This window comes from Prunus persica, chromosome G5 (genome assembly GCF_000346465.2).
Source record: "Prunus persica cultivar Lovell chromosome G5, Prunus_persica_NCBIv2, whole genome shotgun sequence".
NCBI lineage: Eukaryota > Viridiplantae > Streptophyta > Magnoliopsida > Rosales > Rosaceae > Prunus > Prunus persica.
Genome location: NC_034013.1, coordinates 9,903,347 through 10,042,883, shown reverse-complemented (window position 1 = coordinate 10,042,883; position 139,537 = coordinate 9,903,347). Strand labels below are relative to the sequence as shown.

General features: G+C 36.5%; 16 protein-coding genes and 1 non-coding gene across 22 annotated transcripts; 11 read left to right on the top strand and 6 right to left on the bottom strand.

The window, feature by feature from the left end:
- On the top strand, window positions 3,012-6,387 carry LOC18776797 (UDP-galactose/UDP-glucose transporter 2). Of its 2 annotated transcripts, XM_020564594.1 has the most exons (8): window positions 3,012-3,287; window positions 3,406-3,560; window positions 4,080-4,108; window positions 4,222-4,423; window positions 4,532-4,774; window positions 4,892-4,993; window positions 5,491-5,598; window positions 5,714-6,387. In XM_020564594.1, the coding sequence occupies exons 2-8, from the start codon at window positions 3,435-3,437 to the stop codon at window positions 5,957-5,959; spliced, it is 1,056 nt and encodes a 351-aa protein (XP_020420183.1). In that variant the 5' UTR covers window positions 3,012-3,287; window positions 3,406-3,434; the 3' UTR covers window positions 5,960-6,387. The 2 variants fall into 2 exon arrangements, with proteins under 2 accessions (XP_020420183.1, XP_007209316.1); XM_007209254.2 differs by having other exon boundaries at window positions 3,012-3,560.
- LOC18778039 (mucin-21) lies at window positions 7,357-14,537 on the top strand. Its single transcript, XM_020564184.1, has 9 exons — window positions 7,357-7,540; window positions 8,593-8,744; window positions 9,033-9,120; window positions 9,424-10,159; window positions 10,705-10,758; window positions 11,683-11,780; window positions 12,987-13,112; window positions 13,457-13,546; window positions 14,081-14,537. Exons 1-9 carry the CDS (start codon window positions 7,484-7,486, stop codon window positions 14,198-14,200), a joined length of 1,521 nt encoding a protein of 506 aa, XP_020419773.1. The 5' UTR covers window positions 7,357-7,483; the 3' UTR covers window positions 14,201-14,537.
- On the top strand, window positions 15,254-15,325 carry TRNAG-UCC. The gene has a single exon. It is a non-coding gene; the product is annotated as a tRNA-Gly (tRNA).
- Window positions 15,451-19,342, bottom strand: LOC18777723 (calcium-dependent protein kinase 26). Of its 2 annotated transcripts, none has more exons than XM_020564578.1 (5): window positions 19,236-19,342; window positions 17,915-18,737; window positions 17,512-17,808; window positions 16,272-16,691; window positions 15,451-16,048 (listed from the first exon to the last, which is right to left on the bottom strand). In XM_020564578.1, exons 2-5 carry the CDS (start codon window positions 18,501-18,503, stop codon window positions 15,786-15,788), a joined length of 1,569 nt encoding a protein of 522 aa, XP_020420167.1. In that variant the 5' UTR covers window positions 18,504-18,737; window positions 19,236-19,342; the 3' UTR covers window positions 15,451-15,785. The 2 variants fall into 2 exon arrangements, with proteins under 2 accessions (XP_020420167.1, XP_007211233.1); XM_007211171.2 differs by having other exon boundaries at window positions 17,915-18,734; window positions 19,236-19,341.
- LOC18776740 (DNA-directed RNA polymerase IV subunit 1) lies at window positions 28,047-39,290 on the top strand. Of its 2 annotated transcripts, XM_020564394.1 has the most exons (18): window positions 28,047-28,306; window positions 29,079-29,199; window positions 29,288-29,412; window positions 29,798-29,851; window positions 29,926-30,111; window positions 30,985-31,140; window positions 31,254-31,349; window positions 31,439-33,373; window positions 34,141-34,310; window positions 34,427-34,493; window positions 34,571-34,689; window positions 35,535-35,683; window positions 36,138-36,397; window positions 36,487-36,660; window positions 36,766-36,903; window positions 37,574-37,809; window positions 37,959-38,070; window positions 38,519-39,290. In XM_020564394.1, the coding sequence occupies exons 1-18, from the start codon at window positions 28,220-28,222 to the stop codon at window positions 38,687-38,689; spliced, it is 4,356 nt and encodes a 1,451-aa protein (XP_020419983.1). In that variant the 5' UTR covers window positions 28,047-28,219; the 3' UTR covers window positions 38,690-39,290. The 2 variants fall into 2 exon arrangements, with proteins under 2 accessions (XP_020419983.1, XP_020419984.1); XM_020564395.1 differs by lacking the exons at window positions 36,766-36,903; window positions 37,574-37,809; window positions 37,959-38,070; window positions 38,519-39,290 and having other exon boundaries at window positions 36,482-36,574.
- Window positions 48,841-56,654, top strand: LOC18775915 (SPX domain-containing membrane protein At4g22990). 2 transcript variants are annotated; one of them, XM_020563891.1, is made up of 11 exons: window positions 48,841-49,141; window positions 50,292-50,350; window positions 50,979-51,099; window positions 51,445-51,756; window positions 52,010-52,114; window positions 52,253-52,710; window positions 53,675-53,970; window positions 54,680-54,864; window positions 55,134-55,324; window positions 55,455-55,588; window positions 56,154-56,652. In XM_020563891.1, exons 2-11 carry the CDS (start codon window positions 50,298-50,300, stop codon window positions 56,390-56,392), a joined length of 2,094 nt encoding a protein of 697 aa, XP_020419480.1. In that variant the 5' UTR covers window positions 48,841-49,141; window positions 50,292-50,297; the 3' UTR covers window positions 56,393-56,652. The 2 variants fall into 2 exon arrangements, with proteins under 2 accessions (XP_020419480.1, XP_020419479.1); XM_020563890.1 differs by having other exon boundaries at window positions 48,869-49,141; window positions 50,296-50,350; window positions 56,154-56,654.
- Window positions 58,989-63,083, top strand: LOC18776873 (protein HOTHEAD). Its single transcript, XM_007208977.2, has 6 exons — window positions 58,989-59,758; window positions 60,204-60,543; window positions 60,723-61,024; window positions 61,318-61,706; window positions 62,083-62,648; window positions 62,870-63,083. Exons 1-6 carry the CDS (start codon window positions 59,677-59,679, stop codon window positions 62,919-62,921), a joined length of 1,731 nt encoding a protein of 576 aa, XP_007209039.1. The 5' UTR covers window positions 58,989-59,676; the 3' UTR covers window positions 62,922-63,083.
- Window positions 70,071-72,427, top strand: LOC18776816 (molybdenum cofactor sulfurase 3). Its single transcript, XM_007209988.2, has one exon. It carries the CDS (start codon window positions 70,082-70,084, stop codon window positions 72,056-72,058), a length of 1,977 nt encoding a protein of 658 aa, XP_007210050.2. The 5' UTR covers window positions 70,071-70,081; the 3' UTR covers window positions 72,059-72,427.
- On the top strand, window positions 82,114-86,987 carry LOC18777865 (hydroxymethylglutaryl-CoA synthase). The gene is made up of 12 exons (XM_007209931.2): window positions 82,114-82,471; window positions 83,370-83,476; window positions 83,764-83,896; window positions 84,343-84,486; window positions 84,697-84,855; window positions 85,031-85,104; window positions 85,206-85,281; window positions 85,398-85,453; window positions 85,563-85,650; window positions 85,747-85,887; window positions 85,971-86,120; window positions 86,535-86,987. Exons 1-12 carry the CDS (start codon window positions 82,409-82,411, stop codon window positions 86,751-86,753), a joined length of 1,410 nt encoding a protein of 469 aa, XP_007209993.1. The 5' UTR covers window positions 82,114-82,408; the 3' UTR covers window positions 86,754-86,987.
- Window positions 88,785-90,458, top strand: LOC18777070 (transcription factor TCP9). Its single transcript, XM_007210995.2, has one exon. The coding sequence runs from the start codon at window positions 89,185-89,187 to the stop codon at window positions 90,304-90,306; it is 1,122 nt and encodes a 373-aa protein (XP_007211057.1). The 5' UTR covers window positions 88,785-89,184; the 3' UTR covers window positions 90,307-90,458.
- Window positions 93,374-97,311, top strand: LOC18777588 (subtilisin-like protease SBT4.3). Its single transcript, XM_007210185.2, has 10 exons — window positions 93,374-93,457; window positions 93,540-93,628; window positions 93,861-93,958; window positions 94,090-94,230; window positions 94,320-94,419; window positions 94,755-95,265; window positions 95,429-95,748; window positions 95,832-95,949; window positions 96,044-96,260; window positions 96,680-97,311. The coding sequence occupies exons 1-10, from the start codon at window positions 93,374-93,376 to the stop codon at window positions 97,309-97,311; spliced, it is 2,310 nt and encodes a 769-aa protein (XP_007210247.2).
- On the top strand, window positions 100,573-104,223 carry LOC18776269 (cucumisin). Its single transcript, XM_007210717.2, has 10 exons — window positions 100,573-100,656; window positions 100,758-100,846; window positions 101,031-101,128; window positions 101,239-101,379; window positions 101,462-101,561; window positions 101,757-102,267; window positions 102,346-102,668; window positions 102,783-102,894; window positions 102,999-103,212; window positions 103,339-104,223. The coding sequence occupies exons 1-10, from the start codon at window positions 100,573-100,575 to the stop codon at window positions 103,962-103,964; spliced, it is 2,298 nt and encodes a 765-aa protein (XP_007210779.2). The 3' UTR covers window positions 103,965-104,223.
- LOC18777949 (bifunctional dTDP-4-dehydrorhamnose 3,5-epimerase/dTDP-4-dehydrorhamnose reductase) lies at window positions 104,255-106,085 on the bottom strand. Its single transcript, XM_007209345.2, has 2 exons — window positions 105,450-106,085; window positions 104,255-104,985 (listed from the first exon to the last, which is right to left on the bottom strand). The coding sequence occupies exons 1-2, from the start codon at window positions 105,894-105,896 to the stop codon at window positions 104,533-104,535; spliced, it is 900 nt and encodes a 299-aa protein (XP_007209407.1). The 5' UTR covers window positions 105,897-106,085; the 3' UTR covers window positions 104,255-104,532.
- LOC18776913 (phospholipase D beta 1) lies at window positions 108,493-115,172 on the bottom strand. Its single transcript, XM_007211079.2, has 10 exons — window positions 113,526-115,172; window positions 112,656-112,769; window positions 112,071-112,265; window positions 111,291-111,539; window positions 111,125-111,193; window positions 110,883-111,030; window positions 110,442-110,590; window positions 110,015-110,194; window positions 109,711-109,908; window positions 108,493-109,112 (listed from the first exon to the last, which is right to left on the bottom strand). The coding sequence occupies exons 1-10, from the start codon at window positions 114,489-114,491 to the stop codon at window positions 108,819-108,821; spliced, it is 2,562 nt and encodes an 853-aa protein (XP_007211141.1). The 5' UTR covers window positions 114,492-115,172; the 3' UTR covers window positions 108,493-108,818.
- On the bottom strand, window positions 115,709-117,226 carry LOC18776285 (L-type lectin-domain containing receptor kinase VIII.2). Its single transcript, XM_007210028.2, has one exon. The coding sequence runs from the start codon at window positions 117,224-117,226 to the stop codon at window positions 115,709-115,711; it is 1,518 nt and encodes a 505-aa protein (XP_007210090.2).
- LOC18778103 (homeobox protein HD1) lies at window positions 119,135-124,027 on the bottom strand. Its single transcript, XM_007209363.2, has 5 exons — window positions 122,972-124,027; window positions 122,769-122,889; window positions 120,173-120,363; window positions 119,855-119,986; window positions 119,135-119,671 (listed from the first exon to the last, which is right to left on the bottom strand). The coding sequence occupies exons 1-5, from the start codon at window positions 123,260-123,262 to the stop codon at window positions 119,531-119,533; spliced, it is 876 nt and encodes a 291-aa protein (XP_007209425.1). The 5' UTR covers window positions 123,263-124,027; the 3' UTR covers window positions 119,135-119,530.
- On the bottom strand, window positions 128,362-135,762 carry LOC18776940. 2 transcript variants are annotated; one of them, XM_007211237.2, is made up of 12 exons: window positions 135,326-135,737; window positions 134,163-134,281; window positions 133,964-134,070; window positions 133,788-133,875; window positions 131,496-132,570; window positions 131,290-131,344; window positions 131,106-131,187; window positions 130,913-130,993; window positions 130,296-130,400; window positions 130,165-130,214; window positions 129,558-129,675; window positions 128,362-128,826 (listed from the first exon to the last, which is right to left on the bottom strand). In XM_007211237.2, exons 1-12 carry the CDS (start codon window positions 135,600-135,602, stop codon window positions 128,743-128,745), a joined length of 2,241 nt encoding a protein of 746 aa, XP_007211299.1. In that variant the 5' UTR covers window positions 135,603-135,737; the 3' UTR covers window positions 128,362-128,742. The 2 variants fall into 2 exon arrangements, with proteins under 2 accessions (XP_007211299.1, XP_020419720.1); XM_020564131.1 differs by lacking the exons at window positions 128,362-128,826; window positions 130,165-130,214 and having other exon boundaries at window positions 129,588-129,675; window positions 135,326-135,762.

Sequence of the window (139,537 nt, the reverse complement as noted above, 5' to 3'; positions counted from 1 at the left end):
ACATGCATGACAGACCAAAAAAACACAAAAAGATGGATAAGGTTAAGGGTTTTTAGATAGATAGATAGATAGATATATATATATATATATATATATATGTTGAGGCCCAAATAAATTCTCGGCTTAACGCAATGCCTTATTAAGAAAAGATCCGATTTGGAGTACGCAAAAGTTCGTCATTCACACTCGCACGAGTCATGATCCACATGCCATGCCAAATAAATATGCAATCTGTCATGCTAAGAGTTGAGATAAGCACTGGCTTTACGAGCCTAAACTAATTATCCCGTCAAGCGTCATATCCCTCTTCAAAGCGACACAATTCAAATCATTATTATTACACCTAGCCCCGCTACAAGCTTAAGTGGGCCCAAGCCACGTAAAATGCCCGAGGCTTACTTGAGTGGGTTGTGATATGGATGATAATGAGCTTTCATGAGGCCCATTGATGAGCCGAGAAATAAAAGTTTTGGGCTGCTTGGGAACCCCAAAACTCAAGCCTATTTCTTGAGCCCAAATATATGGGTAAGCATAAAAGAGAGGAAAAAGCCCAAATACCATAGAAAATTAGCCCATCACTTAAGGAAATTAGCCCATGTCCTTAATGGGCTAACTCATCACTTTAGCAAGGCCAAGCAAGCCAAGAAAAATATCTATAATCTCCAGCGCTTAGCTGGAAACATGAACCATGATGAAAAGCCAAAATGTTTATGTCTGTAAGCTGCTGGGAGGTTCCAGCACATGGGCAAGAACAAAACTCAAGGCAGATCCTTCAAGAAACCAGAGGATATTGATGCGCGCAGGAGAAAAGGCAGCCTTCAGACCAGCCAAAGTTATCTATCTCCTTCCTTTACCAGACCTTGCCATGAAATAGGGGAGGAAATGAGGAGAGATGATAGCCAAAAAAATAAGAAATCACCACTGAAACAGCTAAAGCCTAGAGCTTCCAAAACCCTGTTTTTGTGTGATTGGGCAAAGAGAATTTCACCAAATAGGATGAGTCAAAGGAAGAGAAGAGAAATGAAAGGAAATACTTCGCCAAATTGGATAGAAACTATTAGGGTTTCTTGGGAAAAAGGATCTTCCAGGGCCTATAAAAGGAGGCTTCTTCTACCCAGCAAAATCATCATCCAGGGTGCGACCAAACTTTGTCAAACAACTGGAAATTCACTCAAACCACATTCAGAGAGGAAGCTTCATCTCTCACCCCTGAAACCTATGCAAATTCGAGCCCCATTCCTCCATATCTTCCCATGTTCTCTTCTGGTAAATCGTTCCACATCTTAACAGAGTTTTTGTCAAGCTGCCGAAAACTACTCAACACACCCATTATACTCTCATCTCTCTCCCTCTTCAATAAACCCTCTTAGAATCCATTCCCCTTTTCCTTAGAACCCCTGTCTTTCATAAGAACTCACAACTCTCTCTGTGTTTATGCTAAACCCATGATTGTTTTGCTCCCATGCCACAAGCCTCTCATGCCAACCTAAGATTCTACCTGTAAGCACTAAGAATTTATCTGTAAGCAGCCGTTATTGTTTATTGGTGAAGGTAACCAAGGTGTTTCCTAAGACTTTACTATCATTTCAAAACATTTTGGGGTCTGATCTTTGAACTCAGACACAGGGGATATTATCTTCAGTTTGTTCTTTACGACAGCCCAACTCATCTGTAACTGCCAGAACAAAAAGATATACATGGGAAAATGGGAAAAAGATATAATTTTTTGTTAGGCAACATGGGAAAAAGATATAACTACCTTTTATTTATTATTATTTTTTTATAACACACAATAGGACATATACAAAGATATTTTTATAACTAGTTTATACACCCATTACTGTTAGGTTAACACAATGGGGCTGATTAGAGATCAAACTTATCGTATATAAATATGTCCCTCAAATAAAATTATTTGAGAGATCCCTCTATAGAAGGGGACAACTCCATGTGAATCAAAGCATGCATGAATCTTTCTTCTACTAAGTGGAGATACATCTACCACTCAATCGAAAGAAAGTTGATAGAGAAACTAATATTGTGTAAGTTTATTTTCTCTGTTAAAATGCAGTTTTATGGAACAGAAAGAAAAATGTTATGTAAGTTTGTTTGTTTATTTGATATGATAATAATCCACTGTGTTCAATGCAATGAACATTTTGTTTGTGATTGCCCATGATAATCTGCCATGTGTTGCAATTAAAAGAAAATTTCTCTTATAAGAGTCACTTAAAGACTTAATTATGTGTTGATAGAAGATGTCAAATGGCTGCTTTTCGTTGTTTCATGCTCTCAACATGTCGATGGAGAACTCGATCCTGCAACAAAGTTGCTCCCTCTATTGCCCATTTTGTTTTATATTGTATGAACTTTTTAGTTTGGGTTGGATTCTCTTCTTTCTAATGAAGTAATTTCTTTGATGAACATAGTTTTGTTTTCCTAAAGCCCTTGGATGTCCCTCTACCTTGATTGATAATGTGATATTGTGTTTTAGCTGAAAAGATAAAATTGGTTAAATAGCTAATTAGTGTAAACACATTACTAAATCTAATAACCTTGGTGAAAACTCAATAAAGTTACGAACCATTAAGGTGAGATTTCATCTTTAAAAACTTAAAGTACTATTAGCGGTGAATCATCCAGCTTGTATCGAGCCACACAATCTTATCAAATTTTCTTCACCAAATAATACGCTAATGTTTTTTTTTTATGCTCGCTCAAATCCATGTTTAACAAGATATAGTGATATACAAGGTATTAACAAATAAAGTGATTTATTGAACACATATTTTTCAATGACTCAACACATATCTGTCACCTTTTTTGTTTAGGTAAAGTGACAAGAAAATTAACCCCCATTTAGTCATTGGTCTTTTTTACTCCAGCTCTCATCGTAACCGTCAGGTTAATTTTACAAGTTGACCCACCAATGCCGCCTCTGTTAAATTAATAAGAAACCAGTGACCAAAAACCAAACCAAATCCAACCCAACTTCTCCGGAAGAAATTTAATTGCTGGTAAACTCAAAGTCTATAAAATCTTCCAATTATACCGTGATTGGTGGTGTGAATCCAAAGGCTGCTCCAACCCCATTAATACCTTCTTGCTTTCAAAGCCTCTGGAGCTTCATTGTCAGGTGGCTACCTTCCCTATTTAAGAGACAGAGAGAAGAGAAAGAGAGAGAGAGAGAGTTAAACACCATTAAAAAAAACTCTCTCTCTCTCTCTCTCTCTCTCTGTGTCTTAGAAAAAGGGTTTTATTCTGCCTCTGATACTTTTCTTCTTCGTGTAAGAAACCGACCCTTTTCATAAAAAGTTGTGTTTTGCAGTAAAGAACAGCATGCAAAGCTGAAAGCTCTTGTTTTTGGTTTTGATGAGTGTCTGAACTTTGTTGGGTTTTGATTAGATTGTGGGGTGGTGTTGATTTTCAACAAGATGAAGAACCAGGATCAAGCTAGGTTCCTGTTTGGGATTTCACTCTCTGATAGGCCCAGGTGGCAACAGTTCCTCATTTGCTCTTCTGGGTTCTTCTTTGGTTACCTCGTTAATGGCATTTGCGAGGTTTGTTTTAACTTCATTTGATCATTTTTGTTTGTTTTGAGATTAATTAATTCTTTCTATTGTTAAAGTTTGTGGTTGTTCTTGGCTAGACTCTAAACATTCTTCTATCTGCTTTATTTCTTTTTAATTTTCTTTTTGTTAAAGTTTGTGATTGTTTAGGAGATCCTGGGAAAGAAAGTTAATTGGAATTTACAATCTTAGACGTCATGTTTGTATATTCTTCTAAATGGTTCTACAGTGGTTTTTGATCTTTAGAAATATTAAGGCGAAAGAAAAATCTTCATTGACTTTTCTCTGTCATAGACTTTTCTGTGCTACCAAACTCAGAGTTTGGTAGAATGTTTGGTATATACTAAATACGAACCTTCATTGCCATTTCCTGGTTATGATGGTCTTAAATTCCTTGTCCTGCTTTTAGAAAGAATTAATAGTAATACACATGGATTTTCTTTCTTTCCAACTTGAAAAGCAGCCTTTATCTTTCTTATATATTAATTTACATGTTTACCTTAATCTCAGGAATACGTGTATAATCGTCTCCAATTCAGGTTAGTGGCCTTGCTCAATCTTATATCCCAATCTGTTTGGTGCTTCTTTCTTCTATTGTTTCATCTGTCTCTGGTCTTATGTATACTTAACTTTATCTTTTCCAATTTTGCAGCTATGGATGGTACTTCACCTTTGTACAAGGTTTTGTGTATATCGCTCTCATATACCTTCAAGGTTTCACCACCAAGCAAATTGTGAACCCATGGAAGACATATGTGAAGCTCTCGGCCGTTCTTATGGGTTCTCAAGGATTGACCAAGGGATCGTTGGCTTGGCTCAATTATCCTGCACAGATAATGTTCAAATCAACAAAGGTAAACTGTCAATAAATCTACATGATCTGCTTTGTGAGCCTTTTAAATTTTTTGCAAAGTCAATTAGGCCTCCCTAATTTATGACATACTGTGATTGTGAAAATTCAGGTACTGCCTGTGATGTTGATGGGTGCGTTTGTTCCTGGATTGAGAAGGAGATACCCAATTCATGAATACATCTCAGCAATGTTTCTAGTAATTGGTTTGATCCTTTTCACCTTAGCAGATGCACAGACATCTCCCAATTTTAGCATAGCTGGTGTGATAATGATATCGGGTTCTCTAGTCATGGATGCCTTTTTGGGTAACCTGCAAGAAGCAATCTTTACCGTAAATCCGGATACCTCACAGGTGATCTTCAGTTCCTGTTAAGTCATTTCATGGTTCGTTAAATGCGTATAGAATTTTGGATAAAACTGTTACCTTTTTGTCTTTATAATTTTCTGTTATACTTTTTGCTTTCTACAGACAGAGATGTTGTTCTGCTCAACAGTTGTTGGTTTGCCATTTCTACTTCCACCCATGATTCTTACAGGAGAACTGTTTAAGGCCTGGAATTCTTGTTATGAGGTAAGTGATGTCTAATCCTCACTTTGATTTCACGAAGAGTAGTATTGTAGTCAAGTCATTAATGGCGTGCCCATCATGCCCATCTAATATGGAATTCATCATGGAGATCCATGATTTGATAGTTGACGAATCTCAGATTAATTCTCCAACATTGACCATACATATATATGGGGAGTATCAAATGGGATATCCCTCATTTGCATTGAGGTTTTCTTGAACTAAAGTTTTACTTTGAGATGATGGACGGGTAATTCGATTTGATCCAAGGCGAAAATTGTTAAGAAATATGGATCAATCACAATTGTACCACAATATATAAGTGGTTTTCCTATGATAGAAAATCCACACATGAACTTCACATGGTGGTTAAGTAGAGAATAATATTAGCTTTGCATCTGGACTGCCAATACTCTTTATGCTGTCCAATTTTAAGGCTAATCTTTGTTGCACTATATCTAGTTTCTTATGTTTATTATGCTTCTGTCAATGTTTTGTAGCATCCTTATGTGTACGGCGTGTTAGTGTTCGAAGCCATGGCCACATATGTTGGCCAAGTATCTGTCCTATCTCTCATTGCCCTTTTTGGAGCTGCCACCACTGCCATGGTAATTTTCTCCTCCTAAGCTTCTTCAAGTCTAAATTTCTATTATGGTAATTTTCAGCTGCAGCTAAGTTCATGATTTCAATATTTCAAATGCCCTTCACATATGTGTTATGCAGATTACAACTGCTAGAAAGGCAGTCACATTGTTGCTGTCGTATATGATATTCACAAAGCCCTTGACAGACCAGCATGGAACAGGCCTGCTGCTTATAGCCATGGGGATCATGATGAAGATGTTGCCAGAACACAAAGGCCATGGCAGAAGTGCTGTTGCCAAACCTGGAAGATCTTTGAAAGCAGGGAAGAGTCCAGTGCCGAACGAAAAAAGATCAGAAGTTGAAGAGGAAAGGTCTTTGGTGTGAACATGAAGGCTGCCGTTTTCTTTGTTCTTGTTCTTCACTTTTTAAGTTGTTTTTTGGAAAAATAGTTCCACGCATACTCGAAGATACAAGAAAGGTAACAACTTAACAAGAGAAAGTGAGGGGAATGTTGGCTAGTTTAGTCATCAAGGGAGAAAAATTATGACAATTGTGCTGGGGACAACTAGAATGGATAGGAATTAGTTTCTTCCAAAACATAATGAGCTGAAGCCACAGTAGTGGTAGAAAATGTACCTTGCATTTTTCTGTTTTGGGTGAGGAAACTAATGTCCAGGAATACCATTCTAGAAGTCGTGTAAATTTTGTGGTGAAAATGGTTTCACCAGTTCAAAGCATCTCAGAAATTGAATCAAATTTTCATAAGATATTGTTGCCTATGATTGTGTTACTAAATGATTTCAATTTTCTTTATCTAGAGCACAGCAATGGGTGGTGTGTGCGCAAATTCTTTATTTTTAGACACCCAAAGTTAAATAAGCTATGGTGTGGTACATACTCCAATGGTTCATTTGATTCTAATTTAATGGCATAGAATGACAAGAAAAAAAATATCGAGGGATCTATCAATGTCATGAAGTGTTTCATATCGTGATGAATATTTTACTTCTTAATATCAAAAGTCTCGCAAATGCTATATTTAAAAATAAAAATAAAATCATTTTGTTGTGTGATATTTAGTACAATTTCTAGCATGTGAGGCAATAATGATATATATTTGTTACGAGGTCGATATCTAATTGTGATTGATTTCTATTATTAATTTTATTCATGATATAAAGTATGTTTGTATATATCTTATAAAAAAAAAGAAAAAAAGTAGCACATCATTAAAGAAGTTGAAAGAGCTACATTTTAGCATTGCCACACCACCCATTTCCAATGCAATCACATACTCAAATTCTAATATTTAGGTTCAAAATAATAAGTTATATTCATACCTCATTCCCGTAATCTATCTATATTATAATGTGTACATGTTATACTACGTAATCATATTACTGTAGTATTCTGTAATTTCTCTGTTCATATAAAAGTTAAACTTATATTTTGACCTAAATTTAGGAATTTAAGGGTGCCCGATTTGTCAAAGTTAATATGTTTATTATTCAATTCAATTCAATAACGACGTTTTTAAAGCACAAAATGCCTAAAATAGTGAAATTACAATTGAATTCGAGTTGCTTACAAAAAGGACAGCAGCCGTTATAAAAAACGACCGCAGACAGATGGGAGAGTTCCCAATCGAAACAAAGACCCACGTGAAATGCTATAGTGGGAACACAATCCAAAGGTCCCAATTAAAAGTTCGTTCCCCACCTGATCCAAAGGCTCTAACCAGCTTTCCTTTTTTTTTTTCTTCTTTAAAATATTTTTATTGAAGAAACAAAAAAATAGAAGGAAAAGTTTTTTTTTTCTCCTCGTTTTGCTTGCAGAGTCTAGTCTGAGACAAAAGCAGAAATTTTTTGAAGAACCCTATTTCGCTTTTGAACTTGGAAAGCCCGAATCATGATGACGAAAGGGACGAAACGTTTCGCCGTATCGGACTCCAATCCTGACTCGGCCGTGAGTTGCACTTTTCCTTTCAAAATTTTCACCTTTTGTTGTTTTCGTGTTCGTTTTTATTAAAAGGTTCTGAAAACCCTAATTGCGAGTTTCTATTTTGCGTATTGAAGCATATTGGAGGCCATGTGTATTTGGGTTTTTCTTTTTGTGTCAATAAATTTCAAAGGTTTTAAATTTTAAGCTACTAAAGTAGAGCAGTTTCTGTGGAATTAGCTTATAGTGCTTATAGTGTTTGCATTATAGTTTAAGTTATGGGATTTTTATCAGTTTTTCAGATTGCCTTAAGATATTATTTGTTAAATATTTTCACTTTTGGTCAATTCCTGAACTGACCAAGGATTTTGGGGCTACAAAAAGTGACAAAGCAAGAATAGTAAATTAAAACTAAGCAGTATCAGGATAGTAAAGCAGATTAAATTTCTCACTTGATTTAGGATTTTATTTATCTATTTAGTTGGTGTATAATAGTTTTATGTTAAGTTTTTGGGTTGCATATTCTGCCTCGAGTACCCCTTCGGGCTTTTAGCTTTGAATAGAATTCGATAATCAGTGACCATTCAGGACTCAGAACCGGAAGGAGGTTAGGGGGTGCTTGCAGTATTTAGCTAACCTATATGAGAGACTTGCCTTGCTGGAATTTTAATAGAACCTAGCGGTCTTTAGGTCATTACCATCCAATTTCGACCGTGCTGCCTTCATTTTGTCTCAAAGTAAGCATGAACGCAGTAAGCTGAATCGAAAAAAGAAAAAAAGAAAACGATGTGGGAGACATGCAGTGCAGACTTCAGAAAGACAATTGTGCTTCCATTCTGTTTGTTGAGGCTTGGAGAGGGGAATAAGGATGGCATGTTATGGTAGAACTAGAAGGACCAGGGAGCAGATTTTATTGATGTCAGGCTTATTGGCTTTGACTTGGAGTAATATTAAAGTTTGCCCTTTCGATAGGAAAATATTTAGAATCTGTATTTATTGGAAGTGGATAAGTTAGGCTTTCTGTTGGAATATCAGTTGTTGCGTTGGTGTTTATTATATTTCTCTTTCAACAATTGCAGTTCCGGAATAAAAGGATAATGGCAGGATCCTCATGTGATGCTAATAGGGCAGAGCCTTCTCAAGAGCAGTCGATAGATACACCTGTATTGAATGCACATCGGGCTGCGTCATCACGGCAGCATGTGAGAGCTCTCAACACCCAATTTGCAAGGTCCACCTTATTTCTGTTTCTACAACTATGCTTTCATCATGTAGTACGTAGTTATGTTAAAATTTCTTGTTATGGTTCCAACTAAATTCGTTTCTTTTTTTTGACACTGTTCTTCTTTATCAAATATGGCGTATGCATTTCCTTATCTCAATGAGACTTGATATGCGTTGTTCTATATTGAAGTTTTTACAATTTTTAAATGTCCTATTTGTTCTTGGAAATTATTTCTGCTAGTCAGATACATGGTCCTCAGTTGTCTTATGTTTTTAAATGCCTCATTTTGTACAGTTGGGTACAATCACAACTAAAAAATCATCCTGATGAACTTTGGGAAGATGGTCTCCGAGACTACCTAGCTCATGCTTCAAACATTATGGTATTTCCTTAGAACTTTATATCTGTTGGAAGGTTATGTATCCAGTCTAGGTACTTATACCTTCTTAGCAAGCATATGATGTTTTGAACAGAGTTGTTTAACAGAAGCCATTTGGACCATATTTGATAATTGCTTGTTCAAGACCTCTATTTCCCTCACCTGCATGTCCCTTTTTTCCTCTTGTACTACCATCAGTTCCCTTCCCCCTCTCCTGTTCTGAAGAAAAAAGGCTATCTTCAAGTAAATGTATGTCGAAGTTAGTTTTGTCCACTTATTTTTTGTGTATTCACCCTCTCATTTCAGGAAAAATTCAGTGACGTTGTTAACTGGCTTAAAGTAAATGCTGCAAAAGGAGAAAATTTGGCCGGGGCTCCAACTGCTGAAAAGAAAATGGTGCCCGAGTCCACGAATAAGGATAAATATTTTCAGCCAAAACCCCTGTTTGCACCAGTTGGTACAACTGCTAACTTTGCAAGTTCTGGATTATACTCCGACAGCCAAAGCTCTGCAGGAGTCTTCTCCAACAACCACTGCTCCACAGGAGAATACCCTTTCCGCCAAAGGTCTGAAGGAGTATCTTCCAACAGTCAAAGCTCTTCGGGAGTATTCAGCAGCCAGAGCTCACCAGCTTTATGGAGTTCTGGAGTGTTCTCCAACAGCCAAAGTTCTACTGGAGTCTTCTCCAACAACCACAGCTCTACAGGTGAACTACCTACTGGCCAAAGTTCTGCAGGAGTATCTTCCAACAGCCAAAGCTCTTCAGGAGTACTCAGCAGCCAGATCTCCCCAGTCTTCTCCGGTGTTCAAAGCTCCGGAATATTTTCCAATACCCAAAGCTCCGGAGTATTTTCCAATAGTCAAAGTTCTGCGGCATTCTCCAAAACTCCCAGTTTTGGGTTATTCTCCAACAGTCAAAGCTCTGGATCGTCCTCCAATAGTCAAAGTTCTGCAACATTCTCCAGCACTCCCAGTTTTGGATTATTTTCCAACAGTCAAAGCTCTGGGTTGTCCTCCAACAGTCAGCCCCCTTCCTTGTTTGGTAGGTGTTGTTTTATTGACATGTTTCATTTAGGGTGCTAATGGTCTCAATTTTTTTAGTAGTAGATCCAATTATAAATTGAGATTATGTGCTAAAATAATGTTTCAGTGCTAAAAAAGTATGTGGATTTACAGCAGAAACCCAAGTCAAGGAGTTCAAATTGCAGTTGAATTATTTTTATGCATAGAAATAACACAGTATAAGTAATATAGGTTATGCCCGCCTGGAGAAAATGCTGAAATTTTACAGTATTTTCCGGAGTTTTATGATAAACTTGTGGATTCCAAAGCCTAATAAATTTAGAAATTTTATGTCTTCAGTTGAAAATGGTTGCAAGTAGCTTGATATCATTGAATTCATTACTTGATTTCTGCCTGTCATTGATTTGTTGCTAGTATTATGAACATATTGCATCTTAATTAAAAGGTTAAGGAAAAACTGACACCCTTGAATATTTACCAGCCGTCCTCTTTTTGAGTAGAGTAGTGTTACTTCTGTGAGTTCGATGTGTATTTGACTTCTTTTTTTTGGTTATTTGATACCAGGAATTCAAAGTTCGGTTCCCACAAAGCATGATGCTTCAGATGAAGCAGATGTTGGTGAGACAATAAAGTTTTTGCTCTTTTATCTTTTAATGCTTTTATTTTCTGTTATTATTATTTTTCCCTCAAATTGCTCTTCATATATGATTGATTCCACTACATATTTTATTTAATATGCTTTAAGTATCCAAATGTAGTTATTTTCTTGATGAACAAGTTCTCAACTTGTTATATAGAAACATTTCTCTGAGTGAAGCTTTTAAGCCTCCAATGTTTGGTTTGCTAGAAATATTTGTGATTACTGAATGCCACCTCATTTTTTGTTCCTTTTTATCCAGGGCTCAGCATTTTAATCAGTTGTTAATTTGTCAATTAATTTTGTAACCTCGAAGGGCAGCAACATAAGATGAAACAAAATATGTTTTAATTTGGTGCACCTGTGATTTGAAGCTTGGAGACCGGTCAGTCAATGTCGTGGTTGGACGCATTGAGCCCTCCAACACTGACATGCTTCGTGGGCATCCAATTAGAAAAGGAATAGCCACCTCATTTAGTAAACCTGAGACAATCATATTTTTTTCTTGGTTTTAAAGACTATCAACAGACAAAGGAAACTTCGTTGACTTGCAATGTCAGGAGTTTACATATCATGTTCAAATGCTTGTGTCTGCTCTGTTGGATTTTTGTTGACAGTATGAAGAAGCTTTTCATGACTATGGTGGATGTCTTTAGACAGAGTTGTGTGACTTTTAGTTTTCTCCTAGTGGGTCTAAGTTGAAAGACGCGGTTGTATTTGTGCCTTCATGTCAGGTTCATGGTCCAAGCTTGTGGACATATAGGGTTTGCATTGTACTACACCCGCCACATTTATAGCTGTTAAAGTTTAATGGTGAAGATTACCTTCACTGATAATTGTAGGAATTATCTGGATATGGTCTTCTTGATTCTGTGTAAGTATTGAATGTTCTTGTTCTGGTTCAGAAAATGACTTGGAGCAACCTAGCAGCCCATCTGTGAAAAAGTCTGAAGAAAAGGGTGTTGTCCTGGTCCATGAAGTCAAGTGCAAACTTTATGTGAAGGTGTGGATATGAAATTTTGTATTGTTCTCTATTCATTAAGATAACATTCATCTATTTATTCATGCTTTCCCCCAGTATGTGTGATAAGAATTATTTTAACTATTTTGTATGATGGGACTAATTAAACATCTTACTTTGAGTGATTTCCAAATATTGGTATTGAATTTTTTTTTTCTTGTATCTAACATTTAGTCTTTATTTTGTTCAAAGTTTATAATAATGTGTGCTGGTATCATTCCATTGATACTTCTTTCGGATTTTCCAAGTATGAGGTATATATGAAGGTGTTATCATTTAAGACATCCATATGTGCAGAATATGGCCTTTAAACAATACGCATTGGTAGACTTACACATTTGCATTGCAGCATCAGGACTAAGTTATGCATTTCGTATTTGCGGTCCCTATTTTTGGGTGAAATATCTCATCCTTAATTTTTTGGCTGCTATAATAATTTAAACTGTTGAGTTGCAATTAGCAATGCTAAATTTGTGCCTTATGGCATCAGTATTCTACTGTGTTCCCCACAAAAGAAAAAGGAATAAGGACGTAGCTTATTTTCCAAAATTAAGTTCTACCTGTCGCTGTGAAATAAAAAGGAGGAACAGTTGTAGCCTTTAGAAAATGAGTCTTACTTCATGTATTGAAGGCTATGTTTTTGGGTCAACAACTATGATGCTCCTCCTGTCAGGCTAATATGCATCATGATGATTGATTAAAGTTACATAGCAACCCTAGAACGTTTTGTAAGTTTTTGTATATGGTACTGTGTTAGGAATTTTAGTATGCACTCATGTGAAGTTAATAAGATAATTATGCATGTCATTTGTTTCTCTTGCAAGCTTAACTGGCTGTATTTGTGGTCTGAGATACTTCCATCTTTTAGAAATTTTTGTGATGCTATTTATATCTATTTCACCTCTGCATGTTCAATGTTTTGGCTATCTTCTTGATTGCCGCAACACATTTTTTTCTAAAATCTGGCATTCTGAAATTGTATGTGCCAAGCACCATTTGTAACTTCACATTTCCACTGATGATACCTTTGATGGGGTTTTTTGTTCAATGTTTTGGCTATCTTCTTGATTGCCACAACACATTTTTTCTAAAATCTGGCATTCTGAAATTGTATGTGCCAAGCACCGTTTGTAACTTCACATTTCCACTGACTTTTTTCAATACCCTTTTTCTTCTGAATTTGTCCAGTCAAGTGATCCAGCAGATAAAGATGCCTGGAAAGATAAAGGCACAGGGCAGCTATCTATTAAATGCAAAGAGGGTGTCAGCAAGGGTACAAAAGAATCAAAACCAACAATCATTGTTCGAAATGATGTATGTTTCCTTATACACATATATGGTTTCAATATTAAAATGCAGTTTGACACTTTAACATCTGTTCTTTTAGATCTATTCTGTGCTTTAGGAAGTGAGTGTGGTGTTTAGTTAGTAGATTTTCTTTGATCTGAGAAAGCAAGGAAAATCTTCATTTCTATATCTTTCTTTCCCGTTCCTTGCTTGAACACATGTAAATAGTATACCTTTTTTCTATTTCTCGTCCCCTTTTCATTGTTTGTAGTATGGCATATTATTTATCTAATGGCGTCATGATGAACTCCTTGCAATTAGAAGTTCGTCTTCAACTGAAGTTTCATTTTGTATACTATTTACGATGGCAGGTGGGGAAAGTGCAGCTTAATGCTTTGTTATATTCAGGCATCAAGACGAATCTACAGAAGAATTCCATTGTTGCAATATTCCATACTATGGTAATACAATGCTCATATTTGGATATTCAATTAGAATGTTTGGTCAATTTAACTGTACAAAGAAAAAAAGTAAGGCAGGGTTCTGGATTAAACATCTGGCTCTCAAAAAACGCCATTATAAGCTGTTTGGCTGCAAAAAGGAAAAAAAAGGAGGTAGTTATTGGGAGTTATTTTTTATTGCTTTTCTTTGGGATTCTGGGGTGGTTAGTTGATCCGTTGATTAGGTTTAATCCTTGTAGATCTGAGAGAAATACACACGCCCGTATTCTGTAGGGAAATTTGAAATAATTATTTTTGTGTATCACAGTGTTATGTTTTTTATTTGTTTTGGGAAGAAAAAAAAAACCAGTGTATGTGTCTGACTAAAGAATTTTAGAGAATTGAATTCCTTTTAACATGCTTATATGTGAAATAAATCTTTAAAAACAAAAAGATGTCATCATGTCTCGATCAGTAGTGGGGCTTAACCGACTTATGCACAACTTGTAATTCATGTAATGCAACAATGATTGCAATTTCTCTTGGCTTTTGTAGGGCGAAGGTGATGGAAATGATGGTAGTGCTGTGGCGCGTACCTTCTTGATTAGGTTGAAAACAGAGGAGGATAGAAACAAACTGGCCACAGCAATCCAAGAATATGCCCCTGCATCCTGAAAGCGAGTTGCAGTACCATACCCCGTGAGCTACAACAATGTAATAGTGTACTACTAGAAAGGATTCAAAAAAAAAAATTCATTGTTATTTTTGAATTTTGCTAGGGCAGCTTCGTTAGCTGGCTCTTTTCTTGAGGCTCTGAATCGAGCGGAGGGTCGTTTTTTATGTTAGTCTCAATAAAGTTAGTGTGTATCTTTAAGGGGCTCCCAATCTTGTACCATAAGAGAAGAATGATAGTGCTTATGTGTTGCTGCAAAGCTGTACTTTACGCTCTTTATCCCATTACCTATCAATTGCTGTATGACTATATATGCAATTACTGGGCCAACTTTTTGTCCTTGAATGCCTCCTCCATACTTGTTATGCATGTTGTGGGTTTTAAGTCCGTGTGCAAGGTTGGTGCTCTTCTTTTCTGCAAACTTTTTTTTTGACTTGCCAACTGCGCGTATATCCCACGGTATTTAGAGAGAAGGAAGCAAAGGGGTTCCTAGTAGGGTTCGTTTGGTGCCTAATATTAGATTGGATAATTCCCTATGTTTAAAGTAAGTTGAAGGAAGAAATGAACTTTTTTGACCAAGTTGAAGGTAGAAATGGATTACTCATGAAAAAAATTTGGATTCGGATAACACCACCTGATAACTTGTCACTCTTAATCCCACCAAAATGATTTGACCAAAAAAAAAAATCCACCAAAATAGAAAATTATTTACCTCTACCTTCATTTCTTCCTTCAACATACTTTAGATTAAGTGACTTATCCAATCCAATTCTAGACACCAAACGAGCCCAATACGTGCATCAACAACAAAAAGACACACATGAACTTGAACCCATCATCTCCTTTGAAGCTAATACTGTGTTTGGTTTGTCATAAAACTGAAGAAAAATAAATACAGGAAAATTGTAACTTTTTGTTGTTTGTTTAACTAATTTTCTTAAGGTTTGGGTAAGGTATTTTACCTTTAAGCGTTGGAAAATCTCAGAGCTTGTTTGGGCTGTTGAAGTTTAAGCCGTGTCAGTTATATAAAAAACGGGGGATTCCACTCCCGTATTGCGTTTGTAGTCCAACGGTTAGGATAATTGCCTTCCAAGCAATAGACCCGGGTTCGACTCCCGGCAGACGCATATTTTTTTAATTTTTGGCTTGATTTGTTAACGAGCACAGCATAAATTAATTATCAAGATCTCTTATTTTTTTCCTTTCTTAATTGTGTTTTAACTAAACCAAATGGTATGTACTTAGACTGAAATTTAAATATAAATATTCTTGAATAACTAATCAGAAGCCATTTGACTTTTTTTTCTTTCTTTTTCTTTCTATGGTCTGTCACATACATTTTAATGTTCTACACAACATTTAGAAAATCAATTACTTTAAAAATTAGAAAAGCATCGTCACCCTATCTTTTGCACAACAAAATTAACGCAAGGAGGCCTCTATACATTCACCAGAGAGTTCAGCTCTTCAGATTGATGATCAAACATACCTTCACGAATTTGTGTATGTCCCATTTTACATTAGGCGTATCAGTATGTTATAAATTATGTGCCCCTCATGGCTGGTCTAGACACTTGAACCGTTCTTCTAGCAGACAAGTGACAGTCTAAGAGATGGGACTGTGGGAATTTGCGTGCATGATGCCCAACGGATGACTGATTCGGTCATAACGAGATTTAGCTGATCAAGCTCACCATGTCCAATTGTGTGGTTCCTCTTACTGTGGATCCCAGAAACCCTAGACGACCCATTTGTTCCACCTCTCCGGAATTCTTTGCGCTCTATTTCTTCACCGTCATGCTTAACAGGCGAGCAATCTGACAGCACTAACAGCTTCTCTGCACTTGACTCTGCATATTTAAACAGAAAGAAAACCAATGAAGGATTTTAAGGAAAGCTATATATCAGTTTCCCGAAACAAGGGAGCTAAATATATAATGCAGATTTTTGGATAAGTACTGCATTAAGACCACAATGAGACATACCGAAAGCTATAAACATTAATCGATTATTTTGCTATTACAGCCAGCCTCCTTGAATAAACAAATGAGCCAGGAAAAAGGAAATGTTTACCTCCATAACTTGCATCCAACATAGACATATTGGTTGTAAATCCCAATGATATATCTCCTTTCGCTACTGAAGAACTTGGACTGAAGAAGGTAAAGCTTGGCATTGATGGAACTGGTGAAGAAAACTCAGCTGCACTTGGTTCATAGCAGCTGCTGAAAGAAAAGCCTCCAGATGCAGGGCAAAGACTACTATTGCCTACTAGGAAAGTAGAGAAAGATGATTTGCATGTGAATGCAGGTGATTGCCACAGTTCCACATCACCAGCTGTGGGTGACCCATCACTGAAGCTAAAGTCCTGATTCCTATCAATAAATGGGGTAGAGAAAGAACCTCCACCGACTTCCAGTTGTCTGCAAACTTGGTTGTCCTGCTTGTACGTCTCTTTACTCGCACATGCACAACTTTGCAACCATGGATGAGCTGCATTACCAAACACTATTAAGAACAGAACTTGGAATACAGGTCTAGAATCAATATTCGAGCAATGTGAAGACGTGGATGATGACTTTTCATGGACAGTTTCTAGAGGATTAAATTCTTGTGTTGGATTAATCAAACTGAAAAATAAACTGCTTAAATGCACTGCCAACTCAAGATTGACGAATTTGTAAATTTAATAACTTGCAGGAAAGTTGATTAATAATAATATCAATGATAAGCACTAGAGTCCAAAGCACATAATTGTGTCGCTACTGTCCAAAAATTCAACTGCAAATTATAAGGCAAATTTTATTTAATCATATCCTAAACCACAAGTTTAGCTTCTGAATACAGAGAAATGATATGGAGTCTTTTACGGTGTGTTTGGATGTGTGGAGTTTAAGAGTATTAAGGAATGTTTAAAAGATGAAATTTAAAATATGAGATTCAAAGTTCTAGATTCATAAACTTTCTTGTTTCGGAAACCTATTAGGCATCGTAATGGAATTTCAATACAGAATCTAAAGTTTATCTTTAAAACCTTTCATTATTGTGGGATTTTGGAAATGACACATTCTCAGGTAGAATTTCAAGTTGGAATTCATGAGCCACAAATTCCAAGTTTATTTCCACATAGAATTTATTAATGTCTATGTTTATGAACCCAAACAAGGAAATTAGCACATGTCATTTCATAAATTCTGATTTTTATCAAAATTCCAAGTTTATTTTCCTCATCCAAAGTTCCAAACACACCATAAGTGATTATTACAGATACAGGGTACAGACTATAAAATTTAACAATGACACAGTGACGTACCTAAAACCTGTGCAGCTGTGAGCCTCCTGGAAGGATCGACGCAAAGCATTTCAGCAATCAATTCCTTGGCGGGCACAGATATATGACCCCAAGGATCCGGAGGGAACCATAGATCTGCAGCCCTTACAGCATCAAATATTCTTGACTTAGTCTTACCCCAGAAAGGAGGTATCCCACTAAGAAGAATGTACAAAATAACTCCAGCACTCCATACATCAGCAGACTGGTCATAACCTCCTGTAAGCACCTCAGGAGCTATGTAAAATGGACTTCCAACAGTCCCATGCAATTTCTTCCCTGTTGATACAAAACATCCAGGTGGATAAAAATGATATAGATATGTAAATCTAGTAGAAATACCTAAATATAAAAATGTAAGAAGATGAGATTAAAAAAAATTCACCCGGTTTGATGTAGGTTGCAAGACCAAAGTCTGCCAACTTAATTGGTGAGGATGAAGAAGTTGTAGCCAAGAGAATGTTTTCCGGTTTCAAATCTCTATGAACAACGCCATTCTCATGGCAATACTTAACAACTTGCATCAGATGTCTAAAAAGAACCTGAGCATCAGTTTCTGAGAATCTTCCCTGCTTCTCAAGGCGGTGAAAAAGCTCCCCTCCAGCACATAACTCCATCAATAAATGCACATAATTTTCCTCCTCATAAACTGCCTTGAGATTTACAACATTCGGATGCCCAGACAACCTAGACAATATTTCAATCTCAAGCTTGATGCTGCGTGCATCATCATGTGTGACCAATTTATCTTTGGCAATAGACTTGCAAGCTAAAACCTCACCAGTAAACTTATCTGAGCATGCCCTAATGATACCAAACTGTCCCCATCCTAATTGCTCACCCAGAATATACCGGTCTTTCAAATCTGCCACTTGGGATGCTTCCAGAATTGTGTCAAAAAGGCTTGCCACCCTGTAAGAATTGCAGAATTGGTTTGAAGGCTGGCTAGTATCATTGTTGTTGGCTGTGTCCATAACCCAATAGTATCCTTAACTCTCAATATCACAATTCAGCATAGTAATTAGCCTGGTTATTAGAACAAAGTTCAGACCATTTGCAAAAGGGTCCTCTAAAAAACCCATGCTCAAAATCTACATCCAAAAGAAGCTTCCCACGTCATATAGTCATATACGCATGATGCACGATATGGTTTCAGATCATAAGCTCTTTACTTCACACAAACCGCAACGTTCGACATCAATCACCTACTGCATAACATAAACTGATCAAATTTCAGATAAATTTCTGAAATCCCATTTGGTTCTGGGCATTAATCCCACATGAAGTTTCTTTCTGTTGGGTGTTAAGCATCAATGCTATTGAAACAAGTCCACCTCTCAAATTTGACAAACAAATCCAGAAATGAATTTACAGTTCAAACAGGCATAGGCTCATCCACCACCTTATATGTTTTCTAACCCAAAGTCAAAATACCTTAACCATTCAAAACGAAGCAAATATGTATTGACCAGTAAAATTGAAAGCCCAAGAAAAAAGATACGAAAGAAAAGCAAAACCCCATGTATAAGCATAAATCCCATAACCCAAAGATTCAAAATTTTACATAACTACAACAAACCCACCAAAACAACCATGCAAGCTCAAGCTCAAGCTTTTCTGAAACACTAATAAAGAAAGAAAACACATGAAAGAACTCACATTTTGCAGCAACTGAGAGAGAGAGAGAGAGAGAGAGAGAGAGTTACCTGGTTGAAGAGCCATTGTAGAACTGCCCGTTACAGCAAAAGCCTCCAAAGTCCAAACCAGTTTCTCGGCTTCTCACTTGTTTCAAAAGTTCACCTTTTTCTGTGTAACCGGAAACCGGGAAAACCTGTTTTGATTTCGGTAAAGTAAAATAGTATGCAAAATCCCCTTTTTAAAAGCAAACAGACGCATCTACGCTAAGCTCCCACAATAATTAGCAAAATAAAGTTTACACCTTTCACCACAGGCAGCTGACACGTGTCCCTGAATTCCAATTTGGTCCCTTCCAGGACATATTATAATTACCTATATGTCCCTACACAGCGCAAACACTATCATGTGCCAATTGATAAGCTCTCACGCATTTGCCCTATACTTTAGTGGAGACAGCATTTGCCCTACATGCATTTGCCCTATATTTTAATGCAAGGAAGCTTCTCTGAATAATTTGATACTTTTTTTAAAATTATTTTTTATAAGTTTGATTGTGAAATTGCCATACTTTAGTGGGAGAGGAGGCATAATGGGCAATAGGGTTGGATTTGAAGGTATCAGATGGACCAGCTGGGGGGACCCACAAGTGATCTAATGGCCAGATGGAAATGATCTTGTCAATATAACATGGAGCATTTGGTGACAGTGAGACCAAACCACATAACATACATCATTTGATTATGGCCAAGTGGGTTTGGTAGGTAGGGTATGTATATGAGTGTACCAAATCTAAGTTTCAGGTCCCATATTATTTAGGGGAATTTATGTTGGCAGATAAGGAAGGGAAGAATGAAGAATCTAAGCTGTGAATTAGCTGTCTAGCCACGAGTACATGGGCTTTGCCTTAAATGGAACTTTTCATATTATGAATATTTTTATAAGGTTTTTTATTTGGACCAAGATAGGTCGTGTACGACTAATAGTCGTTGATTGAAATGAATATATGTCTATGTAGATTGTTAATTATTATTGTGGATGATAATTGTGTTTTACAAAACCGGTTAGTGCTCGTAGCTTTTTTATATTCGAAATGGATAATAATACCATCACAACAAAGTAAAAAAAGAAAAGAGTTGACGAAGGCCAATGTGTTTTAAAAAAATTTAGACTTCAAAACAGCCTCACTTTGAATAGGTTTGGAACTTGGAATTTCAAAAGTGAAGAAAATGCATCTAGAATATCAAAATTATTAGCGTGAGGGAAACTCTGTACGCATGTTTTCCAAAGATTCTCTTGCAATCAAGTCAATGTTTTGGAAAAAGAAAGAAAAGGAAAAAGTTGAAAAGTGACAAATAGAAGTTGTAATAAGATTATGCATAAATACCTCCAAGTGCCTTAGCAATAATTTCTTAAAAGGAAAATCGTAATTAAAAGGATGTTGTATGTGTGTGTGATACATATAACACGATACTTGGGTTGGAATGTTAAGTGTTTGACAAAGAAATAATTTTCTTTTCTTTAACTCGTGATTGAAGGTAAGAAGAGTCGAACTATTATCATGAATATTCTACTTGTGGAGCTTGACCCGACATCAATCCATAAAAAATTGGTCTTGTGTATATGAAAATCTTTGTCAAGATTTGAGGATTGAAATATATGCTATTTTTTCACATTTGCATACGCCAAAACACCGAGTCAATCTTGACATCAACAGCAAAAAGAAAAAAGCAAAAAAACATTGAAATCAATCTCTCCCGCCCCGTGTCTCTGTGGAGGAATCGTTTAGTGTCTATGTGAACAACCTTTTCTGCCCTAAGTTAAGAGCTCGAGAAACCTACCACTATAATTAGTCATATAAAATGGCCAAAGTATGTCAAAGTGAACTATCAAAGAAATTAAAACTATATAAAATTGATATAAACAAATATAAATTCGGAGTCAATGCTATTCAAGGCAATTTAATTTGACATAAAGTCGACTGCAATTTTTTTATTTCTTAACGAAGTTTGGTCACATCAAAAAGACAAGCTCCAAATTATAATGCGGGGAGGGTCATTTTTACATGTTATTAAGTTATTTTTTATTCTTCTTAGATTTTCTTTATTTTTTTATAGTTATATACTTATTCATTCCTAACACTAGTGATATAGATAAATTCGACATCATTTAATTTTTATAAACAACTTAAAAAAGGAAAACTGGCTCTGTTGAATTTAATTCTTATTATTAAATTACTTTGATGCCCTATTGAGTGTTTTGTGGTTTTTAATGAAGTTTTGGAGTTGAGCTTGTCTTAAGAAATCAGTGGCAGTTTTATAATTTATAATAAGCCGAAGCCTCTTTATTATGCTGTAAATGAGCTTTGTATATGTTTCTAAAGTCCATTTTATGTATGATTTTTTTATTTATATATATAATTTGGGCCCCTATATTGGCATAATAGTGAGATCCCCTTATTGCTTTGTGGTACTTGAGGGAATGACTAATCATCGCCAATTTTATTTGGTGAATATGGAGGCATATGAAGATTAGGGAAAGAAGGATGTTGAAAGGGCAACCCAGCAAAGCTACAAGTTGGGGTTACTTGGCTTCCTATTATGCAATTTGCATCTAAGTTAGGATGACAATTTTGGAACGAGGACAAAACAAGTCACAAGAATATATAAAATTGATATGTTCAATTTTAGAAAGAAAAGTATCGCTAAACTCATAATTAATTAGTCAATATGATGCATCATGTTAATATTATGTCATTCTCATTGATTGGCACAAAATTCACTTAGCAAATTACAAAAATTAGCCCTATCAAAATAAGGTAAGCATGTGACTTGTGCCATTCAACTAATAGTTTGTATGAGGCCAAACTAACACAATTTGGTCTCTTGTCACATTTGTGTCTCTATGTTCCCTCGTGCATGCTTGGTAAGTGAGAGGGTTGTGTGCCGAACCAAGTTTGGCACTTCTTTTTAAAACCAAAAAAGCAGAAGAAGAAAAGTTTGGCACTTTTGAAACAACAAAATAGATCCTTGACGTCTTCCATGTTGTTGTTGGTGCGTGCACAGCTTTCCACAGCACTAAACCGTACAATACATTACATATATAGACATCCCTTTTTCTTTTTTTTTTTCTTCCAAACATATATAGACATCCTTGGCCCTACCTTCTCAAGTTTATATGCATGGTACATTTTGGGACGTTCTTCAAAAATAATTTCTTCATCTTCTTAATTTTAGTGTGTATTTAACTACGAGGTATTGCGGTTTTGATTATGTTTTATTAAGTAAATTTGTATTATTTGTGACCCTATTTTTCTTCATATCATAGTTGTCGAATTTTATTCTTATAATTATGATATGATTCATACTATAATTCAGGAATATTCTTTATTCTCGAATCGGGGCATTACATACTAGCAATATCACATAAAAACTTATTTTAGTTATAAACCATTAGTGCCAAGAAATAATATGACAAATTTTGGCGTAATTCTCTCCAAATCAATTCATTTTGTGGAGATGTTGTACCCATTTCAGTACTTTTGTGGCTTTGTACTATGTTCTATTTTTCAAATTGGGTGAAATAATATTTCATTGATATTCCAATGTACAACAATAGAAAGAATATTTATACATAGCCTAGGAAATTATTCGAGGAATGTAATTATGAGCCTATAATCTTGTAGAATCAAATAATTGACTTAGACTAATTAAGAATGTACAGCTCATTTGACACTATTTTTTCAATAAATATTATCGCTTTGTTTATAAAAAAAGAAGAAGACAAATTTAACCAAAAAGGGAAGTGAAATAAAGTTTTTTTGTTTTCTTTGATACAAACGATATTCTATTTTAATATACTATAAACTATAAGGAAGGGGAATTCGAATTCGGGTGCATAATGGGGAATACATTCGCTCTAGCCAACTTGAGTAAAGCCGTGTATGCGAAATAAAGTATTTGACAATATTTGACGGTAAAGAAATTCCAAATATGATGTGCAATTCATTCAAACTAACCTAATTAACAACAAGCATCTCAACAGTTCGCACAAATCTGCTCACAAAAAATACAACAAGTATCAGACAAATAAATCTCTCAAGCTCATGTCTCTTTCTTTTTTCTATATTTTGCTTTTCTAATAAAATCCACCCTCTATAATTGTCTGACAAAATTCTAAAAAGGCCTTGCCAATTATAGGAGAGAAGATTATCTGCTTTGCACCTACCTGAGCCCTCAGGATTCCTTTTATATCTGGAACCACTGCATGATCGCCACGTGGCTAACTTTCGTTGTTTTCCTTGTTGGCCGTTTCGACCTTCTTCTGTTGGGTCATTATCTGTTTCCCACTCTGATTAATACTTCACCATAAATATTTTTATTAATTTTTTATTATTTAGATTTCCAATGTCTTCTAGGATTAGCAAAACGTAGAAGACATGGAGTTGCAATATAAAACGTGCGTGTGGGGCCCTTTCAGTTTCTTTCTTCTTTTTTTATTCTTCGAAGGGCCCTTTCTTTCAGTTAACTTTCATCGCAAAGTAAACATTAAAAAAAAACCTCTAATTTATGACGAAAGTGCTGCCGGGGCCCACGGATGGCGTGGAACCTCACTGCCGAATCACTGAGAGTTCACTAGCCCCATGTGCATTGACGTCTTTGCCCTCTGACAATTGTCTTTTAAGTTTTAACTCCCGTGGCATACGACCTGAATCAACCAGAGTTGCCCTTTCCTGTGTTGCAAATTACAAATCTACCTAACTTCTATAACATGAAATAAGAAGCATTTTTAAATTATTTTTAAACACAAATGCTGATTATTTTATTTATACCATATTGTTATTATTTTTTTTTTTGGTATCACAAATTTTTTTCAATAAGTTGGGTGCAATGCATTGCATTTAGTTTAAAATGATTTAATTTCACTTATTTTCTATTCAATATGAGCATTCAATGTTGACACAATAAATTCTTTACATTAATGAATGTCTTGTGTCATGATAAAAAATGTGGTGGGAAATTGTGATACACACTGTTGTTTTATTCAACATGGGGATGGGAGTAATCTATCGGTGGCAGGCTGTACTTTCTCTCATTTGTGATTGAGAGAGTAAGGCTACTTAATTAGATTGACGACTGAATCCTCATGTGTAGAGAAACTCGCTTAATTCATGATGACATAACCCTATTTTTGTACTAGTTACTTATCCTCCCTTAATAAAACACTATCACTATTCTATATAATTAAAAAAAAATCGATTATTTATCTACTAGCAAAAGGAAAAATTGATGGTTCCATGCTTCATTTAGCAACATGGATCAAATTTTGATGTTTTGAGTATTCATATTTCATGATGCCAGGAAAATATTAACTATGGATGCAATTGTAAATTGTAGCTGCCTTTGTATAGCAATTGTGATAGGTGGGGTGCTGCCTTTTCTGTCATGGATTAGGACAACACTTTTTCCAAAATTAAACAGTATAATAATTGTCAACTCTAGCTAATAGTTGAGTCACGTTGGCTCAATTGGATGGCTCATATTTGAGCATATTGAGAAGTGAACTTGCTACTCGCATCAAAAGGCCTAGATAGTGGCATGATACTATAAGCTCAACCAAACAAGAGGAATAGCATTTAAATGAAAACTTGATAATCATTTTGTGTCTTTTCCAATTTAACCTTAATAAAATTTATGTTTTTAATGTCATTAACAATATTTTTCTCGATTATTATTATTATTTTTTTGGTAAGTACCATGAGGTGTCTGAATCAGCTTGCATGCATCTCGACTAATCCCCACTAGCGAAACTGAGCCTGCCGCTGGCCACCAAGTATTGCAACTAGTGGGACTTGAATTGAGGAGCAAACCCAACCGAACTCCAGAGCCTTACCCAAATAACGAACCTTAAAGTATTCTTATCTTTTATTTTGTAACTACACACTACATAAGAGATTCTTTTTGGCCTCTAGGGCAATATTGAATTCGCAAGAAGAAGAAAAAAGCAGTGAGACTCCACATTTTTGTCTACAATTGTCCAACACAATATGCCAAACGTATTCGATAATCTTTGTCAAGAAAATATATTCACTTCAAAACACATGCCGCACTTGACTATGTGTGTTAGACATGTGAAATAATCTTAATTTGTCAAAGAATATATTAACCTCGAGATACATGGCTAATTGACTTCGTGCGATGACTCGGACTCTTGTTCAGAAACCGAAAACTTCCAAATGCGAAATTCGACATAGAAAATGAAAAACCATTAATAATAAAAGAAAACTTATAGCGAGTGATCCACTTCCAATTTCAGCATAATTTAACCCTAATAATATTGCATCACAAATTCAAAAGTCGTGCTTAAAGTTCGAGTTATGCTACTAAACCATAAACCTTAAACCCTAAATCATGTCATTGCGAGAAACTCTTAAATTCATAATACTCTGACTTCAAATTAAAAATAAACTAAACTCAAGTTTACTATTCAATCTAAATCCTCACCTTTTAAGGAATTTGGCCCAAAACAAATGGACTTTAATGGTAATTTCCCACAGGTCTTTGCTGTCAGATAGTGGAGCATGGTGGTTTATAAAAGAACATGGTCAGTGTGGTAATTCACTGAGAAAGCGTTGGGCTTGTTATCTGACAGAAAGCCAAAAACCTCTCAGTCGGCCTCGGTCTCCTTCTTGAACTCGGCGTTGTGTCTTTTGGTTGGTTGAAGCGAACCGGCGGCGTTTCTGAATAGAGTAAGCTAAGCGTTTTTCGTCCTCTCCCCTGCATCGCTTTCTTGCCTTTTTTGCTCTTGGCTCTGTTGGCACAGCTTTCTTTGGTGCCTTCTTGAGTTCCAGAGCAAACCATTGGGTTCAGTTTTGCTTGCCCTCTCTCTGCTTCACTCGCCCCAACTGAGGCGCCTCTGCTGAAATATAAAGACCACATTCTTTTCCAGAAAAAGCCGGTGAAATTTTTGAAACTTTTTAGAGTTGTGTTCATGGTTTATTACGGGATTGCTGCTACATGTTTGTCTGTGGATGATCATGTTCTTTTTCATGGTTTTTAAGTGCCAGTCTGTTTATCTTATCAACTTTGTTGGTTTTTTCTTCTTCTTCTTCTTTTATACAAGTTTGATTATTTTTTCTTTGGGGTGATTTAGGTGCTCTCTTGCCTTTTCTACATCATGGGTTGTGGGTTTTTTGTGTGGAATTTAATGGTTTTGGCAATGTGCATTGGAAATTTTCCTTTGGTGCTCTGCATGTTGTGTTTGATCATGGGGGAGGGGGAAAACAATGAACCTTGGCACAATGTGGATTGAAATCTTATGTTATTTGGAAAAAAATTGGTGTTGTTGTTTGGTACTAAGGAGGGCCAAAGCCCAAACAAAAGAAAAATTCAACTATTCTGGTCTAAGCACCCTACACATATCCTCAAACAAGAGTTTTCCTATTTATCTAGGAGGAGAATCCAATATAGTGCATCCCAAATTCATGCTTAGGCCAAGAGTGGCCAAACTTTCAGCAACACAACTTCTCTCTCTCTCTCTCTCTCTCTCTCTCTCTCTCTCTCTCTCTCCGTGTACATGTAGCTTAGCTTGCAATCATTGTTTCTCATCTTCTCCCTACATCTCATGAGCAAGCTTTTGAGAGGATGATCAGGGTTAGCAGAGAGACACTGCACATTCAGAGTCAGATTCAAAAAGTAGGGAAAACCAACCCTATTTGATAGCCAAGTTCAGGTTCTTTTTAAGATTCATTGATGGAATGCTAGATTTTAGGGTGCCTGATACAGTCACTGGTTGCTGGATTTGTGATACAGTCACTGGTGCCTAATACATATAAGCTACTGAAAGCAAGGTATTCTGTTCTGCTATTGCTTATAGGTTAATGATCGTATGTGGTCAATGTTCTGATCAATTATTATTTTTTCTTTGGGTTAATGTTTTGTGAGGCTACAATGATCCTTACCATGCTACCGGTATAATGGTTTTTGTAATGCATTCTTCTGAACATATTAAAAATAGAATTTTATGCATGATCTGTCTTTTATCTGATCAGTAGTTTATTTATTATGGTTTGGTTACTAAAGCAGGATGTGCGTTGTGTCGGTTCATTGGTGGTTGCAGTTGTTATCCAACTGATTATCTGAGTGTGCTACTAATTCCACATGTTTTTCGTTTTTAGAGTGTTCCATGACACATTGTGTAGTGCTGGACTTGGACATGTCTAGGAGTTTGAGTGCCCAGCAATTTTTTTTAAATTAGCATCTATGCATTGATGATGTAATGCTAAATGCTGCTCATGAGCCATGAACTCATAAGCATGGTGTTTTAAAAGAATATATTTGCATGGCAGCTGTTATTTCTCTTTTCTTGTTTTTTCTTTTTTCAGTGCATTATATAGGATTCTATTAAATTTTGTGTCTGACATGGATGCTATCCAATTTAATTTGTCTGTGCAACTTGTTTCCCCCCCTAATAGGAATGTGTCTGCAAAGCAGACCAAATTATTTATTGATGTTCGCTTCGTACCTGTTTTAAGCATTGCTATATGTTTCCCACATGTACGTTTCTTACAGGATAATTCCAAATTGGATAAGTGCCATCATCATTTTCCTAGAATGCTAGTTGTACTTTCTCTAATTACTGCTATATCTATATATCCTAGGTGCAAAACAGTAGCATTGAAAATCTGTTTTCAAATTGTGAAATACATGGTGCGTAGACCACTGAAGCGCCTGTTTATTGACATCAGCTTTTATTTCTCGAAAAGCTCCCCCCCACGTTTGACTTGTGAATGAACATACTGTTATTACCTAAACTACGTGTAGAAGTATTGGAATACAGAGTTAGGGACAAAGGGGATTTGGGGGGGGGGGGGGGGGGGGGGGGGTTGGTTTCTATGCATTTCCACATTAAGCCTTTTTTCCTTATTAGTAAACTTTTATGGTTATTTACATTTTCTTTTTCTTATCTACTTGTCTTTGTTTAACGCTCTTGGCTATCTATGCAGGTTCACAACTTTTTGTTTGTTTTTTTGTAATTATAAAGTTAATCAAGCCCCATGGACAATGAATTGTATGAAGAAGAAGGAGTGCCATCTGGTCTCATAACTGGCATACATCTAAATGTTTCAACTCAGGAAGATATAGTAAGCATTTTTCCCTATCTTGAGTGCTTCCTCAGATGTATTTTCTTTTGTTGGTCTGAAAAGATAAAATATATTGGAAGAAAATTGACACGCGCACACACACATCTATTCTTCCACAAGCAGGATTACTACATTAAAACGAAAGTTGAAGGCATTAAATAAGAGTATGAATACAACTTAAATTGATGACAAACATGATTTGGACACCAAATAAGAGTATGAATACAACTTGACTTGATGACAAACCCTTTTCCAAAAAAATTGTATTTTGTTTTAAGATTATAAGCTTGTTTTTTTGTTCTTTCTACACTTGATCGGAAGTTGTTTGATCATCTAAAATGTGCAAGCAAAAGCAGTTCGTTAGATAAAACTGAAACGAAAAAGTGGATAATCAAATGGCTAAAACCTGAACGGTTCTGATCGTAGGATTACAGCCCATAAATAGTATGTCTTTACTTTAATTACAATAAGGACATTGGAGAAAGCCTCTGAACTATGTTATCATCTCATTAAGCTGCATTGACAGTGAAACTCTTACTATATGATGCCTTCCACTTCCATTTTTATGTTGTCCAGCATTATTCATATTCATAGGCATTCTTAATGTACGGATTCTACTGCGGGAATGTTGTTTTTGAACATTTTAGCGTGTGATTAATATGCGTCAATCAGTTTAAGTGTGAAGGGGTTATTAGTTTCATAGTTCAAATACAGCCTGATGCATTTGCTATATCAGATTTTTTTATTTATTAATATTGTAATTCTGTAACAGGAGAATATATCTGTTAAACAAATTGATGCAGTCACTGAGGTCACTGATCCTAAGTTGGGACTTCCGAATCCATCTTTTCAGTGCTCTACTTGTGGTGCTGAAAAATTAAAATGCTGTGAAGGTGTGGATGGACATTTAACGTAGTTCCTGATGAGTCATCTTTGTTACCAGCATTGGAATTGGTTTTGATCAATTATTCTAATTTCTAGGTCATTTTGGGGATATCAAGTTTCCATGCACGATTCTCCATCCCTATTATCTTTCGGAAGTTACCCAAATTTTAAACAAGATTTGCCCAGGATGTAAATCTATCAGGCAAAATCTAAGGGCCAAGGTCAGTAACCGCACTCTACGTGTTGATCCTCGAATAAATGTGACTTGTAATTTATCCCTATTGAACATTTGTGGCAATTTATATTCCTTAATAGATAAATGGTTAAAGGCGATTTTTTTGGTTACTTTTGAATATTGTTGTGGAGTTTGTTGAAATTACTCAAGGTTAAAGGGGATTTCTTATAAATAAAAAAATGTTGGAAAATGTATCATGATACGTTTGAAAACACCATTCAGAGGTGACATGGCTACATATCATAAATGTTAATATATGCTGTTGTAATATGAAATTTACTCTAAGCTATGCAAGAGTGCCTGTTGTCTGCTTGTTGTTGATAGTATTTATGTAATCACTCATTTATTATCTCCTATTATGCATGTATCAGGGTGCTGGTTCTGTAATTGGTCATAGGAAGCTCAAGGGTTGCAAATATTGTATTGTGAGTTTGCTTGTCTCTTTTAGTTAAATTTCTTTCTGCACCATTGTAGTTTCAATGAACTTTTCCATTAATAGGGAAGTTCGATAAACTATCCAAGAATGAAATTCAAAGTTTCTACGAGAGAGCTCTTTAAAAGAAGTGCAATAATTGCGGAAGCAAATGGAATATTACCTGCTGACTATTGGGACTTTATTCCAAAAGATGCACAGCAAGATGAAAGTTGCATGAAACCAAACAAAAGAGTTCTATCTCACGCTCAGGTATCTTGGCCTTTTTATATATGCATGTATTAATTGGATGACCTTATAAAATAACATTGATGTGCATATTTTTATGTTGTTTGAATCATAATGTTTCTTTAAATAATTCAGATTTTGTTTTCTTCTTTAATTCATCAAACTCCGAAATCAGTTAGATGCATGTATTTGCATGATGTGTACCTGTGCAAACCTACATAAATGCATGTAATGCATGCACGCACGCCTACATCTTTGTTTGGTGGAGTATATTTTAGAGCATTTAGGTATACCGTTAGGATACAGAATTATCAAGTTCTTGACTTGTTTGTTATTATATCAGGTTCTCTTCCTTAAGATATTATTCCTTGTAAGAAATAAAAACCCAAGGTCATTTTTTCTCTGGAATGCTTAAAGCAAGCAATGTAGGTTTAAAATCAAATTGATGGGAGATCTGCATCTTAACTAAATGTTATAACACAGTTGTTACCATATGAACCTCTGAAGTAAACATACCAATCTATCTCCAGATTACAAATTCAAGAAATAATTTTTGTTCTCTTTGTAATGGTCACACTGTTGCTAATGGTTATTCAATAACGCTGCTTCAAGACTTCAACTTTGCACTTGATATTAACACAGCATCTAATCATTTAGTTAAAAGATGTTGCAAGCCAAATAGAGTATTTCAGTTTTTTCCCTTTTCTCTTCATTCATTTCCAAACCATACTTGTTCAAGTTTCTCTCTCTCTCTCTCTCTCTCTCTCTCTCTCTCTCTCACTAGAGTACCATTTTTTTATTTATTAATATCAAGCAGATGGGCATAACATTAGTGCTGCACTTTCTAGTTCTTATACAGATATTTTATAAACATGATGCTCTCTTTCTGGCTTTCAGGTTCATTATTTGTTGAAGGATGTTGATACAAAATTCATTGAAAAGATTGTACCAAAGACAAACTCACTTTCTATGGGTTCTTTCCTTGTAACTCCAAATTGTCATCGCGTGACAGAAGTTATGCATTCTTTTTCTAATGGGCAGCGGTTGATGTTTGTGAGTCTTTTTCACTTCTGTACTTGTCTTTGTTGATTTAGTTAATAAATTACCAAATAATTCACGACTTTTGTTTTTGCTTTCCTCTTATGTCTGCTTGTACGAATTTGTAGGATGAACGGACCAGGGCTTATAGAAAGCTTGTTGATTTCAAAGGTGTAGCTAATGAGTTGGGTTCTCGTGTTTTGGACTGCCTGAAAATTTCCAAGGCAAGCAACTCAGTTTTTTTCTTTCTTCCCTGTGTTTGTGTAGATAAGGCAATACTGGTCTTGCTTATGGTCATACTTCTAACATGCAGCTAAACTCAGAAAAACCAAGCAAAGATTTTATTTCTGCTCAGCAAAAAAATATTAAAGACGATCCTTCAAAAACATCTGGCTTGAGATGGATCAAAGATGTTGTTCTAGGGAAGCGAAGTGACCACTGTTTCCGCACAGTTGTTGTTGGTGATCCAAACATCAAGCTCAGTGAAATTGGCATACCATGTCAAATTGCAGAGAGGTTGCAGATTTCTGAGAATCTGAACAGATGGAACATCGAAAAGTTGGATGCCTCCTGCAATCTACGCCTTATGGTGAAAGGCGAGATGCATGTGCGTAGAAAAGGTAGTCTGGTTTGGGTACGCCAAACAGATGAATTGCAGATGGGAGATACTATTTACCGGCCTTTGAGTGATGGAGATATTGTGCTGATAAATAGGCCTCCATCAATACATCAACACTCCCTGATAGCTTTATCTGTCAAGATCCTTCCAATAACTTCTGTTGTATCAATAAACCCACTTTGTTGCTCTCCTTTTCGTGGTGATTTTGATGGTGATTGCCTTCATGGTTATATTCCTCAATCAAATGATGCCAGAGTTGAGCTTCGAGAGCTTGTTGCTTTAGATAAGCAATTGATTAATGGGCAGAGTGGTAGGAACCTGCTCTCACTTAGTCAGGATAGCTTAACTGCGGCCCATTTGATCATGGAGGATGGCACTCTCTTGAATCTACTTGAAATGCAACAGTTGGAAATGTTCTGCTGGGATGTACTGCCATCACCAGCAGTTATTAAAGCACCCTCACTTAATAGCCATGCTTGGACTGGAAAGCAAGTATTCAGCATGCTCCTACCTTCAGATTTTGATTACGATTTTGCTTCAGATGGTGTTTATATTAAAAATGGGGAGCTGTTATCTTCTGAAGGTTCTTCTTGGTTGCGAGACACAGGCGGCAATCTTTTTCAGAGCCTTGTTAATCATTTCCAGGGTCAGGTACTTGACTTCTTGTTTGCTGCTCAGGAGGTTCTTTGTGAGTGGTTGTCGATGAGGGGCTTGAGTGTCTCTCTCGCGGACCTGTACCTCGCTTCTGACTCAGGTTCAAGGAATAATTTGATGGAGGAAATTTTATGTGGGTTGCAAGAAGCGGAACAGGCGTGTATATTTAAACAGTTGTTGGTGGATAATTGTCAGGACTTTCTCATGGGATGTGCAGAAGAGAATCGAAGTCCTCTGACTTTTGATGCAGAATACTTTTGTCATGAGAAGCAGAAATCTGCTGCCCTTAGTCAGGTTGTTCATGATGCTTTCAAGCACATTTTTCGGGATATTCAAAGTTTAGCACACAAATATGCTGGTAAGGACAACTCTTTGCTGACTATGCTTAAGGCTGGAAGCAAGGGTAATTTGCAGAAATTAGTTCAGCACAGTATGTGCCTTGGTTTGCAACACTCACTGATTCCATTATCATTCAGAATTCCCAACCAGCTCTCATGTGCTGCATGGAATAATCAAAAGGCATGCAGTTTAATTCAGAAGGTTGAGGGAACTTATGAATGTGTTGAGTCCTACATCCCATCTGCCGTGGTTAAAAGCTCTTTCTTGACAGGCTTAAATCCGTTAGAATGTTTTGTTCATTCCGTAACAAGTCGAGACAGTTCTTTTAGTGGTAATGCTGATCTTCCAGGGACTTTGACTCGAAAGCTAATGTTTTTAATGCGGGATTTGTACACTGCTTATGATGGAACGGTGAGAAATGCATATGGGAACCAGCTTGTTCAGTTCTCCTATGATATTGATATGGACAAATCAGATAGCACCAGTACCTCACATGCCAAGAGTACTACTGCTTGTGATGGTATAGGTGGCCAACCTGTCGGCTCATTGTCTGCTTGTGCCCTATCTGAAGCTGCATACAGTGCTTTAGATCAACCAGTTAGTCTTCTTGAAACTTCTCCACTGCTAAATCTGAAGGTGCTTCCTCCCCCCTTATGCGTATGTGTATCCCTTTTTTTCTTTTGAGAATAAACAAAATTTATTCAAACAAAAGTACATAAAGTGGGTGAACAAAAAATCCACCAAGAATCAAAGAGCAGCTCTATACAAGAGAATGACAACCAAAAACTAAAACAACCAAGTTATCCTATAGCAGCCCTTCCAGTTTAGCGAAATAGAAAAGAATGTTAGATCCCTGAACTCTGATGACACTGAAGAACAAAGAGACGACAACAACCTTGCTCTCTCCCAAAGCTCTTCTACCCCCTTCCCCCTTAAATTTGTCACCAAAAAAAAAAAAAAATCCTCCTGTTCTTCTCCATCCGTATCACCCACAAAACAGCCATCCTGCAGCAACCCCACAACACACTAGCCTTCTTACCTCTACCAAAAGCAACAAAACATTCACTAAGCAATGAATGGGACTTCTGAAATTACCCAACTCCTTCCAGTCTCTTTGAATAATAAAAACCACAATTATAAGCTACTGGACAGTGAACAAATAAATGATCTGCATACACTAGGGGAAAGACAAGAGTTAGGTCTCCTTTTCTGAAGCAAAATTATTATATCCCTTTTTGTTTTCAACAGTTAGTTTATTAATTGCTTTTTTTTTTTCTTTTTTTCCCGGAGTATGTTATTTTTAGTTACATATGGCAACCTAGAAAATGACAGTTTAGCAACTCTGATTCAACTGCACTGTCATTGGAAATACCTGACTTTTCTGAGCTGATTTAATTGTACAGAACATCTTGGAATGTGGTTCAAAGAAAAGTAGTGCTAAGCAAACTCTGTCTCTATTTTTATCTAAGAAGCTTGGAAGACGGAGGCATGGTTTTGAGTATGGAGCCTTAGAAGTTAAGAATCATTTGGTGGGACTGACATTTTCCGACATTGTTTCTACTGTCATGATAATGTTAGATACCACTCATTTCCATCTGCTATTTTTTTTTTATTATTCTCCTTTTCTGTTTGGTTTTGTTTATATATAATATTTTACATTTTTTAAATGCTGTATTATGTGGATATCAGCTTCTCCTCACAAAGTAATAGCCAAAAGCGTTTCAGCCCATGGGTTACCCACTTTCATATATGCAAGGTAGTATAAACTGTAATGCGTAACATTGTTCAGTTTTTACTTGCTCCATTATATGGTATAACATTGTTTCCATTCAGGAAATTGTGAGGAAAAGGAGGTTGAAGGTGCATTCCGTTGTTGACTCCCTTTATGCAAGGTGCAATTCAGCCAGACCTGAATTAAAAATTGTTCTTCGCAGTTTGCTGATTACAAGCAAGTAAGCTGTTGATTTTCTAGGTCTTTTACTTGCTTTTACAACTGGGTGGCATTTACTGTTTTTGTATGGATTCCTTCTGTGTTACTGCTTAGATTTGAGATACTAGGATGCACACGTTTCCTGAAGACAAATGCCGTCCTGATTTAATGGTTGTATGACTTTTGTACCAATCAATGATATCTTCAGATGATGCAAGCCCCTGAAAATCCTCTAACTAGCTGAAACCACTAAATAGAATTATGAATGATTCTAAATTTCAGTTAGGATAACTTCTTTTTGCCATTTTCAAAGAGGTAATTTATTTGATATTAAAAGAAAGATATGTGATATAAGCTCATCCCAAATTGCATTATTGTGTTTTCTTTATTTTTCTTCATGCATGTTCTGAAATTTGTTAAGATAACATTTTTCTGCCAAGTACCATAAAGTTTAATGCTATCTAAGCTGTTTTATACAATATTGTATGACAATAAGTTATCTGAACATATGCTCACACATCTAGCACTACTGGAACCTTGAAAGGATTCTTTAGTAATGTCCCCAAATAAAGGCATTCAATTAAAGTAACCTTCAATGGAGATTAAGATCCTATCATGGAACATCAATTTATGGTGTGCACAATGTTGTCCCATCATTATCCATTGGCCGTAAGCAACGCGCCCTCTCCATCTTGCCTCACATTACGCAGAAACCAATACTTCTCAAGATACCTAATCTAGGCATGATCTGGAGTTGAATTAGCCACACCTATTTGTAACAATACTAGTGCAATTTCTATGTCTTAAAACTGAATCCATCTCATGGAACTTCACTGGCCCATTTAACTTGGCCGATAAATGGTGCAGGGGTTGTTCTGCAGCTCAGACATGCAACGGAGATGACGATACATTTTGCATCACTGTCACTATGCCTGAAAACTCCAAAAATTCTTCTGAACAGCTGGATATAGCTCGAGACTTGGTGATACCTTTCCTTCTTGGAACAGTTGTTAAAGGTTGGCTGTGCACCAAGGATCCTCTTCATCCTGCTTTACATTTACATATTTTCATACTTGATAACTTGCATGAATTTAGTTAAATTTCTCTAAATGCATCATTTGTAGGTGAAAATGACAGGAAATGCCTTTGCCTCTAGAAAAGTTTCATAGGAAAAAAATTAATCTAAAATTTTTTTAAAAAATTTGAGGCCATTCTGGGGCATGCATCACTTAAAGCTTGGGTTATATTTGAAACATTTAGGCTCTTGGAGAAAATAGAACTATCTTCAAAGCATAGCTGTTCTGTATAATTTTTTTTAGCAACTGCAGTACTTTTTTTATTTTTATTTTTTGTGGACATTATATGGTTGAATCTTGAAGAAATTGGCGAGGATATAGTCTAGAATTTCTTAAACATACTATGTACAGACATGCCCTTCTTGTGGTTGTGCTCATTCTTTTTGTCCCTTAGGATTCCTGGAGGTGAAAAAGGTGGATATTTTATGGAATGACCACCCCAGGGAATCAAAAAAGATTCATGGTTCTTCTGGTGAACTCTACTTAAGGGTTTCTATGTCGGGAAAGACTGGCAGGAGAAGGCTTTGGAGTATGCTTATGGATAACTGTCTCCAGATTATGGATTTGATTGATTGGTCACGAAGTCATCCAGATAACGTCCATGATTATTGCATAGCATATGGAATAGATGCTGGGTGGAAATATTTTCTCAATGTGAGTTTCCTCTGTTTATTTGCATTCCTTTGAAAATATTTAATGAGATATGTTCATATATTTATTACTTTAATGCTTTTAAAGTGCAGAATTTAGAGACCGCAGCCAATGACATTGGAAAGGACATACTTCCTCAACATTTGATTCTTGTGGCTGATTGTTTGTCAGCAACCGGCGAGTTTGTTGGGTTGAATGCCAAAGGCATTGCCCAACAGAAAGGACACACATCTGTATCCTCGCCATTTGTACAAGCGTGTTTTTCAGTTAGTACCATGCTTATTTTTATTCATCTATGTGATTTTTGATTTTGTTTAAATAAGGCCACTTTTAGCCATATAATTCATGAATCATTCTGGAATTTTGTGTAGAGTCCTGGTGCTTGCTTTATAAAAGCTGCCAAGGGTGGAGTTGTGGATGAACTTCATGGGAGTGTGGAAGCATTGGCATGGGGAAATACTCCTCCTTCAGGGACTGGCAGACAGTTCGACATATTATATTCTAAGGAGGTAGATTTTAGACTGTTCTTACTATTTTTATGCTATAATTAATTGTGAAAAATCAAGCAGCTCTGCCAACTAAGGCGTCTTGAGGAACTATTTTTTAATTTTTTAATTTTTTTTATTTCTGGCCTGGGTTCAAGAAAAGCAGAGGATAATAGGGTATAATTTTGAGCTATTTATTACAGAGTATAATCGCATCTTGAAAACCATTTGTTAATCTCTAAATTTCTTGTCTATTATTCCAATCAGAATCCTTGATCTATAAAACCATATGCCTTGTTAAAGTGACACCAGCTTTATTTTCACGTCCATTCTTCGCATTTTAATGATGACTAATGAATTATGCATTGCTTTTTTGGACTTTGTGAAGTTATCCAAACTTCTAGAGTTTTAACTATGGTTGAAATTAAGGGTTTCAGTAATTTAGTTTGATGCCTTAATTTTCTATTTCCCAGTGATGCTAAACATCTTCCATTGAGGCCTTGATGGCATGCTTTGTTGAGTGTTCATGTTAATAATCTTCATTTTTATGTTATATTTTAGTCCCCGATTTGCTTTAATATGATAAAGCAACATGCTATCTAATTTAGCACTTTCTCTGTATCAATCTATCTTTTCAATTTCTTCATATGGATACTTTGTCTTTATAGTTCTCAAACCCTTCCTTTATCATCAGGGACTCAATCTATCAAAGCCATTGAATCCTTACGACCTACTGGGCAGCCAAATTAGTTCCAGTAGAGAGAATGCATTTGAAACGTCTAAAGCTTGGAACAATACACTAGACAAATGTGATGTAACATCTATTGGGCTTGAGAAGTCAGAGAGCGTCTTCAAATCAGTCATAAGAAAGTATTTGACTATCAACGATATTCAGAAGTGGACTCAGACATTGAAGCGTATTTTGCGCAAGTAAGTTAACCCCCATGAAGTTGTTTGCCAGCTTGCAATCTTTAAGAGCATACCTCATATTAACACTGAATTATACTGAATCCAGCGGTTTCAAATGAAAGAAGGAAAAAAGGGGGGTTGCTCATATGTATGTATTTTGTGTGATGTAGGTATGACATCAATGAAAGTTTAACTGAAGGGGACAAGTCAATCTTGAAGATGGCATTACATTTTCATCCTCACAAAGTTGATAAGATGGGAAGTGGAGTTCAAGACATAAAGGTACATTATATTGAAAAAAGAAAAGTATCATTGATTTGGTATGAACCTTGAGTTTGATTTTGTCTATACATTTGTTTCATGGTGCAAGGTACTTGGAAAAAGAAACATTATTTTTTGGTCTGCTTTGAGCGTTCAACTAGATTTAGAAGTCCATATGTATGTTTGGCCAATCTTACGGATATTAATTGCTTGATAATGAGAACATTGCTCGCCAAATACATTTATCTGTTGGCGGTTCTTAAATGTAAAGATTCAGAGCATTGACATTTTCCAGGCAATGCATCTTAAGCGCCAATGGACAAGACATAAAAGAAGGCAACTTAGACAGAAATTATTTGATAAATACATGGCCGTTGTTAGCATAATTTCTACATAAGATATAAATAAATTATTCCATCCTTTTGCCCCTATACAGTTCCATGATGCTTTGCTTTCTCATCTTTTATAGGTTGGGCAACACCCGAAGCATGAGAATGCACGTTGCTTTATGTTGGTACGAATAGACAGGACAGAAGAAGATTTTTCGTACCACAAGTGTGTACTGGGTGCTCTCGAGATTGTAGCTCCTGAAAGGGCGAAAAGCTACCGGTCAAAATGGATGAACCATTTACCCGAGTAAGCTGGTTCTTATGCATGTATATTTTCTGGTGTCCAAGCATGTACAGTGGGTGTAGATTGGGGAAATAAGGTCTTCAAAATGGACCCTTGATGTGAAGTCATCTTGATTTACCTGTGGATTGTAGAATCTGAAGCCTGCTTTCTACCTTAGGTAATTTTGGTTCAAGGTTAGGTTGTTGGGCAGCTGACTGATAAAGTTAGTATACATGAAGTTTGCTTCTCTAACTATACAACGGGCAGTGACTCATCTCAGAGAGACAGTGTTTGGAGTTCTCATACCTTATCAAAGCTGTACAACTTGTAAAAAACCAGAATATTTTGAGCTTGACAAAGTCAGCCAATTTTTTTTAGGGTTCTTGCAATAAGTGTCCTTTTGTAGTTTCTCTTACCTAGCTTAGTCTCTCCAATGCTTTATGCTTCCTTTTGCTACTTCTACTGGAACTTGTTTGCCTTTATTACACCAGGCAGAAAAGCTCCAGTGGAAGTAGCAAGGGGAAGCTGGCATTGGTCAACCCCTTTTCTTGATGTAGTTTGATAAAAGAATGATGTTGTGACAAATTAATCATCTATAAATTTGTTTTTGAGTTTTCTTGATAATTCAATATGGTGATTTTGCTAAAGCTTCTGATTAGGTTTTCCTTTTATATGCATAAAGGGGGAAAGAGCTCAAGTAGTTAAGAACATGTATCCCTACATCCGAGGTACCAAGTCTGATTTCCCCCTTCTCCTAATATCCTCTTCCTCTAATATTGCTTGTATTAAATAAATAAATAAAACTCTAAATCATGCAAGATAATTCTTAAAATTGTATTTCATAATTTATTTGGTCTTTTTCGCATTCTTGCCCAAAAGGGGTGGATGGAGATTGGCTCTGGCTTTAATGACCATTTGTGTTTGAGAAGCAAGAAATTGATGAGTTGTGGGGAACGATAAAAATGAGCATTCAGAAAATCGCATCACTGTCCTTCCAGCCATCAAAGTTGAATGTCAAATTATTATATTACGACACATGATGAAGCAAACTTCACAGTTGGAACTTAACCTCAACCACATGACATGAACAATTTGCCATGCTCTTTCAATTTGTGGGTCATCATGTCTTGATTTAATTAATTTCAGTCTCGTGAGTCTGTAGGTGGGTTTTGTGTATGATTTACCAAATCCCAGAGGATCATGAAACTTTAAAAAAAAAAAAACGCATCAAGAATTACTCACCGCCTACAGGGTGGCTGCGAAAGGTCCTATTTCCTTGAGTATATTTTTCTTTGGCTGCACAGCGATGGTGCCTACTTGCGTTACATTCTGGCTCTAAATGAAAGGCACCAAATTGCATTCTGCCTATCAAAATTGACAGGTACAACAATAGACAACGTAACGTATACTACTTACCTATTGCAAAACAACAAATGGGTGCATCTTCTTATCTTAAGATTATTATTAATAGTACTTAGTTAGTCTGACGATTGAGATAGCCCGGTTTTTGTACTTGTTATTTATCCTCTTTCAATAAAATATTATCGCTTTCACTAATAAAAAAATAATTATTATTAGTACTAATGTGCTATTAATATTATAATTAATAATGGCTTAAGCTTTCGACTCATAGACCAGCCCATGCACCTTTAATAAATACCTATATTTTAATTAAATCTTTATATTTATCTATTTGTAAAACAACAACAACATGGCTATTACTATTTTCTAATTGCAAGTGGCTAGTTTATTAAATATATTATATTTGTAAGTTGTAACGTTGGATTCTTTTGTGTGGCTTTATATTTTTTTTATTTTTTAAATTTCAATTATGCAGCAAATCTTGATCTGAAACATTTTAAGACTTTCATATAAACATTGTCTTATCAATTAATCACGTGATGCATATTTAAATAACATGAACTAAGTCTACATCATCAATAATTGTCACCTACAAAGATTTTTACCCCGACAAAGATGATCCTCGCCAACTCCCTTCTTTTGTAATTAACTCCAAGTGCCATACAAGAATTCTTATACAACCTGAGAAGCAGCAATCTCGAATTTTAAGCAGCAATAATAATATGGTTTTCTTCATTATTCAGTATTGCGCGGCTATAATGGAAATAACATAAACATGTGTGGATGCTAGCGAAAGGAGGACCCTTAATTAGGTTTACAACGTTTGTTTGATTTAATAAGAAATCCCACACACACACATATATATAACTAACTAGTTAGTTAATACATTGTTAATTACTCAACCATCTAATTTCATAATCCAAACCAGTTCAATATTTAGATGCTCATTCAAATATCATTCCTATTACCGTGATTATTTTTTTGTTATTGAAAATATCGTGTTCGTCTATTTATTTGGCCACAGTTAGATTACTAAACACTTTGCAACTTGAGTGAAAATTTGCAAAAACGATTTTTCAATGACGACCTAAAAAGTAAACGGTTCATATCATAAGACAAATTGTGTAATAGGTCAAACAAAGTATATTGATAATGCAATTTTTCCCACAGGTAAGGGTCTTCGTATATATATATATATATATGATATTAAAGTGATCGTGCCGACTAAATTTTATATTTTATATTATTATATTATATCTTTATATAATTTATACGAATCTTAAGCCACACTACTTATATATTTTGTTAAGTTCTAGTCAATATGTAAATATTCTTGTATTGTCTTATACGTATATTATATATATATATAGTTTTAGTGTTAATCGTTTTATTAGTCCCTGAACTTAGACCCGATTTGCATTTGAGTACTCAATTTTCAAAATGGTTCCCCTGGTCCATCAACTTCAGTTTCGTTACGACAAATAGTCATGCCGTCAATTTTGTTAACTTTTTCGTTAAATGCAGGGGCAAAATGGTATTTTTGTATCAAAATTGATTAAAATACGAATACAAAATTAAAAAACTAAAAAATTAAATAAACTCTCACTCTCCCCTTCTATCGCAATTTCTACTCCCCAAAACTTGATTTATCTTTTTTTTTTTTTAGTTTTTTATTTGATTTTCTTTTATTGTTATTTTAAATATATAATTTTTTATTCATTTTTTTGGTTTTTAAATAAAAATACCATTTTGCCCATGCATTTAACAGAAAAAGTTAACAAAATTGACAGTAGGACTATTTGTCATAACAAAAGTGAAGTTAAAGGACCGCGGGAACCATTTTGGAAATTGAGGTATTCAAATGCAAATCGAGTCTAAGTTCAGGAACTAATAAAACGATTAATCTATAGTTTTATGTTGGTTTTTTCTTTCATACTGGGGTAGGTCGGGGAACCCATTCCCCAACAAAGGTGAGGATGGGGAATCCCCAATATGAATATTGCGGATATGAATGAAGGCAAGGATAAAAAAAAGCTTAACGGAAATGGAGATGATAATTGCATACCCACCCCCAATTTGACCTATTGCCCTCCCTACTTGAGCTTTACAATTTTTGACAGGACCCGCCCCGGAATTTCCCGGAAATCGGAGAGAATTCCGTCTTTGTTCCGACATTACCCCGATGCCGGACCCACTTATTAAAAACCGAGACTCTCTACCAAAATTTTGGCAGAGTCCCCCCTATGAATTGAACAAACCCAACAAAATTCAACCTGCATAAAAATACAAAATAATCCCAACCAGCAGCATGCTTTAAAGCGAATAAACAGTTTACAACAAAATGGCCTCCGGCCTCACAAATCAAACCCTAACAGGGGCGATAACAGAGCATGTCTAAGAACTTCAATTTCAACAAAATAGAGTACAAAGGGAATAACATGAAGAAAGAGTCCTACGAAGGCTCAAGGCTCGGAAGTGCACAATCCGGCTTTGCTGCGGAGCTCAGTCAACTACTGGCTGGGGGGCACAAAACAGAAAATTGTGAGTGGACAAAAATAAACTCAGTTTAGTGTAAACCAATGTAATATTTAACCCCACCGTTTAGAAAACCATGCAAGAAATCCCATGCATCTCAAAACCATCATACTCAGGTATATATATATATATATATATATATATATCAAAACAAATCGATACCAGATGCCAAGTCCGAAATCCATAAAGAACACTTTACAAACTCACATCCAAAACTTATAAATCCCACAATTAAACTCTCGAAAGCGTACCCATTGGCACGACCGGCAAGGAAGTATCCTTACCGAAAAACAAGAATGAATGAATTATATATATATATATATATATAAATATATAATATAAGAGATATATATATAATATAAATATGACCATCACCTAGTTGTATCAAGGAAACAATCCAACTAGGGGATTGTTTGACTAGTCACCCTGGCAGAGTCCTCAATCCACCATGTGACTAGGGAACGAGCCGTCCAACTGGGGGACCAACTTTCAGCCAGCACGTACCGTCGATAACCTCAAAACTCGTACGTCTGTGATCAGTCCTCCGCGCGCAGACTACCCAATCAAGGGTCTACAACAACATTCCGTTAAGGATGCCCCGGGTTCCGACAATTCCAAATATCTCAAGTCTCCGTATCCAAGTTCCAAATCTGGGGAGGTACATAGGGTAGTGCTTATAACACTCCAAACTGACATTCTATACTCACCACTTTCCACAATCTCATCTCAACAACCCAAGTACCTCACACATAGCCAAATCTATATAGAAATCCTCAAAATCCATATATTCATAATCAAGATACTCAAATATGTCAAAACCCAAAATATAATTTTAATGCCTCATAAAAATATCACTTTCAACAATTTCATAAATAATATATCCAAAATACCATTTAAAACATCATGCATACATTTCCCAAAATCCATATAAAATATACTTTCAATACCCAACTATGCCAAAACGCTATACAAACATCAAGTTCAACTCATGAATATAATATATTCAATAAATCATTAAAAACATAATGCAAAAATCTTTCATCAATAAAACCATGCTTAAGATTTACAAACAAAGTCCACTCACAAGTAGTCCCACGCTGCTTGACCCTGAGAGAGTCCCGCCTGTTGCGTATGCGTGGTCGGAGTACCTAATTCAGAATACGTATACGAGATTAATACGAAGCGTTTCGAATAGTACTTTGAATTAAATATCCTAATTTCTTAGGTTTCTAGTAAGTGTACTAGGAATGAGACATTCTAAGGTCCAACTACTCAATTTGGACGATAAAACAACTTCGGGAGACACTCGGTCAACTGGCGGTCAAACTTTCCAATTTGGGTCAACCGGGCCCACGGGACCCACGACCTCCGTTTTACAATCCGAAAGTTCCTAAAGGTTTCACAAGGTCTAAGATACCTGTCTTGCAAGTTTAGTCCGAAATGGACGGTTAGATCGCTTACGATCGCATGATCGGTCGGTTATTATAAAATGCAAACTTTAAGTTATTGAATTGGAACATCCGGGACTCCGATTCATGATCCGTGAAGTCCTACACGATCTTAGGAATACCTAGAACAACATATTTTAATTGGGAAACGATCCAACGATCAGAACCTATCGAACCCGGATAACGCACAATATGCGAAAATTCGTTCGATAGTCAAACGATGTCCGAATTGAGATCCGTAAGATCCTACGCACTCGTGACAACCAGGAGATCGCATTGGGACAATAATGCCCCTTTGCTACAGTGCCCACGCACCGCCACACTAGCCGGCAGCGCGTGGGTGCCTTGAGTAATTTTCGGCGGCCGGAAAAACTCCAAACCGCCGGCCAAGCTTCCTATCCTAGGGGTAACACCTCATTTGGAACTACTTTTATTCTTGGACATACCCCGAAAACTTGATGGAAGTGGCCGAAAAAGCGATTCAAAAACTGGCCAATTTTCAATTTGAAAATCGAACCATCAACCCTCAAAATTAATGAAATCCTACCCATCCATCAGCTAGAACACATTAAAAGGATGAGAAAACATATATAGATCGCAAGATTTGGTAGCCGAAATCGCCGAAACGAGCTCTGAAAATTCTAGGTAAAACCGGCCTTTTTCTGCAATTTCCGGCCATCGTGGCAGCTGCCGGTGTCGGGGATGGAGCGGGATGGAAGGAGGAGGAGCTGGCGGTCCTTTTGGGACCGGTACCACCCCAAACGGTGGCCGGAGCAAGCGGTGGCGACGGTAAAACCGTCGCTGCTGTGTATACGGGAGGGGAGGGAGGCGTGCACGAGAGAGAGAGAGAGAGAGAGAGAGAGAGAGAGAGAGAGAGAGAGAGAAGTCAGATATTTTTAAACCCAAATTTTGAAATATTTACGGTTTTGCCATTGTCGATGTTTTGATCATAATTTCTTCGTTACAACTCCGAATTAAGTCTACCGCGTGTCTACGAATTCGTTTCAGTACCACCTACACATAAATACCAGTCATTGCCCCCAAACACTTTTCAGGCAAGAAAATGACCAATTTACCCCTACCCTAAGGGTAAAGTCGTAAATTCACTTAAATAATTTAAAATATGAATTAAATTTGGAGTCGGGGTGTTACAATTTTGAATTCAACCAAAAAAAGTTCTTTCCAAATGAGACTTTTATACCAAAAGGCGGCTAACCTTTGACCCAAAAAACCTTTGTCATATTTGTCAAAAGACCAAAAGGTTTGGTTTGGTTGGTAATTATAAGGGTCGGTTTGGGATTACTATCACTTTTAAAAAAAGTTGCTTCTATTGTGCTTTGAAAATAATTAGTTGTAAAGTAAAGTAGCTCCATGTTTGATAAACAATATTTTTAAAGTGCTTTTAGTACAAAAAGTAGTATTAGAACTATTTGGGAAATTTTAGTATAAAACTGTTGTAACTGTGAATAATGACTAAAATATACATAATACTGAAAGTGTTATGCGCTAATTATGTGGTGGTAGATAGGGATGGCAAAAATCCCCACGGGGGCGGGTCCCCGACCCTAATGGGGGGAGATTTCGGGGCTAAACGGGTATCGGGTACGGGAATCCCCAAACTTCAAAAATCCCCTACGGACATGGGGAGGGGAGGGGATGGTATTGGTGTCCCCATCCCCGAACCTGACCCGAAAATATATATGTTTATATTTAAATAAATAAATAAATATATAATTATAATATTTATGTTTAACCCTAAGTTAACCTCTCTCTCCTAATTCTTCCTAATCTTCTTTGGAATTTCATATTGATGTGATTTTGAATAGTTGAGTTAAACTTTATAGTTAATTTGGATGTGTTGAATGATAATTTAATATGAAATTTAATGTTAAAATGTATGATAAATATTTTTTATGCAAACAAATTCGGGGATTCGGGGCGGGTATGGGGAATAGTCCCCCGATGAGAACGGGGATGGGGATTCCCCGAAACCTATTAAACAGGGATGGGTTCGGGGACAGGGGAGGAGATGGAGAGCGGGGACGGGGATGGTACTGTCATACCCGGCCCCTACCCGACCCGTTGCCATCCCTAGTGGTAGTGGTGGTAGTGGTGGTGGTGATGGTGTCATATAAATTACAAAACTGCAATTAATTTCTTAAAACAAGTCCAACCCCAAAACCTCATAAAAAAAACCCAAAACTCAATAGTATATCAAAGTAATTTAATAATCAAACTTAAATTCAATAAGGCCAACTGTCATTTTTTGAGTTTTTTTTGGGTTTGTTTATAGAAATTCAATGGCTTAGGGTTTATCTATAATATTAGTACTAAAAATGGGTATATCACTAAATATCTCATATAAAAAATTCATTAAAGGCTCATCTCTCCTTTTTTTGAAAGCGACTTTGAAAAGTAACGCAGGGTCTGTTTTTAAAAGCTGCTGTCAAAATGCAATTGCTTTTAAAATAATCAGGATATTATATTTTTACCAAACATCCTAAAATACTTAACTTTAAGGTGAAGCAGATTTTTGACCCAAAAAAAGCAATCCCAAACGAGAAAGCCCTCATAATGACAATACTTACGAGAGTCTTAATGAGCCACTTAAAAGACAAAGTAATCGTAATAATCATAACTTTACCTTCAAAACAATTGTGCCAAACTTCCACTTTATCTCTACTTGAAAAAAAAACTTCGACTTATCAGTTACCAGAAAAGAACAACCTTTCGTTCACTGGTGGCTAGTTGAAAGTTCATATACCTATAAAGTAAACTATACAATGCGAACGCAAGAAAGAAGTCCTTTTCGTACGAACTTGCTAAACGTCAATTTGTACTATTCTTGAATTAATTATTTTAAAAAAAGCTTGAAAATAAAGAAAAAATAAAATCCCATTTTCTTTGTAAGTATGTGTATTTTTTATATTTCCATTTTGGGAATGGCAAGCATATCATCACCATTTTTTTATTACTGTTTTATTGCATGTCTGTTGTTTTTTTGGTCAAAATATTGCACGTCTTATGCAGAGCACGTGAGGAAATGGCTAAAAGTAGTAGCAGGGAAGCAAATGCTGTAGTTTTGCCACGCTGTTTTCCACTTTCTTATAAGGGTCATGTTAAGGAGACCAACTTTAGATACCAACTTGTGTACCAACTCTCTAATAGAGGTGGAGCCCACCAATACAATGGGTCCCACACTCTATTAGAGAGTTGGTACACAAGTTGGTATCTAAAGTTGGTCTCCCTAACATTTTCCTTCTTATAATATCATTTGCCTTTTCTGGGCTTGCAATGAATCAAATCAAGATGAGTTTTTAAGTGTGACCATGTATTGAGTTGATATTCTAAAAATCGACATATAATTATATTAATTAACACTATTTGATGGTGTGACATTTAAACATAAATATATATTATATAGCTTCGATTTTTTAGATTACAGGAGTCTAAGAAACTGTGGTCATTTACCTTTGGATGTAACATTCAACGGTTTAAAAAAGTTTCTTAAAAGAAGTGTAAGAGTGAGTAAACCGTTGAATTTACATCCAACGGTGAGTGACCACAAATCTCTTGGACCCTGTAGTCCAAAAGATCGGAATATAAATAGTGTTATTAATATTTAAGGACTTATGATAATATATATAATTATGATAATTTATTTATATTAATAACATCAGATAACAATTTGAAATTTAAATAAAAATATTTCATCATGGCCTCAAAAACACTCGGTGGCCTGAGCATATATACCCAAAAAAAATAATTGGTGGGGGTTTTATGCACATGAATCGATTTGGATCTTATCTACTACATGTCACATGTCCATTATGCCTTTTGACGAAGAAAATGTTGACATTATATTAACAGTAAAACGAGGAAAAATATGTCACACGGTTAATTTTTTATCCAATGTCACATCATTATTGTTAAAGCAACTTGCAAGGAAATAGAAAGACCAAAATTAATGGGAAAGTACCAAAAAAAATTGACTTCCTAACATTTACCTTAACTCTAAAATGATAACTGATGGCGGGCCACATATTTTCAGTCGGGACAAAACATGACAATTAAAGAAATAGAATCAATTGTTTGTAATGTGCTTTTCAATGATAATTATGAAATGTGTATGGTCTCTTATTATATATGCATTGAATTGTTTCGCTATCAATTTAGTTGGTTAAGAGTATTTAGAATATATAAAGGTAAAATATGAGAATTCGTCAATATAATGTGATCCGTGGTGTTACGATTCATTAATCTTATTTGTTTTCCTTATTACATCAAAGTATATATTTTTATAGAATCTATATATATAAAGCAAAAGGCAGAGAATGGTGAAACATTCAAAATACCAGAAAATGCCCTTGATTAATGCAAACATTAAGAATTCAAATTATTAATTAAATGAGGATAATATGGTAAATTCACACTTTTTCATATTTAAAAAAATTAAAAGAAAAAAGAAGCAGATAATAAATCCTATTTTTATGGAACACAACTACCCATTATCTTTTTTAATTCTAAAATAAATTTACTTATTTTTTAAAAAAAACCTCTCGCAAGCGCGGAAGCGCGTGCAGAGAGGCTAGTACTAATAATATACATAATATTACAATGAGTGAATCCGAATCACTCTCATAATTATAAATTGAAATATAAAAATAGTGCAAACAATGATTCCTAAAGTTGATTTGGCCCCTCCGACAAAGAAAAGAAATAGAAAAGGAAATCCAATACCACCCTGCGCAAGTGCAGCCACTTATTATTATTTCATGTGTTCTACCCAATTGCTATTATTCTCAAAATTACAATTATGCCCCAAATGATTCATAAAGATCCGATCTTTCTGTGTAATACACGACTCTCTCCCGTACCTATACTCATCTCTCTCTCTCTCTCTCTCTCTCTCTCTCAGTTTTTGCTCCGAGCTTTCTCCATCTTCTCCACTTTGCTTTTCATTGCTCTTATCTTTCTGATTTCGAACCACTCGAAAAACGCTTTCTTTGCTCTGTACTTGCTTTCTGCGTCCGAAGCATGCCGTGCTAGGCGCTCTCGCTTTGTTCTGTTCAAGGCAGTGTTCGTTGATGGTCATCTAAGTTTCTTCATCAACCGGTGTTCGAAATTCACTTTCGGTAATTCGATTTTCTCGCAATATGTATTATATGAATGCTTGTATATATGTGTATTTTTATTCCTGGATTCGTGCTTTGTTTGGTGCCGAGAATCCGGAAGAAAATACGAGCGAAATGAGATTTGAAGCCATGTGTTATACTTCGCTCGGTGAATTAGTTTCACTTTGATTTTATTCGGAGCCTGGAAGCTGAGATTGCTGGAGTTGAGCTCGAATCTGTATTCGTTTATTTTACGAGTTTTTGTAGGCAATCAAACAGAGCCTTATTTGGAAGTTTTTTTTTTTTTTGAATATTTTTTTTGTACTGCTATATTTTTATTCATTATTCTGTTGGAATTTTTGCTTCTGAGATTTCTTTTAGAAGAGCCGCTTATCTTTTCTTTGTTCCTCACTCAGAAGCTTAATTTTTCTGCTAGAAGTAGTATAAATCATTCAATATTATCTTTATTTTTTTTATGAAAATTAGTTATTGTGATTATTGTTATTATTTTGTCTATTTTGATAAGTTAAGTTGAGCTGGTGACATCCGTATCAGCTGATGTCCTGCTACTTAAAGTTGGCCGTAGGCTTGTTTGTGTGGAGTGTAGACTTAGTCAAATTGGGCGGTCTATGATAATATGGTGTGCTTGAGGAGGGTATAATCTACACTAGAGTCAATGAAAATTTCTTAAAGCACTCAAAGAATGTTAGGTTTATTGTAAATTATGTCTGGGTGGCTTATGCATGCACCTTATCAGAGGCACAAGGCGATTGAATTCTCTGATATGCGGTTGAAAGAGGGGATATATGATTGAAAAAAATAGAACAGAAAGAGAATAGCCCTATGAGAGGTCAGGTGAAATTATGTGGAAATGTTGTGTGGTCTAATCTATATTATGACAATGATACTTCAAATTATACTATATAAAAAAAGTTTTGTTTATTTGTTTTGTTTTTAATGATGTATATAAGTTATTGGCCAATTGCTTGGGTTTGGAGCCAGAAGAATTAACGTACAATCCTCATTAGCGTTGCTCAGGCTGGGAGAAAAATGCTGGTTGTATAGGCCTCTCTGGTGGACTAATAATTATAATTGTTAGCATTTTTATCTTCCGTGGTAGTTTTCACTTCATCTTCTTGTTTTGCTAATGCAAGCGGCTATTAATTTGTAGTCAGATATGGTTGCCTTTGGGAAAAAGCTGAAGGAAAGACAAATTCGAGAATGGCAGGGGTATGTTTGGTCTATTCTCACTTATTGAAGTATGCATCATTAGTATAGGATTCATTGTGACAGAAATTTTGAGTTTTCTCTTGTGGAAGGGGTAAAGGAATAAAAGAAAGGGTCTAAATGATGGCAATCTTTGATGACAAGCATGTTGTTGTGTTATAACCTGATTCTTAATTGAAAATCCTGCAGTGCTGTTAAATAAGCGTTAATACATCATATGTTATTTGTTTATGGATTTTCTTGTTGTTAGACCATTAGATTATCTGTCGTATAACCAATGGTGTAGAGGATAAATGATTTTATGGGAGTAATCTGTGTGGGCATATAGATTCTTTTGGTTGACACACTCATACACACAATCTGTGTCATCATTAATAACAGTAAACAACTTAGAGAGCATTGGGGTTTGTGTTTTTGGATGGTGTCACTTATCTAGTACCCAGATTTATGGTACCATTAATATGGTAAGAAACAATATGTGTCATATATATATGGTATCACTAATAAAAAAGGATTGGTATTGTACATGCATATGTGTAGATATGCCTATCATGTCAATGCCATTGTACAATATTTCTCCATTTATATGCTAAATTCCTATGGTTGTCTGCCCATACCTTGCTTCATCCAGGTATTACATCAATTATAAACTTATGAAAAAGAAAGTAAAACACTATGGTCAACAAATTCAAGATGGAACACTAGACCGGAGGCATGTCCTAAAGGACTTTTCAAGAATGCTGGATAATCAGGTATGTGGGTCATCCATGTTTGTTTATGAATACTATAATAGTGACTATATGTATGTACCCCAGCACTTTCAATCACATTTAGAGTCAATATCTGCATCTGTTTTTATTTTTATTTTTTATTATAGATAATTTGTGTCCTTGTTATAATCCACTTGGGCACTCTCTATAAATATACACATATATCCAAGTCCTCTTTTTGGATGATCAATAGATATGTACATGTATGTATCACCAGGAAGTTCATTGCATTATATGGTCTTTTTATTCTGGACAATCTGAGTTCTGCTGTTATTCAGGAGAGCTGAATAACAAATGTGTTTCTCTTGTTTGTTATTACAATATCAGATTGAGACGATCGTCCTTTTCCTGTTGGAACAACAAGGGCTACTTGCGAGCAGAATAGCCAAGCTTGGAGAACGGCATGACGCTCTTCAGGAGCAACCTGATATATCCCAAATATCTGAACTACGAGAAGCTTATAGACAAGTGGCCCGTGATCTTCTGAAGCTTCTCATTTTTGTTGACGTTAATGCTACAGGTCTGCGTAAGATACTGAAGAAGTTTGATAAACGGTTTGGCTATAGATTCACTAACTACTACGTCAAAACTCGTGCTAATCATCCTTACTCACAGCTGCAGCAAGTGTTTAAGCATGTGGTAATATGTTTAATCAGAGGCCTTTTCACCCCCTTTCTCCTTTTGAACTTTTAAAAACTTGAACAGGCTTCTAGATGCAGTTCTTGCCATTTCCATTTATGTAAGTTCTTACGTGCAGTTCTAGAATATTGGGGGCATGAAAGAATGACAATACATAAAGTAGCGACTAAAAACTTACTTTCAGCATATTGTTAGCAACTGCAAACTTGTAGTTTCTGTGTAAATGATATCTCCCTGTCTAACAATCTTGCAGGGAATAGGGGCTGTTGTGGGGGCTATATCTCGCAATCTTCATGAACTTCAGGACCGACAGGGAAGCTACTTATCAATATACGATCAGGCTGCTCTTCCCCTCCAGGTTTCATTAATTGTTGATGCCTTGATTTCTTCTCTCTTTCTTAATGTTTTCATGCATGAAACTTGATGTTATTGTTTGAGTCAGAAGCAATCAAGATGTTGGTAATATATGATAATGTTTACTAGGGTTCACGTGCAGGATCCTGTCATTGATTCAGTAAGAGCAGCTGTGGACAGGTTAACCCATTCAACAAACTTCCTAAGCTTTTTGGGACAACATGCACTGATTGTGCAGGAAGATGAGCTGCCTACTCCTGTTGAGGAACGTGTTGATGATCAGAGATACCATTTTATGTCACTTCTCTTAAACTTAGTGAACACGTTTCTTTATATGGTCAATACATATATTATTGTCCCTACAGCAGATGACTACTCATTGAGCCTTGGAGCTGCAGCAACTGTTTGTGGTGTTGTGATTGGAGCGATGGCTGTTGCACAGGTGTTTTCTTCAGTGTATTTTAGTGCATGGTCAAATAAGTCATACTTCAAGCCTCTTGTATTTAGCAGCGTTGTTCTCTTTGCGGGAAATACCTTGTATGCTATGGCTTATGATCTTAATTCAATATGGGTTCTTTTGATTGGTCGTCTTTTCTGCGGGTAAGTAATTCTTCTACTTCTTCCTCTGATTCTTATTTTGGATATGGCAATAGTATTTCATTGAAAGTGGTGGTTTAGGAAGTTTTAAATTGTCAGCTTTGATTAAAACCTAACTTGCAACTCCTCTACTCATTTTCAATGGTAGAAATTGACACTAGCTGACTCAGTGACAATTGTCACAACCCGTGGTCAGATTTTAGTCTTGTGGTATAATTTCTTCTAGCTCTGCTCTTTTGACACATAGGTTTTAGTATTTTAACTTTCTCTCCCTCTGGCTTCTTGGTCACTTGGAGAAATATTGATGTATTCCATCTTTCGATTTGAGATCAAAGTAGACTTTCCTGGAAGCATATGCAATGTCTAAACATTTGTTATTGGTTATGTGAACTTGGTTTAATTCTGGAAGTAGACAAGGCTCTCAAATGGAATTGAGGCAAGATTCGACGGATAAAAAGGGTGACTTATTTTTTTATCAAGATTTGGATGTACTAACTGCTCAAGGTAAACATAAAATGTCTTAAGACATGTCCACCCATTGAATTGTGTACTGATGTCAGGTGGTAGATTGATCCGGCAAACCGAAAAGAACACTTGGTTTTACATGAAATACGGAACAAAATAAAATTAAGAGGTCTAGTAGGCAAATTTTCATTTTGCGGGCTCTTTGGACAGGGTTGGATTTTCTGTTACCAAACAAACTATGGCTAATTGTTGTTTGTGACAATCTTACATACAACACCTTGTTTGTTGCCTAGGCCAAGAAGTCTTCAGTGTTTCTTGATTTATAGGAGACCTGAAGCTCGTTTCTGTGACACAAAGATGAAAAATGAGAGATCATTATGTTATGATTTGAGGACTCAGATTGAACTTTGAACTAGGAGTCGTGTAATGCAATAAGACTTTGAAGCTTTTTTCTTGGTACATCATCAGATAAATTGAAAAATTTGTGCTTTCTATATTTCAGATTCGGTTCTGCTAGAGCTGTTAACAGGCGTTATATCAGTGATTGTGTACCACTGAGAATCCGTATGCAGGCCTCAGCAGCTTTTGTTAGTGCTAGTGCCCTTGGAATGGCATGCGGTCCTGCTCTTGCTGGCTTACTTCAAACTAATTTCAAGATTTACAAGCTTACATTCAATCAAGACACTTTGCCTGGCTGGGTTATGGCTATAGCTTGGCTTTTATACTTAATATGGTTGTGCATCTCATTCAAAGAACCTTCTCGTGAAGATGAAGTGATACAACAGGAATCAAGTCGTGGTATGTTGACTCATATCAGTAATTGGTTTATCTTTTGAGCATATGCTGTTTTGTGTCTTTTCCGTAAATCTTAATCTTTTAGGAGGCAATAGAGTTAATCTAATTTGACTGCAATAGTTCTCATTTTATTTCTGCAAGCATTCTTTTGTCGTATTGAGAATGTTATTACAAACACATTATCAGTTATCAGTCTTGTGTCCTTCTGACAATAATAAGTCTAGTGAATGATGTCTTTTTTCTTTTAGAAAGAAAATTTTATATAATAAGGATATAGGTCTTTTGACTTTTGAGGGAAACTTTGAAGCTTCAAAGTAATCATATTGTTAGTGCATAGGAAAGAAAGTTGCTGCTACTGATTTTCATAAGTTGGTATGGGTAATAAATATCCTTGAACATTACTGTTTTCAACATGATTGACATATTCAGACCCTTAAAAAATGTTAGTTAAGTTTGGTGTTGACATGGTCTGTGGCACTGACTTGGACTTTTAGACCTTGATAAGTGGCAGTTCTTTGAACTCAAGTTTGTTGATTTCAGTATCAAGATCTATGGTGGGTCATTGATTTACAAGGGGTCTATTCCACGTACCCATGATTGTGAATTATGCTGTATGAGAGTAGTGACGAGCCATTTCCTGCTGCATCTCTCAGATGCAAACCATGTAGTTGCAGTTGTGGGAGCTAATAGTTATCTGTCATGTAATTGACAGGAACAACAGAAAACGATGCACTCGAGAAAGGTCTTAAACAACCATTGCTCATTAGTTCTGATGACAAGAAAGAAGATGAAGATGGTGACCAAGATATAGATGAAAGTGAAGAAGCACCGGAGGAGACCCGTCGACCAGCCACTTCGATTCAATCAGCATATCGACTACTCACACCCTCTGTGAAGGTATCTAACTGATTTTGAGTTTCAATGAGTTTCACAACTCAATTATTCCATTAATTGTATCTGAATCTTTGACGTCAGTGTTAACCTGAAAATAGTTGGAGGTCTGCCTTCACCTAACTCTAGTTGATGCTTTCAATTTTTTATTCTTATCGTGTATTTTGTTATTTTATCTTTAGTGCTAAATCTTTGAAATGTTTTATTTCCACTTCAGTCTGCATTGCTAAATCTTTGGGACATAAACCCTTTCTACTTTTCTGTGGTTTCAACAGGTTCAATTGTTGATATATTTCATGCTCAAGTATGCAATGGAGATTTTACTTTCAGAATCTAGTGTTATTACCACATACTACTTTAGCTGGAGTACTAGCAAAGTCGCAATTTTTCTCTTCTGTCTTGGGCTAACCGTTCTTCCAGTAAATATTCTTGTTGGGAGCTACATCAGCAACATGTTTGAAGACAGGTGATTTTTCACAGGAAGAATACCTTTAATCTTTCTTTACGTACAGTGCTCTATTATAGTTGCTAGTTGAAAGTTCCATTAATATTTGTCCTGCTCACTGATGGATTTGTTCTTGTTGACCTGACTGCAGGCAAATTTTATTAGCATCTGAAATAGTGGTTTGCATAGGCATAGTTATGAGCTTCCATATGTTTAATCCATACTCTGTGGTACAATATGTCAGCTCAGGGCTCATCATGTTCGTTTCAGCCGAAGTACTGGAAGGTGATATATTTTTATTCAATTCAATTACTTTTTGGTTTATAGAAATGAAGGGAAATGCTACATAAAAGATAAAACTCCAAACAATGATGTTTTTTGTTTAAGTTTTAGTTTAAAAATCCTCCTCTCTTCCTCACCTTTCTAATCTCTCTCCTCCTCTTCTCTGTCTCCCTATATTTGTTTTTTTGAATTTAAACAAAAAATGGTAAACAGAAAACAGAGAGATTACCAAACGAGCTCTTAGCAATTGAAGTATAACGTTTATTATGTAGCAGGAGTCACACATACAATTCTTCAGTTCTCGGTAGTAACAAAATTCAGCTGTTGTCTTACTATCAGACTATCCCCTTGTGCTCACCTTTTAAGGGATTAATCGTGCCCTTTTTCTTTGAGATTCTCATGCAGTACGACTTCATGAAGAACCATTCTTTCTGAAAACTCCTTAGAACATGTATAGTAATATCAAATGCACAAAATTTAATCAGTAAATCTTTTTTCCAAAATGGTTTATGCAGCATATAAGAAGTCCTCTTTCTTACACTCAAACGTGCAACCATCGTTTATGCAGGTGTCAACTTGTCACTTCTCTCTAGGGTCATGTCATCGAGGCTTTCCCGCGGAACTTACAATGGTGGATTACTTTCAACAGAAGCTGGGACGCTCGCTCGAGTAGTTGCAGATGCCACCATAACTCTGGCTGGATACTTGGGGGAGAGTAAGCTCCTGAACGTCACCTTATTTCCTTCCCTCTTCATTTGCGTTATTTCCATTATTGCCACCTGCTTTACATACAACACTCTCTATTGATTCATCTTTATTGGCATCAGAAAAATGCCCGATCTCTTCCCAATTCAAAACCCACTCAATTTTTCCGTTGAAGTGTTATTATTTTTTAGCCGCGTGTATATTGATAGAAAACTAGGTCATTGTTTATGGTCTCCAATTTCAATAAAACCCCATTGTGTCCTACTGTACTCGCTTCCCCCATTTTTATACTTGCAACCACCTGAAATGCTTACGGGATGTTCTCCCGGCTTGTGCAAGCTATTTTAAGGGAATTTTATTTATTTATTTTGGGTCTGAAAGGGCAAATGCTTAATTAGGAAAGAAAAGGGTTACCAATGAAAAATGATTGAAGAATCCTCTCCTGGTGATCCCATTTTTTTGAAATATCTACTTGGTACAACATTTTTAGGCCATGATGGGTTCAGCCCCAAAAAGATGAAGAGTAAATGTATAAAGTATTCCCATAGGAAGTATTTACCCTTATATTGCCATTTTCATCTTGAAAATGAGAATAATTCTCACAGATGTGGTGAGAGTCTATTATATTATAAGATTCTCTCAAAGGGATGTTTGAAAAAGAAAAAGAAGAAAAGAGCCATCAAAAAAATGGACTTTCTTTTCTTCTTTGTCGCTCATCCAAAGTGAATATTGCTAATAATCACCGGAAAATATGGTATACGTGTGGCCTTTGACGATGATGCAATTATGTTTTCTAAACTATTTTGTCAATGGCTCCAAACCAATTAATTAAAAATAACCCTTAAAAAATCCAAAAAAATAAAATAAGAAGATAAAAATTATTCTTAGGGCTCTGGACATTTAAAGTCTTCTTCCTTCTGTTTCGGAAAACTCTTGTATAAAACTCTCTGTTTATGCAAGCATTATTGCATTTGTTGACAGATGGATGTTTAACAAATCACCACATGATCTGCTTTTTTCAGCATAAATTAACCAAGGAAAAATGTGGTTATTAAATATCCACCTACTTCATGTTTACACCTCCATTGGAGAGGGTTTTATATATGGTCCATGTCCTTTCAACGTTGGCAAATGCACACTTCAAAAAATGTTAATTAGTGGAAGCTCTCACTCCAAAGCTCTATAGTACTTGTTTTTTTAGTACAAGTGATACAAGAGAAGGTTTCTCACGCACACATTACCAAGGTGTCATAATAATTTGAATTTGAGACCGATAGTTTGTAAATCAAAATCCTATTTCACACGACTAGGCCCACTTATGTGCATGTTGGTACTATATTTGTTTACATGAAGCAAATGTTGGATTCTCTTGTTTTCTTTAATAAATTCCAAAACTGATGTTTTGGAGTCAAAACTAATTATTTTCAAATAATTAATCAAAATAAGGAGTGTATTAGTGTACCAATATGTTGTAGGTCTAAACTTTTAAATGAGACATTAAGATCCAACTACTTGTGTACAAGTAGTAGTTCAACTTCTTTGTAAGGCTAATAAGTGAGTCCCCATGATCCCTTTGAATTTGATCATCTTCAAAAAGCCGCTCTGGCATTTAAAGTCATTCCACATTGATTGCAACTGCGACTGCTACTTTTGCTTTCCAATATTATGAAAATAGGAAGTTGGTCGATAAAAGTTATAGTATATAGACAATGTATTAAGTAATGATGTTAAACTAAATATGGGCAAAATTAAAAATGGCACTGGCATTGTTTGCATAGTGCTCCCAAACATTAACACAAAAATGAGCTAGTCATGCAAATAGCGTCTAATTCAATGAAAAGGGCCCTGACTTGTAGAGTAGAGGTCTCAGGTTCGAACCCTCATGGCGTCTTAGTTCTGTTTGTATGTGAGAAACCATTTTCCCCCTTTGTTTAGACTATAGCTTGTACCATATAAGAAAAGGCAAAAGTTTACTTTTGGTCTCTATAGTTTGTCAATTTTACCATTTTGATTCATGTAGTTTCAATTTTGAGCAATTCAAAGATACATTTCAATTTATGTCAAATTCCTCCAAATTTCATTAAGTTTTGATCATGTGCCCCTCACGTTGAGGTTCACTCGAGCCATATAACAATAAAACACAACTTGGAGCTCTTTCCATTCACTTTAGGCACGATATTGGGGTTTCAAAAGAATTTACATTTTTGGATTGAAATAAGGGAAAATTTGAAGGAATTTAGGAGAAATTTGACTTGAGTTGACCAAAATACCCATCTTCGTGAGTGACACGTGATCAAAACTTAACATAATTGAGAGGAATTTTGACAAAAATTAAAATATGTCCTTGAATTGCTTCAAATTGAAAATTACAAGGATAAAATTGACAAAATTGAAAACTACAAGGATAAAATTACAAAAATTAAAACTAAATAGACACAAGTGATAAAACCAGTAAACTACAGGGACTATAAATGACTTTTTACCTAAAAAAATGAGCAAGTCACAGTGTGAGCATTTGTAGGTAATTTTCAATTATAAGTAAGTGTTAATTAACAGTCAGAAATAGCCCATGTTAGACTTCTGCAAAATCCACCCGAAGTAAACAATGCAGGCCCTCACTAACACTCATTAGTAGTTGTACTTCGCACCTCACACTAGGGCCATTGAGACCATAATTGTTCCGGAGACAGATGTCTATTTAAATGGGGGTTTTTTTTTGGGAAAACTTAATGTTCTATTTTATTTTTATTTTTTTGGGTAAGCAATTCTAATATGCATCAATCACACATTATCATGACCAAGAAAGTTTGATAGCGATACAATCTCCACTTGTCTAAAGGCCCCAGAATTTAGTCCACCAGCAGTTGTTTGGTGCAATTAAACAAAAACCAACTGCCCTCCTCCCTCCCCCGTTTCTTCTCTCTCTCTCTCTCTCTCTCTCTCTCTCCAAAACACTCTACATCTCAGCGAATAGTACATTTTACTGAAAGCAAACAGACACTAGTCCAAATTTCTAGCCCAATATATAACATGTGAAGCTATATATTTGAACACCTAGTGTTACCACATTGCTCACATTTGTTTCTTTTTTGAGTTTTTGGGTCTATAAATTGACCGAGCTAATTTCTAGCTCCTATATCACAATCTTGTGCATTTTCTTGAATCTTTTTTTGATCTCCTCCATTTTCTCTGCACATCATTGGGTTTGTGAGCTTCTTTCAGTACTTACCGCTGCTGAGATCGTTGAGCCCTGAAACTTGTACTAAATATATATAAGGAACTGCTTAAGGTCTGTAGAGCAAAGCAAGCCAGCCCATTTACATAAACACACAAAAGCTTTTTGCGTAGGAGTTGTTTTGAAAGTGGGATATATTACATTATACGTAATGGGTTTTGGGTGGTGGAAATTGTTTGGTGCTGCCCTCGTTGGGATTCTCTTCTTTCATGGCTTTTGTGGAGCTGAAACAGGTACCAGTTTTTTTTTTTTTTTTCCTTATTAATTATTTGTGAATATTGTGAAATTAATTGGTTAATTAAGAGTCTTGTAATTGCATGAAATGAAAGCAGTGATCTCTGAGTTTGTGATGACTGTGATAATAGAGATCCATGGATTCTGCAGTTGTTGTTCTACAACAATGAGTCCCTACCTGATCCATCGGCACATATTGAGCAGACATCACTAATTGTTTGTGGAATATAATGAGTATAGTTAGCAAAATACAGAACAAGTACAATATGTATGATTCGAATATAATACATGTACTGTTACAAAATATTCGAGAAAATGTGTATTATTCGTGAAAATATGTACGCACTTACGTGTATAAATACCAAGAATAATATATTTGCTTTCAAAAAAAAGTGTATTTTTCTATGAACAGTAAACAAAAATATTTTAATCTGTAATTTACAGCTCCAAACTTCAGCTTCATGCACAATGCAACCACAGCTCCGGACATATCATACTATGACTACATTATAGTGGGTGGTGGCACTGCTGGCTGCCCCTTGGCCGCCACTCTATCCCAAAACTACAGCGTTTTGTTACTTGAACGCGGCGGCACCCCCTATGGCAACCCCAACATTACTAATGTGTCAGCCTTTGGCCGTGCACTCTCTGACCTCTCCCCCACCTCCCCTTCCCAGCGCTTCATCTCCGAGGATGGTGTCATTAACGCCCGGGCCCGCGTGTTAGGTGGCGGAAGCTGCCTCAATGCCGGGTTTTACTCACGCGCCGCCACTGACTACGCCAGGTATAAATATACGTATAATTTATTATATCTATGTACATATTATATTCACTTGTCTTCTTGACGCATTGTTTATTGTTATGCCTTTAGTTTTAATAGAAAAAGGAAATTAATTGTGTGCTCACACATGCTTCATTTATCTTAGATCGATGCCCATTCTTTTCTTTTTTTCCTTTCTTTAGGGAAGCAGGATGGGATACGCGGTTAGTGAACGAATCGTACCAATGGGTGGAGCGGCTCGTGGCGTTTCAGCCACCAATACAGGCGTGGCAGTCCGCGGTGCGTGCCGGTCTGGTGCAAGCCGGGGTGGTGCCCTACAACGGGTTCACTTACGACCATATCTACGGGACCAAAGTTGGAGGGACCATATTTGATCTTGAGGGACATAGACACACTGCCGCAGATTTATTACAGTACGCTAACCCCACAGGACTTACCGTGCTCTTGCATGCCACTGTCCACAAGATCCTCTTCAGAACAAAAGGTTTGTGATCTTCTCCTCCTCTTTCCCCTTTTTTAATTTATCATATTAATTTTCTCAATTTTTTGGAAAATGATAAAGGATACTGCTTACCAAGAATTTCATTATTCCTGCAAATTACGGTTTGACACTTGTGCAAAAATAATTTATTATAAATACAAAAAGAAAAATATATACATACATGTTATATTATTATTAATAAGAATATAAGAGTTCCTACTTACAAACGAAGGAGGGAATATTTTCTAATGGTAAATGGTAAATGGTTTTTATTTTGTATCTCTAATATTGAACAGGAAAATCAAGGCCGTTGGCCCATGGGGTGGTGTTCAGAGATGCATCAGGGACCAAGCACAGAGCTTATCTAAAGAGTGGGCCTACAAACGAGATCATTGTATCATCTGGGGCACTCGGGAGCCCACAGCTTCTAATGTTGAGTGGGGTGGGCCCAGCAGAGCACCTCAGGGCCCACAACATCACAGTGGTGGTGGACCAACCCTTGGTTGGGCAAGGAATGTCTGACAACCCGATGAACGCAATTTTCGTGCCCTCACCCATCCCTGTCGAGGTGTCACTCATCCAAGTGGTCGGCATCACCCACTTTGGCAGCTACATTGAAGCTGCCAGCGGTGAAAACTTTGCTGGCTCTTCTGCAACCAGAGACTTTGGAATGTTCTCTCCCAAGGTAATAATACCAATTCTCAGTTCTCAATTCTCAATTCAATTGGGCCATGCCAAGCCCAAGTTCTCTATCATTCATATACATAAAAAAATTGATCAGCACACCCAACTCCTAATTTTTAGTTCCAATTTTACCCCTAGGCGTATTGATTTGAAAATAAAATAAAAACTAAATTGTAGTAAAGGTCCCTGAATTATACCCGTGTTGCATTTTCGTCCTTGAGGTTGGAGTATCCCTGGTCAGGTCGCAGACTCCCCTTTTTTTCGATTATATTTTAATTTTCAATAAAAGCATAATTGGATGTCGAGTAGTGTTGATAAGATTTTGGGTGTATTAATTTTCCAAAATGTCCCTATTTATTATTATTCATGTTTGGCAGATTGGACAGCTGTCAACAGTGCCACCAAAGCAAAGGACCCCAGAAGCCCTAGCCAAGGCAGTGGAATATATGAACAGTCTTGAAGCCCCAGCCTTCAGGGGAGGGTTCATTCTCGAGAAAGTCATGGGCCCAATTTCCACTGGCCATTTGGAGCTCCGAACCCGAAACCCGAACGACAACCCATCAGTCACATTCAACTATTTCAAAGATCCCCAAGACTTGGAGAGATGCATCCAGGGCCTTGAGACCATAGAGAAAATAATTGAATCAAAGCCCTTCTCCAAATTCAGATATGACTATCTGTCTTTAGCAGCTCTGCTCAACATTACAGCAAACAGCCCAATTAACTTGTTGCCCAAGCATGCCAACGTCTCAAGGTCTTTGGATCAGTTTTGCAAGGACACTGTGATGACCATATGGCACTACCATGGAGGCTGCCAAGTTGGGAGGGTTGTTGATTATCAGTACAAGGTTCTCGGCGTTGATGCTCTTCGTGTTATCGATGGTTCGACGTTTATTTACTCCCCCGGAACCAATCCCCAAGCCACCGTAATGATGCTTGGAAGGTAATTTTAAATTTTTTTTTTTCAGTTCATAATCAGGTTAAAATTACTTTTGAAGGAAGCACTACTTCTGCCTATAAGTGCTTTTTCGAGTCTCACTTCTATTAGAAGAACATTTAACGTCATCAGAAGTACTTTTTGTTGTCAGAAAACACTTTTAAGCATTTAAAAAGCAGTCCTTAACATGGATGGTATTTATGTATTGATTTTTTTTTATGGTGCAGGTACATGGGGAAAAGAATACTGGATGAGAGACTTGCTAGCGATGGAAATTGATCAATTGGGTCTTATTATATATGTATGATTGGCATACCAAAGGGACTTCCCATATCGATGAAGAAATTATGTATAATTTATATTTCGGTTTATTTCTTTTTGAACATACAATGGAAAATTGGGCAACTAAAAAAAAAAAAAAAAAAAAAAAAAAAAACCCCCGATTGCTTATATCTAATCAATTCGATAGTAACTAGATCACACAATGCATCAACAAAGTCAATTAGAGATAACATAAGTTACTGGGAATTATATTCTGTTGGATGCTTATATGGATTTTTAAAGACCAGGAAAACCCCCCAACAACAAAAAAAACACCAAGAAAATCCTTTAGGAAAAATAAAAAACTAGAAAAGAAAATAAATATCGAAAGAATATGACATAGGATATACCTCAACGACCAGGTATAGCTTCAGCCTAACAAACAAAAAAGAAAGCATCTCTTGACGACCCTTCTTTTTCTTCCTCCATTTCCATCTCCATCTCCAAAACATGAAATAATGGAGAGAGAGAGAGAGAGAGAGAGAGAGAGAGAGCCAAATAGAATCTATAAAACATGAGTAAGAAAAAGATTTTTTGAGATAAAAGGAGGCGCACAGAAGTATATCCATGGCATATGCTATTTTTTGTGCCCTTGTTCCATTGCCTGAGCCTGAAAAGACTGAAAAAGCTTGGAAAGAAGAGGTGTATATAAAGCAGCTTGCACCCTTAGTCAGTCATCAACTGGTGCAGATTAGTGAAGAAGACAAATGAGCGGATTAGTTGTAGGGCGTCTCTCCATTGGCAGGCAATGATGATTTTGTGTTCTTATAAGTTATGACCCGCCAAAGGAGAGTTGCCCTTCGACTGCTTCTGCTCAATGTGATTGATCATCTCACGGTCCAACGATAGTGTTCCATGCAGAAGGGTATGGCTTAGAAAACAGAATCAATATATGTATTGAATTACTAATTTCTTTATCTGAATTTGTTTTGTGTTGTTACCTTGGCAATTGGGAGTGCATGCATGTGTGAGTCACCTAATTATAGTTTAAAGAATGCAAAAATGCAAACTTTATGTATGAATTATACACACACGTATATATATGTCTGTCCACTAGACGTCTCTCCACCACCACCAGCTAGTTTTTTTTTGTAAAATTGAGATGTTTTCTGCTATCTGGTTGCTAGTATCGGAGAGTTTGAACCTAATTAAAGATACTTCTTTTGTGGTGTTCATAGTTTTAGTGGTAGAGAACTTATCCAAACAGACACGACAACGAGAACTTGATTCTCGCCATTCCCATCCAAAGCTTAATTAATTAGTTTCTTCTCATAATATTGTTATTGTGGAAAATGCCATATATGCATATATCAATTGCTTGATTCTTCAAGCAAAATTTATGCCAAAAGAAAGAGTATATAAACACCAAACATGACTCAGAGATATACTAACCATTTTAACAGATGTGTGGTAAAATTCATTTGCTTTAAATTAACATTGTTGAATTTAACGCAAGGAGTTTACCAAACATATGGTTCCTTAAGAAATTGTTCACCCCCCCCCCCCCACCCCCTCGAGCAGAAAGTGGGACCAGACACACCAGGAACAATATCATGTCCAAACAGAAACTTTACCTGCAAGGCTATAATTTTACAGTTTTGATAATGCATGACTCACAATTCAATTCAAGTGTCTGTTACACTTTGGTTACAGGATTCTCTAAATGAGACTCTTCTGAGTGTACTGTTGCTTGATTCTTTTGTCGTTTTGGTATGTGTGATACTCTTTTTTCTTCTGATGTTTTGTCCAATTGGGTTTTTCTCAAAGAGGTTTTAACGATGCCACTCTATGCATGTTTTATCCTTGTAATACTCTGATTTTCTAATGAAATCCATCATCTTCTCCACACACCCAAAAAAAAAGAAGAAAAAAAAAGTGTATGTTACACTTTCGTAATTTTTTTTCTTGCTTTTTTGTTTGTATATTATTAATGTATGCCATATAGTTGATTGTACATATATAGTTGATTGATGGAAAAGATGCTTTCACTTGATTTGGTGTCTAACCATTCTGTGGCTCGATTAATTTATGCAAAGATATTTAAAGAAAACTATATGCCTAAGTATAACCAGTTGGAGAAAGACTCATATTCGATTCGACTCACAAATGTGACAACTATACATATTTGTGGTAAGGTTAATACGTAGTTGTTGGAGATCCTGTGATTGAATTATATAACCCATGTAAAAATAAATTTGTAAATATCATATCGTTTCATTTATAGCAGTCCTGATTGTAATGTGCAAATATATGCACTTAAGAGTAAGCAGCAATATTTTATGCATGTAATTTCATCCTAATCTCTTTATTAAACAACTTTTGTACATCAAATTTCAAGTATATTTGGTGCAAATCTCAATAGAATCAAGTTACATATATAAGGTGTGCCACTATAAATAGAATTGAAGACATCAGAGAACACTTTCTTCAGATTCAATCGCAATTACTGCTCTTTATATAGAATACCTGTGACTCAATCATGCTGATAATATAGTTAATTGCATACATGTACACACACATAATGATCAAATTCAAGAATAATAGTGGCAGATTTAGAAGTTTTTCTTCCTTATACCTCACCTTTGAGACATTTCATCAAACACCTTAATCCTCTTTAAGAAAAACATCAATGATAAATTAGGCCAAAATCGTTCTTAATGGTTCTTTTGGATGGAAAGTTAGGAGGGATAGTTTTATTTTGAAACTAAAAAATTAAAAACAATTTCAAACGTTTCTTAATTTTCGTTTCACAAACTATTCTTCTAAAATTCTCTAGGGTTTAGGGTTAAACTTGGAAATTTATTTATTTTTCATTTTTATTTTAGGATTTCCTTTCGATTCTTCGAAGTTTCTTCTTTTCACTTCATTGAGGGAGTGTGACTTACTTACAAAGAGGTAAATTTATCTTTAAAATTTTGATGATAAGATAAATGAGAAAATAGGACATTCAATGTCCAAAATAATCACTTTTCAAGCCCAAGAAGAAAAACTCATCTACATTATTTGAAAACATTAGAAATATGTAATAAGTACATTTGAGGAAAGCCCATTTGCATGACAGTCGGATTAAGGTTTCTGGGTGTGGTTCAAGTTCGAATACAAAACTCTCAACAAGTCCAATTTTGTCTGTCTCAATATTCATGTCTAAAAGTATCTCCAAAGAAGTAGTAAACAAAATGTACAAGAAATGCCAATTGCGCAACAATATGTCAACCAATTTTTCATTACAGTAGTTTTAACAAACTGGATTTTTTTTAATTAAAAGAAGGAAAAAAAAAATTTGTGCAGGGGGCTGATGCTATCATAGCAGCATGAATTGGATTAATTAGAAACATGTCACATCAGTCTCCTGATTGAGATAACAATTTCAGATAATAGACGTCTATTTCATCTTATTAGGCAGTTTAATAAGGATGATTTAATAACGCATTACCCACAACTCCACGCAATGCAAGAAATTATAATAGGAAAATAATAAGGTTTCTCAAAAATTGTAAAAACATAAAATTTGGATTTTGAGCTACTAAACAATTTCGGATGTCCGAAAAAGCCTATACATTATGGGCCCAATTCTGAGCTCAGAGCCTAAATATGCAGCTCGCCCGATTTAACTTTGTTCGCCCGTCTCTCCAATCCTCTTCAATTGCTTTCATCATCTGTTCTACATCACAATACCTAGTTGTTGGATAGCCCATTATTGTGACATAACTTTGCTGTGAAGGATTGAATCATATGAACCGTGTAAAAATAAATCTGTAAATATCATATCATTTCATTTATCGCAAACATGATTGTAATGTGCAAATACATGCACTTAAGAGTAAGCAGCAATATTATATGCATGTAATTTCATCCTAATCTCTTTATTAAACAAATTTTGTACGTCAAATTTCAAGTATATTAGTTGCAAATCTCAATACAACCAAGATAAATATATAAGGTGTGCCACTATAAATAGAATTGAAGACATCATAGAACACTTTCTTTAGGTTTGATTGCAATTACTGCTCTTTACACAGAATACCTGTGACTCAATCACGTTGATAATAAGCAGAAGCATATTATTAATTGCAATGATAGTGGCAGATTTAGAAGTTTTTTTGGGGCGAGTTGCAGATTTAGGCATATAGTTAATCTGCCACATAACGATCAAATTCAAGAATGATAATGGCAGATTTATAAGTTTTTTCTTTCTTATACCTCAACTTTGAGACATTTCATCAAACACTTTAATTGTCTTAAACAAAAGCATCATTGGATAAATTAGGCCAAAATAATGTTGAGTACTTTTATTGAGAAATGAATCCACTTGCTTCTATATAGGTATCTTTCGACAGTGGCAAGAAAGTAAAGAGGGATAATTTTATTTTAAAACTAAAAATTAAAAACAATTTCAAATGGTTCTTAATTTTCATTTCACAAACTATTCTACTGAAATTCTCTTCTTTTTTTTTTTTTGGGTCTCTCCAAATAAAGACACATACAAAGCAAATAAACTTTGAAATTTGTTTTTTTTTTTTTCATTTCATTTTAGGATTTCTTTTCGATTGTTCGAAGTTTCTTGTTTTCACTTTATTAGGGGAGTGTGACTTATTTACAAATGGATAAATTTATCTTTAAAATTTTAAAAATAAGATGAATGAAAAAATAGGACAATGATAAAAATTGTAGCACTCATTATTAAATATGTTTCGATGTCCAAAATAATTACTTTTCAGGCCCAAAAAGAAAAACTTATCTACAGAACAGTCAAATATGGTATGAACCCTTATTTGAAAACTTAGTGCCAATACTAGAAATATGTAATAAGTACATCTGAGGAAAGCCCATTTGCATGCTACAGTGACAATCAGATTTAGATTTAGGTTCCTGGGTGTGGTTTGGGTTTGACTATCGTTTATACCATATCTGACCGGTCAATTAGAGACAACATGTGGAACAAGGGACCCACAAAGAAGATCCGCTAAAATCGGTAACCAATTGGGGGCCCACAAAGTATCATCAGTAGGATGTGAGCCATCGACACCATGGACTGCCGATCGTATCAAAAGACCACACTTCATTAGAGATTTCTCGTAAAGACACTTGGCTCCTCCTCAGGCAATGCCCACAATCCCACATCGAAATTTCAACTCAAGATGCACATCTCCCAAAGTCAAGAAAAAAGAGGCACAAGTCCCTAGAATGACGTAACTACGACATTCAGCTAGCTAGCCATCACTCTATCGAGATCACTGTTCACTCTATCGACATTCGGCTACTTATCGCATGCTCTTTGTCTTGAGAATCATTGCTATGCGGAAGACCACACAGGGTCGAAAGTGACATCATCATTAAGTTGGGCCCAAAATTGTCTGACCATTTTTTAGCATAAACAAATACAAAACTCTCAACAAGGCCAATTTTGTCTTTGCTTTGACATTGGCGTATAAAAACATCTCCAAAGAATTATACAAATGAAGTAGGCAAAATGTACGAAAATGCCAATTCCAAAACAAAATGTCAACCAATTTTTCATTATAGTAGTTTTAACAAACAGGATTTTTTTTTAAATAAAAAATTTTAAAAAAATTGTGCGGGGGCATGACGCTATCATAGCAGCATGAATTGGATTAATTATAAATAGGTCACATCAGTCTCCTGATTGAGATAACAAATCCAGAAAATAGACGTCTATTTCATCTTATTAGGCAGTTTAATAAGGGTGATTTAATAACGCATTACACACAACTCCACGCAATGCAATATAAATATGCCTCCCCAACCCCCATCCATCCCCGTCAATCGTACGTCGTCCATTGTTCTTGTTCCTATCAAAGTTTGACCAGCAAAGCAAATCTACTGATCCATGCCGTGATGAGACTTGTAATCGTTTTTAAATTTTTCTTAAACAATAAAATCCTTGTTTAATAGTGTTCTAAAGCAAACTAATCAACTTTGCTAATTCAACCTCAACTTGTTACCATATCCTCTCTCAAAGTTATTTTATTTTTTTTCCTTCCGAAAATTCGTAGATTCTCACACGCTAATACCATTAGCACTCCCAATTTAGCTTATTACAATTCAAGTCGAGTGCATTATAACATATAGGCCTTCTCAAATAAATCCAAAAACTAAATACACAAAGACTTGGAAAAGAGAGTCTTCTATTGATGGGAACTGAAGACAATTTGACAAGCTGGTGGGAACACTTGAAAATGACTTGCATCATTGGATTGCATGCCATGGCACAAATTGGAAAAATATCACTCAATTTAAGAGGTACAACAACTAGTAGTAGTGGTGTTGGTTACAATGTATTGATAAGCTATTAGGTGGCTCTGACTCTGAATGATTCAAAGCAGCTTCCGGCTGCAAACAGTGCCAGCCACAATCACAAAGCTAATCTTCCCTTGCCCTTTTCTGCTTGTTTGCGTTCGATTTTCAGAATCTCAAAGGATAGAAGGTTGATGGATGCCAGGATATCCGTTATCTCTTAGGGAACCACCACAGCCACTTCATTCTTTGTTAGGAGGGACCCAAACTTTAGGCTCATTATGGAAAGAAGAAAAAAAAAGGTGTAACCAGATTGTGACGGTCACTCAATCATGCATTTAGTCTAATGATAGTTAGGGTTCGTTTGAAATTAATTTTAAATTTTCTAATATTCACTTCTACGGAGAAGTATTTGGTCCTCCCAAAATCACTTCCAAACAAGCCTTTAGTTTTTATTTTATTGAAAATAGATCATAAGTTTAAATTTTATGAACGATGTCTAATTATGCTATTTTATTTGTGGGGGTGAGAAAATTCGAATTTAAAATATCTTCCAACTTCAAAAAGTGAGCTACAAAGATGTCATGTTGGATTGAATTGAATTGCTATTATATTCTTTGAATTTGAGATTCAACCCTACCATCTCAAACCATATATTGCAACTTTATAGGTGATCAAAATAGGTGTGACAAGATAAGAGAAAGTCTTACTCTGCCATAAGTTCTAAGCAGCAAAAGTGAAATCATGGAAGACAACGTCAATTGAGTGCAGTCCACTGAGTGCCTTCTTAGACAAGGTGCCTCCACAGCCGACAAAATCAGCAAGACTTTTTCCCATTTATACACTGAGAAATACCCAATGAAATGAATGTGAAGAACCAAGCAGAAATAAAACAATCACCAGAAGCAAATAAGGGCAAGGAAGGAAAAAGAGGTAAAATGCTCTCACCTTGCATTAGAGAAGCCTCAGAGACCTGCTTACATGACTGCTGTCCAGCACCTAATTTTCTTGGCAATCATGGGTCCTCCACCTCCAATCCTTCATCAACTCCCAACAAGTCCACAGAAACAGTAGTCACCGGTTTCAGGTATGCCTTCACTATTGCAACAGCTTCCTCTCTCTGCCCAGACACCCAATTTACCAATCATGAATCCCTCCCTTCACTCCAAGAGTCATATTCTTACTTCATCCAAGCCTACCCACAATTCTCCCAAACTGACCAAGCAGACCACATCAGAGCCCATGAATATTACCATCTCACCCTCTCCAATCATGTGTGTCTTGATTACATCGGACATGGCCTCTTCTCGTACTCTCAGCAACAAACACAACATTATTACCCAACACCTACAATTGCTTCAACGTCATCTTCTCCACCTCCTCCTCCTCCTCAATTGCTTCACTCTCCTGAGCCTCTCTTTTTTGACATTTCATACAAGTCAGTAAACTTGCATACCCAGGTTGTCTATGGAGGACAAGAATCAGAGGTGGAGTTTGAAATGAGGAAAAGAATCATGAGTTACATGAATATTTCTGAATGTGATTACGCCATGGTCTTCACTGCCAATCAATCATCAGCTTTCAAACTTCTAGCAGACTCTTATCCTTTCCAGCAAAATCCAAGTCTTCTCACTGTTTATGACTACAAGTGTGAGGCAGTGGATGTGATGACAGAGAGCTCCAAGAAAAAGGGAGGGCGGGTCATGTCCGCGGAGTTCTCATGGCCTAATATGAGAATTCAGTCAAGAAAATTGAGGAAACGGATTGGCAATATGAAGAAGACGAGGAAGAAGCCGGGGCTGTTTGTTTTCCCACTTCAGTCAAGGATGACCGGAGCCCGGTATTCGTATATGTGGATGAGCATAGCACAGGAAAATGGGTGGCATGTATTGCTTGATGCATGTTCATTGGGGCCCAAGGACATGGACACTTTAGGCCTCTCTCTATTTCAGCCTGATTTTCTCATTTGCTCTTTCTTCAAAGTTTTTGGGGAAAACCCATCTGGGTTTGGTTGCTTGTTTGTCAAGAAATCCAGTGCTTCAGTGTTAAAGGATTCAACATTTGCTTCAAGCATAGGAATTGTGAGCCTTGTCCCAGCATCAAAACCATCTGAATACTCAGAGGACTCAATTTCTATGGACATAGAAACTGATAAAAAACAGTCCAAACTTGAAAACTCAAAGTCCCATGAAATTGAAGAAGTCACCATAAAGCAAAAGGCACCATCACTTTCAGAAATCATGAAACTAGACAGAGATCATCATTTTGAGTCTAGCCAACCCAAGAGCGCAGAGATCGAATGCAGGGGCTTGGATCATGCTGACTCTTTAGGCCTAGTACTAATTAGTAGAAGAGCAAGGTACTTGATCAACTGGCTGGTGAATGCATTGATGAGCCTGCAGCATCCACATTCACAATATGGGCATCGATTGGTCAGAATCTATGGACCAAAGATAAAAGTCGAACGGGGGCCTAGTCTGGCATTCAATGTCTTTGATTGGAAAGGAGAAAAGATTGATCCATTGATCGTTCAGAAGCTCGCTGATCGAAACAATATTTCTCTGAGTAATGGCATTTTGAATCACATTTGGTTCTCAGACAAGCATGAGGAAGAGAGGGAAACAAAGTTGGAGACGTGTGCAAGTGATCGACTGGTAAACAAGAGAAAAGATGGATGCCATTCTGGGATTAGTGTGGTTACTGCTGCATTGGGATTTTTGACAAACTTTGAAGATATTTATAGGCTCTGGGCATTTGTTTCAAGGTTTTTGGATGCAGATTTTGTGGAGAAGGAGAGATGGAGATACATGGCTCTCAATCAAAGGACTGTTGAGATTTGAAGTAAACTCTACTTAATTCTTTTGTTCATTCTAATTTTGACAGGTTGAAATGGGTCGGGCCATATATCTACTTGGGTTAGATTTAGTAAAAGCTACTTGGCCTGGGCCGAGTCTAGACCTAGGCTCAGGAAAAAGATTTTCCAAGTAAATAAATTTATCATTTTTGGGTCAAGCATGAGAAAACACGTGGATACTTCAGAAACCCATATTTAATTCCTGAATTTACACATTACTTTTTCACCATAAATTTATTTTTGACTTTTAAGATTTATTTTCTGGACGAAAATAAATAAAAAGACTTGTATGATTAATCACCATGAAACGATTGTGACCTTTCCCGCCTCACCTAATCTTAGGAAAACGACGTTCAAGAAATTAAAATAAAATAAAAAAGAAAATCTTAGGAAAAGGACGTTTCATATAAATAAATAAATAAATATTTATATTAACCTGTGATACATAAAATCTTTTTCTCCCAATATTTATAGTGGGGCTCATGAATTGTGTACTTTTACACTCCAGCATGAATCATGATATTTTGATGCACCAAGGGAATAGCCAACTCACTGCCGTTGATTTAATTTTTTTTTACGTTCACAAATATATGATATGCGTGACGATTATAATCTTTGTTTCTAAATATAAACTTGATGTAGTTTGTTTCTTTTGCTTTGTATTCGGTTTCCTGTGTTTTCAATGAAGTGATTTGAAAAACAAAAAAAAAGAAGATATGTGTCACGATTAATGTAGTTGATAAATTTATTGTAAAACTTCATCATCTTATCAATGTCATTAACAATTTGCAATGTTTGAAATTTCATAAGCATGGTATTTTTTTCACTTAAAGTTAAAATCAAGCTAGAAAACGATTAAAACATTGGTTTTTTAAAAAATTGCAGCATTGGTTCAAAAAGCAAAAAAAGAACAAGTTGTTCAAGGGGAGCCGTTGGATTCCAACGTCCCTTTAATGTAAACCTTCCATGTGTTGGAATGAAAGAGAGGAGTGGCAGACAAAAATCTTTCACGCGGGACTTGCTCTGCATTTGCTTCATGTGGCCTTGATTGCTGGCATATTGGGCTTCACAAAAAATTACCAGTCCATGCAATATTCGGACTGAAATTTCACCCAAGATATTGCCTGGCCCAAATTTCCACCCACTCAAATTACATGGGTTAGAGATGGAATTTGACCTCAAATGTCAAATTTTCAGTTTCTAAGAACATCTCCAATCGATGTGTCAAAAGTGACACATAGATATTTAACGGCTAAAAATAACATCTCACATCACTCCAACCGATATGTCAAAGCTGGTGTGGAATGAAGGCTGGAGGCTGAGATATTATTTTTGACATCCCAAAAGCAAGATATCAAATGAATATTTTTATTATTATTTCTTTTATTTTCTTTTTAATTAAAAATAAATCAACACTAAAATGTAATAAAATAATAATTTAGTTTGACATATTGAGTGGAGTGTAAAGTTGTGTAAAATGTCAAATTGTCACATCAGACATCAAATTTAAATTTAATGTTTGATATTTGACATCTCCCTTGGAAATGCTCTAACCAGGGACGGTCCCATGAACAAACTAATTTAGGCTATAGCCCAAGAAACTTTGTTTTTTCAGACTAAATGAATACCATAGCCTAGGCAACCCAAATAAAATCCTATTAACTAACCCCTTAGGGCTTTTTTTGGACTAAATTAATGCCCTAGCCTAGGTAAACCAAATAAAATCCTATAAATTATCAATTAGGGATTTTGATAAATTGATTAGTTGCTAACATGTTGATTGAAGATGTGATAAAGGCCTGCTTTCTTATTTACAATTAATGACATTTTCTGAATTTTGGTTAGATATTTAACTATTTAAGTATGTTTTTATCTACATGTACTAGCATTTTGAGGGGTAAGGCTCATTTTGTCTCTGGTGTTTTTTTTTTTGGTCTTTAATAAAATTCACTGGTACCACTAAATTTTCAATATATTTATATGTAAGAAAAATTTAACTCACGCCATTTTTAAATCTTAAGTCCGTTTTCGTTTCCAACCTCATGGTTGGAGATGGTTTTAGAGTCGCAAAGTTTCACCTAGGCCTATAATTCGGGTGGCATTAGTGTAACTTTCCAAGAAAAAGAAAACAAAAGGGCAGTCATTTGTGACGTCTACAAGTAATTTCATCATCGCAATTACTTATGGTTCATAAGGCATTTGCTCAGTCGTGGAGAGCATGCGTGCTTTGACTTGGAAACCAGATTTCAGTAAGGGTTAGGTGGCTATAAACAAAAAATAATAACAGTAATTACACATAGTTTTCGACAAAATATATTTCTAATTTAGTTTATATAACTTTCAGGAGTAACGACAGATCTGGCATAGATAGTCGTATCCAAATGGCCTTAAATAATAAGATATATGTCGAAATTTGTTTTGGTATGCCATATGCAATATTATGCATTTGTTTTTGTCGCGTTTCCAATTGTTTATAAGCTAAGAACCCAAAATCACATGTAGAGCAATTGAAACAGTTTATTTTTTAGGTTTCTGTTCATTATTTCTAACAACTTTAAAATAATAGAGCAACCGTCTGATTATGTATAAACTCACTAAGATACACACTGGTTAATAAAATTTTAAAATATACTTTTAGTCTTTTCTGAGTTGTGTTGTGTGTGATTATCTTCATATCAATTTAACTTGTTGTTGTGTTTAGTTACTGTATAAGATTGCCCATATTCGACACCATAATTGCTTAATAACTTTGTTTTTTATTATCAATAATTACTATATATAATCGTTTTAAAATTATTATCACTAATATTATATTACCAATGACAGACTAATAAAGAAAAAGGAAGCAGTCCAACTACGTGATTAATTAGTGTTAAAGTCAGCTACACTCACTGAGTCGTGACCAGCCTCCATTGTTTACCCTTCAAGCATGATATGATATCACACTGATGAAGTCAAAGCATCTCAAACGTGCAAGTTTTCAAGTTTTATTCTTTAAGCCTAACCTGCCAGATATCAGACCCAATACTTCAAGATTTTTTTATTATTTATTTTATATTTATTAGTTCTCAAACAGCAAAGAACACTGAATAATAAGTTGCCTTCATTATCTCTACTTGCTCGAGATTGCAGCTTACTCATTGCCTTCACCTCAAATATGCTTGCAATGCAAGGTGGACTTAGAGCTCTCGCTCTCTCTCTCTCTCTCTCTCTCTCTCTCTCTCTCTCTCGTGTTTTACCAACCAAATCATTAAAGTCAACCGTTTTAGTTTTGCGTCAACGTCGTCACTGTATGTAAACCAGTCCCGGACTCCCAGCAGCGGCAGTATCACTCTGACTACGTTCCTTATTAATTTCCTCCTACCCACCAACTTAGACAGAAACCTTTTTTTTGGATCCTTGTGGAAGATGTCCATTTCTTTGTCTCACTTGATCAACTTTGGCATGCTTCATTAATTATAATCACCAAACCAATATTGGTTTTCTATGATCTAATTAAACAAGGTTGAAATAGAGCATCTGAATGATTCTTTTGTTTCAATATATAACAGGCGTACATGTTAACAAGAAAAAAAAAAAGAAATCATGCAAATTTAAAAGATTATTGAGTTTGTGACTTTGTGATAAAACGAAAAATAACGGTAATTTGTATTATCAATAAAGAGTTTCGTTAAATAAGATCGTAGACGTTTGTAAATCTTTGATTTGTGTGAAATTAGCTATAAGACTCTCATCATTAAATTCCTTTACTTGTCCCTATCGAACAAAAAAGATTCTTTTATTTGCCCAAACTTTCCTTTTTACATGTGAACTCAACTTATTGATGTTAAGAAAGTCTATTATATACATGGAAATTGATGGTTATATGCCAAGTAACAAAATGCAAAAGATGGAATAGTGCATAATTATTTATTCAGTCAAATTTAGAGGTTTTAATAAATTTTAAAAAAAAAGTATCTATCCATCTGTATACATATCATTGCAGACAATGGGGTCTCATTTCTCATGGAAGCACTTATATGTGATTGTCAGTCCACCATATACGACCACAACCATTGGAAGACTTTTGACCGAAACATAAAATAAAAAAGGGACTCGTACAATATAGGTTTCTATCTTTTTTATTTTCTAGACATATACTCATTATTCTATAAATTTATGTGTAAAATTCAATTTTAAACTTAAATGACGACTAAGATATAAGAGGTCATAGTATTCCTATGTTTTTACATCGTTGCCACTAGACTTCATATTTTATTTATAATTTATTTCAAGCATTTCATTAAAGTAAATTTAGGTTTTAGCCATAAAAAAACTTTCACTTTTGGAAAAAGCCAAAGCTTTTTCAAAAAAGACAGAAAAACCTCTCGACTTTCAAATCAAAGACATGCAAATGTAAAGGATTCATTAAGAAATCCAAAAATAAATAAGGGCAATTTTGTCCATTTTGACTTCTTTTAAAAAATTTCTCTCTCCTTTGGGTTTTTCCAAAGTCTCCCTTTCATTAACTGCTATAATTATAATTAATACCCCTTATTAATAGCATATCAATCACCCAATTTTTTTTGGTTGCCATTCCCTCTAACATGTCGCCCCTTCAAATTGCAAACTGAAAAAAAAAAAAAAAAATTCTGTAAATTACATATCCAATAATGTACCTATGAAAAATAAAAATAAAAATAAAAATATAGGTATATTATTTACCAAAAACATTTTTTAAAAATTTAAGTCAGTTACTTTGTAATTAAAATTTTTGTACATTTTTCACAAATTAAAAATAGGTACACAATAATTTATAAAAAAAAATATAGGTATATTATTTACCCATAGGTAAAAATACCTATAAATGCATATAGGTAAATTATTTATCCATAGTTTTTTTTATTTTGATAAGGATTTACCTTAGTTTGTTGGATATTAATTTACCTACCTAGAGGCATAGGTAGCTAAAAAAAATGTAGCACCTTAGTTGGTTGTATATTAATTTACCTACCTAAGGCATAGGTTGCTAAGAAAAAATGTAGGTAAATTCATGTACTTAAACGCATAGGGGTCAAATAGAGAATAACATGTTATTTCCCTTTGAACAAAACAAATTAATTTCAAACCATAACAATTATTGAATTTGGAAATTGGTATAAATAGAAGGAAATAAATAAGCTATCAATTTGAAAATTAAAATATGAAATGGTCAAGTAGTCAAATTTGGAAGGAAAAAAAAACCAAATATATTCTTTTTTTTTTATAGGAGCAAGGAGTATATTCAAACCATATGGCACTAATTACACCAAGCTTTAATTACTTTTTTTAAATAAGAAAAAAACTGACCCATTAAATCCTTGGAATCTATACAAAATTGAAACACAATTCATTAGCATTGAATTGCAGCTAATTTCTTAAACAAATCAAGTTAAAAATGGAATCAAGGGTATTATAGGAGTTTAAAAAATATAACATTTAACACATTAAACTTGTTTAGGAAACTTGATGAGTTGGATCCTAGTCATCGGGTTTTTTTAATAAAAAAAATCAGGTTTTATTTATAGAAAATAAAACGATAGGTTGTAGGTAAGAAAATATTAATTTGAAAGAGAAGAGTCAAATTTACGAAATAAAGAAACTTGGTGTGTTGGTAATGGGTAAGATGATGAACTAATATGATGTTAATATTGATGGGTTTTTATGATAAATATATATTGATGAATTTGAGCAAATTATGGTATGAACTCTTCCAAGCTATGACATTATAAACCAACATTGAAACATTACTATTTTTCATATCAAAATAGTGAATTCCGAGCCTTTACATTTAGCATCCGTGCATTTACACGTATTTAAAAAGATGTTAACCATTAAATTGATCTAATGAATTTTAACAATCCACATCTCAGCATCTCTTTTACACCTTATATGTATCTAATACCTTTGAAATAAGATATTAAAAATACAAAATAATAGTCTCAGCCCCCAACCCAGCCCCAACCCGGCCTAACCCTAAACCACTCTCACTGGTTGCTGCTATCCATGGCCACCACCTCTCTCTACGCCATCTATAGTCCTATTGTAGTATCTAACATGGAATTATTGTCTAAACAACAATCAAGTACTTCAAAATTAAACTGCAATTGAAAATCCTAGAGGTGCCTACCAACTATAGGACCCAGTGAACGTGTGTGTGAGAGAGAAGAAAAGAGAGTGAGAGGTAGCGGCAATTGGTGGGTAGTATAAGGGCTGGGTTGGGGAGGAAGGTGGTTGATGTTTGGTAGGAGTTTTTAATTTTTTTAATTTTAAAGATATATATAGCAAAAGGTAGAGAATGGTGAAACATTTAAAATACTAGAAAATGCCAAACATTAAGAATTGAAATTATTAATTAAATGAGGATAATATGGTAATTCATAATTTTTCATATTAAAAATAAAATAAAATTAAAAGAAAAATAAGATAATAGATCTTATTTTTATGGAACACAACTACTTATTATCTTTTTTAATTCTAAAATAAATTTAAAATTTTCTATAAAAAAAGCCTCTAGCATGCGCTGAAACACGTGCGGAGAGGCTAGTATAATAAGGTGCAAATGGTGAGTTTTGGTATAATACAATTATGATGATGTGGACTTATTAAAATTCATTAGATCAATCTAATGGTTAACATCCCTTTAAATGCGTGTAAATGCTCAGGATCCCAAAATAACCTAGTTGAACCCTTTTTTTTTTATGGAAAAAAAGTTTTTGAAATAAGTCCCTAACTATAGCTTATTGAATATTATTTTTTAAAATATAAATGATAATTTAAATTATAGAAGATAAAAGTTTCTCACACACATACTATTAAGATACCATGAAAATTTGAATTTGAAACTACTAATCTAGTGTGCAAGTCAATATACCTTTTTTCATTAAGTTAGACCGACGATGTAGTTTATTGAATGTCTAGTGTAGTCATTTGTTCAATAAAGAGATCACGAGGGACTTTCAAATAATACACGTAAGCAGTGTCTTTATTTGTTCGATATAGTTATTTAACAACTTTTAAAATTTTTTTTAAGCCTGTTTTATTTATAAGTTTGTTTATATTGTGTTGAATAATAAAAACGTGGTACGACAGCGGGTCACTTATCTGCACACCCACGTGCTCTGATGCCTAGTCCAACTACAATGGGGACGGCCCCACCCGATAATTAATCCCTTTTTACTGATCCAACGGTGGATTATTGGCCATGACCCAAGGAGGACGTACAAATTGGCACTAAGTCTCTGTCCCGCGGTTGCAAAGCCAAGTAAATCACATCATGATATTCCCACTAATAAGGAACTAGTTTATTTGGAATTTAAAAATAAATTAAAAAATTTAAAACAAAGAATTCACATCGAATTTCTGAACTTCGAAGATTATATAAAACTTTACAAACTATCTGAAAAAAAAAATATTAGAGAATCAAATAGAAAGTTGGGTCTAATCACGACCTAGCATTGCCAAAGTATCTGGTACAAAGTTTGCTTCCCGATAAACATGCCGAAATTGAAAAACTAGATATCTTGATAAAGAGAGAAGTATACTCCAAAAGATGATGGGAGAGGAACAAAATCTTATAATAATTTTGAGAATTAGGTAATAAGGCAAATGAGTTTGTCACAAAATTTTATTATATTTTATTGTTATAGGGGCAAAAACTAATTTAAAAATAAATAAAAGAGAAAGTTGAAATTGGCAAATCCCTCCTCTTTCTTGCACATTATAAATTTATAAAAGTCAAATTTGGTTGTCTAACCAAACACTTGTGTTTATTGCACAAAAATCGCAGTAGGCCACGCGCAAAAGATATTATTATATTTAGTACGTGGACAACCAACAAGATCAACGGCGGAGACCCATTCAGATTTAATAATGTAAATTAATCACAACTTTGTGGGGACCACCATACCATATGTTTGATGTATTTGATTGGAATTTAGGATTATTAATTTATAATTACACAAATCGCCCAAAAGAGTCTAATTGTGCAAATAGTGCATGTTGTTGCGGGGAATCACAATCCGACGGTCCAGGGAATCCAGAGGGGTTGTTGAGACTTGAGAGTGTCTCTGTCCACAGTCAGAGGTGTCAGGCACAAAGAGTTTGGCTGGCCACATGTGAGTCAATGAAAAAATCAAATAAATATTCACACAAAAAATCAAAAACACTAAGGGACACAAGGGTAATTTTGTCCACCAAACCCTTCCTACAATGTAATGAATACTAGAGGATGCTAGCATGATTGGTGACGTGGAAGTCCAGGTGTCCAATGGGAAGAGTTGGTGACATGGAAGTCCAGGTGTCCAATGGGAAGAGTTGGTGACATGGAAGTCCAGGTGTACAATAGGTCTAGTTGGCACAAATACTAAACAAACAAAATGATGCAATCGTAACGGGTATGGCATGGTACAGGCTAAAACCTAAGCTATATAGACAATGTACCGCTGGTTAAAAAGTTATTAGCATTACTCTTTCAGGTCCGATGTCTACATTATTGTCCTTGCTTCCTAGATGTTTGAATGTGAATTGCATTGTCTCCTTATATCTTACACACACTCCAGTTTTTCATAAATCACAAAACAAACTTAAAAGAGGGAGAAGAATTTACATGCACTTGAGATGTCAGCGACTAGCGGTATTTCAAGCCAATCAGACACTACATGTGTTTTAACTTTCTCACATAGCAGCGCATAATTGATTTAAGATACTATTAACATGGCATTTCAAGTACTGTACATATATGTTTTTCTGAAAAAGAAAGAGGAAAATAGAGGGGGGCAACTTAATGGGCTCAAAGTTGGGTGTGATCACGTAGGTGTGTGAAGTAGTTGCCTACTTTTTTAAAGACAAACTTCAATATGGTTTTCAATTTGTGAAAGAAGGGGTTTATTAATCAAAGGAAAGAAGACAGGTTATTTTCATAAACAAATAGAGAATAAAACTATGAAAAAGTCATTACTTGATGCACTATTGGAGCTTATTCATTCATTGCAAGAGTTGCAACAGAACATAGCTGTAATTAGTTGGTTTGAAGCCAGAACACATGGAAATATTTTGTGCTCACTATTTTAACTCAAGATGTACTTACATCATTATTCTCAATATTTGACACATATTTATACGCATAATTATAATTAACTTTTTACTTTGTATTTGTGGAACCATAATTATGCCCATAAATACATATCAAGTTTTGAAAAAATTTATAATCGTACGCTTTAGGTGAAAGTAGTGAGCAAATATGTATTACAAACACATGACACTACATATCACCCATTGGTATTTAATGTGCTTTTAAGGAGTCTCCATTTGGTTGAGGCTAGGTCATGACATTGACAACTAGCAATGGCTATTTTTATAATATTAACAATGTTGGAACATTTCTTCCCATTATTCTCAACTTTGGCTATATTTAGAAGTTAATTGTCTTTAAAAAACAAAGAAAAAATGTTGAAATTGAAAATAATTTGGAAGAAAGTTACAAAAGATTGGTGATAGTCTAGCAGCCTTCCTGGCAGGACACTTAACTTCATTGGCAGAGGTAAATACTCTAAATTGCTGGAGTTATTCTTTACAGCTCGTCTCAGTTTGTTAAAAATAAATAATAATAATAATAATAATAATAAATTTGTAACTCAAGTGCTTGATGAGATTCCTAGCTAGATTAATGCTACCTTTGATGATGATTTATTAAGAGTTTCTAAAACTCGTACGGTCTCTATCATTTAATTTTTATGTGTTTAGGGGTTAATCCCCCTTTTTATTTTTAAAAAAGTGATTATCTGCATATGAGTTACTTTGTATTTTTTTGAAAAGAAAAAAGAAAAAAAAGCCTTTTGGGGTGAGAAATGATTTGAGGTGGCCTTGTGAATTAACAAAATAAAAAACCAGCGTGGGATGCCGTTTGTCATCGTGACATAGGGGCAAGGGGAGTAAATTTAACGAAAGTTGGCGGTCAAAGATAGCCCTCCATCTCATCAAATGTGCACGAAGCTCACGAAGTCTGCATTTTGGCAACTCTGAAGAGAGAGAGCGAGAGAGCGAGAGAGCGAGGTCTCTTCCCTATATATACCCAGCGAAGCCTCCCAAACGTAAAGCACCTCCACTCCTCCACACATCTCTCTCTCCCTCTCTCTGCGAATTCCTTGGATTCTGTGCGAGACTCCCATTTCTCGCTCTCGTTCTCTTCCTAAGCTCAGCTTGACCAACAGCTAGAGACAGCGGAAGGCATTTCGGGATCTCCCAGATATTTTGGTGAGGGATTTCATTTGAAGTGACTCGCGAGGAAGAAGAAGAAGAAGAAGCACCGGAGAAAGAAATGGCCAAGAACGTTGGAATTCTCGCCGCCGATATCTACTTCCCTCCTACCTGTATTCAGCAGGTGACGATCCCTCGCACACTCTATATTTTCGTTTTTCTTTTCAATTTTTATTTTTTCAAAATTTTCAATTTATATATATATATTTTTTATTTGTGGAATTTCTGTTTTCGTTGCTTGGAGAAGTGAGAAAATGAGGAAATGGAAATAAAAAATCGTTTCGGATTTGTTTTTCGCTTGTTTTTGTTGATCAGGAAAAAAGAAAGAGAGAGAAAAGAGCTCAGCTGGTTAAGTAGTTGTTTTATTTTTTTTGAAAAAATGACAAAACGATTCTGAACTACTAGAAAATTTGATGATCTTCTTAGAGTTAATTTCAAAGTATTCTGGACGTGTGAAGTATTATCATTAGACATTTTGATCTGGAATTGGAGGACAAAAATTACACTGTGTTTAAATTCTTCTTTTCATTTAAGAACTTAACTGTATGTTGATGATCTGCATAATGTTTCTTAGCTTTGTTTGTTGTTCAAAGTTTGACTTATAGGCAGTGTGACTATACATTTGTGTGCTCTGATTGGAAACAGAGGCTACTTTGTAGACTATCTAATTCTACTAATTTCTGAACCGAAGGAAAAAATATATACTAATGAATTTTCTCATGCACTAACCAACAAAGAAAAGGAAAAGGGCTAGATATGTCCATGCTTTTTCTGGAAAAAAAAGATATAAACTTCAAGTGAGAGATTTTTCTTTCTGGGTATGAATTTCCAGAAATTATTTGAACATGTATCTCAGTTGCCAACATACGCAAACACAAGGAGCAGTAGGGTGTTAGAAGCTTATCTTGCTCCAAGCTACAATTCCCTGCAGTGTTCAATATATGTGCATCATGAAGTCTTGTAAACCAAACTAATTAGATTTCCATCAACTAATCAACTTTTTCATTCTTTATGAAAAATAGGAAGCCTTGGAGGCTCACGATGGTGCAAGCAAAGGAAAGTACACTATCGGACTTGGACAAGATTGCATGGCATTTTGTTCAGAGGTGGAAGATGTCATCTCCATGAGGTACTAGTTCTACATCCGATCATCAATATTTTTGTAACTTAACACATTGTATTACTCCCCTCATTGCCATTTCATTTAGTATTAATTAGAAGGTTTTAAGAGCATACCAATACGAAAAGTGTCTGACTTCAACCATGGAAAGCTGATGATTCAAAATGAAAATCTGCATTAACAATGGGAACCTTCTAACCCAGTTTGGACATGATGATCATAATTGCTGTCAATTCCTTTCCAGGGAGCATCTTGTTGAGACTCTATACTCATTAACTTTTGGTTTGAATTTTCAGTTTGACAGTGGTTACCTCCCTTCTTGAGAAATATGGGATTGATCCAAAACAAATTGGTCGGCTGGAAGTAGGCAGCGAAACTGTCATAGACAAAAGCAAATCTATTAAGACCTTCCTGATGACAGTTTTTGAGGTATTGCCCTTGTGATTTTAGATACATTTTGTCTTGATTCTGTTTTTCAGTGGATGGAGTATGATGAGTGAAAAGTTAAATATGTTAGAGGACTAGAATGTCAGATGAGGTACAAGTGATAAACATTATTCGAACAGTTAATGTTGGCTCAAAATATGTCAACCCTTTTAGTATATGGAAACTGAGATATGTTAGAAGGCAAAAATTGGTTTTATCAAGTGGTGAAAGGCATAGTTGGCCAAAACAACTTATAACTAGCTTGGGTTGTTTTTGGCTCCTGGTTCAAATTGCAATGCTTGTTTTTCACCACCTTTTAGGTTTACCTGTATGTTCTGTCATTATTCTGCTTTCAATAAGAGTTTTGTTTGGTATGCTATTTTATGCCTTATCTTGAGCTGATGTCCATGAAATTTTTTGACACGTTCTTTCTCATGTTAAACATGCAGAAACATGGAAATACTGACATTGAAGGTGTCGACTCAACTAATGCATGCTATGGGGGTACTGCAGCTTTATTCAACTGTGTGAATTGGGTGGAGAGTAGCTCGTGGGATGGACGCTATGGGCTTGTCGTGTGCACTGACAGTGCGGTATGAACATTTACATTACCTTGGGCTAATGTCGATAACAGCAAATACTTCTGAATCAAGGATGCAATTCTGTTTTCTTAATTTTGATAGTCAAACTCGTGTTGTATGTGCAATACAAATCAAGATACTGATTCACTTCAACATCAGAGTTAGACAGCCATTTATGTCAGTTTTTATTCTATTTATCTTATTGGAGGTGTTATCTATCAGGTCTATGCAGAAGGACCGGCCCGACCAACTGGTGGAGCAGCTGCTATTGCTTTGCTGATTGGACCTGATGCTCCTATTGCTTTTGAAAGCAAAATTAGGGGAAGTCATATGGCTCACGTCTATGATTTTTACAAACCTGACCTTGCTAGTGAATATCCGGTAATCCTTGCTAGTATTTTTGACATATACATGAGTCATATGTTGCTTTTTATTTTCTATTTCCTGATTGTTTCTTAGGATCCAAATTGAGTTAAGGCTAGCGATATTTAAATTTGAGTGATGCCTTACTTTTCTTTCTTATCACTGTATAATCATAAAATTTTCATATTTGCAGGTTGTTGATGGAAAACTTTCTCAAACATGTTATCTGAAGGCTCTTGATTCTTGCTACAAGGAATTATGTAAAAAGTGAGTTCCTATTAAATACTGAATTGATTCTAATTTGTTTCATTGTGTTTTCTATTATTTGTCCCTATGCAATTGTCTAATTGTTTTCTTGCCTTCTATAGGTATGAGAAATTGGAAGGCAAACAATTTTCTCTGGCTGATGCTGAGTATTTCGTATTTCATTCTCCTTATAACAAGGTATAGTTTCTTAGGACTTCAGATATTGCAACTGATCCCTCTTTCTGGTTTACAATTGAAATCTTGAATGTTTTCTTTTCCATTAAAATAATAATTTTTTCTTTGACTTATTGCAGCTTGTACAAAAAAGCTTTGCCCGTTTGGTATTCAATGACTCCGTGAGGAATGCCAGGTTTCTTGTTTTTCCTTGATCTCTTTAAAAATCACAATGCCTTACTTCTCGAAATTTATTCTTAATGTATGTTTGCTTGGTGATTTATTTCATTTCCTTTCATACGCAGCTCCATTGATGAGGCCGCTAAAGAAAAGCTGGCCCCATTTGCGAGCCTCCCTGGTGATGAGAGCTACCAAAGCCGGGATCTTGAAAAGGTATAGTTAAAACCTTCTTATAGAGCTACCAAACTAACTGCTAGCATAGTTTTTAAATTCTTGCTGATGATCTTTATTTAATATATTTAAATACAGGTATCCCAGCAAGTTGCAAAGCCCCTATATGACGCTAAGGTGCAACCAACAACTTTGGTGCCAAAGCAAGTTGGGAACATGTACACTGCATCTCTTTATGCGGCATTTGTATCACTCCTCCATAATAAGCACAGCTCATTGGTAAGTGCCCTAAATTTCTTATCCAAAAGGCTCGACTTCTTCACCTGAAAATATATGGTCTCATAAATTGTATTTGATAACAGGATGGCAAGCGGGTGATACTCTTCTCTTATGGAAGTGGCTCAACTGCTACTATGTTCTCGTTGCGCCTCAATGCCGGTCAACATCCCTTTAGCTTGGAGAACATTGCAGCAGTGTTGAATGTTGGAGAAAAGTTGAAGTCAAGACATGAGGTACTTGTTTCTTCATCCCTTTTCCTTAAGCATAGTTTCATGACATATCATTCAGAGACGAACAAACTTGTTTGCTCTCAAATAAATGCTTGCCTCCTTAAATCATAATCCGGATTTACAATGTGATTCCAATAAATTATACAACTTGCTACTTCGGTTCTGAAATTGCTATATTAAAATTTAAAATCCTTGGGAACACGGAGATCATTTTTCTGTTGCCCTGAACCTTTAGCTTGCTTCATCACCTTGCCTGGGTATAAGTGGTAATATCGTAGTGGAGGTAAAATCAGGGTTGAAGATAGATGCATATCATGATGATGCAATGCATAATACCACTGGGGCTTCGCGCAAATTCATCACATGAAAGTCACTGTGGGATGCAATTTATTTATTCTACATGTGTCTTTGATGCAGTTCCCTCCCGAGAAGTTTGTTGAAGTTATGAAGATCATGGAGCATAGGTATGGAGGCAAAGACTTTGTGACAAACCAGGACATTAGCCTTCTACTTCCAGGCACATACTATCTTACTGAAGTTGACTCTAAGTACCGTAGATTCTACGCCAAGAAGGAAGGAGGCAGTACTGCCGCCGTCACCTCCAATGAGAATGGTGTGGTTGCCAACGGTCACTGATGAACATATCCAAGTCTGTAAATGCCAAGAAGTAGGCATTTATGTTATTAGATGTCAGTTGTAACTCGTAAAGCAGAACATCATACATCTCCGGCTTCCATTAAGTTTGTACGTTAAAAGCAAATAGTTTGTTTCGCAGCAAGTGTTGACAGGTTAAAATTGTTATTATTATTATTATTTTTTCTTTTTGATAATAAATTGTTCAATAAAAATTAGTTTCGCGATTGTTAAAAACCAAGAAAGTGTTGTGAGCAAACTGAGCATCATCATCCCCCATCACCCATGATTATCAGATTGTACCAGAGTCGAAGTAATTGACATAAGCCCATCTCTGAAATGGGAGAGGGCTGACACCGAGTCTGATGAAAAGTCCACTATTTCATAATGATTACGAGTTATGGTCTAGGGTTGAGAGTTTTGAGAGTCTTGATATACATACATACAACCAGCTTACCTAGAGCGATGCTCGAGTCAGTTGTCTATGTGTGAGAGGGTCGGCTCTTAGCTGTTGATGCATGTTGATGTATTGTGGTAGAAAAGTTTTCATGTAACAAGAATGGGATATATCTTGTGACAGGTAAACTCACTCACGTGTGAACAACTGACGCTAATGAAATCCTCAACTTTTGCGGAGTCGATTTTGTGAAGCTAAAGGGCTTTCTACTAGAGCACCTTACCTTTTGCGGATTGTGTTTGTAACTTGTGAGAAAGGAAGGCTATGAGACAAGACAAATATGATGAGGCCAGTCAAAGCCGTGGCAGTGTGGTCAAATATCACTGTGTCTCTAAAGCTTACAAAATGACATTTTAATTTCAATAGACTGCTAGAGCCCAAGGTTGGGATGGTGACGCTGAGAAGGGAACCAACCACACGAATATTCTCTGGAATCTGGATAATTGGATTGCATAATTGAGATTTGTGCACAATTAGCTTACGAATATACTCCATTATAGGAAAATTATAAATTTATGATGGCGTTGTGAGCTGCTAATAAAACGGGTAAGAATTGTAATTAGCGTATTAATCACCGAAAACAATGTTAACTAGGTGTGGGGGATAAAAAGAGAGCTCATCAACTTGACTCCTTGCCGGCAGTCAACACAGTCACTCAAACAGATTTAACGGTCAATAAATAAAATCCCACTTTTGGCTCTACTCATTCGACCGCTACTCCATCTTGCCAAAGAATAGGTCTAACATATTTTGTGACTCAAATAACATATTTAAGTTGGAGTTGGTAATGCTGACATGGTATACACGAGTTGGAATTTAAATTATAGTTTTTATAAATAATAAAAAAGATGGAGTGATTTATTTTCCGATAAGTATCGTATCTCTAAATTATTATACGCCAATTAACTTTTAATTTATTGATATTTATCGTTATAATGTTTAGAGAAGCTGGTTTAACGTTTTAACAACTAATTTATCGTTTTGACATTTAGAGAAGCTGGTTTATGATTTCTATAGTCCCGATCTCTTGGACCACATGAGTCCAAGAGATTGTGGTCACCCACCGTTGGATATTAATCCAACGATTCAAAAAAGTTTTTTAAAAAGAATGCAAGAGTGAGTGAACCGTTGAATTTACATCCAACGGTGAGTGACCACAAATCTCTTGAATCCCTGTAATCTAAGAGATCAGGACTGATGATTTCTAATGTTAAAAGGATGTCTTAGTTGGAGTTCAACTTTCCATTGATGAATAATAATAAAAATATTTAATTGTGGTCGTTTTTATTATTTTGTTGAAATTAATTATGGTCCTTCTAACATTGGTTTGGCTCAAAAGGAAAATTTTAAAAAGGCAAGAAGGACTTTAGGCTTTGTATTTGGGCGATGGAGAACAGTAAATGGGGCGATGCGGCCAAATTGCCAAGTGCCAACCAATCACCACTGAAATCCACTGAAGCATTTTTCCAGACCTTTCTGAGTGACTCCCATCTCTTTGATCCGATTGGCTGAGGCCTCAGTGGTCCACCACCACCGATTGGAACACGTCATTAGCCGTGGCCCACCCAAATAGGTCCCTAAAACGTGGCCCCATCCTCCACCCTACGATCATCATGATCTCATTGTGCTTGTAAAATTCCAAATAGTGGGGCAGTGGGGCTCCCTTATTGTTATTTGTTATTTCATCCCCAATTCTTTTTTTTTTTTCCTTTTAATTTCTCTCTTTCCGTTATATTACTATATTTTCACAGTTTCATTTCTTCATGCTTCCTTCTCTCCCGTCCCGTCTATGGATTATGGAGATAAAGCCTTCGCCTTTCACTTCGTCTCTCCAAAACACACGAAGCTGATCAAAACCCTAATCATTTTCCCGCAGATTTTCTCGAACCAAACGGTCCAATTCTTCTCCCTCTTCGAACCGAAAACCCATCTGCGTCACTGACTCTCTTTTCGTTTTGTTGTTTTTGGTCTCCGAAAATGACGTCGTATTTGGAGGATCAAGACGACGACGGAGGCACCTCCGATCTCAGCACCAGCACCGGCGACCCCGAAGACAACAACAAGAACAACGGAAACAGGGTCGTTTCGACGCAGCCTAACTTCGACGAGACGACGGCGTTTCAGCAGCTGAAGGAGGAGCCCATTGACTCCGACCCTCCGCCGCAGGCTCACTCCATCGGCATGGTTCCGGTGGCGATGCAAATGCCCATGTCCGTGGCTGTACCCGTTTCCAACCCGACCCGACGGGCCTCTACCAAGGACCGCCACACAAAAGTCGAGGGACGCGGGCGGAGGATCAGAATACCCGCCACGTGCGCGGCCCGGATCTTCCAGCTGACCCGGGAACTGGGCCACAAGTCCGACGGCGAAACCGTCCGGTGGCTCCTCGAACACGCCGAGCAAGCCATCATCGAGGCCACCGGCACCGGCACCGTTCCCGCCATCGCCGTGTCCGTCGGTGGGACCCTCAAGATCCCCACCACGGCCTCCACTTCGGCCGACGACAACTCCTCGCCTTCCTCCACAACCAAGAAGCGAAAGCGCCCCTCGAATTCCGAGTTCGTGGACCTGAAGAACGACGCCGTTTCGCAGTCGTCGGGTCTGGCTCCGGTAGGGCCCGCGGCGCCACAAGGCCTGGTTCCGGTCTGGGCCGTGGGCGGCGCTGGGCTGATGGTCCCAGCGAATGCGTTCTGGATGGGCCCGGTGGGCTCGGGTGCGGGACCGTCCGGCCCACAACCGCAGATATGGGCCCTCTCGCCGACGGTGACGCCGGTTTTCAACGTGGCTGGGGCTACCCGGCCAATATCGAGTTTTGTGGCGAATAACGGAGGAGGAGTGGAGGTTCGGGCTCCGTCGCCGGCTCTGTCAAACTCGGCGGCGAGTACGAGCACGGTGGGGCCGAGGGCGGCGAAGAGGTCGTCGACGACAATGGCGCCGAGCGTGAGCTCGTCGAGTAACAACAGTAACGGTAGCGGGAGTGGCGCGAGCAAGGCTCAGATGCTGAGAGATTTTTCTCTTGAAATTTACGACAAGCAGGAGTTACAGTTCATGGGTCGACCCGTCGGCCCGCCAACAACTCATCAACATCAAACCCAGTGATTGCAAAACCGCCATGAGAGAGTGAGTGAGTGAAGTGAGTTTAGCGAGCTTTTTCTTAGTGTTCCGAATTTGATGAGAGCTGATGAAACAGCTGCAAATTCAAAATAAAAAAGAATTTGGAAAAACAAAAAAATTATAATTGGGTTTTTGTTGTTTTGCTCTGTCAATTTTCGTTTACTTGGTTCTGATTTCCTCTCTCAAAACTTGTATGCCTCCCTCAACCCAATCCACCATGCTCATAACTTTTTTTTATTTTATTTTTATTTTAATAAATTTTCTTTTAGATTAAATAATTTTTATAAAAACCAAATAATGAAATAATGCATGATAAAATTATCTTCATGCAAATAAATGGCGTTGGAGAGTGTACTAGTCTACTGGCGGAGGTGGTGGAAGCTAACTGTGTGTGAACTCTTTTTCGGGTACCTTTTGTTTCCGGGTCGGACCGTACGCACACGTGTGAGGAAAGGTCACACGTGTTACGCCTTCAGAACTTCGGAGTAGGCAGGGAGTTCGTTCAGCCTGGCTGGCTGGGTGGGGCTCTGTTTGTGTGTGGTGTGGTCCACGTAGAAATGGTGGGCCCAAACCCGTAGTTTATCCAAACCCTCGCATCTCCCACCCTCTTCAAAACGACGACAGCAGTACTTCCCTCGTAAACGCGTTTCTGTTTCGGACGTGGAAGCCACGCTCGTTGTGGGGGCGTTGATGAGGGTGGGGGCATCAACGAGAAAGATGTGATCCCTCCCCGTGGAGGGTGGGCCATCGTTGAAGCTGTCAATGGCTGGGCGATGAGGTCGCGTGCACCGAGAGATGTGGTGGAGGTTGTGGGGTCCCCCGGCTAACACTTGTGGGGATTTGATGTTTGGATTGGGCCCACATTTGCACTCCCCAGTCCCCAAGTTGGGTTAGTTGCTCCGATCTAGATGGGAAGGCACAAGAAAAGATTGGGCTCCATATTCGTGTGGGCCCGCCCGCTGTACGTCTACCATGGACGGTTCTCATATCTGGTGGCCCATCTCAATATTTTATTTGTTTTTAACGTTCGATTGAAGATGAGTCTCCGCACGCACACGTGGCTTAATGCTGATCATTGATGCTTGGAGAACTCACTATTCAAAAATAATTTAAGCAAATTTAAATACATGCAAATAAATGACTGACTTGGAGAACTCACCATTAAAGTCTTATAAAACTAACCAATTGCAGAATTTATAATTCCACAACATTCAAACCATTCAAAAAGATTTTGGGTGCACTAGAAATTTCCGCCTTGGGTTTGAAGTGGTCCACGAAGTCTGCATCCATGCTAACTTCCCACAATGACACTATTGAGCATGCCTTGCTTCTCTTGTTTCCATCTCTTCAATTCAATCAGTATTCACACAGAGAATAACCAGCTGAACCTCTAAATCTGAAATCCCTCTTTCCCCTTTTCTCCCAAATCGTGCGACCCCCTTACCCCTTTACCAAATCCGAACTCCACTAAGAGATTCATAAACCCTAATCTTCTACTCCAGATTCTCCCAATTTCGAACTCCACCTCAGAGTTTTATAAACCCGTGATTTCTTCTCCAGATTCTCCCGAAATCCGAACCCCACCTCAAATTTTCATAAGCCCTAGCCTTCTTCTCCAAATTTCCCCTTCTCCCCAAATACCCCAATTTTTGAAACTAAATAACCCTTATTCTCCAATGTTAAGCGATTGAAAAGAAGTGGGGCCCAAACCAAATAATTGAACGTCTCTTAATATTGATAGAACGGGTAATGTGAGACAGCTTTAAAAAGTGTATGGAGTATTTTGAGACGTTTCAAAGAACATATAGTAATATGAAACAACTTTGAAAGCACATGAGGCATGTACATAAATAAGCCTGTATTATTTTATTTAAAAACTAATAAATTTGATGTGCATTATGTCTGAACGATATCAATTTATGTTGATTCAAATTCAATTACAATATAATCAATCTTGTAGAAAATGAAAAAGACAGTTTCTTCATACAATACAAGTTAAAAAATTTATCATGCCAAAATCGTGGCACTCATGTGTTCACACTAATCCAACCTACTCTTTTTCATGTTAGTATGATTGATCCATATTCTAAAGGACAAAAAATTGTCTACACCCTATTCTAAAGGAGAAAAACTTGTCCATATTCATTTTATGAAACACGGTGTTTCAAATATGGCTCGTATGCCACTTACATGATGTAACATTTTTGAGACATTTGTGTCGTGAAAGGGGGCAAAGTTTTCCTCCTTCAAAAGGTTGAGAAGTTGTGATGACTCCATGTCTCACATTGGATATGATCAAGATAACTTTTCTTAGATCAATACAAATCTTCATTGTCAAATAGCTAAAGAAAAAGGAAAAGTATACAATAATCCAAGTAGATTCAATAAACTACTCAATCACATTTTCTCAAAAGCAAGTTTGGGCTATTGCTTGTGGCTGAGGATTGGGAGTTTTAACTTCTATTATTCCAAAAAAAAAAAAAAAAAAAAGAAAGAAAGAAAGATTTGCTCTTCTTCGTCTCCCAAGTTTATTATCACCTTTCTTCAATGGGGTCCACAATATATTACTCAGTAAATGGTAGGGATCTATCCATCCACTACGTTGAAGTCGAGGGTCGCTGTATTTCTAAGGAAGGACAAATTCTTGCAAAAAGAAGAAAAAAAATGAAACAAGGTCAAAACTATGAAGTGGTAATAACAAGGAAGAGAGAGAGAGAGAGAGAGAGAGAGAATGAAAGCATCTGTATGTTAACAGGATAATGCTAGTTGAAGCGTACCTTATAAATTAATGTGCTTGTTGAAGGGTACTTTGTGAGCTGCAATGCAAGGCAAATGTGCTTCCTCAAACATTGTTGTTTTAACCGTCGTTTGGCAACACTGTCAAAAACAGAACCAGCAAGAACTTGCCTGCGCTAACTGAGCTGTACGTACAAGGGGAATCTGCCGCCTGTGGACATTACAATCTTCAAATGTTTTTGCTTATATAAATACCAAACTAATTGGATCTTATCAAACATATCAACTTTGTACACATTGAGTTAGTTGGCACCAAATGGCCAAGGCAATGCTGCATTTTCTTCCATATGCTTTGTTGCTTGCAGCATTTGTGGTAGCTTGCCATGGCCAAGAGAGAAAGGTACACAAATTATTTTTAATTTGAGAATTGGAACTGCATTTTTATTTATTTTCTGATGAAATTTGTATTTATTTGTGTATAGGTTCACATTGTGTACATGGGAGATCGGCCTCAGGGAGGCTTTTCTGTTGCCTCAACACACCATTCAATGCTGCAAAGAGCACTTGGAAGGTTATCTACAACACTATTTAAAGTTCATCCCAAATTGGGTTATTTTTTTAATTTTTAATTTTTGATAAGTTGGGGAGGATGGATTCGAACTTGGGTCCTCTTCCAGCGTTGGCAAGAAACGTACCACTAGATTAAATGATAGTTGGTTATTTTTGTTTTTCCAAAGTGGCATTTTGTCATAACACACATACATTTTGAAATATCTTGAGAATTTGTGTTTCTCCAATTGCAGCACTTTGTCAGCAAAAGAGTCACTGATCTATAGTTATAGGAAGAGCTTTAATGGATTTGCAGCAAGATTATCAGATGAAGAAGTTGCAAAGTTGTCAGGTGAGATTGCCAAAAACAATTGGCTACAAAAGGAATGAAAATGTGTTCGAAAGTTCTCGAGCATTTTGTTTTCTCAATACATTTCAATTTTCAAAGCTAAGAAGGAAAAATATGAAACATATGGATTGCAGAAATGGAAGGTGTAGTTTCAGTCATTCCAAACCACAAGCTAAAGCTTCACACAACAAGGTCATGGGACTTCATGGGTTTCAGCAAAGGCCAACTTGGAGTAAGTATAGAAGGAGAAGTTATTATTGGGGTTATAGACACAGGTAACACTTGAGAGATAAGTTAAAGAAAAATTCACAATCATCTCCTTTTGAAAAATTCCAAAACCTTCTAATTGTCTTCGGGTTCATAGGAATCTGGCCGGAATCTGATAGCTTCAATGACAAAGACTTTGGACCTCCGCCTACAAAATGGAAGGGTGTATGCCAAGGCCCCAACTTCACATGCAACAAGTGAGCTCTCTTGCTCCTGAAAAGATTTATTTTCAAGCATAACATAGCATTGAACATCATCAGCTGTCCCGTTATAAAACCGGTTGTTGCTCCTCCTTCTATTCCTCTTGAAAATTTTACCCTCGAAGGGATTTGAGCACTACTCGAGGAGAGTTTGAGCACTATGTAAAGGGAGCCTCTAGAGATCTTGACATAATAAACATAAAGCACTCTTGAGTGTGATAAGTTTCCCTCAGAAATCTTGACATAATAAACATAAAGCACTCGTGTGTGCAGCTGATTGTTCTTTGGCTCATCTTTGATCACAACTAATGTAACACTTGAAAATGCCACAGCAAACTCATTGGAGCCCGGTTCTACAATAGCGAAGGCGAATATGACAGCAGCGAGTTCCATTCACCAAGAGACTCCATTGGACATGGAAGCCACACTGCTTCGACTGCTGCAGGCCGGGAGGTAGCAGCAAGTTACTTTGGGCTTGCTAATGGAACGGCAAGAGGTGGTGTCCCCGGTGCTAGAATCGCTGTGTACAAAGTTTGCTGGTTGTCAGATTGTGCTACTGCAGATATCCTTGCAGCATTTGATGATGCAATAGCTGATGGAGTTGACATTATATCAACATCACTTGGCTCTGATGTTCCCATCCAATACCTAAAAGACCCGATAGCGATCGGGTCTTTCCACGCCATGAAAAACGGTATATTGACATCAAGTTCTGCGGGAAACAGTGGGCCTTATCCGGCAACTGTTAGCAATTATGCACCTTGGATTCTGACTGTTGCTGCCAGCACCATTGACAGAAGATTTACTGCAAAAGCAGTTCTTGGGAATGGACAAGTTTACTCTGTGAGTTTGAAACTCTAGAATTACATTACTGATAGATATTTGTACTATCTCAACTGACCATGTACGGTACTAAAGACGAGACGCATACTAGATGGTTAGTTGAGATGGTACGAATACTTACTGCTGTATCATCTTACTAATACAACATACCATGCAAATGAAGGGATTTTCGATTAATAATTTCGACCTAAATGGGAAGTCATATCCCTTAATATGGGGAGGTGATGCTGCAAACATCTCCAAAGGTGCAAGCTCAGAGTTTGCAGGCGATTGTGTACCTAACACCCTGAGTTCAGACAAAATCAAGGGGAAGATTGTTTACTGTGATTCCTTCTCGGATGGTTCTGACATTCGAAGAGCTGGCGGCGTTGGTACGATTATGGTCGACTTTCCCACTGATGTTGCATTTAACTACCCCTTACCCTCGACACAGATCACAATAGAAGATGGACAGAAAATTTTGAACTATATAAGATCAACAGAGTAAGCATTGTTATCTTTTACTTGGCTCTAAATCATTCTAAGTTTCATTTTCATGAATGGATAATGAAACCAACCTGTTTCAGGAACCCCATTGCAACAATTCTGGTTTCTGATCCTGAGCATGATAAGGATGTCATGGCACCATCCATTGCATCATTTTCTTCTAGAGGACCTAACCCTCTAACCCCAGATATTCTCAAGGTGACAAAAAAATATGAACTCCATGAATCTCAATTACTCATTTTCCTATAGATATGGGTATATGTTGAGGTTGTGGATTAATTGATGTACACAGCCTGATCTCACTGCCCCTGGTGTGGATATACTTGCTGCTTGGTCTCCTGTGGCACCACCTTCCGAGACCTTCTACGAGGACACACGGAGCGTTAAGTACAACATAATCTCAGGGACTTCCATGTCCTGCCCTCATGTTAGTGGTGCTGCTGCCTATCTCAAGGCTGCTCATCCAAGCTGGTCTGCTGCTGCAATCAAATCTGCCCTCATGACCACAGGTATCAACAGTCTAACTACATACACATGTACTCATTTTTACTGCATTCCTCTTCTAATCATGAGTAGTGTGCCTTGCTTTTAGTCCCTATAATTTGCTTGGATTTTCACTTTTGTCCCAGTAGTTTAAAAACACGCAACCCGCGCATCGCTTGCTTCCCACGAGTAAGGGTATTTTGTCATTTCGTGTGCCTTTGAAAGGGTTTTTACTTTGAAAACATGGGAATTTAGGGTTGACAACCTCATCAACCTCTGTTGACAGAGTTAGTAATTTTCCAAAGTTAAACTAGAGATATAACTGGAAAACTCAACAAACTACATGGACAAATAGTGTAATTTTATGTCATAAAACTGCACTAGCTCAAGTCCTAGGTCTCATTTCTCTATCAAACTACCCTTAATTTTTTCTCCCCGCGAACAGCTACTGTCCTGGATTCAAAGAAACATGCAGACCTCGAATTCGCTTACGGGTCTGGTCAGATAAATCCTCTGAAAGCAGTAAAACCTGGCCTCATCTTCGACATATCGGAAGCAGACTACATAAATTTCCTATGCAAACAGGGCTACAACAGCACCACATTGAGGATCATCACTGGTGACAAGAACAGCAGCTGTGGCAGCACAAAGCCAGGCAAAGCTTGGGATTTAAACTACCCCTCATTCTCCCTTCAACTTGAAGATGGCCAAGAGATCAAAGCTGAGTTCACAAGAACAGTAACCAATGTTGGCTCACCAAACTCAACTTATACAATTGCCTCATTCTCACCCCTCTCCACAATCACAGTTTCTGTTTCACCATCTACTCTTTCTTTCTCTTCTGTTGGTGAGAAGAAATCATTTACTGTGAAGGTAACTGGTCCAAAGATTTCACAGCAGCCAATCATATCTGGTTCAATTGTACTGAGTGATGGGGTCCATCAGGTGAGGGCCCCACTCGTTGTCTACACATTCCTGCCTGGTTCTATTCGTATCTCATCCTCTGCCCCTCAGAACAAGAAAAGATTCAAAGGTTCTTCCTTGTATTACAGAAATGGGATGCTCAGGCACACCTAGAAATGTTCTTAATCCCATCCAATTAGTCAAGTTGGTTTGAAAATAATTGTAAAAATAATAAGGCCCAGTGCACTCTTGTATTGCAGCATTGGTTTTAGCTGATTTGTCCAATTGTGAGCTGTATTTGAATTTTAGTTGCACTATCAATTGATGAAATACTATCATCAAAATCAAATATAATGTGGAAAAAAGGAAAATTACTGTATTACCATGCTGCACAACATTCATGGTATTTCCTAGATGAACATAATATAGCATTTGTTTGCAGAAAAATTATGTTAACAACATGTATGTGATCAACGCTCAATGTTCAAGTACATGCATTAATTGCAAGAAACCGTTAATAATTATTTGGTCTAGTGACACTAATAGTTTCTAGACTCTCAAGTTCCCCATATTGAGTGCAAGCTTTTCATAGTATCGTTGGATTGTATTATATATTTGTAATGAAATGTTAAACATAAATCATATGCTTGAAGCAAATTAATTGCAAATTTGGTTTAGATCAATAATTATGTTCATAATTCTGGTTTAGTTTATGAAGGATGAATCTCCTTATATCCAAAGCTCATTATTAATTTACCCATGTTGAATGGAGCCTACAATTGTAAAGTGATAGGTACAGAACTATATATTATATCCACTAAATTGCAATCGAGGGACGGTGAGTTGATCAAGGAAACATTAATTATTGTAAAAATGAGACAAGATTGAAAACATTGACTTGATAATAACAAGGAAAAATGAGAGAAACAAAAGTGAAAGCTTTTTTTTATTTTTTTATTTTTAATGAAGAAAAGTTTAGTGTGAGAAATTTTTTTTTTTTGGGTCAACTACTGTGAGATTAGTTACTTTTATTAAAAGCGCGTTAGATTCAAATTTCAAACCAATAGAACTTACGTGTGGCATTCAAAGTAAAAACTTATTTGCAAGTGCCAACAATGTTAGAGGGACCCATGAGAGCCTCAAATGGTTTTGAAGTGGGATTGGAGTGGGAGATTGTGGGTTCAAATATTATAATAACAAAAAATAAATAAAGAAAGAAAACAAAAAATAAGAATAATGTTAAAAAGATCACATTTTTTTAGCTTGTCAAATATATTTGGTAATAAGTGAATTTCACTAGAGTCATAGACGATCACCTAGTAATACTCGTTACAGCAAGTTAAATACTGGATTGAGATAACAATGACCTTTTAACCTTTTATTTTGGTCTTTTATGGGCAAATTGGCAATATATTTATGTTGACTTTGCATATATTCCTTTAAATAATGGAACAAAATTACTTTTACTATTTGTATTGGTTATATTAATGGTTACATTTTTTACAACATCTACTGTATGTAATGAACGAGGTCTAAAATTAAGGATGCATGGTATATATGTTATCATTTATTATCTAGAACATAATTAACGCGCGTTGAGAAAACCTTATTTTTACTTAATTATATTAGACTTAAAACTTAAAATCGAAGCTCTAAAGGGTCATTCTATATCCTAATCCAGTCACGACATGTGAAATTAGAGATTTTGTTAAGAAGAATAATTCTCAGTTGTTATTGATAGAGCCAAAAGGCTAAGTATTTATAGAGATATTACAAGCTTAACTAGGAAAACTAGGTTACTTGGAGACTACTCCAAATCAATTACAATCAACTAATAAAAGGAAACTAAATAACAATTTAATAACATTCCTAATTTCCAACACTCCCCCTCAAGTTGGAGAGTGGATATCAAGAACGTCCAACTTGCACAAGAGATTGTGAAAGGTGTTACTCCCAAAGGTTGCTGATAAAGAGGCAGTGGTGTCACTGCTGTAGAGGGGGCAGCTGTGTCGCAACTGTGTCACTGTTGTAATGAAAGCAAATTTGGAGGCAAATGGAGCAGCGGTGTGCTGCTGTAAAGGGGGTTGTTGCTCCTCTCAAATCCGACGATGTATGAGAGTCGTGAGTTGAAGGAAGCAGCACCCAAATAAAGTTGCATATATCTCCCCATCAAATTTGACACTGATAAATGGTCAAGATTTGAAAGAAGAGAAATTGAAATAATAGTAAAGAGACTCAAACATGCCAGTCTCATGGCAGAAACAAATGCAAGAGGGGAATGTGGTAGCATACGGCTGTCTCATGAAGAAAAAACTTCAAAAAAGGAGAATAGTAAGGGAGGAAACCCAGCAAATCATGAACAGAGACAAAGACAAAGATAAGGTGCTCAAACTGAGAAGCGAAAAGGCAACTCAAGAGAGTAGCTGAAGAAGACAGAGACCGGCAGAACAGTCAAATGAAAGGCTCGACGAGCGTTGACGAGGCTCGTGGAGGAAAATAACCAGAGACCGGCAGAACAGTCAAATGAAAGGCTCGACGAGCGTTGACGAGGCTCGTGGAGGAAAATAACGGCTCGGTGAGCGGTGACAAGGCTCACGGAGGAAAATAACCAGAGACCGGCAGAACAGTCAAATGAAAGGCTCGACGAGCGTTGACGAGGCTCGTGGAGGAAAATAAAGGCTCGGTGAGCGGGAATAAAATATTGATCATTGAGGAGAGGGTGAACAAGACAACTGTAGAAGATGAATACCCATCATGGGTGAGGGATGAAAAGCGCCAACGACTCTCAATTTGGCAAAAGATTTCAAAGATTAGCAACTAGGGTTGTGAAACATCGGATTGTGAAGAAAATAAGGTTTGTAAAAAAGTTTCAAGAGACGCCCTAGAATCAGTGCTCTGATACCATGTGAAATTAGAGATTTTGTTAAGAAGAATAATTCTCAGTTGTTATTGATAGAGCCAAACGTCTAAGTATTTATAGAGATATTACAAGCTTAACTAGGAAAACTAGGTTACTTGGAGACTACTCCAAATCAATTACAATCAACTAATAAAAGGAAACTAAATAACAATTTAATAACATTCCTAATTTCCAACACGACATGGAGTTGAATTGGAAGAAAATTGAGTAAAAATGAGGTTTTCATGATGTTTCTTTTCTTTAAGAAAGAAAAAGGGACGTCATGTAGAGTGAATCTCTGTCCGTAGTATATAGCATTACTCGTAACAATGTCGTTGTGTTTCCTTAAACAACAGGTTTCTAAGGCGACAATTACAAAACCAGAAGCAACAAGGTCAGGCCTGCCCCATTGATCTCTACGATGGAATTTGCATTCCGTAGACATTACAATCTTCCAAGTTTGAGCTTCTATAAATACCCACTTGGATCTTCTTATCAAACATATCAACTTATAGACTTAAACTCAGTTGGTACCAATGGCCAAGGCAATGCTGCATTTTCTTCCATATGCATTGTTGCTTGCAGCATTTGTGCTAGCTTGCCATGGCCAAGAGAGAGAGGTATACAGAGTCTTCATTTTTCTTTCGTTTTTCTTACGTGTAAAATAGACCTGTATATCAACATTTTACTGATCACAAAATTTGTATCTGTTGCGGTATAGGTTCATATCGTGTACATGGGAGAGCGGCCTAAGGGGGATTTTTCTGTTGCTTCCACACACCATTCAATGCTGGAAACTGTGCTTGGAAGGTTAGTGACACTATTTAAGACTAGCATAACTTGGCTTTTTTATTTATGAATATTGGCACATTATCAAACACTCAAATGGGTGATCATAATTCATAATGGCTAGAAAGAACAGAAAGCTTTGCATCATAGGTAAATGCACTTACCATTTGAAATATCTCAAGCATTTGTGTTTCCTCAATCGCAGTACTTCGTCAGCCAAGGACTCACTGATCTATAGTTATGGGAAGAGCTTTAATGGATTTGCAGCAAGATTATCTGATGAAGAAGTTGCAAAGTTGTCAGGTGAGATTGCCATGCTAAAAAACATGCAATAAAGTTGCAAAGATCTCAAGCCTTTGTGCACTTTTTCTAAATACATTTCAAAGCTAAGAATAAGAAAACATGGGTTGCAGAAATGGAAGGTGTCGTTTCAGTTCTTCCAAACCACAAGCTAAAGCTTCACACAACAAGGTCATGGGACTTCATGGGTTTCAGCAAAGGCACACTTCCAGCACCTATAGAAGGAAAAGTTATTATTGGGGTTCTAGACACAGGTAACACTTACGAGATAAAGAAAAACTCACAATCATCCTTTTAAAAAATTCAAATACGTTCTAATTGTCTTTGGTTTTATAGGAATCTGGCCAGAATCCGATAGCTTCAACGACGATGACTTTGGCCCTCCACCTTCAAAATGGAAGGGGAAATGCACAGGTGCCAACTTCACCTGCAACAAGTGAGCTCTCTTCCTCCTCAAAAGATCAATTTGACTGCATTGAACTGCTATAAGTTTCAGATGCTATTACAGCAAAGCAAATAAGCAAAGCATGAAATATGAAAGCTTTGTCATAGTAACATATAGCACTCTTGTGTACAAATGTTGCTCTTTGGCTCCCCTTAATCACAACTGATGTAACATTTGACATCACAGCAAACTCATTGGAGCCCGCTACTACAACAGCGAAGACAACTATGACACCACTGACATCAAATCGCCAAGAGACTCTGAAGGACATGGAAGCCACACTGCTTCGACTGCTGCAGGCCGGGAGGTGCCAGCAAGTTACTTTGGGCTAGCTGCTGGAACTGCCAGAGGTGGAGTCCCCAATGCTAGGATTGCTGTGTACAAAGTCTGTTGGGCATCTGGATGTGCTTCTGCAGATATCCTTGCAGCGTTTGATGATGCAATAGCAGATGGAGTTGATATTATATCCACTTCACTTGGCGCTCCCTTTCCATTTGAATATTTAGAAGACCCTATTGCTATTGGGTCATTCCACGCCATGAAATACGGTATATTGACCTCAAGTTCTGCTGGAAACTCCGGGCCTTTTCCAGCAACAGTTTCTAATTATGCACCTTGGATTTTGACCGTTGCTGCCAGCACCATTGATAGAAGATTTGTTGCGAAAGCAGTTCTTGGAAATGGAGAAATTTACTCTGTGAGTTTGACAGTCTACACTTAGATATCTAGCTGTATCATTCCAAGTCATCTTATACCATACAATGATTTAATGCAGGGACTTTCTGTTAATAATTTTGACCTTAATGGGAAGTCGTATCCCCTAATTTGGGGAGGAGATGCTGCAAACTTCTCTGCAGGTGCTAACTCAGCGATATCAAGCCAATGTTTTCATGGAGCCATGAATTCGTACAAAGTAAAGGGAAAGATTGTTTTCTGCGAAAGAATCGGGGATGGTGCTGGCATTCTGTCAGCTGATGGTGTGGGTGCAATTATGGCTGATTCGTTATTCACTGATTTTGCATTCAGTTTCCCGTTATCAGCAACAGTGATCACCACAGAAGATGGTCAAAGAGTTTTGGACTATATCAGATCAACAGAGTAAGTATAATCTTATACAATTTTCTATTCGCAGGGTAACGGATGGCATCACCAACTTTATGAAAGTCTCTTATCTGCATCATTTTAATGAAAGAAAAAACCAACCTGTTTCAGGAATCCAGTTGCAACAATTCTGGTTGGTGAGACGGACAAGGATGTCATGGCACCATACATTATATCATTTTCTTCCAGAGGACCCAACCCCATAACCCCAGATATTCTCAAGGTGACAAAAATTTGAATTTCATGATTCTCATCATCATTTTCCTTTTAAGTATGCTTCTGAGCTCATTATATTATATATTACTGAAATTGTGAAATGATGTACAGCCTGATCTCACTGCCCCTGGTGTTGATATACTTGCTGCTTGGTCTCCAGTGGCACCACCTTCCGTTGACTTCGAAGACACCAGGAGTGTCGAATATAACATCATCTCTGGGACTTCCATGTCCTGCCCTCATGCCAGTGGGGCTGCTGCTTATGTCAAGGCTGCCCATCCAAAATGGTCTGCTGCTGCAATCAAATCTGCCCTCATGACCACAGGTATGAACAGACTAAATACATGTTTTCATTTTGGGAAAAACATACAAGTCCCTAGTATGTTCTCTTTAACTTATGAACAATGTGCTTCTCTCTATTAAACTACCAATACTTTTCCCCCATGAATAGCTCATGTCCTGGACCCAAAGAAGCACGATGAACTCGAATTTGCTTATGGTTCTGGTCATATCAACCCTCTGAAAGCAGTTAAACCTGGGCTCGTCTTTGATGCATCAGAAGCAGACTATGTACATTTCCTCTGCAAACAGGGCTACAATACAACCACATTAAAGCTTATCATTGGTGACAACAGCAGCAGCTGTGGCAGAACAAAGCCAGGAAGAGCTTGGGATCTTAACTATCCATCGTTCTCTCTCGCAGTTGAAGATGGCCAAAAGATCCACGCTGTCTTTACCAGAACAGTCACCAATGTTGGCTCACCAAACTCAACCTATTATATTAATGCATACACTCCCTACTCCAGGGTTTCTGTAACACCATCCACCCTGTCTTTCTCTGCCGTTGGCGAGAAGAAATCGTTCACTGTGAAGGTAAGTGGTCCGCCGATTTCACAGCAGCCAATCTTATCTGGTGCAGTCCTTTTGACAGATGGGGTCCATGTGGTGAGAAGTCCACTTGTTATATACACAATCCTCCCTGGTGCTGCTTATCCCTCCAACTCCATACTTGAGAAAAGACCAAGCTTCAAAGGTTCCTCCTTGTATCACGGAAATGGGATCCTTGGACGCAACTAATTCCCAACTCTGCACTGTCGTTAACTGATTTCTCCTTTTAACTTGTATCAGAATTGCCATCCTGTAGCGTCTCTACAAGACTGCAATAAAAACACAAAATAATATTCTCTGGTTGCATATGTCCTCTGCCCCTCTTTTTCATCACATTCGAACAACAACCAAGGACACTTGACATATAACAATTTTAAAATATAAAAAAGGCTCTGCAGTCAATATATTTTGCTGCCTTCCAAGTATATAAAAAAAAAAAAAAAAAAAAGCGGGTTGAAAAATTACATCGGTCACGGATCAACGGAATCGAAAGACTAAAATATTGCTCATTAAATTTAAAAGCCATAAATACATCATCAATAACTTACAAAAAAATTCAACTTGGTACATCACTTCCAACTAGTTTATTGACTGATCAAGTTATTTCAAATACAACATTCCAATACAAACAAGGCAGACGTGCATGCCACCTGGGAGAAGGAGCTGTATTGTATAGTGGAGAGATCACATTAACCCACATGAACTGAATTCAATTGAGAGAAACATGGAAACCAAAAATTCAAACCTAAAAAAGTTTTCAAGCTTTGGCAGTCTTCTGATTTGGCTTGAACACATTCTTGATGAGAGATTCCTTGATGGATAAGAGTTCAGGGAATTCTTGCTTCAATTTAGTGGCATCCAGCTCATTGTTGCTCCTGGGAGCAACAATCACCTTTGCCTGCTCCTCAAGAGTAAAGTTCTTCCATGTGAAGCTGGGATCAATGTATTCCTTATACATCTCCAAGATCTCATTGTGGCTGACCACTCCAGGGTTTGTGAAGTTATAGATTCCGGTGAGGTTTCTCTTCGCCATCTCAATCGAAATGGGGAGGAGTTCATCCAAGATCGTCATGGAGTTTGGAATGTCTACTACTTTCTCATATCGAGTGATCTTTGTGATGAAGTTACGCGGGTTGGATAAATCAGATGAAATCGGCATTCTAACACGCAAAGTACACACATTCTCGAAATTGTTGAGCAGATCTTCCACCTTTCAAGTATCATCAAGTAGCCAAAATTAGTAATTGCCATCTTTCATGCATTCTTGCAAAGATCTAAGACAACATGAAATCAAAACGCCACCTCGCAGTGAATACAATACAAGTCATAAATAGAGATACAATGGTGTTATTTTTACTACAAATTTCACTATTTTGGCGTGTCACATGCACATTTCATAATTTTTTTCCACCCACCCAATGTTCCCAATCTGTGAAATATCATCAGGCTGAGATAAATTGGGCATCAAATATTTAAGCTTTTAGCCAAAACAAACATCTATAACCCAAAATTGCACGACATTACAGATCCAACAACAGAATCTCCAGATCTAAAATACCCAAATGAGATCTTAACAAATCAATAAAAATAAAGAAAAACAGGGCAAGGGCAACTTGGTAACTACGTTAACGTAAATTGGCAATGTAAAAGTAAGGTCAAATGAGATCAACTCACCATGGCCTTGGTCTTGGAGTAGAAAGATCCGATAAAGTTGGGCGTGTCCTCCTCCTTAAACCCGACGCCCGACCCGAGCTGATGACCCGCATCGTACTCGAAAATGCAACCCGTCGCGTAGTTTACGAGGACCAGCCCGCGCTCCCTGCAAACGTCAGCAAGGGTCAAGGTGCCTACCACGTTGGTGCGGATGGTCTCGACCTTATGGGATTCGCACCAGTCGACGTTGGGGCGGCCGGTGACGCCGGCGGCGTTGAAGACGTGGGTCGGCTTGATGGCGGCGATGTCGGCCTCGAGCGAGGCGCGGCTCTCGAGGCGGCCGGAGCCGTACTCGTAGGCTATGGATTGGGCCTCGCAGAGCTTGCCGAGAAGGCCGCCTATCCAGCCCGTCCTGCCGTAGATCAGAAACTTGAGCGGCTTCTCGGCGCCGTTGGATGGAAAACCCATGGCGAAGAGAGAGAGAGAGAGAGAGAGAGTTTGAGATTTGGATCTAAGAAGAAGAATAATGAAAAGAAGAAATGGAAGGGTGTGTTTGTTGTTGTGAGGAGGAAGGAAGTGAAGGGCGTGTATTGTATATAGGAATTACAAGTGACGAGCGATGAGAGACGGAGTGGGCGAGTGCGAGTGTTTCGGGACACGATGGTATCTTTAATCCTCTGCCTGAACAAAGGAGGTGGGTTAGGATGAGGGTGACCTCGCACCCCATACCATGGACTTCACCCCTTTATTTTTCTTCTTTTTTTTCAATTTTGGAAATGGCACGTGGCCGACTATCAGCCGTAGATATATGTACATTTTATTATTATGATTCGAAGAACGACTATCAACCGTAGATATATGTACATTTTATTGTTATGATTCGAAGAATGAAATGAAAGAACGAGAGTTAAACTTTTGTCGTGGATATAAAGCTACTAGAAGTGTTTCATTACCGAAAAGATCAGTTCCTATTTGGACAAATTTATTGTGAATGGTAATTTTGGTAGTTACCTAATATTTTGTCTTTTAACCCTGAATTTGAGTTTTACTTATTTAGACATTTTAGCTAGGAGAGTCTCTATATTTTAACTAAATTTTAGCTAAAATGACTAAAAAGCTATTATAGCAAACTATTTTAAAAAATATTTCTTCTAGCAATATTCTCAATTTTGACTAATCTCTAATTTTTATTTTATTTTTTTTAAATTTAAATATTTGAGTAACTAAAATTAAAAGTTCATTAAAAAAATTTCAAAGTAAGAGGTGAGAGAGGGTTGTGGGCCTATGGAGAACCATCAATTTCTCTCTCCTTCTCAATGTAGAGAGTCACCAAACTCAAATAAGGAGTTCTCCAAAATAGAGAACCATATAACAAGTCTACTGAAGTTGCGTTTTGCCCTCATTCTAAATAAAATGGCTGAAGACAAAAGTATAGCAACTCTGCTGTATTGAAGATGCTCTTAGGATTGTTGTCTTACACTTGAGGCACATTGATGAAGTTAAATTCTTATTTGGTCTTCATTAGTTGATGGATTGTTGTCCTCTCATTTTCACTAATTGAAAGAACACCTGTAAAATGCCAATCGGGTTATTGTTGGGTAAGTTTGAATTAGCAAGGGAAGTGACCACATTAATATGATTCCATAAAGTTCATAAAAGGAAAAAAAGAAGGAAAAAAGAAGAAGAAGAAGAAGAAATTTACAATAATAAAGAGACAAATAGATCAAATTAAGACACTGAAATGACTCAGGTTCCTATTTCCTAGTATTTGCATATCATAATTCCCCTAAATTAACTAAAGTGATATCCTTTTAAAGTGGTAATTGGACTTAAATTTAATCATTTAAGCATCAAGCATCATGGAGATTGTGTGCAAGCGTCACCTCTACATGTTCTAATTAATTAAAGTGCATTAATTCTTGCTTACTTTTTTTTTTTTTTTCTGGCAATACTTCCACTTTCTTTTATTCTTATCCCTAGATCCAAGCCCTCCCAAAATTTCCAAAGAACCTTAAAATGTAAGCTATATTGTCAATTTGGTATAATTCAGAATCACACGCACTTCTAAGTTTTCAAAAGTGATTGAGATTAAAAAAATAATAATAATAATTTGCTCCTCTTAGTGAAACTAAATGAAATATTTAATAGATCCTCTTTGGTTTTGCTCTTTTTCGTTCATTGCGGGATTTGAGTAGGGAAAATTATACTAACTCGGCTCCTACATGAATTATAGACTCTGTTACTCTTTAGCACCGTAAAAATCATGATTTTGTTCCAATGTGTTTTGCATGCTATCTTTCAAAAAGAGTGTATCAATATTTTGGATGCTAAAATACCCTTCAAAAGGGTCATATGCGAATCACGCACAAATCTTTAGCAAAAACAAAAAAACAAAAGAAAAAAAATTTAGACTATGTCACACATTGCAACAAAAATTTTCATGAAAATGGCAAATTGACACAATTCATTTTGCAAGCATTAAATTGCAACAAAACCATAATTCTGGTGGCATTGGTCTAAAATTCCCACGACCAAACTATATAACCCAAGTTAGTGGTGGTAGTTGTAGTTATATAAGATAATGGCAGGAATCAGGATGATGCTTGATGCAGCTGCAGAACACTGTTAATAAACCCGTATACGATAGTGAAGTGGGATACGAATCTCCATTGTCCAAAAGAATGGGTGGTTTGAGTAAGAACACACCTTTAGTTCAAGTGTTAATCGTGTGACAGCGAAAGAAAAGCTTTGTAGGACCCATTTTTCAATCTTTCACATTTACTCGTGATATACGGCTTTGTTTTTCTGTTTCTTGTCTCTCTTTCTAAATCACATTTGGAATCAAAATGACGAATTCCTTCGATTTAGTGGTATTTCTTTTTCCAATGTTAAAAGTGATTCCAAGTTTGACCTCACCCCGAACACTCAGAAAATAACTCACATTTTGCCATCAATCTTAGCTCATGTGGCAGGCTTGGTGGATGGATGAAAGAGATATCGTAGGATCGATTTCGCTTGGGGAAAAAAGGAAAGAGGAAAAAGGGAAAATTATACTTGGACATGATTAAACAGCCATCAATTTGACCATGCTGTATTGGAAAGTTGGTAAACTTGACTGTAGTAGTAGATGCTTGTGATTGAGAAATAGAAAAAGGAGAGGTTTTGAGTATATGCGCCTTCATGCAGCATTCAACAAAACAAACAAAATTTATTCACAGCTCTTGTAGGTTCAAATCCTGCCCTTTGGTGTGTAAGAAAAAAAAAATGAAAAAAATGGTGTAAAATTGGATCAAGCCGTATGACCAGGAATTGAGGCAGAAGCATACTTTTCACCTGGACTTAAAACTGTACTGAAAGCCATTGCGAATATGTAGGTGTTGATGAATTGGATCAAATGGTGAGATTTTCTTGGATGGCTGTAAATGCCCCTAGTATGTTGCCGCCAACATCTGGAAATGTTTCACAGCCAGGAAGAGCCTTCACCTTGCCTGTTTGATCAACTTCAACTGGATATTTCAGGAGGTGACCCTTCATTTCTGTAATCTCATCGGCCACATATTGCCCCCAGTTCTGCTCACTCAAAGACCGTACCCGTCTCATGCATTCGATGCTCTCTGGTTGCTTGAAACATTCTTCAAGAGATCCTATGTGCTCTGCCCACAGTGACATTCTATATCCATATATCTGCAAGAACACAAACATATCAAATTATTACATACTTTTTCTTGTCGCCTATCATTTCCATATGCATGATTCATGAATGATGACCTGTTCCTATGTTTTGGTTGAAAATGGTTAAGAATGGCATATAATTCTATCATGCTGCAGAAAATTCTCTCAGCCATCTTTCGACTTTCAGGAATCATTTACAAAATGTACTGGCAACCTCTAGCAATATGATTTATAATCTTTGCATTGGGAATTATCAATTGTGATACCTTGAAGAAAACTAAGAAAACTAAGCACCAAACATATTTTTACTTGAAGAAACAAGTATCAGAGACTTTTCAAGCACTGATAAAGAAGAAAGCAACCTTGCAGTTATTGCAGCTACTGAACACAAATTTAGGACTAAATTCAATGAAATCCGAGTACTCTTTTTTTTTTTTTTGGCCAGAGAAATTTGGATATTCATACAACCTAAGTTTTGGTCGAAAATTGTTAAGAATGGTATATCATTTCTCTCAAGCTTCCTTAAACTTTCAGGAATCATTTACAACACATAAATCCACAGGCAACCTCTAGAAATATGAATACAATAATCTTTACTTGCCAGGCTTACCTGTCCATGTGGACTTGAGCGTTTGCTAGCCCAAGTATGCTGAGGCTGATATGCCCCCATTGCTATTTCAGTATCTCGGGTACCTTCCATGGATCGCTGATTGATATTTGCAGATCCCAAGATGACATACTCATCGTCCACTATCATTCCTTTGGAATGGACGTAGATCATAAAGCGTCGGTACTTCCGAGTGAGTGCCTGGATTACAGAAAACCAGAAGCAACAATTAAGGCGTATTGGAACACATAGCTTCTGGAAATGGGAAAGCTAAATATCAACTCAAGAGAAACGTCAGGGGAGATACTTGAGGAGTGTTTGCTTCTTTTTTGTTTGCCTTTGCAGCAGAGTCGTCTTCACCACTCAGGGTCTCACGATTCCCGAGGCAAAAGAAATTCAAGTAGTCTTGTGGACAATACTTATTGTCAAGTCCAACCTCCTTTAGAGCTTTGAAAATCATTTCATACATCATTTGCATTGTTTTATGCTGCAGTAAAAGAAAAATAGCAGGTGAAAAAACATGCAACAATAAACTCACAAATAGTGCAACATTGCTAGTGATTAATGGAAGTTTCACCTGAATAATGGTCAAAACAAATTGCCTTGAAAATAAATTTGGATTTTTATTACAGCCCAACAAGCTTCATATGATATGCTAGAACTCTAATTAGTCTCAAGCCAACAATTATTTCTTAAGACCTATAAGTACTTTTTAAAAATAGTAATCAGATTACCTGCCAAAAGAGAATTCGTTGAATAGGAGTGCTTGTAGGAACACCTTCTGGCCACATGGGGATAACAATGTATACGCAAAATCTCTCATTTGCTTTGATTTTATTTACAATTTTAAGAGCAATTTCCATTGGTATTAAATTGTTTGCACCTGCAGAAAAATGCCTTATCACTGATGTCTCTATGACAAACAATAAATCACATGTTAAGTTTAAGATCCGATTTAACATATGCCATGTGTATTGCTTTATGATCCAAAATTTTATTATTTCCCCAAAATTTCTTGTTCAGAATTAAGGAGAGCTTATTACATTATTTCCTCAACATAATTCCAATGCTACGTGCTCGCACTAAGTGGGAAGGGAAAAAGGGAACACTGAAATGTTTAATGAACCACCTAAATTCATTTCATGGTTACCTGCTTCAAAGGTCAGAGTTCTCACCTAAATCATTGTACAAGTTCCAATTATATGATGACCCAAGGAAGTACTGGTTCTCTATGTAAATAAAATGTTGAGCTGCACGGATTGCCTTGACATATGCTGCATGTATACTCATGTCTATCAGCACATGCTTCCCACAAACCAGGTTCTGTTACAGAATGCAGACATATGGTGAACCATCAGAATTAAGTTTGTGAGATATTTTATGTTAGTGCAAAGAAGTTAAAAGCCAAACATCTCACCATGCTTGCAGCATACTTTGAGTCCTTCGGAAATCCTTTCACGGAATTGGAATCAATTGAACGGAAAACCTTCAATTGTGAGCAAATGGTTAACTGTATTTTCAACTCATAGCCAAAAAAAGAAAGAAAAAAAACCTCAGATATAGCTGGTTGACATCCAATATACCTGAACATCCCAAGCTTCTAGATCATCTCCACTCAGGCAAGGAACATCCGCTATCCCAATAATTTCAGGAATTCTCTCAATCCTGAGTAATGCATCATCATGCGGTGTTTTCAGTTTCTGAAGACCGTGTGGTTTTGAAGCCTTCAACCAACGCTCCTCAAAATTGGTGAGGACGTCATATGCTGCTGGACCATCAATTTTACTGTGCAAATCATGCCATGGCTGCCTTGGACAACCAACAGCACGCTCCTGTTGTGTACCCAAACAAAAATGCAGTTTAAAAGGTGAAGATGGGGAAAACTGTACATTATTACACTATTTGAAATTGATTCATCAAGGTGAACTTTTCATGAGACCTCTGCCACGGAACTGGTAAACCAGTAACAACAATGAATTGCGTGCTCTTTATAGGATCACAAAAGTATGAGAAACTTTTGAAGAAAGAGTGAGCATGTAGTTCATTAATAACTATTGAGTATTCTCTTTCATGTTTCATAAGAAAAGTGCTTAGACTTTCAATATTGCATTTTGTGTGTCATCATTCAGCATTTCATACCAAGCATTATATGTTACATTTGGCATTTAAACCTGGAAACTGCTTTGATGCCTGTATGTTTTGCCAATCATAACATTTTCTAGCCACAATTATTACAGTAACAGAATCATAGAACTATACATGACCCTTGTCAAACTAGACAGCCTAAACAAGAAGAGTACACATTTCAGATGAACAGAAACACTATAACCAACAACAAAGTAGAAAATTAATACAATGGTTACCGAGAAAGTAGGGTTACGACAGTCATCTTTGTGCACAGTCTTCATACTCCTAAAGATAGAATGCTCTGGAGTGTCATAGCGCCCCATGCATAAATCAAGACCTCCAACAAATGCAATGATCTTTCTTTTAGAATGGCCAGCATCAGCATCCACAAGCACTGTTTTCTGATGATGGGTATAGATTGTTCCAGCTTCCTGTAACCAAAGACAAAATTTGAAAGGTTCAAAGAAAGCACTAACTCAGAACATTATGCATGTAAATACAAACAAATAGATAGTGACAGACAATTATACATCTGAAGAGTTTCTTTCTTCTAATAAGTATCTGAACAGCACATGACAAGATAAATCAATCTCGGTTATGCCAAAAGTATTCCTTTTGGTTTTAACAAGGATGCCCTCAGAGTTCCAGGGCTTGTGAAAAACAAAAATTCTTTGCACATGCTAGCCAGAAACAAATGATTTAGCAGCATAAGTAGTCAGTCATAGACAATTTGACATAAGCTCAGAGCTAGAAGAAAAAAAACAAGGACAATGCCTCCTTTCTCAACTTCCATCATTAATGCAGGGATTGTTTTATCCAACCTGCTTTTTGACCCAGCTACCCTTTACAGCAGATCGAGGGCAAAGTACCACTTGGACTGAAGAGTGCTTGAAGAAACGCCGAGTCTCCTCATCATAAGTTTGCATGACCCCTTCCTACACATTATATAGTCAATGATATCAGGTGAAAGAAGACAGTTATTGACGGACTTGAGCAGGTAAAAGATACTGAAGTGGCAAATAATAACAGAATTGGATAATGATGTACAACAAATTATTAGTTTTCTCAAGCATTTATTCAAGCTATACTTGGTGTCAACCAGATGAAGCACATAGCCTTTGTGTCTTGTAGATGTGAGAGGAAGATAATGAGACAAAATTTTAAATTACAAGGCACGAAAGGGAATATGACTGCAGAAAACAGGCAACATTTTCGCCAACTAGCTTGGTGCTTCATAAAGAATCGTATCTTAACTAAAATATTAAAATTTTAAGTGAAAGATTTTATCTAAGAACAGACACAAACTATGTTCTATTTTTGAGATTTCATGAATCTTAAGATGTTTGATCACCTTTATGTCATGTAGCGAAATTAGGACGTAGAACTAAGAATAAGACTCAGTAAAACGTCAAGTCAGTTTCAGCACCATATAGAAGAAAGGTTGCATTATTTCTCTGCTCTCCTAAAGCAGTTGCAATCAATATTCTTGAGCCCTAAGACAGGAATATATCAGATTTGCAAAGAAATTTTTGGAGCTTCAACATTGGGCCAATTATAACTTGTTCAATAGAAGGGTAAACTCATAAAGCATCCTAATATGCAAGAAAAGTAAAATGAGTCTTATGTGAACCAAAATTATATTGTAGTGCAAAATAGCAGAATAATATATTTCTAATCTCCCGAGGCCTTACCGTTTTATATCCCAAAATGCTCCTTGAAGTTGGATCATCCCAAACAAGAAGCAGCACCCTCACACCTTCCTGTGATTTGGTCTTAAGAAGATCCCCTAACATGTAATCTGTTGTCTCATCTTTATCCCGGACCAATCTAACCTTGTGGTACACTGACCACCCAGTAATGTATATCAAACGGCGGGCCTGACTTATTGCATCAAACATGTCTTGCCAACAATTCCCCTGCTCATACTGAACCCTGCCATCAAGCTCCAGATTGGGAAGGCAACCATCATGAACATGGGCATCTTGATAGAGAGTAACTCTACCACCTCTCCTAAGAGGAAAGTAAGTACCAGGGACCCCTTGATGATCAGGATCTGAGCCTACTCCCTGATTATAAAAGGTCAAATTTTCAATTGGGGTATATTGTATTGATAGAGTCAAAGTAGCTCCAGGCTTACATATTTTCCCGCTGGCATTAAGGATTGGAAAGGTTCCCTCAACTTTCATGCCAGAAACTAATCGTTCAACTGGGATTCCTACAGCACCTATGATCTGGGAGCCCACAACATCACTGTCTTTCACAACAAAATGGACTTCTGAAGCATAATGCGCAACAGGAACATCAAAATGCTGCTCCCAAACCGGGTTTTCGCTATTACTGATCACAAAAGTCCTCCCAACTACAGCACCTGCAACTGATATTGTCACATATGGATCACTGGTTATTTTATCAGATGTTTTCCCTTCACTTTTGCTGCTAAGTCTGCTAGGCAATCTTAAAAACACGTCTCCGAGAGTCTTGTGAAGCATATCCATATTAGGAAGGTTTTTGGCCTTCATGACCCAAATAGCTAAGTTGCCATGTAAAAGAGACACCTTCAGAGAGCCATTGGCTGCCTGAAATGGCAGAACTTGTTGACCCTGCCCATGTTCTGAGCCTCCAAATGATAACGATTCAGTATAAACAGGATAAGCCATACAAGAATACTTCTCAGTTGTCACCTTCAAAACAAAAAAAATTAGAACTTGATGAAATGACACAGAACCACTGACAGAACAATATCAAACAAACTCCACCAACTAAATTGCTACCCAAAAGCCAATAACAGGTTTCAAAATCACAAAAGGGTAACTACCCAATTCACAAAGACCCCCAAATTTCTTGTTGCTCCACACCAAGGAAAGAATCGGCACTAAAATGAATCTGGGTTGGCATTATTCAAGGTAGTGGGAAGGAAAACTAGCCAAATGGGCTATATTCATCTGGTGGAAGAAATAGGCCAGAACTGAAATTTGGGGTTTAAGGGTTGGCAGAAATAATATGATGGGCTGCTCTGAATGAGTAAAAGAAGGTAGGCTTGAAAGTGCAATAAGGAAGAGAAAAAACAATAAAATATACGAGGTAGTAGTTGAATGGATATGAAGAAGAAGAACAACAACAAGAAGCAGACTTTCCCATTATTAAACGCAAAAATGTGGACCCAAATGAATAATCAACGCGAAATTCCCAAATAGGAGGCAGTGATACAGCTGAAACAAAGCGTTGAAAAACAAAGAAGGATTGAGAAGACATCGGGTATTCTTCCTTGACATGCTTGGAAGGTTCCATCAGCTGGAGAAATTTTTTCAGATTGATTGTAAAGTTTATTTTTGTTTCCTTTTCTCGCTGCCGTTCTTCTCGTCAAACGAAAATCAACACTTCGTCGTCTCACAAAGCCGGCTAAAGGAAGGCAGGCTAAAAGGCGAAGCTGTCGCTGGCTTTTAGGCGCGTGTTTTATAATTCTCAGTTTTTTTAAGGCGTTTAGACCGTTATGTCCGTGGCTTTGTTTATTTATTGGATCCATCTTTAGTGTCCATAAACTGTCACAAGTTGTTGGGTTTGGGTATCAAAGACATTGGCTGTATAATGGTGGGCCTGATCTGATCCCAGAGTTTTTAACCATTTTGCACCCTATGATTCCGTTGCCGATTCCCTTGTAACTTGTTGGCTTTGTGTAACATATCTTATGTTCGAATGACGATCGGATCAATGCTAAAGCTCATTTTGTTGCTCGTCTCCTTTATAACTTTTTGGCTTTGAGCTACAACATTGTTAAAATTAATACATTGATTGCAAAATTTTAGTTATAACTAAAATTTGCGACCAGAAGTGCAAGAGTTCTTCTATCGTATTATTTCTTTAATAGAGGCGAGACTCATAGAGGCGAAAGCTCTACGGGCCTACTATGGGAACTAGATGCAAGGCACTGAACCACCTCTTCCATGCAAGGCCTCCTACCACGCTCGCTCGCAGTACAACTCAGCCCAATTTTCAAAATCCGAACCGCTTCCTCCGAGTTAACTCGGTCTCTCATCCTCTCATCCACAACCCTCTCTATCTCTCCCTTCTCAAACATCTCCCGCGCAAACCCCAAAAGACCCTCCTCTTTCCTTCCCGCCACAGTTTCCAAAACAAATATCCCAAACCCGAACACATCACCCATGCTGCCCCGACCCGACCCGGGCAGAAAGAAGTCCAACCCGTAATCTCCAAGGATAGGTCGGTAATTTAGGTCCAGGAAGACGCTGCTCGCCTTCAAATTTCCGTGAGCGAGCTCCTTGGAATGGAGGAAGCTCAAACCCTCTGCTATGTCCTTGACGAGCTTGAGCCGCCACGTCCATGGCAGCGCTCCAATCCCGAACAGCCACCTGTCCAAGCTTCCGTTCGGGTAATGATCGTAGACGATCATGGCCTCTCTACCGTCGCAGCACCACCCGCGTATGTGGGGTAGACTCGGGTGACTCGCCCGAGTTATTTGATCCCCGAGTCGTTTCGTAACTCGGGCGGAACTCAAGAACGGAGTCGAGAATCGCTTCACTGCGACTTGACACCCATTCACAAGCGTCCCTCTGTACAAAACGGACGTGCTGCCTCCTCTACAGTCGGTGGCCAAGACTTGGGCTTTGTCAAAACGCCGCGTTGCGATGTAGAGCTCCGCAAATGTGAAACGGCGAGGACTGATTGGGAGCATTGGCCTCTGTTTTGTGTCGAAGAACAAAAGTGCATCCGAGGTGTTTGTTTTTATGCGGCTGAAGTAAAAACTGAGCAAAGCCACTGAGCTCAAGCTTAGCAGAGCCACAAAGATCAAGAAACTGCTTGGTGGGTTTGTGTGGGGTGTGGTGGAGTACTTGGAGACTAGGTGCGCTACATTTCTGTGGCAAATTTTGGTGGATGGGACGTGAAGAGAAGCTTGTACTGTGGATGAAAAGTTCCATGAAAGTATATTGTGGATTGAATTTTGTGATGAATTTCCAGTGGAAGCAGAGAACCCTACGAACATGTACTCTTGAAGAAATGGAGAGAGGTTTAGAGATGAAGACAATATGGGTTTTGAGGGAATTGGGTTACCGTCTAAACCCAAGTGGATGTTGATGTGTTTATGATTGCCATCGTAGGTGATCCATGCTCTGTGGACTTTGCTATTGTGGAGGGAAATATTAGCTTCTGACAAATTGGCGGTTTTGAATGAGACTGCCGCCCCAAGGTTGATGCCAATGTGATCATCATTGGGGTCGCCAAATTGCGGATCGTGGTTAGTGTCAAACTCGACTGCAAACACCTTGTAATGGTTGCATGCATCGTTGAGGATTCCCAGCCAGGGGCCCGGCCGTCCTATGGTGAACTCGTCGGGGGAAATGACAAAGGCGAGGCCATTGCCCCCGCCAGTTGCCATGGAGTTAGTGGTGAATTGGAAGGAGAATGTGGTCTCGAAAGAAGCTGGGGTTAGTGTTAACGGGTCGAAGAGGCGTATAGGAGAGGAGTAAATGGCTCTGCCTACTTGGTATGTAGGCTGATCAGCTTGTGATGATGATGAATGGGGTATTTGAATCACACCCTTGTCATCTGAGACTCTTGCATTGCCAAGGAATTTTAGTTGAGGAAAATTGGTTCCAAGGCTTGAAGTTGTGTGAAAATTTGGGAAGTGAAGGTGTTTGGTGACATTTGTGAAAGGCCCCTTTGGGTGATGTGTGAAGGAAAATCTATGTGCCTGAAGAAGTTGGGGTTGCTGTACAAGATGCACAATTGAGCCTAAAATTAATAGCCACCATAAGCATGGTGGAGAATCCATTTGATGAAGGGTGAATGTTGGGGGAAGCTCAATTTGATGTTTGCCCTATTTATTGTGTAGGTGGGTGCCTTTTTTCTGGCTAAGAAAATGTTAAAAGTACTAAATTGCTACTGTAGATGTCAATTGTGGTCACAAAGCTTAATTCCATGCAACGTGTAGCATTTGCATAGATAGAGCTACAAGCTCAATATTTCCCCTTCGCCTTTTGAAGCATATCACTGTTTGATTGCGAAGCCTCCTATAGAAGATGTTTGCGAATCCAATTAAAATCAAGTGATCACCCTCAAAAGGCATCCGCATACGTCTCTGGCGGCTGACCTACTCTTTCCATGCCACCTTGAGACATGACAAAAGTCCTTAAAATGTTCTAAAGATAGGTAGCACTCAGAACCTTAAAAAAAGATAAGAAAAAGTTTACATCCCAAATGGAATAGTACATACCATGCACCTTATGCTTGCTTTTGTTTTAAGAATTAATGTCTTTTGAATCCCCCCAGCAACCGGAATGTTTGTGTGTAAACCCCCCTCCCCTAATCTTTCGTTTGTACTAAAATAATAATAATAATAATAATGTAGTTCATGTTACGTATTTCGACTCTCCATATAACATTAACATTGATACTATCTTCAATGAAATTTTGGCATACATAACTAAATATATTGAACAGTCACTTATATGATGTGAGGCAATTTGATCCCGCACAAATTGCTAACAAATATTTGGTAATAGGATTAGTTCCTTGGCCTTCAATTTTCATGGAAATAGTCATTCCAGATTTTCTTAGAAGTATGCAATGCATAACACAGTCTGTTCCATCATATAACACCATACATAATTCTCGATCATCTTCTAGCTAAGCTTTTGGTGCATATTGCTTCTTCATTTGTTAAGTTTCGATGCTTAACTTTTGTGCAGAGTGCTTGTTATCTTGTACAAGATTAGTGGAGCACTAGTTGTCCTCTTTTTCGCATTTTAAATGAACTCTTATCTTGCAAGTTGCAACTTATAAAGAGAAGAAAATATAAATATATCTTGATCTCTTTGGTGATCGTACGGATCACAAAATATGAAGCAATTTTACTGGCTTTAAAATTGCGGTGAGTACATGCGCATGCGCATATATATTGTATAATAGAAGTGCTTCAAATGAAATTTACTTGCAATGCTCAAATTTTGTTTTGTTGTAATCGCTTTTGAATTCAATACATTACACTTCCAAATTCCAACTAGCAGAATGTGAGTTGTGTAACTTTTTAGGTTTGAAGCATAATTAGAGGAGAAATCTTGAACGGGTTTATGCACGTCCCTCTCCTCGCATTCTGGACACGCGATCAATGAATGTGAGAGCTACTGTCTATTTTATGAGAACACATTCATTATTTTTTTATTTACTAGGCAATGCTGCCCTTTTTTCAGTTTGTGAACATCTTTCTGTATATGCAGTCAGATAATCTGGCAAGTTGTAGCTGACAACCCAATTCAAGGCTTGGTGTTGGGAGCCATGCTGCAAATAATTCAACAGAGAATTTATATTTGTGAAATTCAAAATGTTGTTAGAAATGTTGCAACAATTTTACAGAAATAGAGCAACCAGTCTACATTTGTAAGTGGTAATGGGAAGCAACTCAGAAGTAAATGAAATATGATACATAAAGATCAATCAAGTACCATTACCCTATTGAAAACATGAATTTATACAACCCCACATGGTAAGCTATCAGTTGGCCAGTTGTTACTGTCTGTAGCTGAGTTTTGCAAACATCTAATATCCCTTCAATGCTTTTCAAAAGTATTGGGTAGATCCTATGTATACTCCGCCAAGGTCACAAAACAGCCATATATCAGACATAAACGTGAGTTCATCATTTACTGTTTCTCCAGTTAACAAACAAGATCGATCGGTTCGTCTATCTTTTGCGCTTCGACTTTAAAGAGGTCACTGATTGAGAGTTGCTGTGCCAGTTGCGCTTCCTTTGATTGATGAACCAGTTGTTTATTTGCTTGAGCTGCAGCCCTGTTTCCTCCACAAGTTTTGCCTTGTCATCTTCCTGTATATATATTATATGCAGCTTTCATTGTTAATGGCATCACAAATATCAACAAATTGTAGAAGCAGTAAACAGAGCTGGAGGTAGAGATCTTGTTACCACAGCAACTTATTTTTATATCTTTCCTATTTTGTCTCTAATGTGCAACAAAATCATAAATGAATGGTGAAGTTGTTTGTTTACAGTTGGGTAGGGCCACTTTGAGTGTTGCTGCCACCAATTCTTCAACACTGTAGTAGTGTCACCAGGAAGTTTGCCTGCCCTTCTTTTTCTTAAAATCTCCTCCCTCACATCTTCAATTCTTGACTTAAAGCCCTGTAAATTTAAACGGTGTAAGTTTGTTATGGTTATACTGTCACATAGCAGCAATGTCTACCAAGAGCTTGGTATATTTTTAGGCAACAGTAAGCTCATTTTGCATCCCAAAACCAAAATGTAGTAGAATTAGCATTCATTATAACTTCAGCATTTATGTAACTTTTATGTATGTGCAATATTTACCTGCTTCAGCTCAATCTTCAATTCCTGGCGAACTCTTTCCATTAGCGATCGTTCCGATTCAGTTGGGAGTAGGGGGCCAAATCCCATCATGTCATGCCCGTCGCCGCCGGATTGATCCAAAGAGAAATCCATCTGCATGTCATCCTCATCATCTGACATTGTTGCACCTGAACCTTCACCCAGACTTACTCCTGAAAAGATGAAACAGAGGAAATTAAGCCTTCAAACTCAGCTACTAATTCTACTTTGTATTGGCAAGGAAATGACATAACTGAATGCCTTCCTCTACTTCAGCTTAATTTTCCATTCTATTTTGCTTTGTATCACAACATGTTCACAAAGTATTTACTTGTTACTCAATTTCCCTATTATAAAATTGTACAAAAATAACTCTTATACAAACTGACTGGTGAGCTGGGCCTATAAGCAACATTTTTATTTTATTTTTGGTTCAAAAGTAGGAAGGGGGAGGGGGATTTACTCACACGCTGGTGCCTAAGGGTTTTATTATATAATTTTGTTTTACAAATTAATCTAACATTAACAGTTAAATATTTATGGTATTCAGAAGGCACTATCACGAGTATTTTTAAAATATTTGAAACTTGGGAAGAAAACAACAAGACTCTCATCCTAATTACCTATAAAACAAAAGGAAAATGACCACTAATGTGTTAAGGTATTATAGGTCTTTTTCAATCACCTCACATTTGTAACAAATAATATAAGAGAAAAGAAAAGGAATTAACAGACCCTAGAAGGCATAAATATCAGGTCTACGCATGCATGGCAAGAATTGAACAAAGAACAACAACCACTATGATCCATATGGGTGTAGGGTTCACTTTTTTTTGGGGGCATTGTCGGTTGCACCTTATAACTAATAAAATTTGAATCCAACAAACCTACATCCAAATTTTCTTAAACAAATATAATATACTCGTTAATTTGGTGTATTACACTAATATTTTGTCCTTTCTCTGTGTTTGGCACTAATTTGTCTCTTTCTTTACCTTGATGTCAAGCACAACTCTTTCCCTTTCTCTTTGTTTTTTTATTTTCTTTTTTCATTCACTCTTTTGTGCTTGGATAGAAAACAAAATACTAGTCAAAATTGTTCAAGAAAAAAAAAAATATACTAGTCAAAATTTGATATGAATATGCCATTTGAAGTTCACGTACAAGTCTTAGGCGACCATGCTAAGTTCTACCTACTACTTCAGCTTGGGGAAAAAAATACAAGCCACAATTAGATAATATGCTACCAATAACCATATGGTTTAGTAAAATCAATCTCCACCTTTTATATTTGGCAACAAGTTTAAAGTTGGCTTGTTTGTAGTAAACAAGCAATTACTTAACCAAGTCACCATACCTTTTTTCAAATTTTAGTTACAAAAATAACGTGGCAAGGAGATGATGTCTCTAGCAATACTCTTGTCCAACTTTTTAGGATTTATTTTGATGTCTGTATCAATACTCTTATCCAACATTTTCTATATATACTAAGAGACCGAAAATGGAACACAAAGAACTCAAATGTATGCTGAATACTCTTAAACACTTGAGCCACAAGTCAAATGTCTTTTCTTTATTAATCTGTATTCTACTTTTTTGTTCGGTGTCTCTAACCCTAACAACCAATTAATGAGGATATAAATCCACACCAAAAAAATATTAATGAGGCCTTTTTCATAGCATTAATTAATTTATTGAAGTTTCACAATTCTTAATTTTATTATTTTGGTATTTTGATATAGTGAAAAGACTTTGTACCTGTTTCAGCTAGCAGCTAGCTAGCAGACCCCAATCAATCCAACCCTCACATAATCATTTATCATTCATAAATTATATGAGTGGTTACATGCACTTAGTTATACTCCACCACCAAATCTCCAAGTCACCAACTCACCAAACTTCCAAGATATGGATAAGCCAACAAACAAGTTCATGCATTGTATTTCCCAAAGAAAATAACAACAATAATAATGACTGCAATCATCAGAATTAAACGTATTCTTGAACCTATTAATATTTTGCTACCGCATAGTATAGTAATTTGGAGTAAATACTATTTTCAGGAAAGATTATGAATTCGAGTCTTAGCATTCGTATTGTGTGTGTGAATTTTGTATGTTATCGACCCTCTCTATAAGAAAGGTCTTAAAAAAAAAAAAAATCTCCTGCAATTTTATTAGTTGGTCATGGAGACTTATTAGGGTGCACCCTCTCCTCCCTCAGGAACTTCACTGAGTTTGAATCTATTAACCAACCGCTACCCAACTCTAATCTTTGATTATTTTTCTTGTAGACCCTACCCACTTCTTTCAAGGACAGTACTCAAACTTCCAGAACCCCAACATAGCTGGCCATTCTTATCCTTTATGCCTACCAAACGCATTAAAACACAAGCAATTTCATCCCCAATGACTAAAATAAACAAATATTAACAGTTCTAATGCACCAGGCGTGATGAAAATGCTTAGATATTCATGTCAAACACGAAATATGGTATATAATAAAGTACGAAATAAAATTATTAAAATCTACAGTAAGAAAGGTGAAGTTCTTTTCAGATGAGATGGAGCATATATACCAGTGAGAGCCTGCAAGTTGCTTTCAATTTCACGGCAGGCCATGACAGCTTCCACGGCATGGACTCTGACATGTTGCTGAAGTTGTTCTTTGAAAGAGCACAGAACGATCAAATATTGTGCCTGCAGAATCAAACCCCATACATAATAAAAGTCAATACAAGAGTAAATTAACTAAAATTTATTAATAAACAAAAAGACTAACCAAGAAGTTATCAAGCTCTTGGCGCTCATGGGGAGAGACTGAGTGGCCATGCTGCTGCTGAGAGGCATAAGAGCGCAACAGATGGTGTGACTGAGAGAGCTGCGCGTCTATGAGTGGCAGCTGATCGATTGGCGTGGCCACTCGGAGGCATGACACGTGGGCAGACAGAAGCTGCTCGTAGAGAGGGTGGGTGGCTATCTCAGCCTTGAGTTGTCGATTATGGTGCTCATGATGACCATCGCCGCTGCTTAAACCTCCACCACCCATCATGCCCAAACCAGATTCTTGCATTTTCTAGAGGGCCAAATTTAAACCAGTTTGTGATTTGGAGAAATGGGTTTTGTAGAGGAAGCTGTGATTTCAAAAGGGTATGTGAGGGTTGGGTTTTGAGGACCACAAAGAAAGTAGAGACCCCTTGTGTTTGAGAATGGATTTTTATGCCATTATGGTGTATGCCAGTGTGGGAGAGAGAGAGAGAGAGAGAGAGAGAGAGAGGGAAAGGGAGAGAGAGAAGGAGAGAAAGTTGCAAACTTGATAGCTTTGACAGTTTTATCGTTAATGGTGTAAGAAAGATGCCATGGAGAGCCGTATATCGGGATCTGAGACACACAACTTTCTGCACCACGTCTGAGAAAAACAAAGATTTTACATACACAGATATAGAGAAAGGAAAATTTGAAAGCTTTTTGTGAGGTTTTCAATGGTTTTGATGCCTCTTGAGAAATGAGTTCTTAGCTTAGAGAGGGACTGACTGAGGATGAAAATAGAAACAGGGGGCAATAGAATGAATCATTACCATGAAAGCGGTTGGAAGGGAGCTCATAAAAAGAAACAAGATAAAGCTGCTTGCTTCTGTGGCCTGACAATTTGATTGCTTATTTCTTTTCTGTTTCCTCTTGTTTTTATAATTTCCTCTGATTTTGTTTTTCTGGGGTCCTAATTCAACTTAAAGCTTACTCAGAGAAAAAGGGTTTTTCTTGGGGAGGTTAAGTATTTAATTCTAACTAATCTTGGTATATCAGGAATGAATTTTGATTAGGTATGCAATAATTCTTGGGTTAATTATCAGCAAGAAAATATGGATTCTTTTTTCCCTTTTAAAATCACAAATTAGACTTCAACCATCTATTTAAAGACCTGATTTGGACACTTCACAGTCTCATAAATGGAGCACTCCTTTCAATATGAATTCATTGTTGACTAACACTACAGTCTATCTACATATATGTAGCTTTCTAGCTATAGCTCTTGTGGTCACACTGTATAAAGTTGTGTAACAATTACTTTATTAACTTTTTTAGGGTCAGGGTGGATAAATAATAAATAAGCATATCAATATATGATACTCAATTCCAGCCATATATGCTATCCATGTTAAAATGTAAGCATTCATCATCATAGTGTAAAATTATCATACATGCATTAACGGTTATGACTCATTTATGTACGTGTTGACGACTAATTGTAATATAACAATAAATAGAATTAAAATATCATTTTATCAACGCGTATGTAGGTAATTCTTAACTGTTATAATACATTGTGAATTACCACAAATACGTCAACGTAATAGTCACCCAACTACATAGGTAGGGTGCTCCATTAATCAAAATATTGGCACCGTATTTTTGGTACCAAACCCTTACATTTTCTATATGTTTTGTTATTTAAGAAAGTCGGCTGAGGGTTGAGCTGTCACTGTTGCCGTCTCCTTTGGCTGGTGTATTATGCTTTTCAATATCAATTTGATTATTATTATTAATATTATTTTTCACATTTTCTCAAATATTTTTATTATTGTTGGGACAAAAAGAATTGAAGAAAAACTAAAGGCACCCGTTTGTTGGGAAACAAAATGACCCACCACCAAACCAAACCAACTGTTATTACAGAATCTACGTGGCACAAAACTACTGGGCCCACAAGATGGATTCCCACCCGTTCGATATGGTATGGTTGCCTTCATTTGGAGAGTATGTCTATGTTTGTGTGTGTTTTTTTTCTTAGGTGGTTGAAGATGCCAATTTTATTTTTTTTCCCTTTTGGTTGGAGGGATGCATGAATTTGTACCAAATTTTAAAACAATAATTTTTTTTTCCTGAAAAATAATATAAAATTCATGTTAAAATATAATATTTTAAGGACCTTCTAAGTTCATTTTCACATATAAATCTCACAATTGTACCTATATATAAAAATAAAAAAATAAAAACCTATGTTTATTAAGCATTTAGGATATGTCTTTAGGAATATGTTTGATGTGTCCTAAGTGGTGGTGATTGGGGCATTATGAGGAACAATATGGGTCCCACACAAGAAAAACAATTGTTGGGGAGGGATTTGCATAACTCAAGAATAGAACCTACAACACTAACAATATAAATATTCTTCCTATGTTCCTTTTGTTTTACGTGTGAATTTTGCGTAGGTAGCAAGGAAGCATTTTATCTATATGTAAAGGCTTTCAACCAACCACTCATTCCTAGTAATTTTGTAATATAAAAAACTTTATATCACAAATTTTAGAGAAAATTAAAACATTTGTATTACCAGAACCTTCTTATTCTTTTTTTAAGAATCTAAGGTGCTTTGTCAGTAGAGTATAATTCAGTTGGTTGAGTTCTTCCACCTCCACTCATGTAGATAGAAGTTCGAAACCCCTAAGCCGTCGCTCCCAATTGCTTATACTTAAATAAATAAATAAATAAAAATCTAAAGTGCTTTCAATATCCCTCGTTTTTAAAGTAAAATATTTATTTAAAAGAATTATGAAAATGCATATATGCATGCATGCGTCACAAACTATTTTTTTTTTTCTGTGTTAATGCCATACTTTAATAAATGAAAAAAAAAAATTTATAGCTTCAAGATCATTATCAATGAAAATTTTTAAAGTATTAATAAGAATTTTATATAAATAAATGTTTTGAGTAAGTTGTACCAACCTCATATTGCATCACAAGACAGATGATGCTACGAAGCACCTTCAATCGTTTCAATAATGTGTTCCACAAGAATCTGAAAGGAAAAATAAATGGGAGTCGTGTATGTTATCAACATCTAATTGAATGTATTAATTTTTCAATTCTTTTTGTATACATAAAAACCAACATTTTTGTTATAAAATAAATAAATGAACAAACCATTGGATTCTGTTTAAATCAAGTCAAATAGCTGAGATTTTGATATTTGAGAAAATGAGAGAAAACGAAGAGGAGAAAATAAAAGGAGAGGATCCTCTTCTATTGAATGAGAAAAGTCGGTTGGTCAGTTTAACTACGAATTCTCATGAATCTACTCATTAACTAAACGTGTCGATATTTCTCTAATTTTTTGCTTATATTATCCAATAAGTATACAAATTTTTCGAAAATCCTCAACCTATTTGTCTATGTTCAAATTCTTTATATATCAATTGATTACTCTTTATCTGTTCACATGGAATGACAAATATAGCTCTAATTCAAGCCACTTTTTTGCAACATGAACGAACCTGTATGAAGGCCGGTTGATAACTTGAAAGTCAAGGAAAAACTTTTTTGCAACGAACCATCTTTCTTTTTTTTCATTTTTCTCTTTTTTTTCGTCGTTGGTTTTAGTGGTGACGGTGGTGGTGGTGGTGGTGGGCAAAGAAGTAGTAGTGGGTTCAACATTCACAGCTGTAACTTTGTCGTCTTCTGATCTCCTACACTACATACTATACTTTGGGATTTGAAGATTAGAGTGGTCCTCAATCTTTCCTATTACATTATTTTATTAAATAAAAAAATAAAAATAAAAACAGAGTGACAGAGAGATGTATAAGAAAAAGTGTGGTCCTGCCAGACCAGAACAAAACTTGAGAGAGAGAGATGATCGGGTGTGGTCGCTATCAATTGGTCCCCCCAACATGCTTGACCTTTTCTTTTTCTTTTTCCCCCTGATGATCTTTTTCAGTGTCTGTCTTTGGTGATTCAGCCAAAATTGCTCCCAAAGTCAATCCACGGGCTAATCATCTTCAATTAACCAAAGAATCATTATATACATGCATGGATAATGAAATTTATTGTTGTAGCATATTAATTTTGACGAGAAATTTTAAGTTGAAAGATGCTAGGAAAATGTCCCATCTTTGTGCGGAGATAAGTTTTGACTGTTTACGCAATATAGATGCTATATGTATTAACGGTCAAGAATTACCTACGCGTGTGTTTGGTAATGATCATAGCATTATGATTTTTAGGATTAGGATCTCTTTTGATGTCTTAAATAGAGGACTAATGTGATTAAGAATTTTCATGGTTGCCCATTGATGTCATCAACAATCAAGAATTACCGTTTATACATTGTAAATACTATATATATCAACGGTCAATAATTACCTAAACCTGTGTTCGGGAATGATTCGAGCATTGTAGTTTTTAGGGTTAAGATCACTGTTGATGACTTAGACTGAGGAATTAATGTGATTAAGAATTTTCATGGTTGCCCATTGGTTGGTTGATGTGGATGTGGATCCTAAGAGGAACAAATTGGCTTCATTGTTGGTTGGGGCCCCCTCTAGCTTGAGAAAATTGACACACCTTCCACAATTATGTTGTGGGCAAGGCTAGTAGTGGGTAGAGAAGAGAAGGGCTTTGACACGCTTCTGCTCACAAGTTCACGAAAGATCAATTAAAATGTGACACTAAAGAATATCTTTTGGTGTAATAAAACTAGCGACAAATATTACACTTTCAAATGCACATTGGCTGATCCAATAAGCGCATATTAATTACTCTAATCTAATGATTGATGGGAAGCATATTGTTTTATACTACAGTCAAGTCATGTTTGGTGATTGGAATTGGGTTGCATTATGAGGTGGGTTGGATCACATTGGATTTGAAAAGATAACAATAATTTAATGATGTGTTGATACTACATATGATTTAGGTGCGGAATTAACTAAAATATGCTATGCATAACAGGGTTAAACATAACCCAGTTCCGGTTGTTTTAACATTTAACTAGGATTATGGATCCTATTCTGCCCACCAAATAGGCCATATAAATTTTATTTATTTATTTTAAAATTTTAACCATCCAATTATAATAACATGATATGGCATTGCTCAATACCGAAAAAGTAAAAATAAATAAAAGCAAACTATACATGTATTTTGTTGAATCATATGTGCAACATTCTCCGGGCAGCAGTCAAGAATGACGTTTCCTTATTATTATTATTTTTTCAATGCCTCTTGATTACTGTTTATGTTTTTCACTTTTGCCACATTAGAAGTTTAGAACCCATACGAAATAGCCAAATGGAATGTTGTTATGATCCATGCATGCTCAAAGTCAAAGGATTGATGTAAGAAACGTAAGCAGCGGCAATGATGAAAATGCATGGAGAGTAAAAAAAAAAATTTCGAAATGGGGCTTGTATGGCCGAAGTGGACATCATTAAGATTGATAGGAAAACATGCTACATCAGCTCAGAATGTTAGTGAACCAGAGCCCATCACTATAATCCTGTACTTCTCTGAACCTCTCCAATGAGTTAGAACAGGGACCTCATTCATCTTCCTACAACCTCGAGAAAAATCAATCCGGTTAGAACAACTGCCAGGCTGGGAGGAGGGCCAGTGCAAGATTGTTTATATACTTGACTCTATTTACAGTCAAAAAACTTTCATCTAAAAATCCCATATAACGCTGGACTGGGTCGATTAACGTCATGAAATAAATCGGGGCCAAGACACAGATGCCATTTACAGTACAAATTTATAACTGCTTGCCGTCGGAATTCACATCAAAGTACACTTTTCCTTGGATTTTGCTTCAGGTCTTGCAGATGAGGACGTTGGCGTTCTGGGATTGCTCCTTGTCACCTGCAAAATTTCATTTGTTTGCTCTTAGATTCACATGCAGTCCTTCATAAAGAAAAATCAAAATAAATCCATCATTTGCTATGATTCATTGCAGGATCCAATTGTAAAGCAAAGATAAATGAAAATTAAACCCCAAAAAAGTATGCAGTCAGTCGACTTGTCATTGTAAAAATCAAATGTTTTTACGTCAGAAAATGCTATGAAACATCAACTAAAAGAAATATTAAAAAAGGATTATCGAAATTACCGTTCTGCGGTAACTCTGAACAAGACAAAGTTAGCATGGAATTGTGGTAACTCTGTACAAGACAAAGTTGAAAAATATCCTTTTACAGGGGCAAAATTCAGGCCACTCTTGTTCAGAAAGAAACAGCGGTAATCATTGCAGTCCAAGGACAAAGGGGCTTAACCTTGTCTGAATCCAATTGGTTTCATAAATTTAGGGGGATAAATAAGTATATCGCATTCCATTTATACCAGAAAACTGAATTAGAAAATCAGAGTCCAAAGAAGTCCCTTATCAAATGAAAATATCCATGTTTTCCTTTCTTGTGTTCACACCTGTTCTTTTCTAAAAGAAAAAAGGAAAAATAAGGAAATTTCTCTAGCAGATTACTCTAACCTTTTTGCGAATCATAGTTGAGTCATGAAACCCATTAGCTACAAAATCCCAACATATAATCGGCAAATAACTGAGGTGTAACACTAATGATTAAACAAAAAAATAATACCTGGGGACCCGTAACCATCCTTGAATTCCCACTAATAGATGGTTGCTGCGAATTTTGTCGTTGGGGTTGTTGATCGAACTCCTGCTGTTGCAGAGCAATTGCCAATTGCAGATCAGAACTGCCACAACACAAAAAATTTACAATATTAGTAAATTTAAACTCAATGGCCAAACCGTAATCTTAATTAGCTAGTTGTCACTTGTCTAATGGCACAGAGAGAGAGAACTGTGTAACCAGTTAGTACTTTTCAATAAACTCTAAAATCATCATAATGATAATTAAATGACAAAAATGTTTCTTATTTGGCTATTTTTGCAGGGATGGTCCTCGAAACGTGATCCAAAAGTTGATGGTTTGGATCACAAGATCACATTGTAGGGTGGGGCCCAACAATGTGGTCCTTTATTTGCTTGAAAAGAAAAACCCCTCTTTAGAAGGGGAGATGCTAGGTATATATGCATATCTATATATGTAACTTAAGCAGCACACAGTAACCCAACATTCAAACAGTGGTAATATCACTAAAACTTCATTTCTCGTAAGGCTTTAAACTACAGAATGTAAATCAACTTCTGATCGGCAACTACAAGCAAATTAAAATGATTACTTCATATCAAAGCCCGCTTGTGATGCACTGTCGATGCTAGCAAGATAGTCCTGAAACATTTGATTTCATTTTATTATCTTGGAAGCAATTGTGAACAGACTAAATATATTAGTAATAAAGGTACTGCATACCGCAGTGGTCGTGACAGCATTGTTTTCATCCCAAGTGTCATTTGCATGATTTTCTACCTTAAATTCTTTAAAGTTGCCTGTCATAAACAATGTATCCCCATTGACCTGAAAATCATAGGGAACCATAATTAGGATATTGAAGGGTAGAAAGAGACAAAAACAGATACTAAACAATGCGCATATAAGAATAATACTAGGAGTTCCGAGTTTAAAAGCTTGAGCATCAAGGCACCATACTATTCTGAAACCATCTCTCTTCATTTGGCACCTTTATATTTATTTCTAAGGCAAAAAATAGTGGAATTGCTAACGAACTTTTTAAGATAACATTTCAGCTAAGAAACAGAAAACCAGCCAAGTCAGGCCAGTCAGGTTCCTCAGGTCCACCAGAAAAATCCCCACTTCTAGATTACACCAATAGTCCATCAAACATGGAGAAATCAACAAAGTTCAGATATTTCCCTCAAAATGCATAGGTTCAACCATAAGATAAATTAACCTAAAACACAGCATCTCTATCTACTTTTGACTGGGATCAAAACCAGTGGCCAAGCTTTAAATAGTTTGATGCAGAACAGTATCCTTGACAAAAAAAACATAGGAATTACAGATTTTACCTCATTTAGCTTTTCCCACACCAAATCAGGCTGATTTATGTAACCCTGATCAGTAGCCAAAAGATAAAGTTCGCCATTGAACTGCAAATGAAATGAGATCTGTTGAATATTCTTTACAAAGGAAAGAAAAGGATGTGTTTCGATCAATTTTATTTTCCACCAGATATTTATTTAACTTCCACAGCCTACTGACCTTAAACATGGTGCTGAAGTGATTATTGCGGAAGAAAACGCAGAGTTCACGCTCTTTAAGGCCATCTTGTAAGCAGAAAAGGCTTTAAAAAAAAAGAAAAAGAATCACAATAAACAAATGGAGAAGATGGCAAAATCCATATTGAATGTAGGACTTAAAAATTTCAAACAGTAAGCCAGCATACCCATAGAAAGTCAACTGGCTAGCATTGTTCTTCAAAAAATTCCTGATCAATTCACCTGAACCCAATTTGCAATTGGAATGGGAGACATTTTATATCAGAATATTAAAAACATTAACTGCATGCATACAAGGTAACAAATTTACAAAGGAATGACGACAAGATCCACAAATAATCATTTCTCCCCTCTGATATCTTACAGTACTCACCTTGTTGTGGAGTGATTTCACCCTTGGACCGTGCATCTAAAGGGCTTTTGTCAGCTTGATTCGCAAGCACCACCTCACCTTCATATACAGGCTCTTTGTCTTGCAAAACGGTAGTTACTGAATCCAGAATGCGCTCCTCTCCTTCATAGATGGGCTCACCGCCACTCGATGTCAAAGTGTCCAATGCATCAGTTTGCTGCACTCTGCCACTAGATGAATCCAAACCCACATTTGGAGCAGATAAGCAAGATGCCTGTGCCATGTTTCTCCCATTTTGCTTATCTAGACTTCCATGAGCATCAGTTGTAAGCTTGGCCTGACTCTCAAATTTCTCATCTCCTCGTGAACCATCTGTATGGTTCTCATCCAAGGACTCAGTATCTCTCCCAGGAAAAAAAGAAATACCACTTTCAATCTGGACTGATTCATTTGTAGTGCTTTTCGCAACCAGATCATTGGAAAGATGCTCTTGTGATTTCAGATAAGTTGGCTGATCAATATTTTCTGCCTTATTAGTCTCCAAAGGTGATGAACACGCTGTTTGCCCGGGAGTAGTATCGAAAGATATCAAATTAATACTCTCATTCCTGGAGGCATTGCAATCTTCTGGTACAGACAGATCAGACAGATGAATATTATTGTATTCAGCAGTGTGCTTCTCTGATTTATCTACAGAATCTACACACATAACATTCTCGGGACGTGTACTTCCATCTGAACCAACCGACGGAGGGGCATTGTCAGTAGTGGCTCCAAGAGGATCACCAACTGTAGTTGTCAGTTCACCCTCAGACATTTTTAAAGCCATTATCAACTCTGCTTCTTCTTCAAGGTCACCTTTTCTTGCCTTTGGTTCATCAGAAGCTGAAAGTGGAGACTCATCAAATGATCTAGTTTTAGAAAGGCATGGTGAAGGGACACCCAGGGTTGCAGTTGTTGCAGCCGCAAAATCTACGCAATCTTCTTCTGGAGTATTCTTACATTCACTCTCCATATTCCATGTTTCCAGTGCAACAAGCTCCCCCATAAGAGCATTATAGGATTTTGACCCAATTGCATTAGCGGTATCATCATCCTGGTAAACATGCACGAGCAAATTGAATATCAAACCAAAGGCCATTAAGTAAATACCAGATAGCATATTCTTCCACATAACTCGGCAAAACATTCGAATAAAAAGATGATGAAAGGAAGAATACAATGTTAAAAACCAGTGAATAAAGCAAGTATGAATTATAGCCTTGTAGCCTGCTGACAACATCAATGAATTCTCTCAACATCAAAAAAATCAAAGTAGCACCAGAGCATATACTTGTACCAATAACAAGTTGCCCACTCCAGAAATGAGATGCACCAACATAGGAAAAGCATATAAAACTGTCAAACTATATGCTGTTTTCCCACTCCAGAAATTCTCAGAGATCAAATGCTGTTTTATTTCCAGTTATGTTGTGCTACATGATCTAACTACTAAATACCATCCTATTGCTTCTAGAAAATACCACCAGGCACCATCTTAGCAATACATACACAATGTTCTTGTTTAGGCAAAACAATTTGGGCCCATCTTTGTGGGGAGGCACGTGATAGCCCACTTTGTCATTAGCTATCTTTATATTGTAAAGGCACACTTGACAACCACATTATAGGCACAAGATGGAAAAGTTTTTAAGTAGTCAGGCATGTGATACCCACCTTAGTTGTCTTATGAAGATAAATGATGTCTTTATGTTGTAGAGGCATATGATAATCTAGTTTACATGCATGAAATGGTCATTCAAGGAAGCACAAGCACAAATTTATTTACTATTGTTTTTTGTTAAGTTTCTTTTACGTTTCTAAGTTATTAATTATATTTTCAAATTATATAACAAGTTGGGCATGATTATCAACCATGCTCCAGCTTGAGGGCGACTCTTGGAGCATAAAAATATATTATAAGTAGGAACTAAGAAGATTTGCTTTCCTAGTTTGTTTAGGGTGTGATGTAGTTTCTACTTAGCATAGCTTGGTTGTGACTTATTTTCTTATAGTGAAGCTGTCATTATGGTTAAACTCTATTTTAACCTTGTTAGGCTTATGATTAATCAATATAATTCTCTTCCCATTTTCTCGATAACTACATTATGTGAGAACAACCATTTAGGGTAACAAGTAGCAAGCCTACTACACCAGGCTCAAAAGCATCAAGCATCAACCACCAGCAACCACCAGAAGTTTTGCAATAAGCAAACTTAGTGCTTCAGTAACTCTACTCATGCTAAATAAGGCTAGAGGACTAAAGGAGCAAACCTGGGGGTCCACTATCCAACCATGATATAGTGGAATGTCTAACAGGTCAAATATGGCACATTCTGGAGTAAACTCAAAATCACCTATCCTGCAATCAGTAGGTAAATTTCAATTAAATTAAAACTCACAAAGTAGATCATCACAGTAAATTACAGGTCGAAATAAATAAGGACAACCTTCTGAACTTTATGTTGACATCAATGCCTGTTGCAAGTTGAGGGAGTAGATCGATAGCATCAGCAATGTTCTGCTGTTGATTTTCTACATATCCTGCATCTTTATTCTACAACACAATAACAACCTTGTTCACTTTAATTTACACAAAGAAAGAGATAAAATCAGAAGTGTTCGTGACTGCAAATTATTATTTTTTACATCAATATTACTGTTAGAATCAATTAATCGTTCAGCAATGAGCGAAAGCAGTTTCTCTTGTGAGACTTCTGTCGTGTCTGGACTCAAGTTCAAGCTGTTCCTCAGTGAGAGAACATTACCTGTAAGAAAATCAAACACAAACCAATAAAAGTCGGCATGAGTCCTTTTCCTTAATAAAACACTAATATTGGTATGGATGTCTTTCCTTATGCGCACGTCAAAGGGTTATTCACGTTCAACCTAACTTGCATAAGAAAATATAACATACAAGCATGCATGAACCTTGTAATTGATTATAGGCCTGAGCTCATGAAGCAAATAATTTTTAGCCAAATAGCAATGGCACCTAAGATTCATAAAGTTTTTCATTCAATTTCCGCAGATTTCCCAGCAAGCAAAAGACTAATGCCGTGCTATTCCATCTTGGCTTGATAACCAAATGGAGTATTGTTTCCTAAGAAGCACGGACAATTTGTTTCAATTGAAACATCAAACCAAGTAGCTGATCAGACTATGTTATATTTATTATTTTCCCAATTGTCAACCTGCAAAGTTCTGTAAAAGTTGAAAAGCATAATTCAAATTATTCCTGATGTTCCTTCAAAAAAATTATTCCTGATGTTAACTAGCAAAACCCTCATAGCAATGCATATTTGATTAAGGGCCAAAACTGAACTTTCTTCGGTTTCTTTTATTATTATTATTTTCAACAGCAAGATTGACAATCACAAAACCCTAGAAATGAAATGGAAACTCATAGCAGAACCCTCCAATGTCTAGATACAAAACAGGATTAGGCAACATTTGTAAGGATCAAATACCGATTTTAGAATTAAAAAATAGACAAAGAAATTAAAAAAGAACAAAATAATTCGGAATATTTAGTGATCAAGTCGGTATTTTCTGCCATATTTGTTTGCCAAAAAAAGGCATACGAACAATAACAGAATTTTCGAATCTCAATTCGGAACTACACTAAACACAACTGCAACTCCCACTAGGGCAGAAACACACGCAACAAAACAAAATTGAGAATCAAAATTCAAATCCCTTAATCACTTTCCCCCACTTTCTTGGCAACCAATCAATCCAAATTCCAAAGCAAGAAAACTTAGAAACCGAACCCTAAACGAGCGAGAGAGAGAGAGGGAGAGATGAATTACAGATTGCCAGAAGAGGGCAGGGACCATTGTCGTTCTGGAGGACGATAGGCGCCGAACGTCCCAAGAATTGGATGAGCTTCGTCTTGTGCACGCACTCTTTCACTGGTTGTTGCTGCTGCTGCTGCTGCTGTTGTGGTTGTGGTTGTGGTTGCTGCTGTTCTTGGCCTTGTTCTTCAGTCGATGACGACGCCATGGCTCTAATTGAGGTTTGATCACCACCTTCTAAATTTTTCTGTTCGTTCAGAGAGAGAGAGAGAGGGTTGTGACTTGTGAGCATTTACGCATTTTTGTTTGACGGAAATGCCAGAGCAAGTTCTGAATTTTTCTTTTCTTTCTTTTCTTGAATAATTTGTTTGTTGAATTTTTATATTTATAAAAAATCTTTTTCCAATTTCTTATTATTGAAAAAAAACAAAAACAAAATGGGTTTCCAATTTTGTAAGCTGGAAAAAAGGAGATGACAACGATATCAAATTATTCTTATTAGATACTAAGATTAGTTAACTTAAACACACTATCAGACCAACCAAAAAGAAGACACACACTACATGTGTGGCCAATGGGGTCTAACCGGGTAGAAAAAGACCTTAAAAAATTATTTTTTGTAGTTTAGACTATCTATTGTAATAAAAAAATAAACATACTAACTCATTTGTCACTTCTATTTGTATTTTTGTATCATTGAAACTCTTACCATATGGAATAGGCTTTTTTTTCATTTATCTTCGAAGTAAGGTCGAATTGAACTTAGTACTTCTTTCTACATTATGATCTAATCGGTCAATATAGTAAAACTTATATAAATGCCAACATTTTCTAACCTAAAAACAAGGGTCTAATTAGTAAGTTTAGGAGGGTTCTTCTATGGTGACTTCATAAAAGGCCGTCGTTCAAATGTGAGGCAACCACCTTGATTCTCCATCTCTACTGTGGCTTCATTCTCATCTATGCTTTGAAGACTAGTGGATCTCTAGTTTGTACAATTTCATTCAAGATGATCTCTAGTTCTTACATTTTCTTCCTAACAAAAATGGTACATTTTCTTCCAATTCCATACTAAACCTCTTTAAATTTGTGTCAATAAATAATTAGGCATGTATCAATTGGGTGTTCTTGGATTGGACGAGATCTTTGGAGTGCTTCTAAGTGATCCTGAGTTCAAGCCTCCATAGTACCCATGTGTGTGAGTTTCTCCCCTCTCTCTCTTCTTAATTTTGACAAAAAATAATAATTAGGCATGTTAATATCATTTATTAGTAATAAATAAGATTTAAAGTGGACCCGTAGATATTTATTAGTAATAAATAAGATTATTGCACAGTTTTGTCTTTTTCTTTCTAAATGAATGTTTGATTCCACAAAATAAGTATAAAAAAAAATTTTACGAGGTACAACTATAATTTCCTATTTATTTTGTTACTGAGACATAGAATTGATAGGAAACATAGCCACACGAGTCTGCAAAACTTCTATTCGTCGGTTTATCTGAAGCTTGGTCTAAAATTCCTAAATAACAAAGATATATCATATATCAGACATGCAGTTGAAAGTTTTTGGGTTAATTTGATGCAATAAAATTGAAGTTTCTGCAGTATATGAATATTCCCAGTTGGTAAAAATGAAGACTCTGTACAAATGCAAAAGCGTTGCTAAAAACCAAGAACTTAAGAAGTAAGTTTTGTTTTTGTTTTTTTTTCTTCGGTCAATACTTAAGGAGTAAGTTTTGGTTAACTTAATGAAGATTTGAGTTTGTGAGCAGGCTTTGTACAATTTGTAAACTTTGCTGGCGACAAGGCAGGTGTATTATGGTATGTGCTGGCAGGGCAATCAAGTACAGCAATGTGTCAACGGCTGAAAAGTTTGGGATGGAGAGAAGAGGACATTATGGAAGTTAGAGTAGTCTGCAGCCATGGGATTTTATACATGTGTTATATATATATATATATGTCCCTTCTATTGAAACCGATCAATTCAAACCGTTTATTTTTCAAGTCTTTATTCATATATTATATTTGCAAAAAAAAGAAGAGACAAATTAAAAATCATTAAGACATCTAATTGAGACTAACAAAATCAATGAAGGTGGTGTTTTAAGAAACTACTTAAATTTCAGTAATTTAATTGAATAGTCAAATGTTATTGGATTCAAGTGATTTTTTGTAGAGATGATCTTTGAATAAATATCTACAAAATAAACGATTTATATTAGTGAAATACGATGCGGAGTGGACCCTACAAGAGTGTTTCTCAAATAAGTTATTTGAGGGATCACTCAATGTAAGTTCTCTATATATATATGGATCCTGAGCCTATGCATTTAGCATTCGTGCATTTACCCACATTTCAGAATTTCTAAACCATTAAAATTATCCAACCATTTAAGACATGACACATAAGCAGTTATTTTTCATCAAAAAATTGTTTTTAAATTAACAATTATTTTATTGTTACAAAATTAAATAAATAAAATTACAAAATCACGCCATTTCCACCACCACAGGGGGAAGGGCCTACGACTTCTTTGGCAAAAGGGCTCAGATGAGGTTGCTCCAATCTTCCTTCCCATTCATTTATAGTGGGTCCTTCTTCTCCCTAAAGTCAAAGCCAGCAACTGGCTGGTGGATTTCCTCCCTTAACTAGAAGAAGATAGCTTTGGGAGTCACTGTGGTTTAACCGTATTTGGTGGGGGCTGCTTGTGGTAAAGGGGAAGGGAGAAGAGTTAGGTTTCAGCATGCCAAATCCCATCCCCGCAATCCTTGTACTGACTGGGACATCGGAAGAAACAAGTGTTTTGAGAGAAGAATGGCGGTTAGGGTGGCGTGGGAGATGGGTAAGGGTGGCAGGGATAAGGGGTTGGGAGGGGGAGTTGACTTTCTGGTTTTGTTTAATTTGGGATTTTGTAAAATTTTAGTATTTTTTGTTTATTTTAGATTGAATTAAAGTTTAATGTTATTTGTATGATTTAAATTTTGGTCTCTTTTCTTTTTATTTGGGGGACGATTTAATTTGCAGTTTTTATATCTATATATATAAAGCAAAAGGCAGAGAATGGTGAAACATTCCAAATACCAGAAAATGCCCTTGGTTGATGCAAACATTAAGAATTCAAATTATTAATTAAATGAGGATAATACGGTAAATTCATACTTTTTCATATTTTAAAAAAGAAAAAGAAAAAGAAAAAGCAGATAATGGATCCTATTTTTAGGGAACACAACTACCCATTATCTTTTTTAATTCTAAAATAAATTTAAATTTTTTTAAAAAAAAGCCTCTTGCAAGCGCGGAAGCGCGTGCAGAGAGGCTAGTATATAATAAAGTAAAAAAGAAGTATCACTAAATCAACAATTCCTACAATTTTTTTGGTATTATTATTTGCGTTTGATATATTTAAATTAAATATATATATATATATATCAGAACTCTGGCTATGAAAACCCTCTATTCAAAACCTCCAATCTCATTCTTCACTTATTAGTAAAGGTTTGAGAGGAATTATATGAGAAAAAAAAAATTAATTTGAATAAAAAAAAAACTTTATAAGGAAAAGAAAAATCAGAATAACGAACCAAGACCTCCCACATGTTGGTACCTTTTTCAATGTGTGATAATACTGAGCTAAAATCAACTTGCAATTCATAGGAAAGATAGGCCTATTAGTTATGTCGGCTTGCAAAGGAAGCCCATCTTTTTATGAGGGGCCTCATGCGCCTTTGGGCCGGATATGCCTTATCCAAGAAACTTCTGTGCAAGGATCAAACGTCAATTTTAGAATTAAAAGTAGGTAAAGAAATGAAAATAAATAAATAAATTTATTATTCAGAGTATTAATATTGGGTCAAGCCATAAAACCCAATTCATAATCCAAGATCTTGAACTTTATCATTTTCACAATAGCTTTAAACGGAAATTCAATAAACATATTTACATACATACCTTGACCATTAGCCTTTAATTAAACCAACATATTTGTCTTAAGCGATTTGTAGACAAGTCGTTAATGTAGAAGAAATATGTTTATCTCTATCTTTTTGCACATTAGAAACCCTAATATGTGTTGTTGGTATGATAGGCAGAGAGATGACCGGTTTCCCACTGTAACCCTAAGTAGTTAGCACCCATTATTGTTATATTAAGTAATCAAGTCGGTATTCTTGCCATAAGAGGGATGCACTCATTTCAATGGTTTATATGCTTTACCTGTTGCTGTTG

What these genes read in the sequence shown, in the direction of transcription:
- LOC18775915 (XM_020563890.1), top strand. Translation starts at nt 50,298, where the DNA reads ATGGTTGCCTTTGGGAAAAAGCTGAAGGAAAGACAAATTCGAGAATGG. An exon ending in CAAATTCGAGAATGGCAGGG is followed by an intron (nt 50,351 to 50,978) that starts GTATGTTTGGTC and finishes TGCTTCATCCAG; the next exon opens with GTATTACATCAATTATAAAC. An exon ending in AGCAAGTGTTTAAGCATGTG is followed by an intron (nt 51,757 to 52,009) that starts GTAATATGTTTA and finishes ACAATCTTGCAG; the next exon opens with GGAATAGGGGCTGTTGTGGG.
- LOC18777723 (XM_020564578.1), bottom strand. Translation starts at nt 18,503, where the DNA reads ATGGACACAGCCAACAACAATGATACTAGCCAGCCTTCAAACCAATTC. An exon ending in TGCAACCTACATCAAACCGG is followed by an intron (nt 17,809 to 17,914) that starts GTGAATTTTTTT and finishes TTGTATCAACAG; the next exon opens with GGAAGAAATTGCATGGGACT. An exon ending in GTTGGATGCAAGTTATGGAG is followed by an intron (nt 16,049 to 16,271) that starts GTAAACATTTCC and finishes TTAAATATGCAG; the next exon opens with AGTCAAGTGCAGAGAAGCTG.
- LOC18776873 (XM_007208977.2), top strand. Translation starts at nt 59,677, where the DNA reads ATGGGTTTTGGGTGGTGGAAATTGTTTGGTGCTGCCCTCGTTGGGATT. An exon ending in CTTTTGTGGAGCTGAAACAG is followed by an intron (nt 59,759 to 60,203) that starts GTACCAGTTTTT and finishes TGTAATTTACAG; the next exon opens with CTCCAAACTTCAGCTTCATG. An exon ending in ACCGTAATGATGCTTGGAAG is followed by an intron (nt 62,649 to 62,869) that starts GTAATTTTAAAT and finishes TTTATGGTGCAG; the next exon opens with GTACATGGGGAAAAGAATAC.
- LOC18776913 (XM_007211079.2), bottom strand. Translation starts at nt 114,491, where the DNA reads ATGGCTTATCCTGTTTATACTGAATCGTTATCATTTGGAGGCTCAGAA. An exon ending in TAGAAGCTTGGGATGTTCAG is followed by an intron (nt 111,194 to 111,290) that starts GTATATTGGATG and finishes TCACAATTGAAG; the next exon opens with GTTTTCCGTTCAATTGATTC. An exon ending in AACGAATTCTCTTTTGGCAG is followed by an intron (nt 110,195 to 110,441) that starts GTAATCTGATTA and finishes CTTTTACTGCAG; the next exon opens with CATAAAACAATGCAAATGAT.
- LOC18776740 (XM_020564394.1), top strand. Translation starts at nt 28,220, where the DNA reads ATGGACAATGAATTGTATGAAGAAGAAGGAGTGCCATCTGGTCTCATA. An exon ending in GAGTTCTATCTCACGCTCAG is followed by an intron (nt 30,112 to 30,984) that starts GTATCTTGGCCT and finishes TCTGGCTTTCAG; the next exon opens with GTTCATTATTTGTTGAAGGA. An exon ending in ATGGGCAGCGGTTGATGTTT is followed by an intron (nt 31,141 to 31,253) that starts GTGAGTCTTTTT and finishes ACGAATTTGTAG; the next exon opens with GATGAACGGACCAGGGCTTA.
- LOC18777588 (XM_007210185.2), top strand. Translation starts at nt 93,374, where the DNA reads ATGGCCAAGGCAATGCTGCATTTTCTTCCATATGCTTTGTTGCTTGCA. An exon ending in GCCATGGCCAAGAGAGAAAG is followed by an intron (nt 93,458 to 93,539) that starts GTACACAAATTA and finishes ATTTGTGTATAG; the next exon opens with GTTCACATTGTGTACATGGG. An exon ending in TATTGGGGTTATAGACACAG is followed by an intron (nt 94,231 to 94,319) that starts GTAACACTTGAG and finishes TCGGGTTCATAG; the next exon opens with GAATCTGGCCGGAATCTGAT.
- LOC18776285 (XM_007210028.2), bottom strand. Translation starts at nt 117,226, where the DNA reads ATGGCAACTGGCGGGGGCAATGGCCTCGCCTTTGTCATTTCCCCCGAC.
- LOC18776797 (XM_020564594.1), top strand. Translation starts at nt 3,435, where the DNA reads ATGAAGAACCAGGATCAAGCTAGGTTCCTGTTTGGGATTTCACTCTCT. An exon ending in TATAATCGTCTCCAATTCAG is followed by an intron (nt 4,109 to 4,221) that starts GTTAGTGGCCTT and finishes CCAATTTTGCAG; the next exon opens with CTATGGATGGTACTTCACCT. An exon ending in GAGCTGCCACCACTGCCATG is followed by an intron (nt 5,599 to 5,713) that starts GTAATTTTCTCC and finishes TGTGTTATGCAG; the next exon opens with ATTACAACTGCTAGAAAGGC.
- LOC18776816 (XM_007209988.2), top strand. Translation starts at nt 70,082, where the DNA reads ATGAATGTGAAGAACCAAGCAGAAATAAAACAATCACCAGAAGCAAAT.
- LOC18776940 (XM_007211237.2), bottom strand. Translation starts at nt 135,602, where the DNA reads ATGCTCACAAGTCACAACCCTCTCTCTCTCTCTCTGAACGAACAGAAA. An exon ending in CTGCCCTCTTCTGGCAATCT is followed by an intron (nt 134,282 to 135,325) that starts GTAATTCATCTC and finishes ATTTTCTTACAG; the next exon opens with GTAATGTTCTCTCACTGAGG. An exon ending in TGAAATCACTCCACAACAAG is followed by an intron (nt 131,345 to 131,495) that starts GTGAGTACTGTA and finishes AATTGGGTTCAG; the next exon opens with GTGAATTGATCAGGAATTTT.
- LOC18777070 (XM_007210995.2), top strand. Translation starts at nt 89,185, where the DNA reads ATGACGTCGTATTTGGAGGATCAAGACGACGACGGAGGCACCTCCGAT.
- LOC18778103 (XM_007209363.2), bottom strand. Translation starts at nt 123,262, where the DNA reads ATGCAAGAATCTGGTTTGGGCATGATGGGTGGTGGAGGTTTAAGCAGC. An exon ending in AAGAGCTTGATAACTTCTTG is followed by an intron (nt 122,890 to 122,971) that starts GTTAGTCTTTTT and finishes TTGATTCTGCAG; the next exon opens with GCACAATATTTGATCGTTCT. An exon ending in CAACTTGCAGGCTCTCACTG is followed by an intron (nt 120,364 to 122,768) that starts GTATATATGCTC and finishes TCATCTTTTCAG; the next exon opens with GAGTAAGTCTGGGTGAAGGT.
- LOC18778039 (XM_020564184.1), top strand. Translation starts at nt 7,484, where the DNA reads ATGATGACGAAAGGGACGAAACGTTTCGCCGTATCGGACTCCAATCCT. An exon ending in TCAGCCCCCTTCCTTGTTTG is followed by an intron (nt 10,160 to 10,704) that starts GTAGGTGTTGTT and finishes ATTTGATACCAG; the next exon opens with GAATTCAAAGTTCGGTTCCC. An exon ending in TTCAGATGAAGCAGATGTTG is followed by an intron (nt 10,759 to 11,682) that starts GTGAGACAATAA and finishes GTTCTGGTTCAG; the next exon opens with AAAATGACTTGGAGCAACCT.
- LOC18776269 (XM_007210717.2), top strand. Translation starts at nt 100,573, where the DNA reads ATGGCCAAGGCAATGCTGCATTTTCTTCCATATGCATTGTTGCTTGCA. An exon ending in AGAAGTTGCAAAGTTGTCAG is followed by an intron (nt 101,129 to 101,238) that starts GTGAGATTGCCA and finishes CATGGGTTGCAG; the next exon opens with AAATGGAAGGTGTCGTTTCA. An exon ending in ATCTGCCCTCATGACCACAG is followed by an intron (nt 103,213 to 103,338) that starts GTATGAACAGAC and finishes CCCCATGAATAG; the next exon opens with CTCATGTCCTGGACCCAAAG.
- LOC18777949 (XM_007209345.2), bottom strand. Translation starts at nt 105,896, where the DNA reads ATGGGTTTTCCATCCAACGGCGCCGAGAAGCCGCTCAAGTTTCTGATC. An exon ending in ACTCCAAGACCAAGGCCATG is followed by an intron (nt 104,986 to 105,449) that starts GTGAGTTGATCT and finishes GATACTTGAAAG; the next exon opens with GTGGAAGATCTGCTCAACAA.
- LOC18777865 (XM_007209931.2), top strand. Translation starts at nt 82,409, where the DNA reads ATGGCCAAGAACGTTGGAATTCTCGCCGCCGATATCTACTTCCCTCCT. An exon ending in GAAGATGTCATCTCCATGAG is followed by an intron (nt 83,477 to 83,763) that starts GTACTAGTTCTA and finishes TTGAATTTTCAG; the next exon opens with TTTGACAGTGGTTACCTCCC. An exon ending in TCCTGATGACAGTTTTTGAG is followed by an intron (nt 83,897 to 84,342) that starts GTATTGCCCTTG and finishes TTAAACATGCAG; the next exon opens with AAACATGGAAATACTGACAT.